Source organism: Diospyros lotus, chromosome 5 (genome assembly GCF_014633365.1).
Source record: "Diospyros lotus cultivar Yz01 chromosome 5, ASM1463336v1, whole genome shotgun sequence".
In the NCBI taxonomy this organism is placed as follows: domain Eukaryota; kingdom Viridiplantae; phylum Streptophyta; class Magnoliopsida; order Ericales; family Ebenaceae; genus Diospyros; species Diospyros lotus.
This window is the reverse complement of record NC_068342.1, coordinates 1806599-1950777: the sequence shown is the minus strand read 5'-3', so window position 1 is coordinate 1950777 and position 144179 is coordinate 1806599. Positions and strand designations below refer to the sequence as shown.

At 35.1% G+C, this 144179-nt stretch overlaps 8 protein-coding genes across 14 annotated transcripts; 3 read left to right on the top strand and 5 right to left on the bottom strand.

The window, feature by feature from the left end:
• Positions 1 to 4447: 4447 nt before the first annotated feature.
• On the bottom strand, positions 4448 to 9673 carry LOC127801276 (NADPH-dependent pterin aldehyde reductase). Its single transcript, XM_052336221.1, has 5 exons — positions 9294 to 9673; positions 9113 to 9182; positions 6505 to 6698; positions 5859 to 6031; positions 4448 to 4844 (listed from the first exon to the last, which is right to left on the bottom strand). The coding sequence occupies exons 1-5, from the start codon at positions 9552 to 9554 to the stop codon at positions 4775 to 4777; spliced, it is 768 nt and encodes a 255-aa protein (XP_052192181.1). The 5' UTR covers positions 9555 to 9673; the 3' UTR covers positions 4448 to 4774.
• Positions 9674 to 10370: 697 nt separating this feature from the next.
• Positions 10371 to 21758, top strand: LOC127801274 (DExH-box ATP-dependent RNA helicase DExH9). The gene is made up of 15 exons (XM_052336216.1): positions 10371 to 10528; positions 10867 to 11141; positions 11244 to 11444; positions 11528 to 11746; positions 12156 to 12494; positions 13673 to 13777; positions 13978 to 14088; positions 14924 to 15174; positions 15443 to 15566; positions 15690 to 15972; positions 16049 to 16203; positions 17680 to 17829; positions 17925 to 18157; positions 19573 to 19837; positions 20976 to 21758. Exons 2-15 carry the CDS (start codon positions 10887 to 10889, stop codon positions 21252 to 21254), a joined length of 2970 nt encoding a protein of 989 aa, XP_052192176.1. The 5' UTR covers positions 10371 to 10528; positions 10867 to 10886; the 3' UTR covers positions 21255 to 21758.
• On the bottom strand, positions 21366 to 22565 carry LOC127801277 (uncharacterized). Its single transcript, XM_052336222.1, has one exon. The coding sequence runs from the start codon at positions 22480 to 22482 to the stop codon at positions 22009 to 22011; it is 474 nt and encodes a 157-aa protein (XP_052192182.1). The 5' UTR covers positions 22483 to 22565; the 3' UTR covers positions 21366 to 22008.
• Positions 22566 to 25305: 2740 nt separating this feature from the next.
• On the bottom strand, positions 25306 to 53755 carry LOC127801275 (auxin response factor 1-like). 4 transcript variants are annotated; one of them, XM_052336217.1, is made up of 16 exons: positions 53543 to 53755; positions 51803 to 52082; positions 50181 to 50296; positions 33299 to 33350; positions 33106 to 33201; positions 32930 to 32986; positions 32597 to 32749; positions 32425 to 32509; positions 31203 to 31293; positions 30934 to 31098; positions 30426 to 30545; positions 30266 to 30341; positions 28068 to 28233; positions 27525 to 27988; positions 26733 to 26923; positions 25306 to 26056 (listed from the first exon to the last, which is right to left on the bottom strand). In XM_052336217.1, the coding sequence occupies exons 2-16, from the start codon at positions 52037 to 52039 to the stop codon at positions 25885 to 25887; spliced, it is 2241 nt and encodes a 746-aa protein (XP_052192177.1). In that variant the 5' UTR covers positions 52040 to 52082; positions 53543 to 53755; the 3' UTR covers positions 25306 to 25884. The 4 variants fall into 4 exon arrangements, with proteins under 4 accessions (XP_052192177.1, XP_052192179.1, XP_052192178.1 ...); XM_052336219.1 differs by lacking the exon at positions 53543 to 53755 and having other exon boundaries at positions 50181 to 50302; positions 51803 to 51949; XM_052336218.1 differs by lacking the exons at positions 33299 to 33350; positions 53543 to 53755 and having other exon boundaries at positions 50181 to 50302; positions 51803 to 51973.
• A 4618-nt stretch (positions 53756 to 58373) lies between these two features.
• Positions 58374 to 92716, top strand: LOC127802034 (mitotic spindle checkpoint protein MAD1). 2 transcript variants are annotated; one of them, XM_052337672.1, is made up of 16 exons: positions 58374 to 58695; positions 71386 to 71485; positions 72951 to 73069; positions 74160 to 74357; positions 74442 to 74534; positions 75908 to 76024; positions 76874 to 77121; positions 80258 to 80429; positions 83310 to 83420; positions 83520 to 83723; positions 84480 to 84642; positions 85457 to 85547; positions 85630 to 85699; positions 91684 to 91812; positions 92039 to 92077; positions 92511 to 92716. In XM_052337672.1, the coding sequence occupies exons 1-16, from the start codon at positions 58528 to 58530 to the stop codon at positions 92598 to 92600; spliced, it is 2112 nt and encodes a 703-aa protein (XP_052193632.1). In that variant the 5' UTR covers positions 58374 to 58527; the 3' UTR covers positions 92601 to 92716. The 2 variants fall into 2 exon arrangements, with proteins under 2 accessions (XP_052193632.1, XP_052193631.1); XM_052337671.1 differs by having other exon boundaries at positions 72909 to 73069.
• An 8984-nt stretch (positions 92717 to 101700) lies between these two features.
• Positions 101701 to 105418, top strand: LOC127801182 (protein NRT1/ PTR FAMILY 4.3). The gene is made up of 5 exons (XM_052336089.1): positions 101701 to 102071; positions 102360 to 102577; positions 103198 to 103638; positions 104116 to 104261; positions 104335 to 105418. Exons 1-5 carry the CDS (start codon positions 101930 to 101932, stop codon positions 105227 to 105229), a joined length of 1842 nt encoding a protein of 613 aa, XP_052192049.1. The 5' UTR covers positions 101701 to 101929; the 3' UTR covers positions 105230 to 105418.
• Positions 105419 to 115438: 10020 nt separating this feature from the next.
• LOC127802499 (ABC transporter F family member 4-like) lies at positions 115439 to 121721 on the bottom strand. Of its 2 annotated transcripts, none has more exons than XM_052338335.1 (3): positions 121607 to 121721; positions 118011 to 120262; positions 115439 to 115702 (listed from the first exon to the last, which is right to left on the bottom strand). In XM_052338335.1, exon 2 carries the CDS (start codon positions 120232 to 120234, stop codon positions 118033 to 118035), a length of 2202 nt encoding a protein of 733 aa, XP_052194295.1. In that variant the 5' UTR covers positions 120235 to 120262; positions 121607 to 121721; the 3' UTR covers positions 115439 to 115702; positions 118011 to 118032. The 2 variants fall into 2 exon arrangements, with proteins under 2 accessions (XP_052194295.1, XP_052194294.1); XM_052338334.1 differs by having other exon boundaries at positions 121557 to 121707.
• Positions 121722 to 133500: 11779 nt separating this feature from the next.
• LOC127801137 (zinc-finger homeodomain protein 4-like) lies at positions 133501 to 135602 on the bottom strand. 2 transcript variants are annotated; one of them, XM_052336008.1, is made up of 2 exons: positions 135238 to 135602; positions 133501 to 134896 (listed from the first exon to the last, which is right to left on the bottom strand). In XM_052336008.1, the coding sequence occupies exon 2, from the start codon at positions 134519 to 134521 to the stop codon at positions 133724 to 133726; it is 798 nt and encodes a 265-aa protein (XP_052191968.1). In that variant the 5' UTR covers positions 134522 to 134896; positions 135238 to 135602; the 3' UTR covers positions 133501 to 133723. The 2 variants fall into 2 exon arrangements, with proteins under 2 accessions (XP_052191968.1, XP_052191967.1); XM_052336007.1 differs by having other exon boundaries at positions 133501 to 134899; positions 135238 to 135600.
• Positions 135603 to 144179: the final 8577 nt, after the last annotated feature.

Below are 144179 nucleotides of genomic sequence, written 5' to 3'. Positions count from 1 at the left end.
ACATGAAACTGAATGACTTAAATATTGAAACACCACGTATAAATTGAGAATTCAATTATTTCAAAACACGCAACTGAATGACTTGGATATTGAAATATTACGTGTAAATTGAGATTTCAATTTTTTAAAACACGAAACTAAATGAGTTGGATAGTGAAACACGTAATTAAAAAGGTGTCACTAGTAGAGTAGAAATAAAAATAAATAAGGGTAAATATGTAAATTAAACACCAAAACCTCCTTATATGTATATATATATATACATGAACTGAATTTAGGGTTTTTAATTTATAACTTTTGTGTTGGATATTAGTATTAATTGCCGCAAAGACGCTTTCCCGCCACCCGGGCGGTCGAAGAAAGGAGCCCCAAATGGCCAAATATATAAACCCCCCAGTTTGGATATTCTCGCTTAATTTCTTTCCTTCCCCGTCTTGTTCCCCAGAAAACATTTTCTACGCATCCAAACACCCTTTCCATGTGCTAGTTTGCATTCGCATGCATTCATCTGCCAATCACATTGACAAAAATGGGCTTCTCAGCCCCGAGCGTGAAAGTGGTGAACGCGAGTGGCGTGGCCCTGAAACGGCAAGTACAGCCAAGTAGGATTTTTGTTGTTTTTGATTCTGTGGGCGTTTGAATGAAAGCATTTACTGATTGCATATGCCACTTTCCTTATCTAAATGTGATGACTCATGTTTTCTGTTTTAGAGAGAGAGAGAGAGAGAGCGGTGGATCTGTATAAATTAAGCAGGAGCAGGATTGATTGGGGGGAGAGAGAGAAGAAGGAGAAGAAGAAGAAGAGACTGTTCTAGAGAGTGCTGGTTGAACAGGTTCTTCTTTAAGGTATCTTTTCCCTTTCTTTGTTGTTTTCACATGAGTAACTATTTTGCTGTGTGATCGAACCAAAAATTTTGAAAATTTTGGAATCAAGTTTTCTTGTCTGATCTAGAAAGACGAAGTGTTTCTTATAGACACGTATACTGTACCTGCGTTCCTTATGCATATGTATGGAGGAGGGTATCAGCTACGCACAAGAGATTCATCTCATCAAGAATTAGGGTTGATCATCCGTGATGCCTTAGATCGGCTTATGTACGTGTATAAGAAATTTTTCTTTAAATCTGATTAGATTTACTCTATTTGTGGGTGAACAGTCTTCCGAAGACAGAAAAAGGTACTTGATAAGAAGGGAGAAAGGTATATCATCTATTTCTTGTTCAAGCTCTAGATATGCTGAAATTAGGGTTTCACTGTTCATATAGTGAAACTGTTAATCTTCAAGTTTTGATCAGAGATGAAGATTCCTATGACGTTTTCTTTGTGTGTAATCCATATTAATTCATGATTATAGATACATTGATCGAGCTCAAGCATCTATACCCAGTACGTATCTATGTTTGTGTAGCTTAGAACTATGATTTTCATTTCGTATCTTCTATTGTCGTAACTATTGCTTATTTCATTTCCTTATTCCTTTTGATAAAACAAATGGTACTGGTATGTGCAACATAGCTTGCTCCTTCTGTATAGTTTTGCCTTGCTAGCTAGCTGTCACTTAAGCTTTCGCAGTCTTTTGCCCTGTTTGATCGTTTCCCAGTATTCCTCGTTCTCGTGAGCACAACATTTTTCTTTTGTCTCAGCTGCTTAGATACTTGATATAAGCAATTTTTGGAACATGCATGGTTTGTCTTAATACCTGTATTTCCTCATGTTTGCTCTTTATCTTCTGGTTTCAATGGTGTATATATATATATATATATTTAGCATATGGATCCCTCTCACTACTTATGTTTATGAGAGTATTATATATCTTTCCTTCCTTCGCCAAGGCACATATAGTAATGGATCTTTGATGATGACTGATACTCGGTGGTGGTTCTGGTTCTTGACAGGATGCCTGTCATAGGACAATATCAAGACTATATGAGGTGGAAGTGGCAGGAAGCCATGGGTAGTCGAGTGATGGGTGAGGGCGAGAAACTTGTTCATTTTCTGAGAGTGGTGGAGAAGGTCATTGCCGCAAATCCAGGGGGTAGGATGAGGTGGGCTCTCAACCCTGTAAAAATCAACTTTGTGGAGCAGCTCCTTAACGAAGAGTGGAAAGCCAGGTCCCAGGAGATTCGAGCAAACGAACTGGTGGGCAGTTTCAGAACTTTCCTAAAGAGGCTGAAGAAGGAAGAAGAGGTCCTGCAATTTCGCAAGACAGCAGCCAAGAAGGCCACCACAATGGTCGCTAATATCTGGGGGATGGACCCCCGAGATCAGAAGAGGATGAGAAGGAACCCAATGGGTTGGGTTCCAAAGATGAAAGGGCCTTGGCCTGGAGAGCCTGAAGTAACCAAACTCCTGCGTTGTGAGGAACAACCGGCTCCCCCGCATAGGGAATGATCTTGTTTCATCTTGTTGGAAGCCTTGTCCAATGGCATGGTGTTTGGTGCAGTAGTTGTATCCCCAAATGTTGTTCTAATGATATGGGACATATATATATATATACTTAAAAATGTTTAGACATGTAATCTGATCTTTCGGATATGAACGTTAAGCTATGGCAATTCCTCCTTTATTTTGTCCTGCACAATCCATATATATATCTTGGTTTCAAAAGAAATTTCCATGGGATGCACCAGTTTTGACTGACCATATATGAATGAATGAATGGATGAACTTGATCTGATAAGCAGCCAGGGGGCTAATTGGCTTGGCAGGCATGATCTTCCTAATGAAAGGCCAATATTTTCTTCTGATCTAGCTAGAGGGATTAATCTGTTTGCAAACTGCTAACTTTATATTATATGCCCAGATGTTTAATCCCAACTGTTGCAATATATAGTAAGGGACTATTTATTTATTTTTATGCTTAATCAATGGTGCTCCTGCAGCTTGCTCTTCATCTATTTATATGTTTCTACTCTTGAAATCTTTGATTACTGTTGTATAATTATCATCCCTTAATCTATTCTTTGCACTGCAATTCAATGTTTTTTTAAAGTATCTTCAGCATTTAGATGAAGTAAAATACCAAGGCAACTAGAATTTTATACAAATATTTTGTGGAAGTTGATGTTTAATTACAATGAAAGTACAAAATGTGAATGAAATGTATGTTTTGATCCACATCTTGTATTAGTACACTATTTACTAAACATTAGATATAAAACTTGAATCATGCATCTAACAAAAAGATTAAAAAAAAAAACTTCAATCATGCACATGCTAACGTGCACATTTAGAAGAAAGATTTAATAAAACTGTTTTATTAAAATATTTTTGCATCAACTATAGTTCGTTAATAGTTTTGTCATTAAATTATACCTCGTATTTATCAAAAAAATATATATATTTCCTTTATTGCACAATTGAAATCTATCTACTAAGAATATGACATGGGAGTTGAGAATATTTGTTAAAATTTAGATGTATTCTTTATGTGGAATACGACAACCAAACAATATATACGTTAAAAGTAGGCAAAAGACAATATTTGACTCAAAAAAATATAATATATATAAGAATAATTTAAATAGAAATGACATCATCTATATTAACCAGGTTTTTTAATTAAATGTCAAAATAATTAATTCATAAGAGTAGTGATCATATACTATATCGAACTATTTAACTAATTTTTTTAGTAACATATATCTAATCCTTCATAATATTGAACCCTAATTAATTATATTTGGAATATAATTTTTAGAAGGAAAAAAATGTTCTTACATGCATGTCAGATATGTATTATTTCATTTTCATTGAAATTCCATAATTTGAAATATATTATTCAAATTCTATTATCTCGAGAAAAATTCAAGAAAATGAATTATTTTCAAAAGGAAAAATTAAAAATGCATTCTCTTTATTTTGAATTCATTCAAATAAGCAGATGTCACAACTTTGTACTACTTCATCATTAATCTCATTGACACTTGCATTAATCCAATATTTCTTTCATAAAGTTTTGTTTATGGGAGAACAATCACACTTCAAATTTCTTTCATAATGACTGCTGAACTTCATAATCACTCAATTTACGGGCCCTCATAACATAGATGCACCAACTGAATGCAGTCCATTGAACAACAATCCATTACTCAACTAATTCTAGGAGAGGTGATGAATCCACCCTTTACAAATAGCAATCTAAATATGTATCCATATATGTGGATTTGTATTGATTTAAGAAATTTAATATGTACTAGAAGAGCAATGACAACAGATTTAATTCATTAGAAGAAATATTTAAGACTTGATGTCACAGAGAGAGAGAGAGAGAGAGAGAGAGAGAGAGAGAGAGAGTGCTCAATTTGAACAGTGTCCTGATAAGAAGGTACAGGTTCTTCAACATCATCTTTACCCTTTCGCTCTGTTGTGTAATCATACTTCGATTTACCCCATTTTTAGTGTTCTCGCTTCTCACTACTCATAAATGCTTCTAAAAGCAAACAAATTGAGCCACGATGGAATCCCGTTTTGAGGCATTCTTTGAGTATATGGAATCCTTTATACATTTCCTGTGAATCCTAGAGATTCAAACTTGGATAATATCATGATGTTCCAAACGGGCTCCAACAGGTTGATCAATCAAGTTTTGTTCCTTAATACAAACAGAAACCATTATAACTGCCAAGTACAAAATGCGATCCAGATTTCACGGCAATAAGCGCTCATATGACAAAGTACCAAGGAGCCTGATTCAATATACCAGACGCTTTTCATCATCATGGTATCTGCACAAGTGGGTGGTGTCATGCCAGTACCCTGCCCGGCGTCTCCATCACACGGTGAGAGATGCGCCATTGTCTGCCATCGTAAGATTAAGTATCATATTAGCTGCTTTTGGAGCCCTGCTCAATATTGGCATGAAAAAACACTATTAGGCAAATCCATAAGCAAAGTTTAGCAACAGGAGAAAATAAAGCACGGTTATTTGGATTGTGTCTAAAGCGCTAATGGATGATCTCAAGGCTTTTGACTCAGTTAGCAGATTGTCACATTAGCAAGAGCTGTATTTGAGGAATGCCAAGCTGTGTTACTGGGGGGCCTTCAAGCATTGTACCAATTAGAGCAATATACAGTTGTTTGTTATCTATTAAACCAGTTTATCTTGCAATTGACCACCACAAATTAGTTATTGAAGATTTGACTTCGGGGAGCACCATTTGCAGCTACATTGTTCATTGCATATGTTTGACATCAAACTGGATCAACTTGTATGGTGATAGGAGCAATTTATTTAATGTTGTTGAGAATAGATATTTTCTCTAGAAAATGAACTTACAGAATCAACTGAGAATGTACAAGCTACTAATCTGGAACAATTTCCTCTATGTTATTTCACACCACCATTATTGACAAGTTTTTTATATTTGGATGGATTCTGCCACCAGGGGAAAAAAAAGATGAAGCTTCTCCGCTTCTCCATAATTCAGAAAATGGAACTAATGAGTGTGTGATCAAATTAGTACAAAGCTCAAATTGACAATAACATCAACAAACATTTGGGAGGGAAAGGGGGTAAGCAGAAAAGTTTTCTTCAATTGGTCTCTGGCCTTCCAAAATAAGCATGCTAAAGCTAGATTATAGTAAATGGAATATCTAAATTTTGGGACAAGAATAGATTTTAGTTCACAACACTTCTACGCAGAATCATATTCATGCTCTTCTGTTCATTTTACTTTTATGGAATCCAAAATCTCTAGCTCAATACAAGAACGGTAGTAAATCCTAGGCAGGCTTAATATAAATGTCATCAAAATGTAACATGCAAGAATTTTTTATTTACTAGAATCAAATGGGACAGCTTTCTAGGAGTTGGAATGAGGACCCCAAGATGCACAAGAACAGACAGAAGTAAATACCATGACTCTGGTGTCTGGTATAAGGCAGCTGAACTGCCAAAGCATGACACGAGCATGTCTGTGTTTACCACGCCTGGACTCAGTGCAACAACCGCCATTCCACTGGGTAACTCCTTAGCCATTGACCTAGTTAGGCCCTCTACTGCCCATTTTGAAGCACAGTAAGGTGCAACCTGTCAACATTTTATTAGTTCACATCATAAAGAGCTATGTTAAATAATTGAAATGAGCTACAGGGAGAATTTTAGAGGGTCAAAAAGGGTAATCATGAGGCACGATTATGCAAATGATCAGCAATTATATCCAAAATCTGCAGGTTGAAACTTAATAGTTCATTTATGTTAAACAGTAAAAAAAAAGCATTTCTTAGTTTTATTTGACCTGTTGAAGTCACTCATCATAAGTCAGTAATCTCAAGCTCACTGTAAAATCATTATTTCTGATAATGTGCCTTAACTTTACCCAATTGACAGTATTAAAAATCTATATTCAGCACAACTATTCAACAAGTACCGTATAGCAAAATTTGAGACTTGACCAACATTCATCCGAGGACAAAATATCAAACTTGGGCACACAGACCAAAAGAGACTAAGGGAAGAAAATAATATTTAAATTAGGCACACAGGCAGCTTTAATGACACACCTGTGCAGCTGCAGATCTTCCCCACCCAGATGACATATTGACAATAATGCCTTGCTTGCGTTCAATCATAAGAGGGATGAAGTGACGTAAAACATTTGCTATCCCCTTTATGTTGGTATCAATGACAGTATCAAACTCTTCCACAGGAACCTCCCAAAGTCTGTTGTTTCTATTGATGGTACCTGCATTATTTACTGGCAGATATCCTTGTATCAGATCCCTATGCTCATAACTCTTCAATTCCAAGTGGAAGGCAAAGGTGAAGAATGGAAATGGGAGTAAGAATTCATGCATTCTCCATCACGTAAACAAGCCCAAAAGAGATCAAGAAAACCCACCTAATCCTTCTTTTAAGTAAATGATGTGATTTTTTTTGGGTCAAGTAATGATGTTGATATGTTGAACATGCTGATGTTTAACTGCCCAACAATCACTGCCATATAATAGACCAAGGCTGGCCCTCAAACTTTAAAATTTAATATCAAAAATTAAAATAATTCCAAATTACTTGCCAACCTCTACTACTTTCTGCAATTACTTTCTGTTCTCTATTAACAGTAGCTGAAGTGTCAAATCTTAACAGCCACTCTTTATGTTGTACTGTCATGACCTAAAAATAATCCGCAGGTAGTTATTCAAAAGGTGGTTTGAAGTCACCATTAGGAATAAAGCTAGATTGTCAAAGAGAGCTTGACTTTCAATTGCTTTTGGAGTCTTCCAAGTGATGTAATACTCTGCTAGTGGTAACAACCAGTGAGCCACTTTGCCTGTGTTGGCTTAGCTTGGTAAGCAAATATTATAAGGAGCTACTTAAGGAAATGAAGTGTAATAGGTTGGCTACTAAGTTGTATGTCATTTTGAGCGGAAACTATAAGAACGAGATTGTGTCTCTGAATTGGGCTCAACTCCTATTTCTCAAGTCAAAAGTGCTTGAATGAAACATGCCTAACCCTAACCACATGCAGACTAGGTCCATTTTTTCAGAGAACTGCCCATGCCACCATGGTCCTGGCAGATGACACATGGTGATGCCTGATATATGCACTCACACTTGATATGAGAGCTAACCAAATCAGAACCAGCCTATGCTCTTTGAAAATCTGACAAGCTGCTTGCAAGTTTAGTCTGCAAGCCCTGAAAAGAGGTTGTCACTGTAGTCTACATTGGAGATGCAAATTCCTTTTTGGTAGACGTAATAAAGTATTCTGGTACAAAAAACTGGTGAGAACTAAAGGTTCAGATCACACTTACTAAGAAAATTGTGTCATCTTTTATGGAATGATATGCAAAGCATGTCACGAGCAATTATGGTGCCTCATCTAGATGTTCAAAATTTTGCATAAGTTGCCATCCAGGAAAGTTGGAGAAAAATACTGTGAAATACTTGTATGAAATAATAATAATAATCAGTTGAACCATCCATTGGCTTGCACATGGTAAATTTCAAGACAATTAAGAAAACTAAGAATTACTCAACAGTCCAAATTCAATGCATTTTTGCCAGGAAACATTATTGCATAAATACAACAACAACAACATATCCAGCCTTTAACAACATTATTGCATAAATAACAAACAAAAAAAAATTTGAAATCTACTCCATAAGGTAATATAGGGAGTCAATAATTTTATATTTGATGACTCATATATATGACAAATTAGCTACTACCAAAAGCCTATTGCCTTGGTTTGTGTTGATAGCTGTACAGGATGAGCAGAATCCCTCATGGCTTTGAAGAGTGAACTCAGAAAAGATCTTTTTGCATCAGTCACCAATGACCTCTGTGAAAGGAGGCATCAAACAAATTGATTGTAATGAAAACCAAAAAATCTCCCATTTTGGTAGAATCTCCTTCAAAAATAGTGTGAAACGAAAAGCCAACTTCATTAATACTCTCAATGCCTTGTTTGAATAAGGATGTAAAAGTTACTTGTATTGGTCTTTTTCCTTCTGACTTCATTTTGTTTTCTTTTTCCTTTTATCGGTTATCTCTTTCCTTATTACTAGACTTAGTAATATCCTTTTTATCATTCTACAATCTTGAATTTGGGAGGACATTTAGGTATGTATATTTAGCGTTTTTCCTTCCTTAAGGGTGGAATAGGTTATCCCCACGTAGTGGGGATTAAGGGATGCGTTTGTTGTTATTGTTGTAAGGGTGGAACAGGTTATCCCTTTTCATGGATTGTAAATGCATGGACATGTTCAGGAACCTTCCTTTCCCATTCATCAAACTATAGTTATTAACCAAATATACAAAATATACAATAATATGATATCATGAAAATGCAGTTTGTACTTATCCCACCCCATCCAACAAACACCCCCCCCCCCCCCCCAAAAAAAAAAAAAGAAAAAAGAAAAAAAAAAAGCCAATACAGATTTAGATACACTTCTAAAACCAGAGTTCTATCTATGCCCAAAAATATCTGAAAACTTGACAATGTAATGCCTAAAAAATCTCATCCATAAACAACATAAAGTATAACATGTACCTATGTTAGAAGATTATCAGTGGATGAAACAATAAAAACAAATAGCAAATTCTAGCTACCCTGCAGGAAAAGGTGAACTAGCACGTTGAAAGAATTCAATTAATTCATATACCTATAATATCAGGAACACCCATCTTTTCCACCACAGCACGTGCTAACTCTTCAACACTGCTATTTGACCTCTACAAAAACAAATTTAAAATCATTCTTACTAGTATTTTCAGATAGAAGACCAGGAACTCACTGGGAAGATGCAGAGAAATAAACACAGGTACAGGGGGTATAGAACTGACCACGTCGACGTTCATGAAAAGGTGCCTATCGGAGGACGAAGGGTCGGGGTCCGAAGAAGAGGAATTGATGTCGGACTGGAGAGAGGCCAGGCTCTCGGGAGAGCGAGAACAACCAATGACGGTGTGGCCACGCTTGGCCATCTCTAGGGTTAGGGCTCTGCCCAGCCCCCTGCTGACGCCTGTTATCAGCACCGTCCTCTTCCCCCCGCCGCCTACTCCGTTCACAATGTTCATCCCTCCGCCGAGTATCGCCGCCGTCATGTCCGCCGTCGGGGCCTTGACGGCGCTCCGTTCGCGCTTGAGAGGAGGAATTGGGAAATCCGCTAATGCTTTCTTTGGCGGGCCTTTTCAAAGCCACCGTCTATTCAGACTCTGCGGTGGGCACCTACCGTTACATCTCATGTTACTTATGAGCTGCTTTATGGAGTCAATTATTCTAACCATCCCTAAGGTTTGGAATAACTATGGAAACCACCTTCTAGTTTGAGAAGCTACAGAATCACCCCTGTTGTTAAAAAATAATGCAAATAAATTATTTCATCCTTGTATTTGAAATTAAAATAAACCGATCTAGGTATTTCCAATTGAAGTTTCGGGATTAGGTTAATCAATTTACAATGAAAAAATGATAAAAAAAATAATTATTATTGTCATCGTTGAAAAAATCAAGAAAAGTAAAATTATAAAAAATTAAATAAATATTTGTTCAATCGAAATACCCTAAAACCTTAAAATAAGATAATGATATGACATATTACCAAAAATATTGTCACTATTAAAAAAAATAATCATTATCACTAAATAAGAGATAAAAAAATATAAGTAAAAAGAATGAGAAATATTTAAATAGAATTAGGCATTTTGGATACTTGAAAAATTTTAACTACCATTAGCTAATAATAATAGAGGTATTGAATGATACAAATTTTAAATTAAAAAAAGGTTATTATAATTTTTCAAATTAGAGGGAAGATACCTGTAATTATGTGAAACCTAGGAGAGTTTAGTGTAATTTAAAGTAATTTTTTTGTATAAAGCACAAATCAGCCGGAGCACCTTGTCCATTCCAAACGGGTTTTGGTTCCTGGAATTGAACTGCAGATAGCCCGACCCGACCGCATATAAAGCCTGCTACTCGCTCGCCCATTCTTTAATATTCCGGCCGCCTGTTAGAGAGTATCGCGCCAAAGGCCCCGCCGCCGTTTGGATCGTGCGTCGCCTCATCGAGATACCTAGTCGGTTCCTTCCTCTCTCTCTATCTCTACATGTTTGCTTAATTCACAACGATACGCATGCACCATGTGTGTGACTAGTTGTATCCGACACTTGTAGCAAAACCCTAGAGAAATCTCCCAGGGTTTTGGTTCGCCTTTAAGCTGTAGCCGCATACTTATGCTCATCATTGTGTATTAGTTGTCTGTGTGTTTGGTTGCATTAAAGGCTAGGAGATTTAGCGAAAGTCCGGGCTTTGAGTTTTTGTCAGCACAATGCCAGAATTTGTGGTTGTATATTTGTTTTGTTGCGTGTTTGCAATTTTCTTTATACGTTGGATTGTTTGGTTGTTTTGCTGCAGTTGAAGCGTTAACGAGATCAATGAAGAGGAAGTCGCCAGAAAGGCCGTACGAGGAATCTAGTCCTCTTTCAAAGCAGCAGAAGGAGAATGGTTCAGTTGCTGTAGATGAGCCTGTAGCATGCGTGCACGATGTATCATACCCCGAGGGATACGTCCCTCGTCCAAATACCGCACTGGCCGAAGAAGGTTCAAAACCGGCAAAGGAATTCCCCTTTACGCTCGACCCTTTTCAGTCTGAAGCAATCAAATGCCTCGATAGTGGTGAATCGGTCATGGTAAAGTTAACTATTCGGAATAGGATTTCTGGTATTGTTCAATAAACGATGCAAAAGAAACACACAAATTGTTGAAGGGGTTAACTTTTCTGTGTAATGTAGGTATCAGCTCATACATCAGCAGGGAAAACTGTTGTTGCACTGTATGCCATTGCTATGTCTTTGCTGAACAAACAAAGGGTAATCTATACTTCACCAATTAAAGCACTTAGCAACCAGAAATATAGGGAGTTTAAAGAAGAGTTTTCAGACGTGGGTTTGATGACTGGGGATGTGACCATTGAGCCAAATGCATCTTGCTTGGTGGGTATTGTGGCTAGTGTTGTGCTGGCTCCCTTTCTGACCCTCAAGGCTAATTGAATAACTAAGTTGTCATTTGGTTTCAGGTGATGACCACAGAAATCTGGCGTAGTATGCAGTATAAAGGATCAGAGATTTTACGTGAGGTGGCTTGGGTTATTTTTGATGAAGTACACTACATGCGTGACAGGGAAAGAGGTGTGGTTTGGGAAGAGAGTATTGTCATGGCACCAAAGAACTCTCGATTTGTGTTTCTCTCAGCTACGGTGCCTAATGCAAAAGAGTTTGCCGATTGGGTTGCAAAGGTGATTCAAGATACCAAACTTCTTTACCACCATATTAACATGATTAAGATGCATAAAAGAATTGTCAGGATAAAACAGTGAATGATTTCTTAAATCTACCTAATCCAATCACCTCCCCACAACTATATATATATATATAAACTAATAATAAATAAATAAAAAGAAAGAAAGAAAGAAAAAGCAGGCAGAATGAGTGGGCAAAAGCTAAGGCTTCAGTTTGTAGATAATATAATAATTCTTAAAATTGTAATGTATTGTTTTCTTAACAACAAAAACAACAGCAAGCTTTGTATTGTTTACTTGCAACTATAAAATTTGTTTCAATATTATTTTTGTTAGTTTGTTTTGACATGCAGAGAAATCTGCTTGCTTTAATGTGATGGTATTAATATGATTTCCCAGAATGCAGGTTCATCGGCAACCATGTCATATTGTTTATACTGATTATCGACCAACACCGCTTCAGCATTATATGTTTCCCACTGGAGGCAAAGGCCTCTACTTGGTGGTAGATGAAAAAGGAAAATTTCGTGAGGATAGCTTTCAGAAAGCTCTAAACGCTCTTGTTCCTGCTACTGATGGTGACAAGAAAAGGGAGAATGGTAAATGGCAAAAGGGTTTGGTGGTTGGTAAGGCTGGTGAAGAGACTGACATTTTCAAGATGGTGAAAATGATTATTCAACGTCAATATGATCCTGTGATACTTTTCAGCTTTAGCAAAAGGGAATGTGAATTTCTTGCAATGCAGGTGAGATTCTGCTTGATCCAAGATTTTCTTTTTAGACAATTGGTGCAATTTTTAATGAATAAATACTCCATACCTTTTCTATTTTAGTGTGCTTTCAAACCATTTTACACGTTGCATTGTTCTACATGTTTTCAAGAAGGGATTACTGTTGCCCCAACATTCGATGTATTCTTGAAAATTATGTTTGATATGCAGGGATGAGTTGAGGGTGAACCAGAATTAAATGCCCATTCCTGCTCTGGTATTTTCTTGTCTTGCCGGAATAATGTGGCAATGATATGACCATTTCCATTCTGATGTTATCTTTCATTTAAAAATATGTTGGAATGGGATGAAAAGAAGAGGGCGTGAAAAACTTTTTTGTATGGCTTTACATGGCCATCCAATTGGTATATCTGCTTTGTCCTAAATCCTCTCTCCACCCCTAGTCTTCTGTTGCTAGCCCAACCAGCCTAGTCCCTACGAAAAGAAGTTTTTAGAGAGGATAAAATTTTAGGGATTTGAAGTTTCTGAGAAATAGAGAATTGGACTCACATGCTGTGCTTGTGGGTGACAGGTGGTTTTTGGGGAGGGGTGTCAGTCAGTGGTTGGGAGTAGGAGAGTGATGAATAAGGTGGAGATGGGCTACGGCTGGGGTGTTGAGCTGCCCACAGATTGTGGACTGCCTCTGCTCCCTTGGGTTGTCTTCCTGCCTCTTGTCTATTTTATTCTTTCCTCTGTAATTTAAGATGGAAACGGATGGCCATTCCTTTCTTGTGACACAGAATGACTGGTTCCTAGAAAATTTTTGGGTGGTCATTCCCATTTCAAGTGGCTGCTGTGGGTGAGGGAAGGGAATTGAAATTACCCTTCCAACCAGCTCATTCCCCTTGTTAACTGTGGATCAAGTTTTTACAGGTAAGATCTAAAGAGGATGATATTGGCATTACATTGTATGGATCTATCCATATCCATCCATGCATATGGCCTGGAAAATTCCCACAAAATGTGCATCATCAAGCTAATAACTTCTTACTATTTTGACTCGGCGGTTCCTTAGAAAAACAGTGATAAGTCACATTTTTATTCTTTTATCATTTTTTTAGTTCTATCATTTGGAAATAACTACAATACCTATCTTCTTTCTGAGTTTACAGTTTGTTTCTAGCTGTGTTTTTATTTCCTGCATGTTGATGCAGATGGCAAAAATGGATCTTAATGAGGATGATGAGAAAGCAAATATAGAAAATATCTTTTGGAGTGCTATGGACATGTTATCAGATGACGATAAGAAGTTACCCCAGGCAAGTGTTCATCCTCCTAAGTTTTGTGCTTGTGATGATATGTGTATGAGAAGACACAACTTCAGGGACACTACAATTAAATGTTGTGCATTGTTCGGTTCATATTAATGTAGTTAATTTCGTCTTTATCTACAAACGATTGGTTTCTTTTGTAAGACAAGTTCCTATAAGAGCTCAAGGCCTCTTCTGATAATTTTCAGGTTTCGAATATGCTGCCACTGTTAAAACGTGGAATAGGTGTGCATCATTCTGGCTTGCTTCCCATACTGAAGGAAGTTATTGAGATTCTATTTCAAGAAGGGCTTATCAAGGTTGGAAGGAAATTATCTAAATGTAGTTTCAGTTGTCTGATGAAGCTGTTTTGGCATACCAAATGCTTATGAATTTTGCACCTTGGCAGAAATAATCTTTAGCTGTGTTAATTAGATCCAAGATTCAACTATTAGCTGAAACAGAAAGTACATTGAACTGGCATATGTAAAATGCCTTAAAGCTTGAAACAGGTTTTTTGATATTAGCAAACAAGTCTATGAATGCATCTCTCTTCGTTTGGTGCTTCATACCCCTTTACTCTTGGTTTTTGTTTCTTGTCAAATTTAACCAACCCAAGTGGCAATTACTGGGAAAAGGTCTCTTTTGTCTAATGCCTTTTGTACCAGACCATTTTGGAAAAATTAACAGAGGTCATTTAACATTTTCTCTTAACAAGATCAAAATGCTGTTACCGGACAACACCTGGGATATGCATGCAACATGGGTAGTTGAGCACGCACAAATAAATATGTTTAATATCACAAATTTATTGTGGAAATATTTAAACTTGCATCAAAGCATACAAAACTCTAAAGAGTTTAGAAGAACACTACTTTATCATGCATAAAGGAAAGAGTTACATAAGAAAACCACATCCTTGGTCCCTTCAGTATGAGAAATTGATGATTTTGGCTCTTAGTTGTATGTCCACAAAACTGATAACATAGCCTCCAACTAACATAATTTTATGGGCCCTCCATATGCTGCCAACCTCTCTTTTCTGTTTTCTGTTTTGTTTATTTTTCTAGTCAATATGGTGCATGGTATGATGTTATGCATCAAATTACACTCTGTTCATTTACTATCTCTTTTGTGTTAAAATTTTTCTTGCAGTGTTTGTTTGCCACAGAGACTTTTAGTATAGGTCTGAACATGCCTGCAAGAACAGTCGTCTTCACAAATGTTCGCAAGTTTGATGGAGATAAGTTTAGATGGATATCAAGCGGAGAGTATATACAAATGAGTGGGCGTGCTGGTCGTCGAGGTATTGATAAACGCGGAATATGCATCCTCATGGTGGATGAAAAGCTGGAACCTGCTACTGCTAAAATCATGTTAAAAGGAAGTGCTGATAGTTTGAACAGGTGGGTGTTTTCAAGCATTCAATCAGTGCTTCTTGCAGCCTGCTTCATTGTGAAGTAGCCTAATCTCCTTATTTAATTGTTCACCCCTTCTTTTTGGGCTACCTTTTATGGGAAGTGTTCCTTGGACATTTGAATGATGATGGAAATGTTGTTTTCCATTGAAAATGAAGAAAAGAAGAGGGGGGAAAATGTTTTTTATAGGGATGTTGTAATTTTCATGTTTCCTGAATTTTGTTTTATTTCAATACTGACTCTGGGGCCCCTCCAGTGCTTTCCATTTAAGCTACAACATGCTTTTGAATCAAATGCGGTGTGAAGACGGTGATCCTGAAAACTTGCTTCGTAATTCATTCTATCAATTTCAGGCTGACCGTGCAATCCCTGACCTTGAGGTGAGCTGGCATTTGAACATGATTTTTATTTTACATTCAACCCTTCTGTTCTTTCTAATATTCTTTTGTGCTCTCTCTCTCTCTCTCTCTCTCCCTCCCCCCCCCCCCCCCCCCAAAAAAAAGAAACAAGCAAAAGACCTTGAAAAGGAGAGGGATTCAATTGTAATAGAAGAAGAAGATAGCTTGGAGAATTTTTACTCTCTGCTTGAGCAATGCAAAGGCTTGAAAAAGGATGTTCGTGACATTGTTTTTGCTCCAAGATACTGCTTGCCTTTTTTGCAGCCTGGAAGGCTTGTGTCCATCCAGTGTACAAAAACTGAAGAAACTTCCCCATCTTTTTCTATTGAAGACAAAGTTACATGGGGAGTTATAATCAATTTTGAAAGGGTGAAAGGTCTTTCTGAAGGTTAGTAATGACTTTCAGTTAGCCTTGGGTTTTTCCTTTACAAGCTTGCTAATTGTTAAACATGTGTATCATTCAGATGACAGAAATAGAAAACCAGAGGATGCTGATTACATAGTGGACGTGCTTACAAGATGTGCAGTGTTTAGGGATGAAGATGGAAAAAAGACTGTTAAGATTATTCCACTGAAGGAGCCTGGAGAACCTGTCGTTGTTTCTGTTTCTACCTCTCAGGCAAAGTCCTTTTTATTTTATCTTTTATTATTTTTATTGCCTTTTGCCCAAGGATAAGTACAACCAAAATCCATTATATTATCAAACCACTCATTAGCTTCCTTTGGTTTTCTAATATTCTTATAAAAATTACAGTATGGTTTTCTTTCAGCCTTTTTTTCTATTTCTTGTTCTGCTTTGGTTATTTATTAGAAACAGAAATGCTATGAACTAAAAAAAAGTCAATCGGCTGCTAATGATTTTATTTATGCTTAAAAAAGGGCTATAATGTCCTTTTTTTTTTTTTTTTTGGAGGGGGGGGGGGGGGGGGGCTTATAATGGCCTTACAGAGAATATGGGTATGGGGTATGTAAACAGATAGTTGGAGGTCTAGATTTCATTTAGCCAACCCCACCTAGCAGGATTAAGGTTTGCAATTGTTATTGTTACTAAACAAAAGAGGTAGTAGGGGTTGTAGCAACTCAATTGCTTTAGACAAGCAGCATACACATGGCAAGTTTATAAGGCCTGAATGTGTCAGCCATTCATTGGGACATGCATCTATGTATTGAACAGCAATCATGGTTTGGGTTGACCAAACCGGAACTGAGACCATAGGTTTGGGGCTAACCATACTAAAATATGCCTTGGTTTCAAGATAAGATGGACAAAGATAGAACAACTAGGGCATCTGGCTACCATCCTATACTGGTTCAGTCACCAAACAGCTTAAAGTTAGGAGCAGTACTTGAGGACAAGGGTGCGCATTATTCTTGTAGGCAAGATCGCACAGACATCTTAACTCCTTAGCACCTTATTATGTGCAATTCTTAGTGTTATTTATCTTAGAGGCTTGAGATAGGAGTTTGCCATAGCTTGTTACTAAATGGTTTAGCTGGTGCCAAGATGTCAAGTTGGCTTAAGAGAGAGAGAGCTCAGAAGTTAGTAGGATAAAAGCCCTTAGGGATAAGGCATACCCCCTGGGTAGCCTGAACCCATCTTGGTTTTGGTCATCCTTTGTCCTGGAAGAAGCCAACTCCTAGGTGGACTAGGTGACAAATTGTGGTTTCACCTCATTGGCTCAAACATTTCTGAGCTTACAGTAACGTAGTGTTGGGACTCCTTTGTCTCTCCCTTGTTTGACCCTCAATCATTGTTCTGTGTGCAACTTGTGTACTGTCATTGGCCCACAGTGGGCATCCAATGCTGACACATATTAATGATTAATGAATAGAACAGTGATTTCTCTCTGAATCTTTTAGTGAACATTGGATTGCATTAGTTTTCTGTTCTATTGAAAAGAGGGGGAAAAAAACTAATCTAATTGCTCATTGATGTTGGAGAATACTGATAGTTGGATTTTTTTGGTTTTCCTAAAATTCTTTTAGAGAACTTGTGTTAGGTGGGTATGACAATAAGAATGTTTTTTAACGTGTCATTTCTAGTATAATACCTTCAGTTTTCCATTGAAATTCATATGTTTAATTTCGTTGACAGATCAATAGCTTGAGTAGTGTCCGTCTAATCATACCAAAGGATCTTTTGCCACTGGAGGCTCGGGAAAATACCCTAAAGAAGGTGTTAGAAGTTCTTTCTAGATTTGCTAAAGAAGGAATGCCCTTGCTGGACCCTGAAGAAGACATGAAAGTGTGTTATGCATCGAATTTTCAGTTTGCACATTTTATTTTCTGCAGCTTCTTTTCACTTTGTTTGACTTTAAACCTTTTATGTTTGGTTTTCAGGTTCAAAGCAGCTCATACAGAAAGGCTGTTCGAAGGATAGAGGCTTTAGAGAGCCTGTTTGAAAAGCATGAAGTTGCAAAGTCTCCTCTTATTGAGCAAAAACTGAAAGTTCTACACATGAAGAAAGAGCTTACAGCCAAAATTAAATCAATTAAGAGAACAATGCGGTCTTCCACAGCATTGGCTTTCAAAGATGAACTTAAAGCAAGAAAAAGAGTTCTTAGGAGACTTGGGTGAGAACTTTTGTATTTTGACGTATTATTAAGACAAATTACCTTTGTTAGTGGACTGCATTTCTTCTCGTGCTAGGTTGAAGTCTGAGTTATTGCATGATGTTAACATGCATTCCATGCCAGAAGTGAGAACTAATAGTTCGAAAATATGATATGAAAAGGAAACACCAGGTGATCTAAAGTCAAATATGTTATGTTCAAAAAAAAAATTAAATTCTTAAAATAGTGGATTCGTTAGAATACTCTTATCATCTATTAAAATCTTATGAAGAAATTCATTCGACAATTACATATTATTGTTGAAAATAAGTTTTGGGATTTTTTAAGAGTTCAAAGAAGTTTCTTTAAAAGTACATCATTTTTGGAAACTTCTTGAATCTACTGTGTTCTAGAAAGTGTTAGCGAAAATGAAACTGATCTTCATTGGCAAAGCCAGTTTCCTGGTAACAAGGTTTAGATGGTTCTGGGATATATGACCTTGCTGATAACACCTTTCATGCTAGTAGTGATTCTAGGTAATTGCTCGGTTTTGATGCCATAGCATGCATATAACCTATGCACACATTTTTTTTAACTTTATTTTCCTTTTAGAAAAAAATTCATATTAACATATTGTGAGGGTGAGCCTTGGTAGCAATGTTAAGGTTGCTCCTTGGTAATCAGAAGGTCATGTTTTTTGAGTTGTGGAACAGCCTCTCTGCAAGGGTAAGATTGTGTACAACAATGAGCATCACAAAGCGGGGAGTCTCAAGCACTGGGGACACTTTTTTACTTTGTCTGACAATATGACCATATTGTAGTCAAAACTTATATTTAACATTTAAATTTTTTGGAGTTAGAAAGAAAGATGTTACACTGAGACCAGGATAAGGGTCTCGTGTGAAGTCCAAAAGAATTTGATGCAGGCATGCACTTGCACATGTCTGAGTGATGTTTTTTCAAGGATAGTGAATAATAAAAATGACTTAAGATTAGAGCACCTTTTATATTGATTAAGAACTGAGGCAAGAAATATTAGTAATTGGAAGGTTGGTTTAAATTCTGGAACTTTGGAGCTGTGATATTCTACCAGCCGTGCTGTCTAGTTCTGTTCATAAATCATCCAAAGGAAAGTTACTGTGCTTCTCCATTCATCTAGCAGACTGTAAATTTGTTGCTGACAAAGTGTGCTTCTTGTGCTGCAAATTGATAAAATCTATGGAAGTAGCTGCTCTGTCTAGTTTCTATGACTTGAAAATTTGGACATATATGTTTGATTGCCAACAAAATTTTGGAGTTTTTGTCATCATTGGTTTTCTTCCTCTCTAATTGTGGAGAATAATGTTCTTGTGAAACCTACTTGCCATTTTCATCTCTCTGTCTCGTTAAGATTTTTGTGAGTTTGTATCAAAATGCTTAAACTGGATTATCTACAGATATGTTACGAGTGATGATGTTGTGGAGTTAAAGGGAAAGGTTGCTTGTGAAATCAGTAGTGCAGATGAGTTGACCTTGGCAGAACTCATGTTTAATGGGGTTTTGAAGGATGTAAGGGTAGAAGAGATGGTGTCTCTTCTTTCTTGCTTCGTCTGGCAAGAAAAGCTCCAGGATGCTCAAAAGCCTAGGGACGAACTTGAATTGCTCTTTTCACAACTACAAGATACAGCTCGAAGGGTTGCCAAAGTTCAGCTTGAGTGCAAGGTATGGATCCGTTCAAGTCTTGTTCATTATGTGTGACATCCTCTGGAAAAAAAAATATCATCTTTCGGGGTTTGCAACTTCTAGAATTCCATTTATGTGATGTTTCATTATTGTCAAACTTGACCAGTCAGTGTGTAAAAAATAGCGTTTGAAAATGGCAAAAAGGGAAGAGTGAGGGCTATGCTTGGAAGTGCAAGGAGAGAGGATATCATACACAAGTAGAACCCAGCTATATGGTTTATGTAAATCCACAGGAATACTCGTACAAAACTTGACTGTCCAACCAAATCAAAACTTCCCTTGTCAACTTCTTATAAGCTTGAAGAGACACCTGGTAATTTTTTTTGTATGTTGTACAAACTACACCCACATCACACCTTTAAATCATCCATACAACAAGGTCAACATCTCATCTGCCACATGATGGATGGCCCTTGTCTCTTGAATTTTTCTGTGATCTTCTGGATGCTGGTCTGAGGTAATGCCTATGAGAGGAATAAGTTGGATGATTTAGACAAGTGAAATTTAAATCAATTAAAAAGTTACTGACACCAAAAGTTTCATCCATGTACTGGTATCATACAATATAAATCCCTTAATAGTTTGAGGTCCAATAGCATATGTTTCGGTTCTTGTAGTGAAAAAAAAAAAAAAACTGCATCTTGAACCGCATGTCCAGGTCTGGAAAAAGCTGTAAGAATTTTATATGCCTGTTTCAATTGCCAACTGACCTGCCTCAACACCGCCTCACCCCCAGGCCAAAAAGGAAAAACATAGGAGGCTTATCAATGTACAAAAAATATGCCAGTTAGTGGAGCAATGGGAATTTTGCTTAACTTGGAAGATGGTTTACTAATGATGTTGGCATTCTTGATATACCTTTCTGGGCTTTTAAACTGTATGATAGCCATCCTTATGTTCTGGTCCAAGTTGAACCTGAGCAATTATTTATTGTTCTATTCTTACATTTAATTTGGGAAAATATGAAAATTTGCTTAAACTAGGATACTTCAATGATTTTTCACTTTCCATATCTAACTTTTAAGTATTCCCACTCTCGGTTTTTTTTCCTGCTATTAATGTTTTCAAATTGAAAGGTAATTTGTCCGCCAACCCAAAAATCCATTGCCTTCCACAGGTCCAAATTGATGTGGAGAAATTCGTGAGTTCTTTCCGGCCTGATATAATGGAAGCCGTGTATGCTTGGGCAAAAGGTTCGAAATTCTATGAGATTATGGAGATCACTCCAGTCTTTGAAGGCAGCTTGATCAGGGCTATCAGGAGACTGGAGGAAGTTCTACAGCAGCTAATACAAGCAGCAAAATCCATTGGAGAAACTGAGCTTGGAGCAAAATTTGAAGATGCTGTTTCTAAAATTAAGAGGGACATTGTCTTTGCAGCATCTCTCTACCTGTGATTATGGCAAGAAAGAATCCTCAATTGTTCTGCCATTTACTGGGTGTTCACGAGGGGGGCCACTGCATTCGGATCTAATTATTAGCATCAGTAAAAGACGAGAAAAAATCCAAATTATATGAAGATGTCGTGGAATGTTACTGCTTGGTCTTTGAAGATGTCTGCACTCACTTTGATAACAAGGGAAGGGGTTGCCTTCAAATGGGATAAGGATCCTCTTGATAATGTCTGTTCTGTGCAGGCAAAGGAGATGGCCAGAGAATTAACTTAGGGACTGTAGCAATTAAATACAGATGAAGGTTGTATAGCTAACCATATCCATGTTGCTGGCACACTTGCAGGTTGCAGTAATATGTTATGTTGCCTACAAAATTCACCTCAAGCTTCCTATTGTTTTGCTACCCTTACAACTCCACAAATAACATTCTCTTTTTCCCTTGTTTTTTAGCTTGCCAAATACTTTATACGGATGTATTGTATGTTACTATCATAAGGAACTTTTCTATGGTTGTTGTTTGATGATTTACAATTCCCAATTCATGTCAAGTGATGAGAAAATACAAAACCAACCCTGGGATTGGAATAACCATGTTCCATTTCTTATATGTTCCTGAAGAGGGGAAGTATGGTTGCAAATATCTTGCCGAGACTTGCATTTCAAAGTTACCAGCTTTGAGGCACAAGCTTCACAACATTATTGGATTTGAAAACTATTGGAGGGTCATTCTAACAATGATAATTTGCCATATCCAATTTCAATCCACTTCACGGACATGGAAACATGGACAGAACCAGCGGATCAGATGCCTGCCAAAGTTGACGATGCAGCCGAGGACTCCAGCCGCTCTCTTCCTCCTAACCGCCGGCATCACAGGCACGCCATACACTGGATTTGGGGCCGTGTACTGTTGATAAGAGGTGGCGTTACCGGCAGGAGGGGCTGGAATCTGCAGTGAGTTGAATTCAGGAACAATTTGTTGTGGGATGAATTCAGCTTGACTTGAACTGGGCATCCCTGAATGCGGACCAAAGGGCGATTCTGAGAGGGAATTTTGGGCATAGTTGGGGTGGAACCACAGCGGCAGCGGCGGGGCGGAGGGCTGGAACTCGGGGGACGTGTGGCGGCAGTGACAGGGTGGTGGTAAAGGAGGCTCTATCAGGGCATGGTTCTTCTTGTGCCTTTTCCTTGACCAGAATTTGAGCTTTTTCATGGCTTTGACCAACTTCATGGATGGAAGAGTCAGAGCTGAGACATGAATGAGGTGAAGAAGATGATAAAATTGTTATGGCTTATGGGCTGTTGGAAAGGCTGGGATAGAAAGAGCTAGCTGCACTGGTTGGTCAGTTCTAAAAAGGGATTATTAACGTTGGAATGGCTTTGCATTTTCAAATCTAGTGACCGTTGCCTTTTGCCCTGTCCCACTGGATCTCCACCAGAAAAAGGCAAAATGATTTTGCATTTATGTTTGGGAGCGCCCTTCTGCCTATCCCATTCCCATTCATTTGATATAAATTTTTAGGCAATTTATGGGACCAAATAAGTGATGTGATTATAATGTCCACCCATTACAAACCTAGTCAAGTCCATTTAAAGATATGAGGACAAAATTAGTAATTATTCAAATCCCTAGTTATATTGGGCTTCATAAATATCTACCTCACTACTTTTTTTTTATCGTGAAAATTTTGAGAGATCCTCGAATGATAATAAGCTTCAGGCTCGGCCCGTTCCACCTTTTTTAAAATTCACGATCCACCTTTTACTCAATCCAAAGTAAACGAATAAGTCGTGAGTCAAAACCTGGAGGCCTAGTCTTTCAAATAGACACAATTTGATGCACAATCTCGCATGAAGACAAAATTAAGCTCACGATCTTACGATATTTCAAACTCAAATACATGTGGCAACCAACTACACTAGCCCAAAGGGTTTCTACCCCGCCACCTAATAAGGTATTTTCTCAATACCCTAATCTCTTTATCTTCTTCAACCTCTCTTTCATTTTCCATCTTCTTCTTTTTTTATTGTCGTACGCTAGACTTCCCTTAGCCTTTACATACTTCCTAACTCAAACATCAAAGAATTCATATGGATCTATTGTTCCAGGAATTGATGTCCAACTTTTAACATCATCAAGAAGTTCATTAAGGTCTAGCTTGGTTAGGCTTTTCTTTAAGAGCTTTCAAGTTAAATAATATTTAAGTTGTATAATAGCATTTAAGTTAGATAATATTTAAGCTAATAATGTGTTTGACAAAATATATTTTTAAGCTATTAGTTAATAATTATGTATTTAGTTTAAAATAGCTGATAAATTATCAGAATATGATAAAAAGACGAAAATAGACATGTTATTGAATAATATATAAAATATTTATTTTTAATAAAATTAATTATAAATTATTATTATATAAATGTATATATATTTTAAATTAATAAAAAAATATATTAATATATGTATATATATGTTAAAATTACTATTATATATATACACACTATATGTATATATAACATTGAACAAAAGATGGACGGACGGATGCTATGGGCGACTACAGATGGTGGGGGCAACAACGACGGATGTTATGGGCGACTACAGATGGTGGGGGCAACAGCGAAGATAAAGGAGATGGGAAGGGAAGATGGCGGATAACAGAGGTGACGGTGATGGCCAAAAAAACTAGGAGCAATGGCGAACAGCTGAAAAAACTGGCAATGATAGTGGCAAGTAGGATGTAAAAGGTTGAAGAAGAAGGGTAATTGTTGGAAATTGTTGAAAAGATTGAAAGTAAAATAGACATTTACTATTTAACCCAGCTTAATTAAGCTTTAGTTTGGCTGAGCGTTTATTTTTGTAACTTTTAATCTAGATAGTGTTTAAATTGATTATAGTGTTTAAGTTAGATAATGTTTAAACTAATAATGTGTTTGGTTTGAAAGACTTGATAAATTATTACAACCAAATAAAAAGACACAAATAGATATGTTATTAAATGATATAAAATTTTATCATTAAATATTAATAAATTATACATAATTATTAAAAATATATTAATATAATATATATACACTTTTTATTTTTTTTCTTTCAATATATTATCATTAAATTAATATATATATACAATATATATATACACACAACGATCGCTACCATAGCCATAATATATATACAATATATATACACACACACAGCGATCAAGCAGCTGCCAAGGATGGAGGCGCGAGCGGCGATTGAGGTTGCGACCGACGGCAATTTAGGCTGGAGGTGGCGGCAGATAAGGACGGGGATGGGTTTGAGGTGGCGGCTACTAGCGATGATGGAGCTGGAGACAGCAACCGACGACAACGAAGGAGCTGGAGGCGACAGTAGGGGCAACAGTGGGGGCAACGGCAAGGCGGATGGCGACAGACGACAGGCAACAATGGCAGGTTGGCGACAATTGCAGAGAGTTGGAGAAGAAGGATTGGGTTGGAAATTGATGCTTTGGTTGAGGGTAAATAGGTAATTTCAATGGTCAACTCAGCTTTTATTTTAATAATTTTTTGCAAAAGCTGAGGGAGAGTAGCTTCTCCAAAAGCTGTTAAAATAGCGTTTAAGCTATACAATTTTTAAGCTGTTTGAGTTTGTCAAACATCTCGTTGCAAAATGTTTGACAGCTTATAAGCGGTCAAACCACATAGCCAAACTAGCCCTTAGTAGCAGCTTTTTTCAAAAGCTAATGGGTGAAAGCTTTTGTAAAAAGCTAATATATGAGCGTTTAAACTATATAACTTAAACGCTCTTTGTTAAAGCCAAACACTTAAATAAATAAGCTGAGTAATTTAATACTATTACATCAGCTTATAAGCGATCAAACTGCCCAGGCAAACGAAGCCTAAGACACTAAATTTGTAATAGACCTTGTGAAAGCTAGATTTGTCCATTTTCATACATGTTTTGACTAAAGTTGAAACAATCTAAGTTATCATGAACCCCAAACACCCCCCCCCCCAAAAAAAATAATAATAATAATAATAATTTCTAGGGTACCACATTGTAACATAAGTTCTAGAATAGATGGAAAACGAAAATGGAGATGCTATATATGTATATATTATATTTATGTACAGATGAGGAGGAGATAGACTATATCTATATCTATCTATATATCTATATATATATATATATTAAAAACTTCAAGGTACAAGCAAAACTCAAGATGCAAACATGACATATATCTCCATCTTCTACACAATAGATGGAGCAGCAAACTAGAGGTCCAAACTAGCACGCAGCATGAGAGTCTTTCCCTATGACAGAACACTATAATAACATTTGAGAACTAAAGCCTCATCTTTTTTTTTTTTTTTTTTTCTGCAAATTAAAGCCTCATCTGATAAAGCAACCCTCTCCAACACATACCATTTGGATAAAAGAGCAGCTTTTACCTGGCTCGTCCTTTTCTGTCAGCATATAACTTAACTGGCCATACCGGCATGGCCATTTCTTTTATATCACCAGGCCATGCCCACGAACAACACAACCAACAACTGACCGTCAAATTCTCCCACATAACCAACATTGATTGTCGACTTGGTTCACTTCAAACCTGTCTTCTCTCATACGGTATACATAACAAGGGGCATCAACACATCAATTACCCGGCCCTGCATCTGACATCTGGTCATCGTTGGCAGCAACAACATCCGAGGCTGACTTGCCTGGTTTGGCCTCATCACTGATTGGAAGTTTAACCTTTGGTGAGAGCTTCTTCACTTCCTCGTTTGTGTAGATGAAAATCTTCCTCACCATTCTGCAGAACTCACTGCAAAATATATAACCAAGAGTATAATGATTAGAACCATAAGTCATTGCAACATCGAGGTTAAGTCTGATCAATAAAATTTGAAAAAAAGGGAAAATAATTTCAAGTATCATATGCACAAGAGCCAGCGTTAGTTCTATTGAGAATATCGAACTTCTGTGATTTTAAGGAAACTACAAATTCTCAGACTAGTTACTAGGACACTATCTTCGACACTTGTTTACCCAGCAGCTCATTACACCTAGAAGCAGCTCCCATCTAGCAGGCCTAGAACCTGCAGAACTGGGCCAGTATATTCAATCTATAAAACAGCACACTTCCAGATGTATCCATATACCATTACCAACTGCTTATGGAGTTTTGACTCACATTTTAACTAGAGCATGACCAAGTCTGATGGTAAAAAGAAAATTGAATGAGGCAAAGATGAGCAGTAAAGCATACCACATAATGGTCAATGGTTCCACATATTGTCTTTCCAAGTCTATCAAAGCTCATGCAAATTAATGGAGGAAACTAAAAGGACTATAACCACCAAAAAAGTATTGAGGCCCTCCTGTGTTCAATGTCAACAGGTAAGTTGGAGTTGGGACCATCCCCCCAAGAGAAGAGTGAAGAGGAGAGGAGAAATAAGAAAAATTCGAATAAGAAAGAAGCCTAAGATTTGCTACTTAACTGCCATGGATCATCCCCGACCATCATCATGTCATCCTCATTATCCGTATAGACGACCTGCCATTTCTTAGTTGACCCACAGAGTTCACCTTCAATTTCAAACATCTCCTCCAATTTTCCGAGCAGATCCTTGTAACTAGTCAAACGAGTCAAATCTACCGCCCTTCCAACAGCAATTCCTTGCATGTGTACCTGGTCAAAAACATATACATTGTATTAGGACTCTTTATTTGAAGCAAGTCTGATACTTTTAAATCAAAAGTGAAAGGAATTTAGTTGACCTACTAGAAGACTAAGGGTTTAGAATTAGAGGCCTAGTTTAATATGGTCAAAGTTATGTGAAGCATCCATATGGCAGAAACAAGGGTCCATATATCATTTGGTTTCTTTATTATTATAAATAGGGTAAACTTCACCCAGGAGACCCCCTGTAGTTTGGGCCAATTTCATGCAGACCTTTGGTGGTTTACTTTCAGCATTGAAGATCCATATAGTTTATTTTTTCTTCGAAGACCTGCCTCAGTTTTGTTAAGAGCCCCCCATTGGGTCCCTATAGTTTTACTTTTGGTACTTCATATCCTTATGAGTTACTTTAATTTTTCACAATTCAAATCCAACTTCAAAATAGAACCCATTTGGGCTAACAGAGGAAGGTCTTTGGAGGGGGGGGAATAACCAATCCACAGAGACATTAAATGCTAAAAGTAAACCACATGAAAGGCCCAAACCAAGGGGGTATGAATGGAGTGTACACTTATAAATATGTAAAAAGGGTGCGCAGAGGCCTAAATACCTTAGTACAGCTCCGGATTTGTCTGCTTTGTGATTCCTGAGATCGCAAGCATGATTTCTCTGGCTTGCAGACTACGATGTTGGAAGGTTCAGAATGCCTGTCAGATTCAGCATCCAAAGATGGAACAGGGTGGTCCTCCATTTCCCCTGGAACAACAATCAATGGTGACATTTCTTCAACAGTAGAATTGTCTATAAGATCAATCCCAAAGAGCCTACAACCATTGCTGGAGCCATGTCCCTTTTCACCAGATTCCTTGTTAATAACAGGTACAAAAGAACCAGTCATGGTATCCACTCGTTCAGACCAATACGATGATTTCTTTGAAACAGGGGCCAGGGAAATGTTTTCGCTGTAGCCACCCTTTGTACCAGAGAACTTGGGGGAAGGATGCTGATCCTGCGCACTTTGCAATTCACCATACGAGAAAGCTGAAGAAGACTCAAATGGAGTTTTCCACATGCCTAGGCACAAAGACCAACTCCATAAAAAATCAACAAAAGTGATACTGCAACAAAGAGGCAGTAAAGAAAAGTTGTATACCAAGCACAGAAAGATCTGCAGTTGGCGAAGGTACAATTGGCGGTCTTGTCCGCTTGTTCCTCTGCATAGATTGGGAGCTAGGAGGATTTGCAGCCACAAGTGGCTCTATCTCCCATGGCGAAACTCTTTCTGGACGCATAATTGATGAAGGTTCATCCCATTGAACCTGAAGATAAATTGCAATTTCATACTCAACTTGAGACTTCAACGAGCACAAAGAGCAAATAAATTGAGACAGGATCTTTTGAATTGACAGGATGCTGCTGCTGCAGTTAACATAACCAAGGACTCAAGAATATATAACAAATAAGAAAAACAAAAGGCAAGACAAAAGCTACCAAGTATAATGGCATGCTATATGCTCAGCTTAACAACCAACTGTAACAGCAGTCATCTTACATCTGCTAGCCACAAAAATTTAAAAATATAAGCTTAAAGGAACTTAAGATCACTCATTTTCAAATTTTGGAAATACTAAAGGCAATATCATGTTGTCTCCCTCAGCCTGTAATAGGAATGCAGGGTAAATATAAGTTAACAATGGGCAAACTGGATTAGTAACTACATGAAACATTAGAGAAAATCAACGAGACAATAAGATCGAGAAGATCTTCTTCATTGTAAAAAGGCACTGGCATCCTACAAATGTGAGATCATTCTAATGTTGTGTGACAAAAACATCATGATTTTTAAAAAGGTACCAATACAAAATATTGCTCTTTTTAATTGAAAGGGTGTTCCTAATGCACAAGGGTCTTTGCTTTGCAAGGGTTGGGAGATGGTTGTTTTTGTTTGCAACTTTACTGTTGCTACCAAGGCTAGCCTCAGATTACCATTATCAAGCTAAAATAACTATCACCTTATGCAAGGCTCTTAAAAACCAAGTATCTATATTCTATATGGCACCTCTCCTGACAATCATATTTTATAGAGACAGGCAACATATCAACTACCTAACCCTGCCCATGTATCTCAACAAGGTAGGTTAGATCATCAGAAAGAAACTCAAACTTACATGACCGTTTAGCTTCGCTCTCTTGGCCTCCAAAGTTAGGACAAGTGACCATTTTTGAATATCAATATTGTTGAGAGCAAATATAAAAAAAGTCATTCATCTTTATAATTTAAACTTTTAGATGAGAAGGAAATTAATAATTTAACATCATATTAGTGCAGGCAACAATCATGTGTCAAAACCTTGGCACAGAACCAATATTTAAATAGTTACATGTGCATAGCCCAGTTGTGCTAAAAAGCTTGGCCACATGTGAGGAGAATTGTTGGAAGAAAAAATAATAATATAAAAAGTTAAATAATCTATCTCTCTAACAATTTAAACTTTTAGGTTACATATTCAATAATATAAAATATATTGTTACAACTTAGTTGTGTTAAATTGTTAACCACTATTTTATCTAAAAGCTTAAGTTAGTAGATAAAAAGTTAACTTCATCTTTTATATTATTATTTTTATTCTCAACAGCCCCCTCACTTGCGGCCAATATTCACTTTATAACTGATACAAACACGTGCACCTATTTAAATATTAAGTTAACGGTGAGTTTTGAACTCAAGATGAACCATAGCTTGCTTTGGTACCATATTAAATTATTAACCACCATCTTATCTAAAAACTTAAATTAGTAAATAGAGAGTTAACCTTATCTTTTATATTATTACTTTTACTCTTAACAAGTAGTATTTTTTGGCCTTTTATTCCACGGAGCCCTTCTGTAGCACCATGGGTCCTCGCTCTAAAGTGCTAGCTAAAGGTTCAATATGGGTCATGGGACCAAGTAAGAGACCTCCCCATTAGACTACTTATGTGGGATTGGTTGTGACATACTCTCCTTTAATACCTAGCGTTCTCACCAGGCCAAAAATCCCATATCTCAATTTGACAAAAGTTAGTTTCAGAACCCTTTCCTGGCACGCACCAACGTGGTAATAGTCCTAGGTTAGCTTTAATACCACTTGTAACACCCTGAGTCCTCACCTAAAAGAATTAGTCGATGGTAAGTTATAAATTCATAGGACCAAGTAATATACCCAAGACCTCCCCAGTAAACTACCAATCTGGCACATGGCACTATATGTCCAACAGGAATCAAATGCAACCATTTTTAACTTTTATTAACAACTTGCGTCAAACATACTCTTCATAAAAATGTTTGGATTGATGGAATAAACATATTTACCTTCAAGCATCTCCATTCAGAATTGGGCCATCTGGATGATGTGCTTTCTCGAACACCAACAATTGTTCCACTGAACCTGTACAAAACATATATAATATGGCAAAATTATAAATGTTGTGAAGTTCCTAATTAGCAAAGAAGTCCAGTTACAGAAAAATACCTTTTTTCTGAAACTTCCTCACCCTCAAACCTCATTTTGAACCTCATTCCAACACTAAGCTTCTGCCTCTGGGCTTCAAGATACTTATTGACACTTACAATAAACTCAGATGGACTTGTTCTGCCATAGATACCATGGAGGGTCAGCAAATCATTTTCTCTCTCGTGCTTTTCATTGCCCATGTTTCCAGATGCAAGTGAGAATAAACATCAAGAAGACCATGATGAGATCTTAACATGGCAACTGGCAAGTAATGATAGTTCCTCTTCTTTTTTTTTTTTAAGTATAAACTACTGCCATAATCACATGGATATACTAAATAAAAAAAAGCAATCTGTATTTTACATGTTTAACATATTTCTGCAATTTGGAAAAAATAGTTCTCAATAAAAATAGTAAATCAGCACTTGAGCCCTAAAAAGGAGGACATGTTAGATGGCTCTCGATAAGATGACACAAAGATACATAAGCATGAATCTCTCCAAGCAAAAATAAGGTAAAAGAGAACCTTGGTTTGTAGTAGACACAAAAAATGGTTCCAGTGGATACAGAATGAGAAGCAGAAGCAAGAACCCCAAAATGCATGCTCTGACAGGACATAACAGGAGATGGCATGTTGTTTTGTTGTCTCATCAGCCTCCTGACTCCTACTCGCAGTTCCCCATTTTCACCCCTGCCACAATACTCATGTAAAAAAATCATTTTGAAATGGAAACAGATTATTATAAAAAAGAAGGAAAATAAAATTTATGGCTCCATCATGCATGATAAACTTGCCTCAGAAAAATAAAAGCATCCCCAGCAACCAGTTTCTTGGTGCTAACAAAAACACTCCAGCCAGTTGTGAGTAAATGACGCCTTGGTTGCCCTGCAAAAGACATCTTAATTTAATTATCCATTTATAAAAACTGAATAAAAAATAAATTCAAGACTAGCAATCATAAGAACAAATTACAGCCACCATCTTGAAATTTTGACCAGCATACGGTTTATAGGATGTAGACCTGCCAGGACTGAGGCCATTACAGCCAATATCCTACATTACTTATTTTATCACCACATACTTCTGGTTAAAAAGATGCGAAGAAAGGACAAGATCTACTCGAAATGATAATAAAATAAAATAAAATAAAACATGTATCTAATCAGCAAGAACAAATCAATTCAATGATCAATGAAAAAGAATTGAGAGAAAAGTACATATTTTGATTGAACATTTTTGACCGTATAGATCCTTTCTTGCACAGAGTTGGTCTATTAGTCACCCGAGCCAAGCAATATTAACACTCCGGGTGGTAACAGTAGAGAAAATTTATCTATTGAACTACATTTAAACATTATCATATAGTTTCCATTGCACAATACTAGGGATGCTTTAGCTCTCTGAAATCTTAATTAAGTATTAGAAATGCAAAAACTAAAAAGGGATCCCTAAAAATGAATTAGCTGCATTCCCACAAACCACCAACACCATCCAAACAGTCCCTTTTTTTTTATTTTCCTAATTTCCAAACCCTGTCAATTGGTTTCAAGTGATTCAATGCAAGTCACACCCACTCCTACAGAAAGATGAACTCCGAGCACAAATTCAAACAACAATCATCTGAAATCAACATAACCCATTGGGACCCCCCATGTATTACATCAAATCACTAGCTTGCAATAAAGCATTTTCAGTAAACAACTATTGTTTAAATGAATTTTTCCATTCCACATGCAACATCACCATAATCTATTAGCATCCCCATACTCAACCAAATCACTAGCTTGCAGCAAAGCTTTTCTGGAAACAAAATTGCTCAAATGAATGGTACATGATGAATTCTCATCATGCTGCACAATTTGAAAGCTTTGATGACTGAGGGGACGATAATTAGAAATGTATTTCATGTAGCAACAAAAATATAGAAATCCGAAGCCCAGTTTCCAACTTTCTCAGTCCTATACCCAAGCTCAAGGGGGCCGTCTCCCTTCAACAAGCCATGAAAATGATACAAACCTCGAAAAATGTGTCGGAAGTGCCATTTGGTGCCATGAAGATCAGTTGCAACCAGTTCCTGCCACGGTGGCTGTTGGGACATATTCTGAACAAAAAACTGGAAGTCAGGACTAAGTGGGAGAAAAAAAAAAAACAATACTAACACAGAAAGTGTAGACATTTTATAGCTTACCAATGGTGGCAAGCAATCATCTGCATGCCTCCGAAGAACAGAAAATCCACCATGAGTGCTCGTGTCAGAAGCAGTAAGCGTCTTGCAAAATGAGTGCACATTGTACTTTGGAAGTTCTGGAAGAGGTGGGTAAGGTCTGGTAACCTCACTTTGCTAATCCACATAATGGCATAAAAGAAATCATTAACCAGTAAAAGATGAAAAAAGACGTTAACCATCCATGATTATAGCAAATATGGTGCAAACTGCAAATTATAAGTCTATCAAGCACTGAAAGAAAAATATCAGCCTTATCTTCTTCTGTTCTTCAAGTGATGAAGATAGAAAACTCACATCTGCTTCAGGTTGAAGAGTTAAATTGGCAAATGCTTCATCTGTTTCTTGCTCAGCCTACAACAGAAGGTGATAACAAAAGAAAGTGAGATATAAACAAAAGAAGCCACAAGTTTCACTATGGCCCAAGAAAAGATAAAAGAATATATCTACTTATAACATGCATGTTAACATACCTCAAGTTTAACATTCACTACTTTGCAAAGGATCTTTGCTGGTACGTTGAATGAAGGGAGCTGTTGGTCTATTCCTTGTTGGGTTGATGCCACCAGCTGTAAGAAGAAATAGCATCCATGAATATTAAACAACAAACCAACTCAATGAAATATAAAGTTTATTAACATGAGAATGATTGCACACAAAGAGCACCTCCCACTTGATTGCTAAAACATCATGAAAGCTACACACAAGATATCCACATCTGAAGTGGAAAAGCAAAGGATCAGCAAATTGTTAATAGCCAGCCCCCTCACCCAAACACACACACCCACAAATAATAATAATAATAATAATAAGTGTTTTTTAAAAGAAAAAGTGTTGAATATTTTATTCATAGCTACACACACACACAGAGTTCTACAAGGTACAACTAAGAAAAACAAAAAACTATGTACAACACTATAAAGGTAATACATCATATGTGCCTAACTTGGTACAAATGTTGTCAGTCAACTGGTCATTAGCACTAACAAGTGAGATACTAGTCTCTCCATAAATCAACTTTTGTCTCAAAAAGTGACTGTCTACCTATATGTGTTTTGTCCGCTCTGTCATGACCCAAGTAGTAACTAAAGAGCAATATAGTAAGAGTATTATAATAATAGTTAGGAGATATTTTAAAAGCACATGGGGTGCATGTGCTAGGCCGTTATTGAGCTTGTAATGCCTATATAAGGCTACTGCTATTGGTTTGTTGGGTATGCTGAAAATTATTGAATTGAAATTCTATTTTCTTCCCTCTACCATTCTTCCTCTCTCATTCTTCTTCCTCTCTTTTCTGTTTTCTATTTCTCCCTCTCTTCCTCTTAATATCTCTCCCTCTTTTTACTGATTCCCCCTTCCTTCAATCTGATTTTTCTTCTCCAATTCCTCTTTTAACCTATCACGAACCCTAGGTTCGTGACAATTGGTATCAGAGCAGTCAATCATTGGCTGTGGATTTGATTCCAGTTAAGGCAACTACTATGAGGTGAGCGGTTTCCCTTGGCGATGGTGGTAAGGCGGATCTCGGCAACAAGCTAGCCAGACAAATTTTGATTGGGAAAGGGTTAGTACTTTTGGACGCAGGTAATTTCCAACGAAGGACTCTCGGTGATGAAATCTGGTGAGACGGTTCGAAAGGGAAAGGTGAAGCAATTTCGACGATATAGGCCACAATTGTCAGCGATCTAGGAGGGAAGCAACATCCGACCAATTCTCAAGGAGTTATGTGATTGAGGCAGCGGGGCTTGAGGCAATTCAAGTGGTCCGGTGAATTCAACAGAATTGGTAGTCCTAACCATCCAGGAGCGAATCAGGCTGAGCGCTTGAATTTTAGAAGCCATAGTCGAATCAAGGCTATCGCATGTGGGATCCGAAGTATTAGCGATTCAATGGATGTTGTGATTTGGACTCGGGAGTGGATGTAGCGATTGAACTCGCAGTGAGTTGCTGTGATTTTGGGAATTAAAAGCGATCGCAAAATTGGCTGGAGCGAACAATTGGAGCAGTGAATTCCGCGGGTGGATTTGATCAGCAATATTCAGTTGCAAATCAGAGACACTCCTGTCCGATTTTTTGAAGACGAAGACGTCCCTTAAATCTCGGAATTGATTCCGACGCACGAGGAGGTGAGTGTCAGCTCGGATCTGAAGGAGAAGTGACTTCGGCTAAGACTCTGGTGGTTGAGTCGAAGGACGGTATCTAGCTAGTGATTCTCATATCCGATCGTGATAGAGGAGGTGACCAGAGGTCGACGCTAATGGCCAGGAGGTCGCGACTGGTGCAGGAGTTCCAAACGATCGCAGTCTGAGCAGGCAAGGGAGTGGGTGTTGCAGCCGAATTAATTGCAGTAGGTCTGGCGATTGTGCAGCGGGTTCCTCACGATAGTGCAGTGGGTGTCGCGACCAATTTTAATGGTCGGTGATTGGGCAGTAGCTAGCACTGGGAGGTGTTAATCTCCAAGCAAGCGAGCACCCTCAGTTCAGAATTGGAAGGCGCAACAGGTGAGTGACTCTCGGCCAATAATTTCGGTAACTATTAATTGGAATCGAAAGGGAAAGCAGGATCTAGTGATTTCCGATGTTGATGTGAGGCGGTTATCGCTGGGAATTCTGGACACTCCTGTCCGAGTCTTGAAGAGGAAGGCGAACAGTTGAGGCCGAAAGATGAGGTGCGGCTGAGGTGTGGCGGTTTTAATTGTAATTCCGACTGGAGTTTTGCGGGTGTTGCCGCTTTGATCAGAAAGCACTGTGTGTGCTACGGTTTGGGGCTGCCTTCTGAACCGTGTTGGTGAACCGTGCTTTCCTCCTTGATCGGAAGGAGATTCCGACCATTCTGGAAAGCCAACTCAGAGCATAACCGAGGGAAGTAAACTCGATCCATCACTGGCCATAAGCTGAAGCGGATTCGAGGCCAAGCGATTGTTGAATCTGCAGCAATTGCGAGCAGCGGCAACAGAGAGTCAGAGATGGTGGTGTCCAACAGTGCCTTCGGTGAGCAAGGAAGGCTGTTGATTAAGAATCAGCTGCAAGTGGAGAAGCTGAGCAAAGTTCGGAGCAGCTGGGAGTGGATTTTTGAAGGCGAATTTGGATGGGTGATTCTTGGCTGTGAATTCCAGCACACCTTTGCGGTAATTCCGATCCAACTTCATTAAGATAGATCATAATGGAGCAGTAATTTCAGGCGGTGGATTCCAATCGAAATTCTAGACTGTGAGCAAAGGGAAATAAAGGTTAATTTTGGCTTTGAATTTTGGGTTAACTTGTTTGAAGAAGAGCAGTATGTGGTCTTCAAAGTATGCTGATTGTGAAAAATCAGCTAAGGGGAGCAATGTGCGGGAGCTTCAATTGCAGCAGAAGAATGTTTCGTTTTCAGCTGAAATGGAGCTTCAATGGCAGCCAAAGAAGGATGCATTTTCAGTTGGCAGCAACAAGGAACATAAGAAGGGGATCAGCCAATTGGACAAAGGAACTAGCAGTGGGTTTGATGAAGAGTGCAAGAATTAAGTCAAATGTTCCGCGAGAAGCTACAAGAGTTTGCAATGATACTGATTAAGAAGTATCATTACAACTTTCCAGCGGAATACTTTGATTATTATCACGGAAGTTTTAATAAAAATGAATTCCTAAAAATGGAGCAGCAGCAGGAGAAGCTAAAAGAAAGAGCAAACAAGGAAGCAAGGAGCATTGATCATTTTATGGAAGAGTTGGAGCATGAATCAGAAATGAAGGAAAGGCGGAACCAGGAGCGTGGTGAACATTGCAGTGAAAATTCTGCCCCATCCAACCGAAATGATGAGCTGCCAGATGATTTTAAACCAGATGGGAAGCCTGGATCAGTTGATAATGAGCTGCAAGCTACCAAGCTTAAGGTTGGGAATTTGTCTCCTCAAGTGGATGAAAATTCAGTTATTAAACAAGCGATAAATCATGTTGGAACTAAAGAACCATTGGCTGGAACTGAAGAAAACTTGTCAAGGGTAACCAATGATTCTGAAGAATCAAAAAGAGGTTATAAAGACATCAGTTTAGGCCAAATGTTGCAAGAGAAAGAAGCTAAAAATTGTGTTGAGAATCAGTCTACAAATCAGATTGATGATGAGAATTGCTATGAAGATGGCCTACTTGTAGCTGAAATATCTTCCAATGTTGTGAAGGTGTGTAGAACTGATCCTAAAATGTGCCACAATGTTGCTGTAAATTTTGAGGCTGAGGAGCAACATCAATTGAAGGCTGAAGGACCGCAAGTTTCAGCTGTTGCATGTGACCAGAAGCAGCTAAATTCATTGAAGGCACTAGATGAGGATATATTGACTGGATTTGGCATCATATTGGATCCTCAATCTATGGGTACAAGCTGTCTTAATTTGGTAGCTATCACCAACCCACTGGAAATGGTATGCCGCTCCCTGGAAGAAGATGCAACTTTGATTGCACTGATTATCATTTTTGTTTCAGCCGAGGAGTATCCAAGAACAAAGAAGAAGCGGCCTAGAAAGGGAATGATAAAGGAAGGAACACCCAAGCTAGAGAGAGTTGGTATTGGTTGAGGAGTAATGGCTAACTTGTTGTAAGTTCTTGGGGACAAGAACTCTCTCAAGGAGGGGGGAATTGTCATGATCCAAGTAGTAAGTAAAGGGCAATATAGTAAGAGTATTATAATAATAGTTAGGAGATATTTTAGAAGCACATGAAGTGCATGTGCTAGGCCGTTATTGAGCTTGTAATGCCTATATAAAGCTACTGCTATTGGTTTGTTGGGTATGCTGAAAATTATTGAATTGAAATTCTATTTTCTTCCCTCTACCATTCTTCCTCTCTCATTCTTCTTCCTCTCTTTTCTGTTTTCTATTTCTCCCTCTCTTCCTCTTAATATCTCTCCCTCTTTCTACTAATTCCCCCTTCCTTCAATCTGATTTTTCTTCTCCAATTCCTCTTTTAACCTATCACGAACCCTAGGTTCGTGACACGCTCATGAAAAACTAGATTAGGAGCAATATGAAGGGTTGTCTGATTATCACAAATAAGTTACATAGACCCTGAATCTCCAAATCTCAAATCCTTAAAAAGTTTTTTGAGCCAGACCAACTCACATGTGGCTAAAGCCATGGCTTGATACCCTGTTTCTGCACTAGATCTGTCCATAACATTTTGCATCTTACTTTTCCAAAACAGTAAATTACCTCCAACGAAAATATAATAGCCCAAGGTATAGCGCCTATCTATAGGACAACCAACCCAATCTACATTAATATATCCAACCTATTTGTGTTTTTGTTCACAAACAAGCAGCCTCTACTAGGAGCACTTTTCATATACCTCAAGATACGGACTAAAGCATGCTAGTGCCTATCATAAGGGGGTGTCCAAGAAATGACTGACTAGACTAACAGCAAAAGAGATGTCAAGTAGTGTAATGGCGAGGTAATTAAGCTTCCTAATAAATCTCCTATATCGCCAAGGATCCTCCAATGGCTCTCCTTGTCCTAGTACATGCTTAAAATTAAGGCCATACAAGTATCTACAAGTTGGGAATCAAGCATACCAATCTCCTCCAAAATATCTTAGGCATATTTCCATTAAGAGAAGTATACACCATGTATGAATTGAGCTACCTCAATGCCAAGGAAATACTTCAACCTGCCCAAATCCTTGGTCTGAATGGGAGTGCAAATGAGTCCTCAATTGCCCAATACTAACTTCATTATCACCAATAATAAGGATATCATCTACATACACCACCAAGGATATTACTCCACTAGTAGAATGGCAATTAAAAAACAAAATGATCAACTTCAATTCTAGTTATACCCAAAGACTGCATGACAAAACTGAAGCAACCTAAACCAACATTGGGGAGATTGCTACAGTCCATATAAGAATTTTTTCCAGGGGATATACTAGTCTAAACTCCCCCTAAACAAACCAAAGTGGTTGTTCCATATACACCTCCTCTTCAAGATCGCCATGAAAAAAAGCATTCTTGATATCCAGCTAACAAAGAGACCATTGTTGAATAGTTGTCGTAGCAAGGAAGACACAAATAAAAGCAATCTTAGCCACTGAGGATAATGTATCACCATAATCAAGTCAAAAAATCTGAGTATAGCCCTTTGCAACTAACCGAACTTTCAAACGATCAATGGTGCCATCCAAACCAACCTTAACAATAAACACCCATCAACAATCAACAGTAGACTTTCCTGGAGGGAGAGGAATAAGATCCCAAGTCGTGTTAGCCAACAAGGCAGACATCTCCTCATCCATAGCATGGCGCCACCCAAGGTGATAAGAATCCTTTACATCAATCTTAGGAATGGAAACAAAAGAAAATGCATATATAAAAGGAGAATAGGTAACAAAGGATGATATTTGACAAAAGTATAAATGGGGATTTTGAGCCGAGCATGTACTACGACGAACAAGAGCATGGGCAAAACCAAAGGGAGACTAAAGAATGGCACCACCTGAAGGAACATCATCATCTACAATACGTGATGGTGGAGTTACTACAAGAGATGCTAAGGGTTGCTTAAAATGACGTTGATTAGTGAGAAAAGGAGCAAAAGTAGTAGGAATAAGAACAAGAACAAGGATTGGAACTAGAAAAGGAAAAGATAGGACAGGAAGAACCTCATGAAGAGAGGAGGAAGAGACATCGGATGAAGAAGAGAAAAAGGAAGTAGGCTCAAAGAATGTGAGATAAGAAGAGAGAAAGCATCTAACAAGATCAAGTGTGTAGCACTTGTATCCCTTTTAAAAATGAGAGTAACCAAAAAACACACATTTAATTGAGTAATGAGACAATTTGTCACGACCAAGGGAAAGAAGATGGACAGAACAAGTGGATCCAAAGACACAAGGGGGGATAGGACATATGAAATCGCTAGGAAAAGTGAAGTATGTGGAATGGCCCCATTCAAAACAAAGATGGCATACAGTTAATCAAATAACTAGAGGTAAGAATAACTGCATCCCAAAAAGAAACAAGAACATGCATGTGAAGAAGAAGCGTCTGAGCAATCTCAATGAGACGACAATTTTTATATTTTGCCACTCGATTTTGCTGCAATGTATGGGCAAGAGAACTAATAAATAATAATCTGAGATGAGAGAAAAGCCTAAAATGCAGTAGAACAATATTCCTTAACATTACCACTTCAAAGAATTCGAAATGGATGACCAAATTGAGTAAAAAATTCATTAAAAAAAAAAACAAGTGAACAAAGATTGCAATTCAGTGTGATCTTTCATTAAGTAAAGCAAAGTACAATGAAAATGATTATCAATGAATGTAACAAAATAAGAGAAACTCTGTTTAGACTTGACTCTATTAGGACCCCAAATGTCAAAGTGTATAAGATTAAAAGGAGCATCAACTCGTTTATAAAGACGATTAGAATGAACATGTTTGCCTAACTAGCAAGACTTGCATTCTAGAATGATCAAAGAGGACAATGAAGGAACCATCTTGGCACAAGTGGATAAGCGAGGATGACCAAGCCAAGAATGAATCTAAAGAGGCGAGGCCCATGTAGTAACACAAGCAGATGCCATAGATGATGGCAAAGCAAGATGGTGAAGTCCCTCAAAACTCACATTCAATGACAATCATCCATCTTGTACCCTAATCCTGCACAAGAACGGAATCAAAATTAAAGATGAACACAACCGTTGAAAGATCGAGTGAGACAACAAATGGATATGAGACTATAGGAAAACTAGGAATGTGTAAAACAGAGTTAAGAGAGAGAGAGATGAAAGTGGATCAACCCTACCAATACTTGTGGGAATGGTTTAGAAACATCGACCACATTAATAGGAGGAAGGGAGGCAAATGAATCAAAATGAGAAAATAAAGATTAATTACCAAAATATATTTTAAAGAGCCAGAATCAAGAATCCAAGAACTAAGAGGAGCATGAGTGAGGCGTGTATGAGGATTATCGGTAGATGAAAGAGCATAAGGAAAAGATACCTGGACAACAAAGCTACAGGAGAAGATGCCTGCCAAGCAACTAATGATACTTTGCCAACTCCTCAACAAAGATCATATATATAGGAGTTAGTCCCTTAATATGAGAAGTATTAAGTACCACTAACTACACTTATGCACCCTCAAAAACTATAGCATTGGCCTTAGGAGGCTGACCGTGGAGTGCATAACAAGTATCCTTATAATAACCAAGGTGACAACGGTAGTTAAAATAGGGTCACTTACCACCACGGCCACCTCCAAATCCAATCTTGAAAGAAGATCCATGAGTCTAAGAGGCAAGTATAGATCACTCTCCAACCAAAATATCAAAAAATGTTTGTGTTATGTAGGATTCGAGTAAAAACCTTTTCCATAGTAGGTTTAGTCAAACTACTCAAAATTTGGGGACAAATGCCCCTATATCAACCCCAAGACCAAATAGGGTAAGCACCATGAACAATTTGTTACATTGTTTCTTCTACTTTGAAGATCGATTGTAACAAGGAGCATTGAATTAAAATCTGCCACAATGGACGGAATATGACCCAGGTAGGTAGCCACATCTGAATCTCCCTTCTAAATATAGAACAAATTACCAATGATGTTTTACAAGCACACAATATCATTAGTATACAATTGTTGAGCATGAGACCAAATGTCAAAATAGTTCTCATAAACATGAAATAAAGGAATTAAATTAACATCTATTAACTACCAACAATATAACCAACTGTGCATCCACGTGATCTCATGCAATCCTATCAAATTCAACAACGTAAAACCTAATCAGATCCAAAATATGAACTCTAGAAAAGTTATGAAAAACCGTTGGGGCATAACCCTTCATAGCGACGCGCTACATTGTCTGCGTGTAGTGTCGAGTGAGCTAGGGCCGCTGCATCAGTGCCCAGATGTAGTGACAATTGAGCAAGGGTCCCTGCATTTGCTTAAACAGATGTGGGTAAAGAAGCTAGTCCAAAATCAAAATAAAAAACAAAATCAAATTCAAAGTCAAAGCCAAAACCAAAATCATAGATTAAGGATTAGGTCATGGAACATAGGAATATTAACAGGCAAAACTATGGAAGTGGTAGATGTGATGATTAAGAGAAAGATTAATATTATGTGCCTTCAAGAGACGAGATAGGCAGGGAAAAAAGCAAAAATTTTATCAGAAACTGAATATAAAATATGATACACAAGAAATGATCGAGCGAAAAATGAAGTCGGGGATTATTATGGATAAAAACTTAGTAGATGAGGTAGTGGATGTAAAGAGAATAGATGATAGGATTATTATGGTGAAGGTTGGCCTAGAAAGAATGACTATGAATATCTTTAGTACATATGCATGACAAGCGGGGTTAAGTGAGGAGATAAAAGCAAAATTCTGGGAAGACCTAGAGGGACTCATACAAATGATACCAAGAAGAGAGAAAGTGATTATAGGAGGTGACTTAAATGGTCACGTGGGTAGAGATAGAAACGGTTATAGAGAGGTACATGGAGGGTATGGATTCAGGGAAATTAATAATGAGGATAAGTCTATTCTAGATTTTGTTATGGCATATGGGCTCATCATAACCAATACTAGGTTCAAAAAATGGGATGAACACTTAATCACATATAAAAATGTCGCATCAAGCACCCAAATAGATTACTTCCCCATGAGACAAGAGGATCGGTTATGTTGTAAGGATTGTAAGGTGATACCGGGAGAGTGTTTGACTACTCAACATAAACTTTTGATACTTCACGTCCAAGTAAGAAATTGGAAGAGAAAAAATCACATAAAACAAAATCCAAAAATTAGGTGGTGGGATTTAAAAGGGGAGAAACAACTAATCTTCAAAGAAAAATTAAGGGGTAGAAGGGAATGGTGTTATATCTAGGGTTGCTGGAACTAATTTCTTGGACAAAAATTCTACCACACTTACTCTCACACACTCACGGATTTGATCTAAGGAACAGATTTAATAGAATCAACAGAAAATAGAATTAAACCAAACAAGTAACATAAACCACACATCCACAAGAACATCAAGATTATCCTGGTTCATGCCATGTGAATGGCACTACATCCAGCCTCTAAGATCCTCCCGAGAGCAGTCTTTATTTCCAAAAATCGATCAGTACAGTAGCGGCCCTTCTCTCCCTTTTATTCCCGAGCGCCCCAATTGTTTTCCCCCAAGATTACAAAGCTAACAGCCCTAGCCTTTCTCTTAGAAACAATCAGCACTCGTTACAAACAGAAAAATGAGAACTCTCTCTCCATTTGCTACCCCTTGCCCTCTATTTATAATAGTGGGTGAATATCCCAATGAATATTATTAGATATTTATAGTTTAACCCCCAAACTATAACTAATTACAGTTTGGGTTACAACTTCTATCTAAAATCTTCAAAATGAACTCTAGCAAACTGCCTTCATTCACTGCTACTACCATCATCTTCTTCTTATACCATATACTCGAGACAACCTTTAACAATTCTCCACCATTGTCTTGAGTATACTTCAACCTTCATCCATCCAAGCTTTTTTGGCCTTCCAATAGATGAAATGAACCTGCTCTCGTAGGTTCTTCATGTTGCACCTGATCACTCAAACACAAAACAAACATCAAAGAAAACAAATCAATGCTGTAAGACATAACAATGGACCACCTTTGGATAAAATTCCAGTTGCAATAACTAAACCTGCAACTCTCATTAGATATTATCCTCCTCAAGGGATTTTCCTAATGGATACATTCCTAACACCTATATGATTGGTTTCTCCATAGTGTCTAAGTACACTCCACCATAAACCAAATCCATACTCAATGATACTTATTAATCCAAAAGTGTCCAAACTTTTTACACAGCATCACAACACAGTGAACCTCACTCGGATTGACCTTTCTACTGCTAGACTTTATTCCTAGCTCCCCAAAACCGGCATTTTAGGCTTTACCACTGATCTTCCTCTAATGTTTGCTTCAAACAAACAGGACTGCTCATCTCTACCTACCAGTCTACTAAGATATGCTTACAATTAGGGTAACCTAGGCTGCCTTAAGCTGTCCAAACCCTACTCCAATCTCTATACCTTAGTCTTTCCCAGCTTATCCTTCCTCCCACACCCTCAAACACTGATCTAAAAACTCAGCTACACCTTGAGAGTTCTATTTTGGAGAAAATACCAATAAAGCTGCCCACCAATATACTAAGCATACCACTGGAATATTCACAGCTTCCCTATGCACTCAATTTTAACCCTTTTGGACTTTTCCAATCTTATATCTTACCTAAGGAACAACTATCATATCTCATACCTAGAGAGACCTTCTAAGCAACCAATCCTTGCTTACCTTTCCCTCTAGCCTCTTATTCCTTGGCTATACTATAAGATCACTTTTCTCTTAGTTTCCACATGGATAATGGCTGTTAGTGATACCTATTTGATCCAAATTAAGCCTTCATGTGCTGCTTTAATCAATGGCCATTTGTCTAGCATTTTTCCTAGACTTTTCCCCATTTCCAGCACCTTCCTTAATTCTCAAATAGACACTTCACAACACTCCACCCCTTTGACCTAAGGGATCTTTCATCTAAGTCCAACATTCTCCCCAAATTTACATGGCTCCATGCCATTCATTTGGACAAGAGTGCATCACCTCTTCTTATACAAGAGGTTCTATTTACCAGCCTGCTCCTTAGCACTCAAACCTGAGCCTAAGCATCCTTCAAACCCAACATTCCATACCTCACTGGTAGATTACTTGAGGTTCTATCTTTTACCCATCCTGGCAACACTAGACCTTCTATTCCCTTGCTCATTACCTACAAGATGATTCTCCTTCCCTTTCATTGCTTAATCCAAATTTTGATCAACCATGGGCTTCACCATACAAGACAACCCTTGCACACACCCTTTTCCCCCCACTGTTCACAAGGACCCTCAATGCAGGAGCCAAAGCTATACTAGCTTCCTCCCTCTCACAATCTAGCCCAAGCTTACACAATGAATATGACCAAAAAAATTTCAGATTTCTCTATTGCTATACCCTGGTTCATAGGTTAGTTTAGGACATTCCCAAAGGTGTCTCCTTGTTGTTTTCTTTACACAGCATCCCAGATTTCATCCATTGCCCTTAGCATCAGCTAATTTCATGTCCTATTGGTAGAGTTTTCCCACATAGGAAAGAACCCTAGCTTTTGAAGACCTAGGCATACCTATTCCACAACTCTACTCCACCTAACTTTTCATAGCAGAAGCAATTTCCAGCAAGCTTATTTTTAATTCCAGCAAGCTCATATACACTTGGGAATTCCTCAAGGATATACCATCTCCACTAGGTTCACCTCACCTAGCTCCACCATGAGACAAGGCCTAGATAGGTTCCCAAAACATCTTAGAAACTGATTTCTAATGGGATTTACTAATTTTGGAGACTTCTAGATTTGGAGACCTAGTCAAACTACCTGGTTTCTATTCCTATACACCTGCAAATTTTCCCCTCTCCTAATATCCCTAGCCTTAGATACCTTTCCTAGTCCTTGCTCACCATTGTGAGCCATCCTCAAGAAATGCCCTAACCTAAGTTATCATAGGCTATCTTTAGTGGCTGCAGCTTATCCACAGAACCTACAAGCATGCACCACATAACCTCTATTCTTGAGGGTTGCTTCCATCTCTCTAAGAGATCATAGCAACTCTTAGGACTTCAATTCTCACTATCTAATTATTCCCAAGGACATTAGGCTTTCTTTAACAACAGGGATATATATTACAGCTTCTTAATAATCTGGAATAGCTCCACCATGCATCCTATTCTCCCATCTCCAACTCCCTTAACCTTACTTTGATGCCTAGACAAACCATTCCCCCCTCCACCATGACTCTATGGGTAAATACCCTTTTCCTATGAGAACTACACCCTAACCCTAGGACCTATGCTATTTTTACTGCATACCTAGAAAGACTATAGGACGTCCGCACTCTCATAGCCAAAACCACACATGGTGTTTGAACATTAGGGGCTGGTTCTTTCTTGGGATTCTTTCTTCCTATTTGGGCAATTCTTCTTCATATGCCCTTCTTCATGGCAATGAAAGCATTTAATCACTTTCTTGCCACTCCTAGACTTAGACCGAGACCTACCTTTAAAACTAGGGTCTCCTTTTTATGTTCTAGAGTTCACTGACAAAGCTTCTATGGCAGATTTCTGGGACTCTACTTTGTGCTGCAAATCCTTGGAATTCAAAGCTCCTATCACATCATCTAGGGTCAGCTTATCTCTTCCATGTTTCAAGATATCCACAAAGGTCTCATAGGACTTAGGAAGAGAGTGCAATAAGACCAAAGCCTTATCATCATCTTCATACTTAATATTTATATTCTCAAGATCCAAACACAGTTTATTAAAACTGTCCATATGATCTTGCAACCTTTGATTTTCACTCATCTTGAAAGAAAAGAATTTGGTCTTTAAGTATAACCTGGTAGAAAGAGTCTTGGTCATGTAAAGGGTTTCTAGCCTATTCCAAAGGTCCTCCACGGTTGTCATCTTTGACACCTCCCGCAAGACTTTGTCTCCTAGACTTAGAATTAAGGTATTAAATGCTTTCTTGTTGATTTCTTTTCTCTTATCACATATTTCCTTTTTCTGTTCATCTGTAAGGGATTCTGGTGGTCTTTCCTCACTGCCTAAGGCCTCTTCCAGCCCTAAATTTCCTAGTAAAGCCCTCATCTTCATCTTCCAAAGGCCGAAATCATTCTGGCCATCAAACTTCTCTATTTCATACCTAGTTGCAGCCATTATTTGACACTATTCTATGACCGAGAATCAAAACAGAAGAAATCTTGATGAATCTTGATACTAGAAATAGGCTCTGATACCAATTTGTTATATCTAGGGTTGCTAGAACTAATTTCTTGGACAAAAATTCTACCACACTTACTCTCACACACTCACGGATTTGATCTAAGGAACAGATTTAATAGAATCAACAGAAAATAAAACAAAAAATAGAATTAAACCAAACAATAAACACAAACCACACATCCACAAGAACATCAAGATTATCCTGGTTCATGCCATGTGAACGGCACTACCTCCAGCCTCTAAGATCCTCCCGAGAGCAATCTTTATTTCTAGAAATCGATCAGTACAGTAGCAGCCCTTCTCTCCCTTCTATTCCCGAGGGCCCCAATTGTTTTCCCCCAAGATTACAAAGCTAATAGCCCTAGCCTTTCTCTCAAAAACAATCAGCACTCGTTACAAACAAAAAAATGAGAACTCTCTCTCCATTTGCTACCCCTTGCCCTCTATTTATAATAGTGGGTGAATATCCCAATGAATATTATTAGATATTTACAGTTTAACCCCCAAACTATAACTAATTACAGTTTGGGTTACAACTTCTATCTAAAATCTTCAAAAGGAACTCTAGCAAACTGCCATCATCTTCTTCTTATACTATATACTCGAGACAACCTTTAACAAATGGAATGGAGAAGGACAGGCAAACCAAATGTGGAAGGAAATGGCTATTGCCCTGAGAAGTACGGCAAAGGTAGTTCTTGGAAAGACAAATGGTAGAGCCCCAAACCCTTAAGTCTTGGTGGTGGAATGAAGAGGTACAATTGAATATTAGAAATAAGAAAACTTGCTATAAGGTTGTATATCAGTGCAACAATGAAGAAAATCTAAAAAATTATAAATAAGCGAAAAATGCAGCAAAAAGAGCTGTTAGTGAAGCAAGGTCAAAAGCATATGAGAATCTATATAAACGACTTGATATAAAAGATGGAGAAATGGATATACATAAATTAGCTAAAGCAAGAGAAAGAAAAACAAGGGATCTAAACCAAGTGAAATGTATAAAAGAAAAAAACCAAAATGTATTAGTGAATGAGGGAGCGATTAAGGAGAGATGGAATGAGTATTTCACAAAATTATTCAATGATGATGGGGACACAAGAGTTAGGTTGGGACATCTTAATAACTCTGAAGGGAACGTGAGCTATATATTTTATCGACGCATAAGTTCAAACGAAATAAGACAAGCATTAAAAAAGATGAAAAATCATAAGGCGATGGGACCGAATAATATACCAATAGAAGCATGGAAATGCATGAAAAAAGAGGGCATCTCCTAGCTAACGAAATTATTTAACGCGATCCTTAAATAAAAAAAGATACCAAATGAGTGGAGGAATAGTACTTCGGTTTATATATACAAGAACAAATGAGATGTTCAAAACTACGAAAATTATAGAGGAATTAAATTAATGAGTCATACCATGAAACTCTGGGAGAGAGTAATAGAGCAGAGGCTCAGAAAAGAAACAGATGTCTCGAAAAATCAGTTTGGTTTCATGCCTGGTAGGTCAACAATGGAAACTATATACCTATTGAGACGCCTAATGGAAAGGTATCGGGATCATCAGAATAACCTGCATATGATGTTTATAGATCTAGAAAAGGCTTATGATAGGGTCCCTAGAGAAGTATTATGGAGGGTTTTAGAAAAAAAAAAAAAAGTCTAAATAGCCTATATACAAGCTCTTAAGGACATGTATCACGGTGCAGAGACAAGGATCAGAGAACATGCGGTAGGGATACTGAACCGTTTAAAATTACAATGGGACTGCATCAAGATTCTGCACTAAGTTCATACTTATTTGCTTTAGTAATGGATGGACTCACTAAACACATTCAGATAGACGTATCTGGTGTATGCTATTTGCAGATAACTTAGTGTTGGTTGATGAAACAAAAGAGAGAGTGAACATTAAGCTTAAGTTGTGGAGAAACAACTTAGAATCTATGGGATTTAAATTAAGTAGAAGGAAAACAGAATATATGGAATGTAAATTTAGTAAGAATGCAAGAGTGGAGGATGTTATAATAAAATTGGAAGACCAAATCTTACAAAGAAAAGACCATTTTTGATATTTGGGATTAGTGATTCAAAAATATGGAGAAATTCACGAGGATGTCACATATAGAATTAAGGTAGGTTGGCTAAAATGAAGAAATGTATCGGGGGAGTTATGTGATGGTAAAATCCCATTAAAACTGAAAAGAAAATTCTATAGGACAACTATAAGACTAGTCTTGTTGTATGACTCAGAATGTTGGGCAGTCAAATATCAGCATGAGCAAAAGACGAGCGTAGTGAAGATGAAGGTGCTAATATGGACGTGCGGCCATACAAGAAAAGATAAAATTAGAAATAAGATTATTCGTAATAAAGTAGGAGTAGTGCCAATCGAGGAGAATGTGAGAGAGACTAGACTAAGATGGTTTGGTCATGTGAGACGGAGACCAAGAGATGCTCATGTGAGGAGAGTTGATGAAATGGAACAACTAGTCAAAAAAAGAGGTAGAGGCAGACCCAAGAAGACTTAGGGAGAGACATTAAAGTTTGAATGAAGTGTATGGACCTAAATGAAGATATGACAAAAGACAAAAATACATGGAAGTCTAGAATTCATGTAGCCGACCCCACATAGTGGGATAAAGGCTAGATATGATGTTGTTATTGTTGTAATGGTAGGAATACCAAAAAAAAACGATGGCACGGTCATAGGTATAGTCACAATAGAAGACGAACTCACCACTCCAAGATTTAACACACTAGGATTGGACAATGCCATATCCCATAAATTGAATATCAAATCAAAGCTAAAGCAACAACGATAACAAACCCCAACTAACAAATGCAAACCCAAACCAAATCTGAAGGAAAATCAACCTGAGACCACTATTGAGGCAAAGCCAAATCTGAAGGTCACAAACAGAGAAGAATGGAGGAAAACAAAGGTCACAGGTCACGGATTTGAAGGTCACAAATCTAGTCATCAAATGATAGAGAAAAAGGCTAGTCAATTGATGGGTTGTGACTGATTGCGTACGGCAGTGAAGAGAGGGATGTCAAACGATGGGTCATGGGTGTCTTGATCGACAACGGAGAGAAGCGTGATAGCGAGAGATGCGCAACCAATCAAAGAGTCATGACTGAAGGAGACAACAATGGAGAGAGAGGCATTGCGGCCAATTGGAGAGAGATACGCGACCGACAATGGATTGTGGCAACAATGACTGACTAAGGATTAAGGTTAGGATTTTGTAACATTAGGGTAACACGACTCTAATACCGTGTTTTTTTAAAAGAAAAGGTGTTGAATATTTTAATCATAGGTAGATATGTATATATACAGTTCTACAAGGTACAACTAAGGAAAACAAGTAACTATATACAACACTATAAAGTTAACAATAAGGAATGGATGGGAACTATAGAAAGGATCAAAAGTGGAGGGCACCAATAATGCACAACACTGAGCCCAGCTGTCTCAACTGATACTAAAGCATACAAATATCTGATATAGAAATTCACACAAGAAGAAATAATTAAAATTTGAGGGGTACAGACATTCTAGCCTATAAACAGCCCTTTCCTTTCACTTAATAAAGCTATCTACAAGATTTATTCACTCCCATGTTTAATATAGAATTCACAAAAAGAAGAGAACAACATGATTGGTTTTGTTATTTTCACTTATACAAAGAATTCAACATACCTGCTCCATATGGCCCTGCGGAAAGTAGTAAACGTGTTCTCCCACACGAGGAACAGTAACAAGGGGTCCAGCACAAGCATGCCATAGCTCCTTGTACAAAGCATCATTTGTGGGCTCTATAACTTAAAAACAATCAAATTAAATTCAGATAAAACAGTGATCAAGGAAGAGAGGAGGAAAATTATAGAAAGTAAACATGCACATGCAAACAGAGCATGCGTTAATGAACAGACATTTCTTTTTAATAATAAGTAGCTTTTGGTGTGAATATTATTATTCAGCAGGAAAATGATAAAAAACATCACTTGCTTGCTGTTAATTATACAAAGAAATTAGCAACCATGCATGTTGTGCAGAGACAGGCTAAAAATAAATCAGTAAGAAGATGAATTATGAGTTACTAATACAAACAGCATAACATAAACATGCTAATGCATTAAGAAGGAACATGTTGACCTAATCTTCTGCCTTACTCAAATACTCTACACTCAAGACTACTGGAAAATACTCACACACGAACTGCCTTAGAGAACAGAAAATGAAAACTGAAAATAAGAAAAACATTCAATCACTCAAGGCCCATGATTTATCCTGGTTCAGTTTCCCTTGAGGAAACCTACATCCAGACTGCTTAGGCGCCTTTCTCCACTATCTTGAATATCATAATCGATTACATGTGCTGCCCACAAACTCTCTCTCTCTCACAACCCAATACCAGGCTATACAGAGAACTAAAACAGATTACAAAGCCCTCAAAAGCTTTCCTCTATCACAGCACATTCTCGCTCAGAATTCCCCAAGATAGCATAAAGAATCGGTGAGAAAACACCAGACCCCGACCCCTTATTTATAGAACATAAGGGCAGACTTTACGAGGATTTTAAAATAACCAAACACTGGGGATATAACTAACCAAACAAACCTCTAGGTGAAATAACAAAATACACCCCTGACATAAACTGTTTTAACCGAGACAACCAACTAATCTAATACAAATGATTTAACAGAACATGTGGAGCACGTAATTCTTTTTTAATGTAAATTCTGGGCAAAAAGAATAATAAAAAATTCAAAAGACTTGGGGCTCATTAGATTATGGTATCAAAAAATTAATTTTTGATTTTGGAACCAAATTAACTAAAGAAAATGCATTGTGAAATGATTTTTGGAACTGTTTTTTGAGCTTTTCTTACAAGATGTCCCAAACTTTGAGAAACAACAGAAAAAATGAGTTTGCTGATCCCATGACTCATTATCTAACAAATACGAAAATTACACGAAAATAAAAGCATTTTAAGGTCTCCGAGATTTTTTTGTTTTGAAAATGAGAAGAACAAATAAAAGAATAGATACACATAAAAAAATATGCCCTTAGATTGGAATTGAATGAATGATAAATTCCTACTTTATTTCTTTTATGGAGTACGAAGACCTAAGGAATCTTTTTCCATATATGTCAGCTATGTTGCTAAATAAGTGCTACTTCCAAATGCACGAAGCATGAACCAAAAAAATAATAATATGCAATACGCCACACAATCATTAACATACTAAATTGCTCACCTAATGGCACCCGTAAGATCATACAATAAAACTGAAGTGAGTGCATAATAAAATCAAACCTGAGAGAGACCCTCCAGCATAATTATTCTCAGCCATGGGAAGAACACCGAAAGATGTTCAGAGTTCTCAACTATAATGCTAGATGCTGTTGTTGGATTGAAGAATACACAGGCAGAGCCAAGTGCTAACCCCAAACTGCAATGAACAAAAGAGTTTGGCTGTTTGAGGACTTTAACGCTGATGTCTCTGGACAAAAATTGCCCGAATTTGCAGGAACCTCTTGCATGTTCTATCATACGCACTTAACCTGCTTTAAGATCAATTTTCGGGGAGAGAGATCTGCAAAGGAAAAATCCGATTCCCGTTAACACTTCCCAAAAAAATTGAAATATGTACAAGTTTTCAAATAGCTCTGTTATATGACCACTAATTGTATACGGTGCTCCCAATGGATGCACACATATCGGTCGATCCATCAGCATTATCTATTTATGTTTGTCTTTTCATATCACTATTCCATCTGGTAGAAATCTACTCATAATAGCGTAAACTCCACCAAATGAATTGATAATCTTCAGATATATATACGGAATATCAGATAGAAAAAGATAAGCAAAAAGCAACTAAAATTGATCCCTACAGACCCAAAGGGCTCCAGATCGAACAATCATGATAAATCTATCCACTTTCGCCTTCGGAAAAATGAAAGAATTTAACTCCAGCACGGGATCCCCAAACTAAAAATAGAAAATGAATCTAAAACATATGTATATATATATATAGCAACAAGAATATTTAGTACTAGCTACAGGAATAAAAGACACGAGAGAATTACAGCACAAGATATTCACTGAAAAACCAAAATCAAGCAAGAATAAAACAAAATCAGTAATCTACCTAGCAGTTTCCATGATAGCAAGAGCTGCTACAGTGAGAATTGCTCAAACAGGCTCAGATCAGTTGCGTCAATTAGGGTTTCCCCAAAGGAAAAGATACGAGAAGTGGAGAGAGAAAGAGGAGGGGGGTCGCCTCGCTTGATTAAAACCGACAATGATGAATGAACAGTGCATCTCGATCTTATAAAAAGGGTAAATTGCCCCCCGGAGCCCCTATTATTTGGGTCATTTGCACGGTATGATTTAAAAATGACTCTAGAGGTCCCTGTGAATTGCTTTTCTCGCGGAGACACCCCCTTCATTAGTGTACCCCTAACATGGTGTTAGTTTAACACATAATGGGTTAAATTTAACCAGACCCAACCATCATATCCTGGTGACCAGAGAGAGAGAGAGGACATCCGGCCGCCAGTCTTAGAGAAGAAGGAGAAGAGCAGCCTAAGCAAGCTGTAGCAAACCCTTCGTTTTTGCAGAACAGCCACAGCAGCCTACTGCAGAGAGGAGGCCCGGGGGGGGAGGTTGTTTTCTCTAAAACCCCATCAGGGTATCATCGATGGCTGGGTTCAGAGCAACCCAGTCTTGGTCAGTGAACGGTTGGGTTCACTCTGAACCCAGAAACAACTCAATATGATTGGAATAATGGGAAATATCATTGGACATGAAACAATTCAATAACTATGGTAAAAGTATCAACTAGTTTATGACATATTGAAGGGTAACAAAGCAGCATAACACAGAACAGGGCAGAGCAAATATTACAACAAAAATATCACAAAGCAAATGTAAACCCATTACCAGAGATAGATTGTGCAACATTCACATACATCTGAATGCAACATCAGAAGCCCAAAACAAAACGATAAAATAAACGAACGGGAAGATCCCATAATCAACAAGCCTTACATGTGTGTGTATATACAATTCTGTTACAGAGGGCTTTTCCTTTTGATTCGGCAGCTTGATGTGAATGGGTGGCTCGAGGCATTTTCCGTCTCTTCATCACAATAGCTCCACCAGTGCCCACTGCCCACTGCCCAGTTCATCTCTCTCTCTGTCTCTCTCCCCTTCGTTTTGGTTTTGCCCTACCTTCAACTTCTAAAACTACATCATTCAATTCATAAAACTGACCATGTATGATGGGGTAAACTAACGAACGGAGGGGGTATTTTTGTGAAAAAGAAAAAAACACACCACAGGAATAGTAATATTTTTAAATTACACAAGATCTTCGTGCAAGTTCAAAAAAGATGGGGGTTTTTGAGCAATTTAGCCTATAAAAAGTTAATTATTTCTTCTCCATCTAAAACTTTTAGGTTAAATTCCACTAGGCATCTAAGATTTTACAAAAATGGCAGAAAATAGCCCCATGTTTCTGGAATTAAATAAATGACTTCCCATGCATTTATTAAACTAGTATTACTTTTTTTCCTCCTTGTTATTTTACCACAATTAAAATTCTTAAAATATCTAAAACACCCTCAAAGTTCTCTCATTTATTTCTCTCGCGCCCTAATGGGAAAGTCCATCTCCTCTCTATCTTTCCGCTAAAAAGTTATTATTTCATAAATTAACTAGTTTTACACAATAACTGATAGTTCATTACTATATGTACATTCAATTATCTATACATAGTTTCAAGTTTGATTATAAATATAATAAACTATTAAAATTTAAATTTACAAATTATGATTTGATTTTAAATATATAATCAACTGTTAAAATATAAATTTACAAGTCACAATTCGATTCATATCATAATCCATATATTATTTTATATAATATAAAGTTTAACCCCTATTATATTTGAAATTTAAATCATAATATCTTGTCATATATATATATATATATCTTTGTATTCATTTATAATCTCCAATCTAAAATTTTTTGTTTTATAATCTAGCACACATCTCTTGATATCTCTTTCTTTCCCTCTATGTGCACACATATCCCAACCATTGTGACAACCAATCAATGAATTTAGTGAAGATAAAACCAAATATAATTTCGATCTATTGCAAGTTTATTACTAAATAAATAACTATATATATGTGTGTGTCTACACAATTTCCATCAATAAATAGATGAAAAGAGAAAAAATATTAGTTATAGTGGTTATCTATGGGCCAATGTTATTTCAATTTTTATTTTTGCTAATCACTATATTCAATAGAGTTTGACTACCCATGAAAAAAATATTGCTTATTCATTAAGTCAAACTCATCACTAGGTTTGACCCAACGTGAGTTTGGTTGACAACACAGATCAAAGGAAAATATAGATAGAGAAATAAAAAAATAATACAGAAAAACAAAAAGGGGTAAAATAGTATTTTTATCTATTTTTTTAATAACAAGTGGGTTTTTTACGATTTCAAAAATCACAATGAGTTATGTGTGTTTTCAAACTTTATAGTGACAATTAAATCTTATCCTAATTTTAAATCCTCATAATTAAATGAATAAGTACTATTCACCTTAATTTCAATTAGGCTTGACTAACAATAAATATAATTATTTTAATATATTTATATAATGTGGTTATATAACTTAATGCATGTATTATTGGATTTAAATTATTAAAATAATTGATTAGTGACTATTTTGTCTGGTGTTCATTTATTTATTCTAAATTCGAGTACACATGTATATGCGCAATTAGGTATTAAATTATTTAGTATAATCTTTAAATAAAAATTAATGTCCAAATAGTGGAGGAAAAATATTTGTTGTGTCTATTTATGATAATGGAGAAGAAGAATCGTATCTTAAAATTTTGGAAGAAAGCAATCGAACAAAAGATTAATAAGAGAAATTAAAATGTCCACAAATTATGCTTGGTAGGCAAATAATGAAAATCACATATTTGTTAAAGTGACAAATTGAAAGGCATACATTGTTTATAGATCTAAAAAAATGTTATTGAAAGGTTTTAAAGAAGATAGGAATTTGAATTATTAACATATAGGTTTATAAAAAATATGTATCACAGAGCATAAACGAATATCAATACACAAATATGAGATATTGAGATTTTTTTCAATTATAATAGGATTACATATGCATCAAATTCTTATCTGTTGACCCTTGGTAATGAACGAACTCCTAAACACGTCCAAGCAAATATGTCATGGTGCATGCTATTTACGGATGACATTATATTGGTGGATTAGAAAAAAATAATACAAGAATATTATGGTTTATATATTAGATTTTTCATGTAAAATACCTACCACTAATTGAATTTGGTGATTGTGAAAAATGGGTTGACTATATCGATAAAACTCACTTAACGCGATTCAATAAATTTTGGGATTTACGTTTATCTAAATGTTTAATTACATATGATATAAAAAGGTGTAAAGAGTATGCAAATTATTGGTTGCTTAGTAAGACGATATATTAAAAACCCTAAGACTAAATCCATCTATCTCTAATCCAAAATAAAGTTTTTTATATAAATATAAAATTACGACGATTTGTTCCATTGAGAATTATCATACAAATATTAGAGAACTAGAAGGAGCATACAGTCATAACACATAAATCTTCTCGTATTAATTGAATCTATCAATACTTGTCATCAATTCACCTAACAAAAATTCAAATCGTTACAAATAATGTTTATTTCACTTTATTCTAATTATGTGTTTTATTTTTTAGCATCGAATAACAAATTATATCTAATACGAGATATATAAAGAACGATTTATAATCTACACATTTTTAATTAACTATAATAAAAATCAAATATATCAAATGTAAATAAAGTAAAAATATAAACGTCGATAGTGACATGATAAAATTGAAATATTAAATAATACAAATGAAAGATAAATATATAAATATTGAATCAATAAATCAAAAAGACAATAAGGTCAGTAGGTTTTGTCGATCGAATTCAGATACGGCAATTCAAATAAGAAAATACACGTGACGTTTTAGGCAATAAAATTTGTTGATTAAAGAAAAAAGTAAATATAATAAATATATTTTATTTAAAATAGTATATATTTATTAATATTTAACCATTACTCTTAAAATAATAACGAATATGTACATAATTTATATGTTTGAGATTTTTAAATAATTTTTTAATTTATAATTTATAGCGTGTTTTGAATATGTTGGTTTGATTAGAGTAAAGAGGACGTAAAACACACGTGTCGAGAATAATCATATTTGGGGACAGTGATCAAAGGTGCACCCCATCACGCTTGCAAGTTTTCTACCATGTGTTGATTAGACCAAAAGAAAAATAAATATAAATATAAATAATATTAATTATTATCTTAAAAACAATAGTAAAATATTAATAAATGTTGTTTATCTTTGCCCAAGGAGTAACTTAAGTATAAAAAAATAAAAAATATAAATAAATTTATTTCGATGATTATAGTTTAGTTTTTAATTTGTTTAGGTAAAATATTAAATAAAACAAGTTGTGTTTAGTTTAAATCTCGTTAGTATAATTTTTTTATAATTTTCCTTATTTTCCACTAAAAAAAAGGTCATTTGTGAGATTATTTGTAAGTTAGCATAAGATTAATTTTTAAGGTCAATAATTTATTAATGAATATTGATAAAATTAAAAAGTAGAAAGTTAATATGAATATTTTTAACTAATCATAATAGTGTAAATGATCTACTGTATGCGTTCAAGAGCTTGGAATACTATGATACTATAGATTCAATTTTGTGTCTATGTTATAATATATAATTAATTGTGTCTATCTGTCTGCTCATCTAGAGTTATGAGCTGGTGAATTGTGAATTTTAGAGATAATAAAATAGTTACTGAAGACTGATTGTGAATGAGAAATCTCTTGAATTTTTCACATTATAAACAAAATAATATTTTCAAACTATAGAGATATGTTCACAAATTTCATCTGATTTCAAAATAAAAATAATAAGTTATCATAAAATATAAATAAATATTTTTTGATGATTATAAAATATTAAATAAAATAAGTTGTGTGAAGTTTAAATATTGTTAATATTATTTTTTAATATTTTTCAAAATTTGTATTAAAAAATAATTATTTGTGGAATTATTAGTAAGGTAGTTTAAGATTCATTTGTCACATTAATAATTTATTAATAAATACTGATAGAATTGAAATGTTTTGTTGCACGGAAACATCCAAATGATACGGTTTTATGTTTTTAAAATATTTCTTATCCTGAAATAATAAGAATACTTAAAAAATTTGTTGGGTTGTTTTCGTAAGTTTAAAACTATTTTGAGACCATCAAAAAAATATAAAAAATGTGTTTTTATTTTACGACCACATAAAAGATGAAAGTAATTTCATTTATGCTATTTCGACGACCATGTTAAGAATAAAAGTAACTTGTATTTATGTTTGCTTAAATAAATGATTAAATTTATATTTTTATTTGATTAAATTATTATTTTTTATAACTTTTATATTAAACATTATATTTACAAAATTATCATGTATTTTATTTATTTACGTATTCATTTATGTTTTATTTATTTATTTTTAAAAATATATTATTATTATTTTTTATTATATTTGTTTCTTATTTTTTTATATAATTTAGTTAAAATGTAAAAAAATAATAGGAGTATTTTCAAAATATGGGGGTGTGATAACGAATTTCATATAATTTAAAATAAAAATAGTAATTTATCATAAATTATAAAATTTAAAGACTTTCAATATAATTTAAACCATTTTATTAGTAATAATGACTAATTCGTAGGACGTTCTTGCGCAGTGAAAACGGAGAAGGAAAAAGAAAACCTTCTCTCTCTCCGCTGCTATGGCGCCCTTGGCTTTGAACTAGCATTTGCTCGCAGCCTTGTGCTATATCCATCACATCCATCCTCAGTGTTTCGCAAGAGAGTAGGTGTTTGCGAAAATGATTCTGAGAACGCCGCCTGCAAGGAAGCGGAAGGCGGACTCGAGGCCGATGGAGAGCCCTAACTCCGAGCGGCAGCTCGTCATATACGAGGATCCTCCGGCGCCGGAGTCGACTCACGAACTGCCTTCCGAGCACATGCTCTGCACTTACCAATGCCGCCAGATGGTAAACTTCAATCGCCTCTTTTGGTTCCCGTGTCTGCTTTAGAATGCGACCTTAATTTTGTTGAAATCTGTCCATTTGGCTTCTTCTGCGCGTGTTCGGTGAGGGCTTATATTATATCTCGTTGTTGATGCAAATCGGAGGTTATCAACCTTTTATGATTCTTTATTTTGGATTTGAAATTTTACGAGTTTACTGCGACTTAGGAAAGCGATTCCTGCTGGCAATTTTTAGGACCGTTAGGCTTGTGTTGGCATTCTTTGATAGATCTTTTAAAATCGACTTGTTCGAGGAGAAATAAGCATCTGTTGGAGTTGCCACGAGTAAGGCCATAACTGCCAGATGCGAACAAGAGAGGCCGTTGGGTTAATACTTCAGAGCCCGAAACTGGTGGACTGATGGTGGCTGAACTGAAGCAATAGTTTGTTGGAAGTTATCCAGTCAAAAAATGTAAGAGCAAATTCTGAAATCGTAACAAAAACAAATTTAGCTTAAAAAAGAAGAGAAAAGATAAACATATTTACTTCACCTAAGCCAATATAAACAAGTTAAAAAGGCTCTTATTACCTCCAACATTTAGAAATAGAAGAAAAGATAAGAAAGAAACAACTTTAATTTGTAAGTTTCACATGTCATGACTTCATCCAAATGCCTGCTAATAACTATTTTTTATCTTGGATATGTGTGACTTTTGTTGCTCGTAAGACATAATAGGCCTGCACGAGCAAGTATTTGGAATTCTTGATACTATTTATCAATCTCTCTCTCTCATTATCAATTGTTAACTTCACAGTTGTTTCTATGCTCTGCTATGCTATATGGAGAGTTTAGATCGGAGTTGCAGGAACATGACCATGTGTACCTTGTGAGAAAGTGAGGTTTTTTTCTCAAGTGTTGTTGTGGTTGAAACTTCTATGCTTATATAACAGATGTTTGCTTTTTCAAAAAAGAAAAGAAAAGAAAAGAAAAGAAAAGAAAAAAGAACATGTGCTCATGTTTTGAGTTAAATGGATATTATATTTAATTTTTATTTTTGTATTCTAGCCTAGTAGCACATCTGAAAAAAGCATTTGGCTATCTAGCATCACAATGCTTATATACTTCCCCTTCCTTTGAGGATTACTACACGACAAATTTACTTATAATTAAAATTACATACAATATTGAAAAAAATGAAAAAGCAGAGCACAGAAAATAAAGTAAAATAATAGAAAGCCCCCATAACTGCACCTTGATGAACCTTAATACATCCAAAGAATGTTTTTAGCTAAGGAATTTTGTTGCCACTGTTTTGCTGCACACAAACTATTGAGACAGAGAATCAAACAAGGACAACAATCAAAACATTTGGGATTTTCATGTCAGTGGTGAGTGATTATAAGGTGGCACGCAGTTTGTTTGCTATAACTAACAAATCCTTTCCATTAGGAGATGGATTACTCCTGAAGTAATGTACACTTTACAATCTTTACACACATTTAAGATTTATGTTCAAGTAGCATCTCTTTTGTTGATCAGTTTTTGATACCACACAGATATATTGATTATTCTGTAGTCTTCACAGAATGCTGCCTGTTCTGATCTGCCATTTGTCCCTAAGAGAGGTGTTATGAAATAAACGTTCAAAAGGAGGAGGTTTTGGTTAGTCCTCAGTCATGGCTTGGCCAGACAATACGCCTTGTCCTAATTCCAATGCGAATTAGGAGAGCTTGATGCTCGTATAAGGAGCAGTAATCAACGAGAAAGAGAGAAAGAGAGAGAGAGCAATCCAGAAAGAAGAACAGAGAGAATAAGAATAGAGAGAGTGAGAGAATTTAGAGGAGGAAACAATAGGAATTCTGATGTTCATTCATGCCTCCCTCTTGTTGAGGGCAGGCGAATATATGCACACGCCTGGGGAAGATTCCTTGCCAGGTGGGGTCTACTCCCATAACAAAATTGGGATTCCTTGCCTGGCTGAACCGTTTTTCCTTCTAGAAGGCCTAACAGAAAGTAAGCTACTATGCTACGATATAACAACAACAATTAATAACTAACAACAATAGAGATAAGCAGAAAAAATTAAATTCAAGGCTTGGAAGGATCTCCTCTTGACATTTTCCCCCGCCTTAATAATTTTCTTGTCCTCAAGAAATGCTAAGGAGACTAGCTGCCCTTGGAAATTGCTTGAGGAGATCCGGTAGATACTCCTAGGTGTTGTTGTTGAAGTTTGTCTCGAGTTTTGTCCTAGAAGATAGCAGAACCGGAAGGAGTATAAAAGAGTAGTTTTGGCTGAAGAAATTAGGCAGCTAGGGGTTAAGTGTAATTAGTACATTTTGTTGAGGTTAATATGTAATTTCCCTAAGTTAGTTAGTTGCCTAAGTGTGTCTGCCTCCTTTATAAATAAGAGGGCAAGGCAGCAGTCTAATAACTCCTCTCTCTTGTCAAGTTCTCTATTTCTATTGTGAGTATTATTTGTTCTAGAGAAAGTGAGGCATGTGTATTGTGTTCTTGAATTTTCTTGGAGTGAACAAGGGTTGTACTTGAGCGATAGGATTGAGAGAGAGCTTGAGTTTTGTACTGATCTTCTGTCTGGAAATAAAGACTGCTTCAAGGGTGTTTGAAGGCTGGATGTAGGATTGCCAAAGGCATTCCGAACCAGGATAACTTCTGTCTCCGTTTGGTTTGTTGTTTATCTTTCTATATTTCTTGTTTACATTCTGATTTTGTCTAGTTTATGAGAGGGTTTTCTCGCCTAAGGTTGTAATCTAAGCAGTCCTAAGGTTAACAATTTGGTATCAGAGCCTCCCTTAGGATCAAGAACTAGCTTTCTTGCAAGGTTTCTTTATATTTCTTGTTGATTTAATCTACCTACTGTCTTCAGCCATGGCTGCAACAAGATATGATGTAGAGAAATTCACTGGCCATAATGATTTTGGCCTTTGGAGGATTAAAATGAAAGCTTTACTAGGGAACTTAGGATTGAAATCAGCCTTAGAAGAGGAAGGAAAATTGCTTGAAACCCTCTCGGCAGAACAGAAACAAGAAAGGTTAAAACAGAAAGAAGAAATTGATGAGAAGGCCTTTAATACGTTGATTCTTAGCCTTGGTGATAAGGTTTTAAGAGAAGTATCCAAGATGACCACCGCCCTATCCCTATGGAATAGGTTAGAGACTCTATATCTAACCAAGACCCTTTCTACTCGGTTGTTCTTGAAAACCCTCTTCTTCTCATTTAGAATGGGAGAAGGTCAGAAATTACATGATCATATTGATGATTTTACAAAGCTGTGTTTGGACCTAGAGAACATAGATATCAAGTATGATGATGAGGACATGGCCCTCGTTCTCTTGCATTCTTTGCCTAAGACCTATGAGACCTTTGTTGACTTACTAAAGCATGGCAGGGAAAACCTTTCATTTGATGATGTAATTGGAGCTTTAAACTCCAAGGAATTGCAACAAAAGGTAGAGGTAAATAGTTCTCTAGGAGATGCCCTAGCAGCTGGGTCTAGGCCGGAAAAGGGGGATCAAAGAAATAAGGGTAGGGGAAGATCTAAGTCTAGAAATAGTAGGAGATCTATTAGGTGTTTCTTGTGTCATGAGGAGGGCCACATCAAGAGAAACTGCCCAAATAAGAAGAAAGAAACCCAGGAGAAAACCAGCCCTGAATGCTCTAGCACCATGTGTGGTTTTGGCTATGAGAGTGCGGATGTCCTATAGTTTTTCCTAGGTATGCAGGTATAGTAGCATAGGTCCTAGGTTTAGGGTGTACTTCTCATAGGAAATGGGTATTTACCCATAGAGACTTGGTGGAGGGGGAAATGGTTTGTCTAGGCATCAATCTAAGGTCAAGATAATTGGAGATGTGAGAATAGGAGGCATGGTGGAGCTGTTCCAGAATACTAGAAGCTGTAAAATATGTCCCTGTTCTAATAGAAAGCCTAATGTCCTTAGGAATAATTAGATAGTGAGAGTTGGAGTCCTAAGAAGTTGCAAGGATCTCTTAGAGAGATGGTAGCAACCCTCAAGAATAGAGGATATGTGGTGCTTGCAGGTTTTGTGGATAAGCTGCAGCCACTAAGTACAGCCTATGATAAGTTAGGTTAGCTCATTTCTTGAGGATGGCTCACAATGGTGAGCAAGGACTAGGAAAGGTATCTAAGGCTAGGGATATTAGGGGAGGGGAAAATTTGCAGGTGTATAGGAATAGAATCCATGTAGTTTTGACTAGGTCTCCATATGTAGAAGTCTCCAAAATCAGTAAATCCCATTAGAAATCAGTTTCTAGGATGTTTTGGGAACCTATCTAGGTCTTGTCTCATGGTGGAACTAGGTGAGGTGAACCTAGTGGTGATGGTGTGTCCCTAAGGAATTCCCAAGCGTATATGAGCTTGCTGGAATTAAGTATGAGCTTGCTGTAAATTGCTTCTGGTGTGAAAGGTTAGGTGTAGTAGAGTTGTGGAATAGGTATGCCTAGGTCTTTCAAAAGCTAGGGTTCTTACCTATGAGGGAAAACTCTAATAATAGGACATGGAATTAGTTGATTCCAAGGCCAAGGGATGAAATTTGGAATGCTGGCCAGCAAGGAAAATCCTTTGGATGTCTGGATCTAACCTATGAACCAGGGTTTATCAATAGGGAAATCTTTGAAAATATTTTGGTCAAATTCATTGTGTAAGCTTGGGCTAGATTGTGAGAGGGAGGAAGCTAGTATTTAATATAGCTTTGGCTCTTGCAGTGAGGGTCCTTGTGAACAGTGAGGAGAAATGGTGTGTGCAAGTGTGTCCTTGTATGGTGTAGCCATTATTGATCAAAAGTCCAGATTAAGCAAGGAAAGGGAAGGAGAATCATCTTGTAGGAAATGAGCAAGGGAATAGAAGGTTTAGAGTGCTGCCTTGGATGGGTAGTGATAGGTCTTAAGTTAGTTTCCAGTGAGGTATGGAAATTTGGGTTTATAAGATGCTTAGGCTCAGGTTTGAGTGCTAAGGATAGGCTGGGATATAGAGCCCCTTGTATAAAAGAGGGTTGCACTCATGACCAAATGAATGGCATGGAGCCATGAAAATTTGGGGAGAGTCTTGGAGTCAGGTGGAAGATCCCTTAGGTTAAAGGGGTAAATTGAGTGCATAGGAAAGCTGTGTCAATTTCAGTGGTATGCCTAGGAAAAGTAAGGCAGCTTCATTGATAGTTATCCAATGGGAATCTCAAGGTGTAGCTGAGGTGGTAGTTCAGTGTTTGAGATTGTTGGAAGGAGGGGAAGCTGGAAAGATAAGGCATAGAGGTTGGAATAGGAATAGGACAGCTCATGGCAGCCTAGGAATACCCAAATCTTAATTATACCTTTGTTAAGCTGGAAATAGAGGAGAGTTAAGAAAAGAGGTCTAGCAGTCTTGTTTTGAAGCAAACATAAAGGAAAAGGCAGTGGTAAATCTTAAAAGGCCTGTTTTGGAAGCTAGGAGGAAGTCTAGCAATGTTAAGTTCAATTCCGGGAGAGGTTCACTGGTGTTGAAATGCTGTGTAAAAGTTTAGACCCTTTGGGATTAATGAGTAACATCATATATGGATTTGGTTTATGGTGGAGTGTGCCTAGCTGGAAATTATGCATTTAGGGTGTATATGTTGCATTTTGTATGCAGCAGGAACCCTAAAAATATAGTCTAGGTAGGAGGAGTTGAAACAGCCAATGGGCAGTCCATTTGGCTTAGTCATTAGTCCCATCATGCAGTATATCAATCATATTGGTGTTAGGAATATGTTCATTAGGAAATCCCTTGAGGAGGATAATATCTAATGAGAGTTGCAGGTTTAGTTATTGTAGCTGGAATTTATCCAAAGAGTGGTCCATTATTATGTTTTACAGCATTGATATGTTTTCTTTGATGTGTTTGTGTTTGATATGATCAGGTTTGTTCATCATCCATGGAGAAAGCAGGAGTTGGCTATCGGGTGAAGAACTCAAGGCAAATGGTGGAGATTTGTTGAAGTTTGCCTCGAGTTTTGTCCTAGAAGATAGCAGAACCGGAAGGAGTATAAAAGAGTAGTTTTGGCTGAAGAAATTAGGCAGCTAGGGGTTAAGTGTAATTAGTACATTTTGTTGGGGTTAATATGTAATTTTCCTAAGTTAGTTAGTTGCCTAAGTGTGTCTGCCTCTTCTATAAATAAGAGGGCAAGGCAACAATCTAATAACTCCTCTCTCTTGTCAAGTTCTCTGTTTCTATTGTGAGTATTTTTTGTTCTAGAGAAAGTGAGGCATGTGTATTGTGTTCTTGAATTTTCTTGGAGTGAACAAGGGTTGTACTTGAGCGATAGGATTGAGAGAGGGCTTGAGTTTTGTACTGATCTTCTGTCTGGAAATAAAGACTGCTTCAAGGGTGTTTGAAGGCTGGATGTAGGATTGCCAAAGGCATTCCGAACCAGGATAACTTCTGTCTCCGTTTGGTTTGTTGTTTATCTTTCTGTATTTCTTGTTTACATTCTGATTTTGTCTAGTTTATGAGAGGGTTTTCTCGCCTAAGGTTGTAATCTAAGAGTCCTAAGGTTAACAGTTGTCTTCCGGGGGTCTTCCCTGCCACCTAACCAACACTTGCACGAGTGGAGCGCCATGTTTGTAGATCACTCTTCGCTCCAGAATAGCCTCGGGTTTCATTGCTTGCCCTGCCTCTACGGGAATTCTTGGTAGGATTGCACTGACAGGCTGCTCACCCACTGCCTTCTTAAGAAGAGATACATGAAATATCGGGTGGATGAGCGATCCTGTTGGTAGCCGAAGTCGGTATGCCACCTTTCCCACCCTGGCCTCTATAGGAAACGACCCATAGTACTTAGGACTGAGCTTGGTCACCTTTTTCTGAGTGAGGGACTTGAGGTGAGGATACTTTAACCTCAAGTATACTTCGTTCCCCACTTCGAACTCTCGTTTGCTCCTTTTTCTGTCCGCGAACTATTTCATGTGGTTCTGAGCTGAAGCCAATTCCTGCTTCAGCTATTGTGTCACCTCTCTCCTCCTCTGCAAGTAGTCATCCACTGAAGCTACCCTGGTTTCGCCTTCTGTTGCAGGTATAACCGACGGTTGGTACCCAAACAAGGCTTCAAATGGGGTCATCTTAATGGAGGAATGGTGGGAAGTATTGTACCACCATTGAGCTAAGGCTAGCCATTTGTGCCATTCCTTGGGCTGCATAAGGCAGATGCACCTCAAATAGGTCTCAAGACTTTGGTTCACCTTCTCGGTTTGGCCGTTCGTTTGAGGGTGATGGGCAGTGGACATGCTCAGTTTCGTCCCTATTGATCGCATCAGTTCCTGCCACATTATGCTGGTGAAAATTCAGTCCCGATCTGAAATTATAGTCTTGGGAGTCCCATGTAATTTAACCACCCTATCCAAGAAGGCTCTCGCCACTTCTTGAGCTGTATATGGATGGGTTAATCCAATGAAGTGTGCAAACTTGGTCGACCTATCCACCACCACTAAGATGCTATCTTTCCCTTCAGACCTTGGCAATCCTTCCACAAATTCCATTGATACGCTTGACCAAGCCTGATCGGGGATAGGCAAGGGCTGTAATAGCCTAGGATAGGCTACTGTCTCTGATTTACGCCTTTTACAAGTGTCACAAGGTTGCACCATCCCCTTAATCTCTGACTTCATTCTCGGCCAATAGAAGACTCGCCTCACCCTTAAATATGTGTTTTGTTCTCCTGAATGTCCCCCCATGGGCGATGCATGTAAGGCCTGAAATATCTTCTCCTTTAGGTTTGCTTTATCCCCGATTACTACCCTTCCCTGATACCTCAACATTCCTGGTTTAAGGTATATCCTTTCCCCACGTCTGCCCCCAACGCTAGCCCCTCCAGCAGGGGTTTAAGCTTCTCGTCCCCATCATAACTGTCAATCACCTCATGGTACCACTAGGGAATCACTTCGATTATGGCTGCCGAGCTACCTTCTTCATGGCACCTTGACAGTGCGTCGGCAACAATGTTTTCTTTCCCTTTCGGTACTGAATAAGATAGTCCAACCCCATGAGCTTGGCCATCCCTTTCTTCTGCAGCTGTGTTTGAAGTCTTTGTTGTAACAAGAACTTCAAGCTCTCACGGTCAGTCTTGATTATAAATCTTCCTCCCTCTAAGTAATGCCTCCACTTCTCCACAGCCATTAGAATTGCTAGGAACTCCTTTTCATATATGCTGAGTTCCAAGTGTTTAGGACCTAGAACTTGGCTTAGGAATGCTAGTGGTCTTCCCTCTTGAACCAAGACCGCACCAATTCCAGTTCCACTAGCATCGGTCTCTAGAACGAAAGCCTTGCTGAAATATGGCAGACCAAGGGGTGGCACTCTGCTCATGGCCATTTTTAGTTCCTCAAAAGCCTCCTTTGCCTTGGGTCCCCAACTGAAACCCCCCTTCTTCAACAGTTCCGTTAGCGGTTTACTAATTATCCCATAGTTCTTTACAAACCGATGATAATACTCGGTTAAACCCAAGAACCCTCTCAAAGCCCTTACTGAATTTGGCCTTGGCCAAGACACCATAGCCTCCACCTTTCAGGGGTCTGTGCTCACTCCTCCTTGGGATATAATGTGTCCCAAGTACTCCACCTGCCCTTGGCCAAATGCGCACTTGGACTTCTTAATAAACAGCTGGTGAGATCGGAGGATATCAAGGGTGATTCTAAGGTGGGATAAGTGTAGTTCAAATGAGGGGCTATAAATGAGTATGTCATCAAAGAATACCAATATGAATTTTCGAAGATGAGGTTAAAAAATGGTGTTCATAGGGATTGAAAAGTGGCTGGGGCGTTGGTGAGTCCAAAGGATATCACCAAGAATTCAAAATGCCCATGATGAGTTCTAAAGGCTGTCTTGTGAATGTCCTCGGGTCTCATTCGGATTTGGTGGTAGCTCGAGTGCAAGTCTAGCTTAGAAAAGAATCGAGCATTGTGTAACTCGTCCAAAAGGTCTTCTATCAAAGGAATAGGGAATTTATCTTTGATGGTTTTAGCATTTAGTTGGCGGTAGTCCACACAAAACCCCCATGTTTCATCTTTCTTTTTAACCAAAAGGACGGGAGAAGCAAAGGGACTTTGGCTTGGTCGGATGATGGCTGTTTAAGCATTTCCCTCACCAATTTTTCTATTTCATTTTTTTGGAGTGGGGGGTAACGGTAGGCTCTAATGTTGATAGGCTCAATTAGTGGTTTTAGGTGGATGGCGTGGTCATGAACTCGGGTAGGAGGGAGTGATTGGGGTTCAAGGAAGAGATCCTCATACTTAGCCAACAATCTATTAAGGAGGTCTAAGTAACGTACCTGTTCGGGCCCTCCCGGGAATGCACTAACCGTTAGGCACTTCTCTCCTTGCAATGTTGGACCTGCCTGGACCTCCTCTGCTGCCATGATCGAAAAGAGTTGTGGCCAGCGCCCCCATTTCCCCTTGATCGCCCTCTGCAGTCTCCTTCCCGACATCATCTTGCACATTCCCACCTCTTTCTCTTTCTCAAAGGACACTTCCATCCTGTTAAAATCAAAACTGATGGGGCTCACCCCTTTCATCCAATCTACCCTTAGGACCACATCACAGCCCCCTAGCTGCAGAAGCCTCAAATCTGTTTCGAATTTTTCTCCTTGCATTTCCTAACAGAACCCGTTACATGCTGATTTACTCAACACCCTTTGGCCGTTAGCTACCGTTACACTCAAAGGGAGAGTCCCTGTGAGTTGGCACTTCAGCCTTTCTGCGGTTTTCTCATCCAGGAAGCTATGGGTTCTTGTCGCTATCTATTAAAATCATAAGATCATTACCTTTACAGCGTCCTCCCACCTTAATGATCTTGTTGTTAGTCACTCCCTTCAGAGCGTGAATGGAAATCTCCCCATTGTCCTCTGTTACTTCCTCCTTGCTGTTTTCTTCTATTTCCTCTTCTTGGTTTTCTTCCTCGTCTCCTTCCAATAAGAGAATTTGCCTCTTGCAAGGCTGTCCTGGGTGGTACTTGTCACCGCATCGAAAGCAAGGGCCAGCCAACCTCATTTGCTCTCTTAATTGTTCCCCAAAAGGAACCAAGCTCGACCCACCTGCACCGTTGACCACTTGGTTACCCCTTGCCTCATCGCGAGGGTAACTCCTTCCTCCGACAGGGTTGGCTCCGATATTCACTCCCTGCTGCTGCAGTCTCTGCTTCCTCATTAGTGCCTCCACCGACATCTCTTGCAGTTGGGCACTTTCCGAAGCTTGCTCCACCGTCCTCGGCTTCATCATTTTGACCATTGGTTGTAGTTCCTCGTTCAAGCCGCTCAAGAAGCTTGACACGAAGTAAGCCTCAGAGAAATGAGGGTTGTGACCTATCATAAACGATCTTAACTCCTCAAACTTCTGTAAATAAGCCTCTACACTCCTTGTTTGTTTAAGCTTATTGAATTCTTCTATCGTGTCTGCCATACTCCTCTCTCCGAATTGGTCACAAAGCTTTTCAGAGAACTCCTCCCACGTATAATCTCCCCTCAAGCTCAGACATCCTTGAAACCAGGCATCCACCGCTTCATTAAAGTAAGCGGCGGCTAGCAGCACCCTCTGTCCTCTAGGTATATTGTGCCAGCTGAACAACCTCTCACACTTCCTCAACCACCATCGGGGATTAGCTCATTCGAACACGGGTATCTCCATCCTAGGCATGCTGAACCCTAAAGGATGGCCGTGAGGCTGCTCAATCCTCTCTCTACCCACCACCCCTTCTAACTCTTCGTCATGCTCTACCTCAATCTCGGACGTACCATCCCTCCTGTGCGTTCTATTTCTCGGTAAAACAGTGTCGTCCCTCTCGCGCGAAGGAAAGTCAGGAGCCATCCTTACCGTATTTTGGCGTGTAAACATGAGCATAAACTGCTGCATGTCCTTTCGTAGCCTCGTCATAGATCCTTCCAGCCTCTGCTCCAGTCCCACCAACGACCCTTCTAGCTTGTGATCCATTGCTACGATCGCTTCATGGTTCCTTTCTCCTCGAATCTCCAGCTGGTCGATCCTCCCTTGAAATTCCGACACAGTTGAGCTAACCTGCTGCAACTGTGTCTCAAAATTTTTCATGCGAGTTCCTTTCGCCATTTTTCTCAAGTTGCAGCCTCGACCAAGAACCTGGCTTTGATACCAAGATTGTCACGGCTTGGCCAGACAATACGCCTTGTTCTAATTCCAATGCGAATTAGGAGAGCTTGATGCTCGTACAAGCAGCAGTAATCAGCGAGAAAGAGAGAGAGAGAGCAATCCAGAAAGAAAAATAGAGAGAGTGAGAGAATTTAGAGGAGGAAACAATAGGAATTCTGATGTTCATTCATGCCTCCCTCTCGTTGAGGGCAGGCGAATATATGCACACGCCTGGGGAAGATTCCCTGCCAGGTGGGGTCTACTCCCATAACAAACTCGGGATTCCCAGCCTGGCTGAACCGTTTTTCCTTCTAGAAGGCTTAATAGAAAGTAAGCTACTCTGCTACGGTATAACAGCAACAATTAATAACTAACAGCAATAGAGATAAGCAGAAAAAATTAAATTCAAGGCTCGGAAGGATCTCCTCTTGACATCCTCTCAGTGGCTTTGGTGGCTTATGATCTACTTACATACTACAGCTTTTGCTTCAAGGGCTGGTGGGGGGTTATTGGTGACTTTGAAGTATCATACAGTACCTGACTTTGCTTATAAAAAAAGAGGTTTTATTGAAAGGAAGAGTTTGTACTTGGAGTGATTACCAGTGCCTGATAAGATAGAAGCATAAATAAGCTGAAGATCTTTTAGTATGATCATTGTCCTCGAATCTGTCTTCAAGACAGCATATATTGCATCTAGACCACCAATATTACTGCTAAGAGCATATTATTCCAGACTTTTGGCTCTCTGTCTGTCACCCATTTTTCCTTGATACTTTTGATCAGCATAATCAGATATGTATGGACTGCACAAATTAAACCATCCGTGCCAAATACACTATTTGGCAAAAATATAGTGGGGATGTGACTGGGTCACTGTGCTAATGCTCAACAAAAGAATGGAGAGGTATGTACTGATTCAACAACAATGGTTTTGCCTGATTGAAATATATAGACAAAGGATCTATGTGTCTTCTTTCTTGGATCAATTTATGGTTTTAAATCAGGACACAATGACGAGGCCCTGTTTTAAAATGCCTAGCTAGAAATTTAAAGCAGAATTGTTTCTGAACATAAATTGAAAGAAAATACTTCCGGGGTTATGGCGTGGTGATATGCTAATACCTTGAAGAACTTATAATTGTACTAATAATAAGACATGTGATGATGATGAATAATTGTTGGCAAGAATGCCCTTGATAGCCAGCCTTCATTTTAACTTCTTCACAAGATAACCATTTGTTCCCATCTTTTATCCTACTATGATAGTACAAGCTTTTGCTTCATGTGCTTTATTTAGATTATTGTTTACAGGCAATACATAGGCAAATTGGTTGCTCTCAGTTGCTAGTTTTATTGAAAGCAATTCCTTGCAAATTTTGGATGCTCAAAGTCACAACAATCCAACCAAATCCCCCACCCCCACCCTGAAAAAAACCGCAATCCTGTTGTACATGCTGTTTATATGTGAAAGTTTGGTAGATGATGTGAATTTCTTATTATAAAAATTGCATAACTTTACTTTCTAGGAATATCTTTGGTTGGTTATAATTTATGGGTTTCAATAATTTCTAACATTGTAGGTTAAATCTGAGTTCTTCGATGCCTTAAGTAGTGCAGAGAAGCAAGCTCATGATTGCCAATCTAAGTTGGAGGTGCTAAATGATGACTATTGCAAGGCAGGTGGGTTATTTATGTTGTCTTTGTTCCAACACTTGAGGCTAAACTTTATCAATGCATTTACCTTCTTTCATACTGTGGAAGGATAATGACGCAATCAAGACTATTGGAACCCCAAAATAACCAAAAACTACATTAATTTTATGTGATCAGGTATTTTTTTGATTTTATATTGGTGTTTTATTACTATCTAGTGGGATTAAGGCTTGATGTGTTGTGTTTTAGTTTTATAAGGACTTTTAGTAGATTATATAATTGAATTTGAAATGTCATTAGGTTACCATATTAGGTAGGATTAGGTCTGCAAGAGTTTTATAAATGCGACTTATTCATATAGTCTGAGATTATGGTTTTGAAAATGAACAAGTTAATTATTTTGAAAAGCTTTGAGCTCTCTGTCCCCTTCTTCTTTCCTCCTTCCTTCTCCATTGTCTCTCTTCTTCTTCTTCTTCTTCTTCTCCATTGGGCAATGGTTAAGCAGCAATAAATGCACCTTGTTTTCAGGTAAGGTCCATTTATTGCATCTTGTTTTTAGTTTCTAAACCCTCCAATTGGTTGATTAAATGGTTCAAAATACGATGCATTTATCATTTATTGCCACTTAACCATTGCCCTAAGGGCAATGGCTAGCATTACCCTATACATATTTTTATTTTTTACTTCATTTGCTTGATTTTTCTTTTTCTTTTGTCCTTTTCTCTTTCTCTCATCCTCTTCTTATTCTCTTTTAGTGGCAGTTACACCTGGTTGTTAGTCTCATTTATATTGCAGTCTCCTCTATACTGATGTCTGTAGCTGCAGTGGGGTCCAGGAGTCTTTTGTAGTTGATTTTTTCATTTTGTAGAAGCAGGTTGTGCTGGGTTGGATTTTGAAGTGGTGTTTGTAGCCACTTTAGCTAGTTTTGCTTACTTGCTTTGAGCTTTGATGGTCATCATCTGCCTGAGATAACTTCCATCACTGTTTTGCTGGGGATGCCCCTTGTGTTATATTCATTGTTGCTTTTTTGTTTGAGTGTATTTTAGAAATCTATCTTTCAAAAAAAGTAATTTTTTGGGTGAAATACTTCATATTTTATATGATGTTAGGATCAGTATGTTCAGCAAATTGGTCAAATGTCTAAATAGATATTGTATACTTTCAAATAGATTTTGTACACTTCCAAAAAAATTTCCTGTACATTGTATAATATTTGGTGGGAGACACTTAGGTATAATATTTGTAATAAGGGCCTTATGGAAGATAAGGCTGTAGATGGAAATGAATGGCAAGCTTGAATTCATGTAGCTGACCCCACATAGTGTGATAAAGGTTTGGTATTCTGTTGTTTTGTTGATAGGTACGTTTCAATCCTTTCCCTTGGACATCGAAAGGGCCCTTTATTTGACTTTGTATTGCCTGTTGATCTTTGTTTTTCTATTTTTTATAGAAGCTGAGAGGCAGAAACTTCGCGATCAATTCTTACGTGCAGAACAAGAACTTGCTGCTGCCAAAGGACGTGAACATGCACTGCAAGATCAGCTGTTGAAAGAGGTCAATGATTCTCAAGAACGGATAAAGAAACAAATACAAGCATACAGTGAACTTGAGGTTCAGCTATTTTCTCCTAATTTTATCTTGTGATATTCGAGAGAGTCATTTGTTGCCTGTCATGTACTTCTGTCAACACGGAAATGGCTTCTAACTTGCATTGACAAATCAAGCATTTTGGTTCTATATTCATTTCTTATAATTGTCTTACGTTCTGTTAATGCAGTTAGTAAATTACGGGACCTTTTGAACTAATTGCCCCAAGTATCCATATTGCAAACTTTGGTTCATCTTTCTTCTTATTCTACTTGTCATCCTCTTCTTTTGTCTCCCATCTTTGGTGGGAATTGAAAATCTCAGGTTCATGGCATTGGCTTAATGGTAATCCTTGCGATCAACTATTGAACAGTCTTGTTGCACCTAGGTAACTGTGTATTATGCAATGGAAAAAGATACAAGATGCCTCCTGGGTTGGAGTTTGGTATGATGAGCCAGTAAATTTAATTTCAGAGGAGCTGTATACATAATCTAAATAAATATCTCGGCAACTGATTGGTTTTATGTAATAATAGATAATCCAGTGAAATTTCAGGCTTAAACATTTCGTCAACCGACTGGATAAAGGACATGCTCTTGGATTTGTTCTCAGCTTGCAAGTAATTATGGAGAGGAATTCTCCCATGTTGCATAGCAATCTAAATGATTTTTGTGGGAGTGTACAGAGTTTTTATGGGAGTCTATGGTAGTTGTTGCTGTAAAAAAAAATAAAAAAATTCCTGATTAGAATTAGAATTTTGTTAAACTTGGTGGGAAATCTTTAAACATGACATGGAGGTATAGTGGTGGTCTTATAGAAGATATGGCCATGGATTCAGATGGTTGGAAAGTTAGGATTCATGTAGCTGACCACGCTTAGTGGGGTTAAGGCTTCAGTGGTTGCTGTTGTGTATCAGAATTAAATTTTGTTAATTCAACATCTATGCTTGTTGAAATTGATGTACAATTTCAATTTCTTGAAAATTTCTTTTCTATTTTTGGATTGCTTTTGCTATTTTTATGTTTTACCCTCTAGAATATTGTCTCTCTTCATCATCAAATTATCTGTCTTTGCCATCATTGGCCTCCAATAGTTTATGCAATCTGATTGTAGGTGAAGCTCCAAAATGAAACTAAACTTCGCAGAAAAGCAGAGTCTTTAGCAGCTTCAGCCGAGGAGAAGGCAAGCATTTTAGAAGGAAAAATAAGCCATCTCTCTGGAAGCACTGAAAGGGAAAAGAAACAACTTCAGGATGAGATTGTACAGATTAATAGAGAATCAAAACTTTCTGTTTCTAGAATAACTGCAGACGTAAGCTGCTAAATGCCTTACTGGATCATGAGCATTTGTTTAGACATTTATTCTAATGACTACTTGAATTTTGATTTTTTTAAGCTTGAAAGAATGGAATGCAGAGCTAATCATGCTCAGAAAGAATCTGAGCTGCTGAAACAACAGCTTGAAGAACTCCGAAGGCAGCTTGATGAGGTGACTGGCTTTGTAATTTATTCTTTTCTTGCCATCCACGTACAGTAATACTTTCTTCTGTTGTACAATATCACACCAGCATAATGGAAGTATAAGTTTTGGTAGCGGAAGCTATTTGGGGGTTCCTTTTACATGTCTAATATTTCTTCTCTGTCTTCTTTGAAAATTTTGTTAGAGCTTGTTTTATTTGTGAAAGTCAAATTCACAACAAAGTTCATAATTACCCTGTTTATAAAGAATGTGGAGGAGGACCCTAACCACTTAGACCTTCCATTTGTCACTTTCTTGTGTATTTGATTCTTGCTTCTCTATTTTTTAATCTCTTTGGTAATAAGGTCTAAATGCAAAGAAGTTTGGATTGGCACAAAAAGAAGCAGTTAATTTCTTTTATTCTCTAATATCTATACTTCATTCCAAAAATGGTTATATTTAAAAAGTTCTCACTCCCTTTGTCCCCTCTATGGCTAAATTTTAAATCTCAAACTTTACTTTCCTCCTTCCACCAACATTACGATGTCTAAACCAGTTGATCTTTTTTGTTAGTTGCTATACTTTAGGTATCTTCATAGCCAAGTTAATTATTTAAAAAAAATCATAAAAAACAATAATGTAATTTAAAAATAGTTGGAAACTTCAATTTTATAATCACATACCATGTTCTAAACACATTTATTTTGTGTATTTCTTTTATAAAATTTGTGATTTAGACGCTGTTACTTATCTTCATTAGCTAGAACTTATTTTGCACTTGAGTTGACTTATTGTGCAATCAAGTAAATATTAAGTATGGGCTTATTAACATTGTTCGGGTGTATATTGTTTAACTGTCTTGCTCGTCTTCAAATGTTGGCCAGACATTAACATTAGGAGGTGGGTCAAATAGGTCTTCTTTTCTCAAAATATTGTTAGGTTAAACTATTACACTTCGTATTAAGTCAACTATTAGTTGTGTGGGATTAAGGATTGTGATTGTTATTGTTATTGTTGTTCTGAGGTAGCTTATATCTTTGTAGGACAGAAGACTCTAATATATATAACTAAATCATGCCTGATTACAATCTAAATTGAAATATGCTGTGCCTGATGTGGTATGTTGAGTAGCAAGGAGTTTAAATGCTTTAATATTCCAGTAGATCTAGTATATGAATTTGTTATTCAAGCATATGTGGTAAACTTCCCTTCCTTTCTCTCTCTCTCTCTTAGGGATTCCCTAGATAGAATTTCTCTCCTTATTTGTAGTTTGCATGGTTTATGGCTAATTAGTGCATTTGTAAATAAAATATAGCAAATATATGTTTCTGTCTGTTTCTTGATAACTTTACCAATTTATTGAAATATGATGTGACTCGGTCGTTTTGTTTACAATATATTAGAGCTTGTACCAGAAGGCTGAACTAGAGAAGAAGCTATCAAGTTTCACATTTCAAGAAATTCCTTCTACAGGGAATGATGTTTTGTTGAAGCATTTGCAAGAAGAGCTGCGGATTTTTGTAAGTGCTATTTTTGTATATTATTCTCCATGATTTATTTTGTTAAGTTGATGCTATTTATCAAGTCACATATAGTTTAAGCTATTGGGATAAACTGTTTTGATATACTAAAATTTAGTTTATTGAAACCAGAAGATTTTTGCATTCTGAACAATTATTGTTTTTTGCAACAATTATATTAATCCATTGAGGTTGTTTAATTTTCTCTTGTTATAATTTTTACATTGTAGATGCACACCTAAAATATTAAAGGGAAATTTTTACCAGACAAGCCCACCATGCTTTGCTGTATGGAATATTTTGAAATTAAGAAACATATTAAGAAAATGAGTTAAGCTTCGATGAGCATATTAAGGGGGATTTTTGAAACAACAGTATAGATAGGGTTATGAATGAATGAACTGGTCAGATGAAAGAGGCAGCATTATTACAGATAAAGGGGAGAAAATTGATTTAGATGGTTTGGCCAAGCAATGGAGACCAACAGTTCCTAGTTAGGGTCATGACGGTGTGTGTAATTAAACTCTAATTGTGACCAGAGAAGGCAAAGGAGGCCAAAATTAAATCTGGTTGAAATAATAAAGAAAGACATGACATTATAATTTAACTCTAATTGTGACCTTTAATGGGAAGGATTGAAGAAAAGAGATCGGGGTATTTGGTCCAAGTAGTTGGTTGAAATGCTTCGTTCAATTTTCTTCATGCATGGTTATCTAGGGTGTGAAGTTGTTAGCACTGGGATTGTTTTAGGTGTGATGATGGTATAAAACTAATTTTTTTTGTTGCTGTGGAACTTTTAAAACTATAGTTCTCTGTTTTTTTATCGTTATCTGCACTGGAATCGTTCAGGAGGCTGAAGTGCGAGAAGCTAGGAGGTTAAAGTGTTCTCATGAAAACATTGAGTTACTGAAAGAGAAATTATTGGAGGAAAAAGGCCGAAGGGAGAGGGCAGAATCAGAACTATGTAAATTATCAGATATGCAGCTCACCATTAAGAAGTTGGAGGATGAATTATCTGCTTGGAAGATGTTAGTGAAGGACATTCCTGGTGTATCATGCGCTGAGGATATACCTCTCAAATTTGCAGCTTTACAGAAGTATGTTCCTGGTATCTCTATTTCCTTAAAACTTTGTTTTGACTGTCTACTTCTCGAAAAGCCTTAAAAAGAAGTTGTATGCAGTGTTATTAAAGGCCCAAGGTGCACTAAAGTGCAAACGGGTGTTGGAGCCTAAGGCGCAAGGCACAAGGCCAGGTGCGCGCTTGATGGAACCCAGACGCATGCTAACTAAAATAAAAGAAAAAAGAAAAATATATATCCTAATTGAAGAATCAATATTCTAAAACGTGCTAGGTGCTAGTTGGGCGCCAGATGGGGGACTAGCGTCTAGGAAAAATGTTTTTTTTTTATTTAATTTTAACATTTTAATGTAAATTAAAAATGTACAAATCTGTTTACTTGCTGCTTGCTGAGTATTGAACAACAATTTTTTCTTCTTCTTCTTCTCCTTTTTTTTTTTTTTTTTGAGTATTGTAACTTGCTACGTGCCAAGGAGGAAGTTGGCTTGCTGCTTGCAGCAAAAGCAAGTAGCAATGAGCAAGGACTTCCTCCTTGTTGCTACATCAAGCATCCTTGCTCGTTGTTGCTTGTAGCAAGCCACAACAACAAACAAGGACTTCCTTCTTGTAGCAAGCAACAATGAGCAAGGATGAAGATGGCGCAACAAGGAGCAAGGAGGAAGGAGGAAGATGGCCATACTTACTGGAGGAAGAAGAGTGAGAACCGACGGTAGAAAATGGCTTGATTGGCGGAGAGAGAGAGAGAGAGAGAGAGAATGAGAATGAGATCGGCGGCGACAAGTCCGACTAGAGAGTGAATGAGAAAGTGAGAGAGAAGGGGAAAGCGGCGAGAGACAGAGAGTAACGACAAGAGAGAGAGAGGGAAGCTGAAACATAATCGGCCTAGGCTGCGTGTGACCCAGGCAGGTAGGTGGTGACCTAGGCGGCGCCTAGCCACCTAGGCGCCGATCAGGTCTGATCCAGCGCCTAAGGGTGCCAACAAGGGCTTAATTGCGGTGGCCCTTGCACCTAGGCAACCGCCTTGGTTGCCTTTTAAAACATTGTGAAGAATAAGTTATAAAATATGTCCTAACTCCTAATGATATATTCACAAGCATGTTATCAAGGAAATTAAAAAATTCAACATATACTAATGAAAAGAACAATAAAAAATGCCAAAAGATGTAATCTAAAAGGCTTTTAAGTCAACTTAAATTAAATCTTAAAATAATTTATAGGTCTTAAATTTTTATCAAGATTAACTAATTATGCATTTTAAATAATCTAAAAATCATCCTCATCATCAAGATCAAACATTTCTATATTTTCATCATTATAAGCATCATCTCTAATATCTTCTTCCACATCATCTCCCTCTCCATTTTCATCTAGTTCAAATTCAATTGGAGCATTTGAAGTAATAGCCCTTTTACTCATTGTCAAATTTATAGTTAAAACAATAAATTTAAACCCTAAACAGTTAAAAGTTAAATAAAGTAGTAAACAATAAAATAAAAATCTAAAAAAAATAATTAAAAAAGTTCAGGCGTGCCTAAGCCCATGGCACCTTGGGCCCAGGCATGCCTTGATGGTTTGCGCCCGGCTGGATGCCTTCCAGGTGCCCAAGGTGCGCCTTGAGCCTAGACGCGCGCCTAGGCCCAAGGCGCCTTGGGCCTAGGCGCGCCTTGATGGTCTGCACCCGCCTAGATGCCTTCTAGGTGCGCGCCTAGGCGCATCTTTAATAACATGTATGAACTTCTGAAAATTGATGACACCTATTTGAATCTCCTCTATCTTCTATGGGAACTTTTAGGCTCAACACTCTTATAGCAAAGTAACAGATCATTTATCAAAAGTAAAAAATGGGGAAATGCCGTGGTCTTTTTCTTACTTATCCATCTTGTTGCTCTTTGGGTTCTGATGAAGTCAGATTTATGGTATGTGTTTCTGTGTGTACTTTTAGAGCCTTTTTGGTATTGCTGGCATTTAAAACACAACTCTTATCAAAGTTTTGGAAAAGAGGCATTTGGTAAGCGTAACTTTGTTTTTTTAGAGCACAGCTGATTCTTCTAAAAAACAGGATAAGCTATTTAAAAGCAAAACCAAGGGGCCCCTGCTTTTTTATCAATAAACACAGTAGCTTTTTGTCAGACCCACCATTTTCAAAAGTTATATGATGATTTTAACCTTTTGATATATTTATGGATGCATGAAATATCACATTTTGTATAACAAGATTTCTCTTTTTTCTCGACAACCTTCTCTTAAATTCCTATGTTTTCTTTGTATTTTTTATTTTTCTTCAATTGTTTATTTAATTTAGAGGTATACACAAACACTACATCTGTTTTAGTATCTGCTATAATATAATACATATACATTTTCATATATACAAATAATACAACACACATATATTTAATACATATACGTTCTTATATATATATATATTCATATAATATAATATAATATAATACACACACATATATGTTTAATAATTTATGTAATTTTATACATATTGATGTCAAATGAATGGAGAATTGAAAAATTTTTTAGGTATGTAATTTTTTAAGATTTTGATATACAATATTTTTTGCTTTAAAAAATGTTATTAAAAATTATTTTATATAAAAAAAAAGGAGCCTTAGTTTAAAATATTTATTTGAAATGCTTAGTTAATATACTAATGCCCTTTTTAGTCATTTTGCATATCTACAACACAATAGTAAATTGTTAGTCAAACACTTACTGCTTGCTTTCAACATTAATAAGCACAACAGTACACTCAGTTACCAAACATTACTTTTACCAACACTTTTCACAACACAGCACAACAAAGCAGAGCACAACACAATAGCCCTAACGCAACATAGCACAACGATACCAAACAGGCTGTTAGAGGGTTTCATTGAAGACCCCTTGCTGTTTGTTTGACATCCTTTAGTTTGATGAACAGAGATAGCCTGTTGTAAGCTATTTCTGTTGATATTCAAATGTAAGTTCTTTTTTGAAATTCTTTGTATTTAAATCTTTGGGGCTGTTCAGGAGCTCTCAACCCCAAAGTTTGCTTCTACAAGTTAATCAATAGTTGTCTGTGTAACAGAAGAAAAAAAGTACTACTTGTCCACCCATTTCAGTAGTTTTTCTTCTTTTTATTCATTGAGCTTTTTTTTCTTCAGAGAGGTGATTCAAAGCATGAGGAACATGGGTGAGGCCAACACCCGCTTGAAACAAATGGAGGTGGCTTTGGATGCTGCAGAACTTGATAAACAAAATGCTGAAACTCAAGCTGCGCTGGCACATGAGAGTGCAGAAGCTTCAAAGTTAGAAGTCAAACGAGTAGATTTGATGGTAAGGGTGATACCGATCATTCTGAACTTTCTTGTTTGCAATTTAAAATTGTTAAGCTTCTGTTAATAATTTTTTATCATGTTATCTTTGTATTGTATTTTATGCCTTTTCTTTCTAGAGTATTAAAGGGAACTTCATTGTGTTAAGATTGCGGAAGGGGCTGAAATGGAGGAAAGAAAATAGTCATTGCCATATAACTCTATAGCTAAGCGCATGAAGACTTAAATAAGCATAGGGTCTTTTCATTTTCTTTTCAATAATTATGATTTTCTATATAAAAAATATGAAGAGGGTTCCACCCATCTGATTTATTTGAGGAGAAACCAGCCATCCACATTTCTCATAAGCTTAGTCCAGTGACCACACAAAGCATGTTTGTCGATGGGTCAAGGCAGACTAAGGCTCAAGAGTGCTTGGAGCCTAGGCGAGAGTCACAACGCTCACAAATAGTTTTACATCATTATTTTCATTTGCACGTATTAAGATGTAAATGAAAACTTATAAAATTATAAATAACAAATAACTAACACTATATTACTATAATAGCAATTGATATTATTTCAACCACAATAATAAGTTAATAACAACTACTATTATTTCAAAAAAGTACTAGAAGTCTAAAATATCAACATAAAGCGTTGTTTCAAATTCAAGTTTCAACACAAGACGCATTCATAAAATGACAAGCAAGTAAATTGACATACAATCTCAAGTAATATTTAAATTGTCCCAACATAACAAAACATCAACATGAAGCATTGTTTTAAATCTTTAAAAGTTAAAATTCCACTCATTTCTCAATCTTCAACAAACTAAAACAAAAAGCAGATCTATGTGATTGTGCTTTCATATTGACAAAAGAATTAGATTCTCCAATGACACTCAAGCTAAAACTGTCAGGGAGAAAAAAGAAAAAAACAGAAAAATACCTCAAGTTTGTGCCAACAAGTTAATACTGAGATTTGATGGTTAAATTTGCTGTTGGATCTCTTTCAATCCTTTCTCGTTTCTCACTTTAGGATTTAGAATTTTATGTTCAATAGCTATTGAAACTTGAGAGGTTTTTGTTTTAATGTTTGGGTTTTATTTTAGGTTGCTAATGCGGTGCTTGATTGTTTTCTCAAATTTCTTTTCATTCTTTTTTTTTTTTTTTCTTGGTTATCGTTGTTAGATTTTAACAAGTCCATATGTAAACATATGACATAGACACAAAAGTCTGTCCCTTGTCCCTCAGGGTGAGGCATCACCTTGGAGCCCAGGCATGTGCCTCATAGAATGAGGCATTCTCCGCTAAGCCTTGAGCCAAGGCACGCCTTTGACAAGTAAGATAAAAGAGCCCAAATATTGGTTAAAGGATGAAACATCAATGCCCAATCTTAAGATACAGAATCCTATTCTTCAATTTAAAACATCTTCCACTCATTAAATGTTCTGTGATTTTGTTCTCTCCAAATAAACTGAACCAGATGTAGAGGGCCCAAAAGCCGTGTGTTTTTCTGTCTTCCCCATTCTGGATCCATTTTTATGAATGGATAATTTCTGTAACAGTCAGACACCCTCATCACTCCAACTGTGCTAGGAATGCCTAAACATTTCTAGCTAGTGTACAGTGAATATGAAGGTGTGATTGATGCTAATCCATCACTCAAGGTCTTTGCAATTAACAAGAAAGTATACTGCTTTCATTTTTTTTTTTTTTGTGGGGGGGGGGGGGGGGGGGGGTGTTATGCAAATGGCATTTGCAAAGGCCCTGGGCATACTTGATATGACCTATTGCGAATGGGTAGGTTCCCCATGGACTTGCATTTTTTCCCCTCTATTATCTTGTAATTTCCTGCTGACCCTAACATACTTAGAATAAGGTGTAGTTAATGATGATGATGATGATCTTTTAATTTTCCCATGCTGACTGCATTGGGAGACTTGATAGAAAAGGCTGGGAATTTTGTAGAAGAAATATTGTAGCTACATTGCGATCCACTGCAATGTAAGGGGGCAGAGGGCTCTAGCCATGCCAATTGCCATCCTATTTTAGGCTTGAATAAGATTGTGGCGAATCTTGTGATAAAAGGGTATAGGTGCTTGAAAGTTCTGATAGTGGATTATTTACTAAAATTTGTAGTAAAGCCTTATATGGAATGGAATGAAGTCTGAAATCAGGGTTTCCTCTGTGTTCAAGCCTAGCAGGAGCCAACAAGCTTCAACGAAGTTTAGGTGCAGGAGTTCATTTACTAAAACCAAAACTTATTGATTATTTTAGCTCATATTTGCTGCTTGGTCATTCCAAGCTTCTTAGTGGCATATCTGCTATATGAATGGTTCTGACTAGCATGCTGGATAGGATGGCCAATCATAATATTTTAGTTTCTTCAGGCATAGCCTTGACACGGCATGTTTTGTTTATTTCTCATTTCAACTTCTGGTAATTCTTTGTTTATGTAACAATCTGGATTTTTTTCTATATCGTATTTTTCATCTTTGAGTTGTTTTATTATACATTATGTGAGTTATTTTGTTGACCCAGGAATGGTTCAATTTGTTTGGCATTGTATTTTTACCTTGAATTTTAGTCACTTAATCACACAGAATATGTGGTAGTTAGTTCTCCTTTTTCCTTTTCCTTTGCGATGCTTTGATGAGTTGCCTTTTGTTTGGGGATGCTGACTTGCTGCTAGTTGAATAGTAAGTTTATTTTCCCCTCAAGTTACAACTAACTCAATTCTTTCCTTTCTTTTTCTCCTTTTGAAATTTTAACTAATACAATGCCCTTCTTGTTTGTCTCTATTTTCTTGTGCTTGTCAAAAGTGCTATGGACTTTTTACTGATTAAATATGGATGTTGTTGTTTGTTCTTTCTTTCCTTTTTATCGTCCTTTCTTAGCTTTCTTCTGTGATTGAGGAAAGAGATAGATTAAAAAATGTTATTGATGAGTTGAAGAAGCAGACAAATGTTGAAGCAGGTGGCGATTTAGTGAATGGAACTCTGGTCAAGGTTGTGCTACTTCACTCCTATTTCACTTTGTTTCTGACACATCTCTTGTTTTTCTTTTTCCCTGATGACCTTTGTTTAATGCATTTTTTTCAAGGACAGGAGCTTGAATCAAGTCTTGCCCAAAAGGAATGCAGTAACAAGGAATTGGAGAATGACTTGCGTAAACTAAAAGAACTCAATAGTGACCAGCAAAGTGAAATAAAATTGCTCACTGAGAAGTTAAATAATGAAGCCAGAAGAATAAAATCATTGGAGCGGGAGAGTGATCGCCTTCGTTCTGAAATCTCCCTCTTGGAGTCCAAGGTTTGTTTACCAAAGAATAATCTACTTGGACTTACTACTGGGTTGCAGTTTTCTAACTTTTTATTAGTATAGTGTTTCTATTCTTTATATTACTTTGTATTTTAGATTATAGAGGTTTATTCTTTTTGGAGTTGCTTGAGGAAATAGATGGGGTAGGGCCCATAGGGTTGGACAATTCATTACCCAGTCCTACATTTTACTCCTTTGGCATGATATTTAGTTAGAACACTTTATTTTTTTTTTTCAAAGTGGAAAACTAATGCACATTCTTTATGGTGAAATTCTGTGGTAAGAGGCTTATACTTGATAAGGAATGGAGAAAGTCTTAATATATGATGCTGTATCATATTTTACTTCTCTCCTTAAGCTGCTGAATGCAGGACCTTGCGCTAGAGTTATTGTTATTTTTGTGGTTATAATGCATCTTTGAGTTAGTTGATAAAGGTTATACTGCAGTCAGAGTGCCATCCTTTAGGTCAGAAAATGTTATATTAGATGCTTGCACTGGAGTCAACATGCACTTATGGGAGAGACAATGAGCCAAGGTAGGAGTACCAACTGCCAGGGTAGTGAGAGATTATCTCCAGAAAAATAAAGCACATAATCCCCAACAAGATTTTAGCACATATGCAATGCAGTCCAGAACTTTTGGTTCCTTGCACTCATAAAAAATGCCAAATATTAAATGTTAAGTGTAGAAATAGATTTGCAGAAGAAAAAGTCACATTGCAAGCTGTTTTTCTTATTAATTTGCAGCTGGGACATGGTGATTTTTCGTCTGCAAATACGAAAGTTCTGCGAATGGTGAATACACTAGCAGTCGACAACGAATCAAAACAGACAATAGAAGCCTTAAGGAGTGAATTACAGAAGACAAAGGAGAAGCTGCAAGCTGTTGAAGAATTAAAAGCACAATCAGGTATAAGAAAATATTCTTTAAAATTCTGAATTTACAGCTCTCCCCCTTTCCCCCCCGCCCCCCGGGTTCTGAAGCAGTACACAATCAGATAATGTATTTTTACAATAATTTTGTTTCATCACATCTTTTTGCCTTGTTTTTCCTCCTTAATCCTTATGCAGTACAGACTTATCAATTTTATTGTTGTTGCAATTAAGTTGGTTTGGACATACTATGTCATATAGCCAACCCCACCTAGTGGGATTAAGCCTTGTGATTGTCACTGTCGTCGTCGTGGTAATTGTAGTGGATTAATGTATTATATTTGACAAAAACAATTGACCCAAATGATAGTGATAATAAAAGCTTGGAAAAAATTGTAAAGCCATTGAACTATCTAAACTTATTAGTGCTTTTATTTTCATCTCCTTTGATACCCATAAGTTGCTAATCAATATTAGTTGGTCAAAAGCATGGTTGAAACACGGATATTAAGATTATTCAATAGTAATATTAGGAAGTCACAGTAAAGGTGGGTTCACTTTCAAGATGCTGGAGATGGCGAGTGGACAAAAAAAGAAAATCTATCCAGGTGATTTCACTGTGTTTAATGAGGAAACCCTAAACAAAGCTAAATGCAAGATTGGTGCTTGTAAATACAGTTATCATAAAGTAGATAGGTAGAGGTCTATCAATATGATGACATATTCTGATGAGTGGACTTTGTTGCAATTTTCTTTTTGATTTTCAAAAATCTGCTTAATTATTTGCAATTTCAAACTCTTAATTATGTGGTTTTTTCTTGTTCTGTTTGTTTGTTTTGTTAAATATTCAGGTGGTGCTGGGAAACTTGTAGACTCCTACATTTCTGAAAAGATACTGCATTATAAGGAGCAAATTGCAACTCTTGAAAAACGTGAAGAGAGGTAAGTGCAATGTAGCATTTTCAGTATTATCTGAAACAATATTTCTCACAAGTGAAGCTTTTGAAATGTCTATCTGGAACAGATACAGAACTGTTTTTGCAGATAGAATCTCAGTGTTTAGAAGGGCTTGTTGTGAGCTTTTTGGTTATAAGGTATAGTCTAAGTTTTTCTTTATTTATTTATTTATTTTTGGCTATATAAACTTTGTCACAGCTTGTTTTTTGCAGTAACTTATATGATGCTGTATTTATGGGTTACAATAACTTATATGATGCTGTAGAGGCGAGGGCTAAATTATGTGTACAAAGAATTAGATGTCTGTCAGTAGCAGGATGTCAGTCATACATATCCAACAGGTAACTTTTTGTGTAGGCTGGGCCTTCAAGTAGAGGCGAGGGCTAAATTATGTGTACAAAGAATTAGATGCCTGTCAGTAGCAGGATGTCAGTCATACACCCAACCGGAAACTTTTTGTCTAGGCTGGGCCTTCAAGTATAGCCAAGGGCTAAATTACATGTACAAAGAAGTAAACTTCACTGGGTTGACACATGAAAGAATCAGGTCCTCCTGGTTTCATGTGCACACAAGTCAGCAATATGGATTTTCTTTTCTTTTTCTTTTTCAACTAGAATACCATAGCAGAAAATTATCATTAAGAGGGTGAACTCATTCCCAAAATAATGCAACAAAAAAGAAAGGGGAATGCGTATCTGATCTGTTTGTAGGAAAAATAAATCCATATAAAAACTGCACAAAAAAGGTGCTCTCCATCAAACTCAAAAAGAAGGGAAAAGAACTCCAACAATAAATTTAACTCTATATGCTTATTTATAAAAAAAACTCTTCATACTATCAAATCTCGTTTGTTTCTTTCCCACCATAAGATACATCTTAATTATTCAGGCAACTACAACCCTAAACTTAGCCTCAAACAAGGCTCTATACCTCTCACTGCAGAGGATCAAGTAAGCTGGTGATGGTGATCAATGAATTGAGACTTATTTTTAGAATAGCAAATAATCCTTTTCTCATTCTCTTTCTTGGTATCTTTCTACTCTCTCTTCCCCTCCTCTATTTTCTTCTTCTTCCACTTCTTCCCCTGATTCTACATCAATATGACCCTTACCATGGTAATGATGATAAATAATAGAGGGATTACATGAGCCAGCTTGTTTTACCAAAACTATCAGGCCTTGGATGGTAGGATCAAGAACAAATGCTTGTCTTGTTTTAGCCTTATTTTCAAGAGGCTAAGGATGTTAAGCGTTAAGAATATTTGTGTTTCAAGATAGGTACTTGTTTAGGCAGAGTCGGCTCCACATACCTCATACATCACTTGTGAATTTCCTAGTTTTGGCATGCCAGAGGACTTCTTAGACATTCTTGTGCCATAACCCTTGTTGATGAAAGGTATTGTTGGCCTTCCTTGAAAGTGGATGCTACTAAGATTGTTTCCCACTATTTGTCTATTAGCTAAGGCTAGATGCAAAATCTTGGTATGTATGCACCTTGGTTAGTTCTACACAAACCATGGAATGATCTTTGCATAAATTTTTTCCTTGGTTTGTCCAAGAATGGGAGTAGGGGACAAACCTTGGCAGCAATAGTAAGGTTGTTTGTTTGTGATCAGAAAGTCACAGATTCTAGTTGTGGAATAGCTTCTTGCAAAAAAAAAAAGGGGAATCTTGCATACAAATACGACCCTTGCCCAACTTTTATGAAGTGGGAAGCCTCGTGCACTAGGGACACCGTTCCACCCTTTTTGCCCAAGAATGGGAGTGGACACAGTTCATGCTTGACATGTGGCTAAGTTTTAAGCTTACATGGCCTTGGATTGTAAGCTTACAGGGGTTATGATGCGGTCACCAATCAAGACTTGGCCTAAGGCCGATCCAACCAAATCAGAACAGTATCACCAAAATAGTAGTGCCATAATGTTATTTTAATACTTCTTAAGTTTTAGAATTCTACTTGATTTAGAATTCTACTTTATATTTCTACTTGATTTAGGATTCTATTTCATGTTTCTACTTGACTTAGGATTCTACTTCATGTTTGATTAGGGTTTTATTTTTATTAGGATTCTAGTTGACTTTTATTTAGGATTTATTTCTATTAGAATTCTAGTTAGATTTTGTTTTCCAAATATTAGATGGATTTGGATTAGCCAAATACTATAAATATGTCTAGGATCTAGAGTTTGTAATCAAGCTTTTCTTAATCAAATTTCAGCAACCTATTTGGGTTTTCTTAGCAAAATAGTCTTGTTTTTGCGTCTTCTTGAAAGCCAAGGTTCGGCCATTAAAGTTTGTTCTTTCAAGAGTTTATTTTGGTGTGTTTTTTTTTCACACTCGCGCTACACGCTGCGTCAGGTGGTATCAGAGCGGTTAATCAACCAATCAGATGGCCAATCTTGAAGGTAATGGTAGCAACCAGCCTTGTGACGGTGATCAGAGGTTGTCCGCAGTTTGGAGAGCAATCGAAGAACAGCGAGAAGTAACTCGTACTATCCAGCAGCGATTGGAGCAACTTAGCAACCAATTGGGCATCTTACTATGAGTTGATGATGACAGGAACCTGAATAATGGGGTGAATCAAGCCGGAGCGGGAAGACCACCCATTAATCATGTCCTTGTTAATCTTAGAAGATCAGTGATTGAAGATAGCGATGAAGATGATGATTTTGGTCGAGCAATAGCTAACCCTGGTGGTAGAGGGGTTAGGAGGAATGCGTATCAGCACAACCACTGAGGCAACGATGAGTATAAACTAAAAGTTGATATTCCTACTTTTAGTGGAGATCTTGATATTTAGGGGTTCCTGGATTGGATCACTGAGGTTGACTGTTTTTTCGAATACATGGAGATCCCAAATAAATGACAAGTAAAATTAGTGGCTTATAGATTGAAGGGCGGTGCATCTGTTTGGTGGGAGTGATTAAGAGAGACGAGATTGAGGGAAGACCGACATCCAGTTCAGACATGGAGACGAATGAAGCAGCTGTTAAGATGTAGGTTTTTGCCCCCTGACTATGAACAATATATGCTCGAAGCTTATCAAAGATGTGCACAGGGAATGAAGAGTTAATGAATATACCTCTGAGTTTCTGCGATTGGTGGAGAGAAACCAATTGTCAGAAAGTGACAATTAACAAGCAGCTCGTTACTTGAATGGATTGAAGCCTGCTATTCGTGATAAAATTGGGGTTCAGATGGTTCTGAGTGTGCAAGAAGCAAGGAACTTAGCTTTAAAGGCTGAGTTAATGTTGAGTGAGAGATCTCGTAATGACAACTATCGTCGGTACAGTGGGAATGAAAATAAACAAGTAGCTTTTGATAAAGGCAAGTCGGTTCAAGGAGCGCAACCCTCCAATCCACCCCATACAGTCAACCCTAATAAGGTTACAACAGGGGGAAACATTCGAGGTACTACTTCTGATCTTCCAAAATCCCCTAATCTTATGCAAAGCCTATTCTTTTAAAATGTTTCAAGTGCAATGAGATTGGGCATCGATCTAGTGATTGTTCAAGGAGGAAAACAGTTAATATTGTAGAAAAGGAAGAGGAAGATGTTGCTGAAGAAGAAGTATATTGCGGGCTTAATGGGGAGGATGACGAAGAAGATTACGGACATGGGGAATATACCTGTGTAGTGAGGAAGTTAATGCTATCTCAAAAGAATGAAGATACTACTCAACGGCATAAGCTTTTTCGCACGAGGTGTACGATGAAAGGAAAAATCTTTGAGTTAATTATTGATAGTGGAAGTCAGGAGAACATCATAGGAAGAGACATGGTGGCAAAGATGCGGTTAACTCCTGAAAAACATCCAAGCCCTTACATGATTGGATGGATCAAAGAAGTTGGTGGCATTCATGTGGATGAACGTTGCAGGGTGCCTTTCTCTATTGGTAAGTACTCCGACGAAGTCTATTGTGATATTGTTGATATGGATGCTTGCCATATTTTATTTGGGAGGCCTTGGCAATTTGACGTGGATGCTAAGCACTCGGGTAGGAAGAACACATATCAGCTTGAGAAAGAAGGTGTGCGTTATACTTTGTTACCCATAGTGGAAAATAATCAAACCAAAGCTTCTAAAATGGAGGGGCGAAATTTTCTTACCATTACACATAAACACACTGAGTTTGTGAGGGAGTGTAAGGATACTCGAGAGGTTCACTTATTAGTTATTAAGGGAGAGAGTGTGAGTGAGCCACTGAAGGTGAATCAAATTCTAGTGGAGGTGCAGGGATTGTTGGAGGAATTTCATGATGTGGTTCCTGAGGAGTTGCCTAATGAGCTACCTCCTATGAGAGATATTCAACACCACATTGACTTGGTTTCTGGTGCTATCTTGCCTAACCTATCACACTACAGGATGAGTCCTAGGGAGAATGAGATTTTACGTGAGTAGGTAAAGGAATTGTTGAGAAAAGGGCACATTCAGACTAGCACGAGTCCATGTGCAGTGCCAGCATTATTGAGACCAAAGAAAGATGGGAGTTGGAGGATGTGTGTTGACAGTAGAGCCATCAACAAAATTACTATTGGATACAAATTTCCAATTCTTAGGCTTGACGACATGTTTGATCAACTTGATGGGGCTGTGATTTTTACCAAAATTGATCTTAGAAGTGGTTATCATCAAATCAGAATTCGACCTGGAGATGAGAGGAAGACAGCTTTCAAGACGAGAGATATGGGTTGTTTGAGTGGTTAGTCATGCCTTTTGGACTAACCAATGCACCAAGCACTTTCATGAGACTAATGAACCAAGTATTACGCCCTTTCATTGGTAAATTCGTTGTGGTGTATTTTGATGATATTTTGATATACAGTAAGTCTATTAATAATACAGTGGAGGCAGAGGTCAACAAACATGGCAATGACTGGACCCATGCCAACACAGATATGGCTAAGAAGGGGAGGAATGTCTTTACTTATGTTCCCTTAGCAGAAAAGTTCAAAGTGGTTCAGGAAGATGTCAAACAAAAGTTGCACAAATAAGAAGTACAAAGCGACAACTGACAAGCATAGAAAACACAAGGTATTTGAGATTGGAGATGAAGTCATGATATTCTTAAAGAAGGAACGGATTCCAGCATGACAATAGAATAAGCTCAAGCCAAAGAAGTATGATCCTTACAAGATTACAAAGAAGATAAATGATAATGCTTATGTTGTGGATTTGCCTAATCAAATGGGTATTTCCAAACATTCAATGTGGCTAATCTCTCTTCGTACTTATCGGATGTGGATTAGTCCAAACAGGATCAAAATTCGAGGTTGAATTTTTTCTCAAGTGAAGGTGAATGATGCGGTCACCAATCAAGACTCGGCCCAAGGCCGACCCAACCAAATCAGAATAGTATCACCAAAATAGTAGTGCCATAATGTTATTTTAATACTTCTTAAGTTTTAGAATTCTACTTGATTTAGGATTCTACTTTATATTTCTATTTGATTTAGGATTCTATTTCATGTTTCTACTTGATTTAGGATTCTACTTCATGTTTGATTAGGGTTTTATTTTTATTAGGATTCTAGTTGACTTTTATTTAGGATTTATTTCTATTAGGATTCTAGTTGGATTTTGTTTTCCAAATATTAGATGGATTTGGATTAGCCAAATACTATAAATATGCCTAGGATCTAGAGTTTGTAATCAAGTTTTTCTTAATCAAATTTCAGCAACCTATTTGGGTTTTCTTAGCAAAACAGTCTTATTTTTGCGTCTTTTTGAAAGCCAAGTTTCGGCCATTGAAATTTGTTCTTTCAAGGGTTTATTTTAGTGTGTTTTTTTTTTACACTCGCGCTACACGCTGCGTCAGGTTAATTGCTTTCATTGTGTCTTAACAGGGATGCTAAATTTATTAGTTATTTTTGGAAAACATGGTGAAGATTATTGAGGTTATTCTGAAATTTTCACATCTGTTTTAAAAATAGAGAATGAGAATGATGACAAAACCATATTTGGGTATTCTTAAAGGATCTCTATTCTTAAGTTGCATTCTTTTTTTTTTTTTTTTAATTTTAAAAACAAAGAAAATGATGCACTTTCAAGATAGCACGTTTTTGATTATCACTAGAAAGATTGTTTTTAGAAATCTGTTTAACAGTAAATATTTTTGCAGATTGTAATGGATGATCACCACCGTCCTGATGGAATTCCAGTTACACGTTTTACTCTCCAGTCTATCTATGCTCAAAATGATGATGAAAAGCTTGAATTTGAATATGAATCTGGGAATACAAACATTTTGGTAAGTTGGACACTGGGTTGCAGTTCTAGTATGGTAATGTGTTTGAATTTCTTGATGAAATCATTTATTTTGGTTCGTATCTGTCTTGTACATAACGATCGTTGGGTGTATGCATTACTTTTGAGAATTTTTTGAACGGCCTTCTTTTGATAAGGTCATTTTTCAAAATAATTCCAAGTCCAAAAGCTGTTTTATTGTTAACTAATTCTCTTTATTCATCTAACAGGCAAACGGTTACACCTCACAGCCTGAGATATCCCGTCAGGTATGTAGCAAAATTTTCACTTATTCATTTGTAAAATCATTGATGTTTTGAACTGTGGGGTCAGTGTCTCTTTGGTTTCTGACTGAAGCCATTGATCAAAATTTAGTTTGTCTGCTGTTTTGATTAGTATAGGATCGGAACAGATAACGTTTTGGAAATCTTTCCAAGGCAATAGAGAGAGAGAGAGAGAGAGAGGTAATTGAAATCCAAGTATAAAAAAATCGAACTTACTCGGATACTTTTTTTTTTTTTTAATATTGTCTAGTAACTTAAATTTCCACAAACTAAAACATGTAGACCCAACTAATTGAATAATGCTCGTAAAGTCAGATGTAGCAGTTCCGTTAGCTCCTATTATGTTAATTGAATAACATTAGAATTCAAATCTAATTAAAAATCTATGCTTTACATCTTGTGGGTGGTGTTTTAACAGGTCGACATATTCATCCGGAAGTTGAATTCAATTCCGGCTTTTACTGCCAATTTGACTGTGGAATCTTTCAACAGACGCACTCTTTCCTGAGGTGTTGTATCATTGCCCCCTTTTGTCCCTCTACAATCTCATAACTCAATTGGCAATTTCCGAATCATAAATGCATAAACCATGAGTTATAGTATTAATTTGAAACTATTCTAATCTTTGAAGTCTTTTACACATTTGCTGTTCTTGAGTGCCTTTAAACACACCAAACATCTTTGGGTGGAGAATAATACTTCACATACAAAATATTGTCGGTACAAAGTGATATCTATTTTAAGGCAATATATATATATTCAAAATTAGTTTGAATATATATATTGGAATGTCAAGTTCTGGAATTTGCACGGAGAAGGCTCCATGTGTGTCAGTGCGTCAGCCGTCAGTGGTTGACAAACTGTGAAAAGCAGACCGGAAAATGCTCATAAAGGAATTGTTGGAGATTTGACCCAAGTGGTCTATCCACTCCCCTCGCATTACATAAGCTTCGGCCCTAGAGATTTCGTATGCACTTTGGGATTATCTTAGGTAGGAATAGGACCTCACATTTGGTGTTTTTTCCCCTACCTAAACTGCCTCTTGGCCACATTCATTGAATTGTGTCTGAGGATGGGAAATGTCACCGTCCTCGTCAATTCTTGACATTAATCAACAAGAAAAAGAGAGAGCCCTTCTTCTCCACCCGTTTAAAAAGATAAAGCTACACAAAGATATCCATGTCGCATCATTTTAGTAATATCTTCTTAATATATATGCGATGTTTTGCACTTTTTTTCTCTCTATATTTGGAGAATATATTAAATGTAATTATGATGTTACCTTATTGTGTTAAACGTAATGTTATATTTGGATGGTATATTGTCACATATTTATCATACAAATTTAAAAATTAAATTAAGAGTTAAATTCACAAGCTGAATATGTAATAGTCACATGTTTGGGTTGTGCTACCATGTTAGTACAATGATTTAGTATAATATTTTCTTCTAAATTTGACAGAAGCCACGTCATTTTGTCGTGCAACACTTGGCTCTCTACAGATTGTCAACCACAGAACTAATAGGTCAAAATCCAAATTCATTGGTTTACAAAATTGCTATAATATACGTTAAGTGTGTCGTATATCTCAAAGTCATACAACCGTTATTTTACCTTTATTGACTTCAAAATTCGGATATATGACTGGAAACTGGAAAGAAATCATCGCCGCAAAAATTAGCCCTTTGTTAATGCGACAAATAGACTAAAGGTGGCTCAAGTTTGTGATTAGCACTTTAATATGAGATTATTGGTGGAGCAATTACATATCCTTTAGTGGTCAGAATTTAGTTATTTCATATGTGCCAAAAAAAATAAAATAAAGGGTTCATAAAATAATATCGATAGCGTGAATGGTAAGATATGACTTTATAAGTGAGAGATTCTTTTACTAAAAAATCATTTTTAAAACAAGTTTGTTTTATTATATTTATATGGGCATCTAAATCAAACAAAAAATATTTCATACAAACTATGTTCTATATACGTATATTTGTAACACTTTGCAAAATCTCAGCCCCCATCTATTAAGAGGCTTCTTTGATATTTGTGTTTTCAAGGTTAAATATATATTTTTGTTATTGTAGTGGTTATTTAAATTTTTTATTATTTTAATTATATATGTAAATTTATATTTTAAAGTTAATTTAATTATTATATTTTAATTTTTTTATATAATAATTTAAACTTTTTATTATTTTGATCATACTTTTAGATTTTATTTTTGAGTCAATTTAACTCTTGTATTTTAACATGAATAGAATGTCATGTGTATTTTATTATTTTATTTTATCTTTTTTTATACATATAAAATACATATGTTAAATTGTCTTGAAAATATTGATTTAAGAATGTAATTGCAATAACAAAAAATTTAAATTGTTATAAAAAAAATGTTGAATTATAAAAATTAAATTGATTAAAAAATAAGGTTTATGAATATGTTAAAAGTTTAAATAATTACATAAAAATATAAATTTGAATAATTATATAAATAATATAAAAGTATAGAAATAAAAATAAAAATTTAACTTTTTTTTTAAATATCATATGTGTGTCTATATATAACACTTGATAAGTCAGCAATCCAAGGAATCGACATGGAAGCACTAAAAAAAGGAGGGGCCGAGTGTTTAATCCTAGTAGTTTAGCATAAAGAGGTGACGTGGCCTACCTTGAGCCACCCTAAGTAGGGCACGCAAACCACACGTCACCATGCACCTTGAAGAGACCCAATTGAGTGTTTTTTTTTTTCTTTTTTTTCCCCTCCAATTTTGTTAATTTGAAAAACATGCATTTAGAATTATTTCTAGAATCCAAATGTTTGTAACTTTGTATTAGTGAATCCAAATTCATACCACAGGTTGTTCCTAACTCTACATTATACTTCAAATTATTCCTTTTCTTAAATATAACTATTTACTGAGATTTCTTAAAAATCGATAATCATATTAATGAGCAGTAAAAATTTCTTAATAGCAAAATATATTCTTTAAAATTATATCACATTATTTTAATAATATTTTAAAGATTAATTGCACCCCACATCCTTAAAATTTCACTAAATTATAGTAACTCCCTCTTTAAATTTTAGAAATATCTATCTCATTGAATGATACGATATAAATATTTTTACATTTTTAATAAATCTCAAATATAGTTAATCTAATTTATGTTATTTTTTACAAAAAAAAAGAAAAAAGAAAATATGAAACTAAATGTGTACATGGGTGAGTGAGTGAGGAGTGAGTAGTTCCATCACAATCTTTTCTCCTTCAAGGACCTTTCTCTTTCATTGTGGTGATTGGGACTGTTGATTAGGCAGGCAAGCAAAGTAAGAAATCCTTTTAGTACTGTTGGGAATCCATCGTTTCCTAAGCTAGCTGCTTGATAGGGACCTAGCTAGGAATGGAAATATGGACCCTTGTGAAGAATCTCAATAACAATACCATAATTAATAGTAATAATAATAAGATTCTAGCACTGCCCAAATCAAATCTAAGAGGAAATCACTTTCCATAATCTTCATCTGCTCCTGGATTTGATGCCTCACACAACCCACATATCAGTGAAGACCTCAGTTTATAAGCTAAGGTGGAGGGGTTATTTAATACCATAATTAATAGTAATAATAATAAGATTCTAGCACTGCCCAAATCAAATCTAAGGGGAAATCACTTTCCATAATCTTCATGTGCTCCTGGATTTGATGCCTCACACAGCCCACATATCAGTGAAGACCTCAGTTTATAAGCTAAGGTGGAAGGGTTATTTGAACCTCTCTCTTTGGCCTGACAACTTGTAACCAACCACAATCCAATGTTCCACTCCTTTCCCAAGTCATTGTTCATTTTCCTTAAAAACTTTTATGAGTCAAATTGCATACAAGGCTTTTTGCTACAAAGTTACTAGGGATTCACAAAATTTGATAAATTCAATCCTTTTAAAATGAATATAAATTTAAAATTTTGTCCAATGATACAAATATATACATGTATAAATGGAAAAAATACTTGTCCAAATATGAGTAAAGAGACAGATCTAAAATCCTTCACCCATATTTACTAATCAATTATTGCCATATTTACTAATGACAATATATAATTGAATTATGGCTACTTAATTTACCTTTTGTTTTTGCTAACTTGTACCCAGTGAGGTAAATAATCATCTTTTCATTTATATTACTAAGCTGAGAGTTTGTTTTATAGCAATTTTTTTGTATGAATAATACAAGTTGCCTTCTCATAACAGTCCAATGATATTCCCATGAAAGATTCTTAGGACCTTGACAAGAAAACCATGAAAGACACCAGTTTCATTAATTACTCCAATTTGAGGTCAAAGAAGTTATTATTATCCCTCAAGAAATTTGTCAGAATAATCAACTTCTAGACCTAACTTCTCACAGTGAACCATTCCATGGGTTAAAGTCAAAATGCATGTACCAATACCTAATTAAGGTATCTAACTGATTCTTTTCTCTTTTGCTAAGCAGATATCTAACTCCTCCTGCATATGTAGGCATTTACTTAATTTCTTTACATCCTCTCTCTGCTGTGTTTGATTCAAATCTTATGTTTGTCTATATATAGATATATATATATATATATGAATCATAGGGAAAATAAAAATACAAGACATTTACGTAGTTTAGCATAAATCTACATCTACAAGATGAAAAATCTCAAATCCACTAAATTAGCGTTTGTTAAAATGAATAAGATAAAGTTGTATTAAAATATCTTATCTATAAAGTTGAAGAAAACTTATCCGAAGAGGGGGAGATAAATTTATTTGAAAAGTCCAAGATAAAAATCTACATCACTTATTTCTAGATAAATTTAACAAATACAATAGAAAATACTTTTGTCCGAAATATTTTTCATATGACACTTTTTTTGTTCTATATCTTGATTAACAAATACTACCTAAGATGGAATAGATTTATTTATAATGATTTTTCTCTTAACTCTCTTCAAACATAATACATTTAAAAATGTTCTATATACAGGGGAGAATACAAGATCCTACTTCATTAAGAGATAATAGGCCTAAAATGGGCTTCAGGCTGTGAAAATAGAGGCATAAACCCACACTCTTGGGTTCTAAATCTGCGTGTCAAAAACCCAGTAAAAGTTCAACATTTGAAGGAAGAACAAGGTTGAAGTCTACTACAGTCAACATATAAGCTGGAAGATGAATCTACAAATGGTCAATATATCCATAATAATGCTTATTATTTTCACAAAGAAAAAGGAATTACACACACACACACAGAGTATTACTAAAATAACTTATATAGGCATTTTGCCTTGTGCAAATACAGAAGAAAAGTCTTTGACGAAGTATCCATCTTGAAAAGCTTTTTATACATACATACATACATATATATATGTATATATATATAGTGCATAAATGAGTGGGCGGTGTGTTTGGAACAATAGGTAGAAAGGGAGGAAGTGGGTGGTAATGACCCTAAAAACAGGTAATGGAATGGGATGGTTTTGCAGTGCTCAACCACCAAATTTGAGCCCTTTTTGACATTCTAGTCACAAGAGCAATGGATCTGGAAAAAGGTTCCATATATGGGTGGGTTGAATGAGGCTCACTCATTGAAAAGCTTGCCTTTTAGTTTGGGATTAGATGATCAGATTGAACTTTTGTTGACTTATTTAAGCTTTGCTTTGGTGCACATGGAATTGAAGATTGATTTGTCAATATTTTTTTTTACAATTATTTGTCAAGATCAATGAAGTTTACTCCTCACAATGTATATCATTCTACTTACAGAAAAAAAAAAAAATGTATATCATTCTTACGAAGCAAATTATTGATGCCAACAAGCATGCGGTTAGCCAAGAATGTAATAATACAATACATATCCACAGTGAAATTAAACTGCCCCTTATAAACTTCCACTTCAATTATTTATTAATTTTTCTTCTCTTCTTTCTCCACCAAGTCATGGAAACAAAAAGGTTTCATGGGTACATTATCACACTAATAGTTAAAGAGCACAGCACACTTGAGGTAGTGGATGGTGAAGTTTTTTTTTTTTTTTGGTTAAATAAAATGCTAAAAAAGACCCTCAAACCAACAATATTACAAAATACATCCTATTCAAGGGATTGCATGCCATAGGATTGATTACAAAAGAGCACACAACAAAAGTATATAACTAAGTACAAACTTTAAACAAAACAAAAATAATGGCTAAATAGTATAAATCGTTAATGAACTTTATACTAAAATACAAAAAAAATTATTAAAATTTAATTTAATATATAATTCAATAATTATTATCAATTGCTGTTAAAAGAGGCTAACAAGATGTTGACGTGGCTAATAATGTGGATGGCTAAATAGTATCGGTGGTCATTGAACTTTGTACAAAAGTACAAAAATGTCATTACACTTTGCATTAAAGTACAAAAAGATTAACATTTCATTAGTCTTTTTTAGTGATAATTGACAATAGTTATAGAATTGTATACTAAATTGAAGTTTAATGATCTTTTAATTATAAATTGAAATTCATCGATCTTTTTGTATCTTGGTATAAAGTTTAGTGATTATTTATACTATTTAGCTAAAAAATAATAGGCAAGTAGTAGAGACAAATAAACTGGTACAAAAGCTCATCAAATTAAAGAACCAGCATTGTAGAATAAATCTGTTGGATTCAAAATATGTGACCAATCATCTAAGAGATAGGGCAAAACTATCCTAGTCATCCAAGATATGAGCAAAATTGTTCCAATAAAAACAATCCCAACTTATATGAATTTATGGTGTCCACACAGTGACAATGGAGAAATGGAAGTGAGTGGACTAGCTAGGTTAGAAAAGAGCTGCTGCATAGTTTAGTCCATAGAAAGCATTTCAGAAAAGAGTAGAATAATATGTGCGTATGTATATATATATATATATATATGCATATACACACATTTTTTTGGTTTCAAATGTACATGCACCTAAAAGCTTTGGGTGAGGTCGCAGAGAAGGCAGAAAGCAGTAGGAAGAAGAATGGAAGAAGCCAATCCAAAGGCATTCCCATTTGAACCCCATATATGTATACACACACTGCTTTTTTCCATGACATTTGCTTGGTGGCACCGACAACCTTTTGACTTTGGTTCCCTTGACTTATACACATATATTAATTAAAGTAAACCTATATTAATTAAATTAAGCTACCTAAGCAGTATCTTGCACTGACCATACCCAAAAACTAATTCAAAGCTTATCATCACCAAAATGCACTAAAAACCTCAATTCACCACCTCATCAACCCCTAAGATTCCCCAAACTCTCTCTCATCTCTCTCTGAATTTGCTGTCGGCATATCCTCATTCAGATGCAACAGTGAGATAATATTAATATATTATATTTCATAATCCATTGTGGTTGACCCTACAATTTTTCTTACGGATAATAACATAATTGAGAGTTTGAATAAGGGACCCTAAACCCTCCTCTATCATTATCTCCCATTTCTTATTTCCGTCCCCCTAATTTAATAGGCTGGGATAGATCTCCATCCCCATCTCCTACAAATGCCGAGTTCCCAAAACCCAATAAATTTTATACAAAAAAAAAGGTAGTCTGAATTCAAGCTAAACCCAACTATGAGATGCGTTTTAAAGTTATATAAAAATACAAATGGGGAAACAAAGACTTGCTCCAGAGACCATTTTCTTTTCTGAGTGCTTCAGTGCAGGGGAAGGGTTAATAATTTTTGAAATGGAAATAGCAATATAGAACTTTTTGTGTATTTATTTGAAATACACGGTTTATTACATATATCTAATATATTTATTTAATTTAAATTAAAAAAATTAAATCTATATTTTTGCCCTCATACTTTTAAGTTTTTTTCGTGTGGTTACTCAAACGTTTTGTTATTTTAATTACACAATTAGACTTGTATTTTTGAGTCAATTTAAATCTCATACTTTAATATTTTTTTTCGTGTGACAATCTTAATTTTTTATTTTTTCAATTATACTAATGTACGTACATCTTCGAATTAATTTAATTTTTGTATTTTGATGTGTAAATAAAAGATAAAATGAGATGAGTCAATTTAATTATTTTTTTTACATATCAAAGTACAAAGATTTAATTGACTCAAAAATACAAGTATAATAGTGTAATCCAAATAATGAAAAATTTACTTTAATACGTAAAAAAATGTCAAAATACAAAGAATGTAAATATAGAGGTATAATTAAAATAATAAAAAAATTAAATAAATTAAAATATATATATATATATATGAACAAAAATATAAATTTGGCCCAAATAATAGTGGGCGCAAGTTCTGATAGGAAAAGAAAATGGAGTGGCCTGAGGATAGATGCCACATAGAGGAACACTTCATGGACTGCTTTAAGAGGCTTCCTTTTCATCTAAGCTAGAGGAATTAGAGGCTTGGGAGGGCTTGCTCAAGCCTGTGGCTTTAGAATGAGACAAGGAGCTGCTGTGTAAGGTTCCAACTGAAGTCACGGCCCCAAGGAGTGTTTTTTTTTTTTTTTTTTTTAATAATATTATTTTTATATAATTCTTAACAAAATATATGTAGATATACATACATACATACATACATATATATTAAAGACACTCCTCAATTCAAGGCACCTGGACGGCTGAACCAGATGGTGCATCTACAATATTCTAAAGGCTTTTGGGGTGGGGTGTCCTATTTAAGGGTTAATTGACAATAAGTTAGCATAATTGATGAACTAAATTTAAAAAAATTATAGACCTTAATTGAAAATAAGTTAGTATAATTGATGAACTAAATTTAAAAAAATTATATATATATATATATGTCAACAAATAGCCATAATGGCTGTTGTCCCAGTCACCCAGAGCAGTCTAAACGCCATCCATAACGTCTAGAAAGGACAGCGAGTTATAAAATGCCACAAAAGCATACCCACTGATTATCAGCCTTTATATTATTTTGTGTCAAGTTTCTTTCAACCTTTATAGGGGCGAAATGGACTGCAGCAACAAAAACAAATACATAAAATTAAGAAAAATAGGGATATGAACCACCAAATAAAGACTATTTGGTGGTACTTTAATGGGATTCATTCATAGTGCTAGTGAGTCGTGACCCGGTACATTAGGGTTCGTGTTTTTTAAATCTTAATTATTTTTTATTAACTTTCAAAATGTTTGGATTTAAGGGATGAAAGAATTAATGATATTATCACAAAAATTTAATAAAATATTACTGGACTTATTAAATTGTACTTGAGTATTATCTGACTTTATGATTCCAGAATAGGGTTATTAATCTATGATCCCTAAATATATAAATAGGATAATAAATTGAACAAAATCAGTCACTATATAGGTCCTTGATATCTAACTTTATCCTCTTACAAGGGAAAAAAATACGTAAAGAAGGTACAAAAGCTAGCCTCAAGTTTGGACTTGGAGAAGAACATCATTCGCTGGCTCTTTTTCAACAGTAGAAAAAGCCTTCTCTTTGGGCATGAAATTCGTCAAAATGCCCCAACAGGGAGAAGAGAGTGCAGTCCACGCCACACTTAATAACACATGTGGTCTGAATTTGCCAAAGAGAGCCATTAATCTCTCTCTCTCTCTCTCTCTCACACACACACACACACACACACTCACACTATTTACTCCTTCTCGCAAATTCCAACAGAGGCTCTCTCTGTTGCCTTATAAATTTGGGATCTTCCAACCCCCTTTATTGCCTCAGATTCCAACCTAGCTAGACTTACCAACAAAACACTTCCATCACCACTCTTCACTCTTCAGAGAGAGAGAGAGAGAGAGAGAGAGAGAGAGAGATGGATGTGGAAAATAGAGCACAGGATAATTACAAAGCAGGAGAAACCATTTCTGGAGAAGATCAGATCACTGTTGATTGGAGGGGCAGACCCTCCAATCCCAGCAAGCATGGGGGAATGAGAGCTGCTGCTTTTGTTCTTGGTCTGCTCTCTCTCTCTCTCTCTCTCTCTCTATATGTGTGTGTGTGTGTGTGTGTGTATAATATGCTTGTATATATGTATTGCTTCCATGTTTAGACCAGTTTGTTTTAGTATATGGGTCGTAGTTTTGCTATATCATGTCTTAAGATTTGTATTTGTTTGTAGAGAGAGAGAGAGGGAGGTTTTAGTTTTCAATTTGATGATGATCATCTATCTATATATACATGAAGGGTTATATATATATATGATGATGATGATGATGGTGTGTGTATGTTATATATATATGAAGGGCTTCAAGCATTTGAGATAATGGGCATAGCAGCAGTCGGGAACAACCTTATAACATATGTGATAAATGAGATGCACTTCTCCCTGTCAAAGTCGGCCAACATAGTGACCAACTTTATAGGCACTGTCTTCATCCTTGCACTCCTTGGAGGCTATCTCTCTGATTCCTATCTTGGCTCCTTCTGGACCATGCTCATCTTTGGCTTTGTTGAACTTTCAGTAAGTACTCTTTCCCTCTCATTATATTCCTCTTTTCTTCTTTTCATTACACTTTTTTGTCTGCTTCTATATATATATATACATATATATATATATCCTCTAAATCCATTCATTATCCAAATACTCTCTTAATACCATCACATATGCATATACATGTATGTATATTCTTATGGCATGTCTACTGTATATTTCAGTACTTTTATGCTACTTGTGTTAGTTATCTAATGCAACCCTTCTTCTTTATCTGGATTTAGGACTTACAGTAGATAAGAATCCATATGTATGTTCATTATAAAAGTATATTTCATGTATTTTTTCTTCTGATGAATGATGAGATAAGAATTCATGTATATATTCATTATAAAATAATATTTCATGTATGTTTGTTTGGTCAAACAAGTTTTATGTTAATTGTTCAGTTACTTAACGCAACTCTGTCCTTTTATCCGGGCTTAGGACAGGTAAAGTCAGTATGATAGTATAGATGCATCTAAACTTTAAAAAAAGAAAGTAGCCAAGAACATTAACCCTAAGTATACCCTTACTATTTTTCATGAAGCTAGGAAAAGGAGAAATATTGATCTCTCTCAATGGGTTTTGTGTTTAACTTGTGTCTATAGGGTTTCATACTACTATCAGTGCAAGCCCATCTTCCCCAGCTAAAGCCACCCCAGTGCAACATGGCAACAAATGGAGAGCACTGTTTGGAAGCAAAAGGATTCAAGGCCTTAATCTTCTTTGTGGCACTTTACTTGGTGGCCCTGGGGAGTGGCTGCGTAAAACCCAACATGATTTCTCATGGTGCTGATCAGTTCAACAAAGCTGAGCCCAAGCAATCCAAGAAGCTCTCCACCTACTTCAATGCTGCCTACTTTGCCTTCTCCATGGGTGAACTTGTTGCCCTAACTGTTCTAGTTTGGATCCAAACCCATTCGGGTATGGATGTCGGGTTCGGACTCTCGGCAGCTGCCATGGCAATGGGACTCATTAGTTTGGTTTGTGGTACAGTGGTTTATAGGAACAAGCCTCCTCAAGGAAGCATCTTCGCCCCTATAGCTCAAGTACTGTCAAGTTTCTTGATTAATCCTTCTTTATCGCTATATATATTTGTTTAATTTTTGATGATTGCAGTATCAAAAACATTCATGTCAATTGTTTGTTTCTATTGGAATCTTCAATATTTTATGGGGGTAACACGGTTTCTTTTCTGGATTCATTAAGGTTATGACCTGGAATATGTTGTTAATATGTGTGTTCTTGTGCAATTTTTTAATTTTTTTTGTAAGGATTTGAAAGCTATGATTCTATGGATCATGCAAGGAAACTTATTTGCTAATGCTAATTAAAATAAAGAGACATATCAATTATAGACTAAATTAATTCCCCAAGGATTAAATATTAAGTGCGGCCCCATCATTCATGATAATTGGAAAATCTTATGATAATGTGTCCTATGCTAGGGGAACATTTACCCATGATGAGTCGTTGAGGATATCGATAATTCAATTTGGATAATATTTCTGTTTTCCATTTTTCAGGTTCTTGTGGCTGCATTTGTAAAGAGAAAGCAAGTGTGTCCATCTAACCCACATATGCTCCATGGCAGCCAAAGCAAGGTGCCGAACAACCACCTCGCTGTTTCCTCCGATGGTGGCTTTGTTCTTCATCACACCGAAAGATTCAGGTACTAGTCTTCATCTCTATCATCATGGGATTTATATAAGGAATCTTGTGATTTTATGTCCACCAAATTTCAGGTTTTTGGACAAGGCCTGTATCAAAATCCAACATGGGACAAACACAAAGGAGAGTCCATGGAGGCTGTGCACTGTGACTCAAGTGGAGCAAGTGAAGATACTAATTTCAGTGATTCCAATTTTTGCTTGCACCATTGTCTTCAACACCATTTTGGCACAGCTCCAAACATTCTCAGTCCAACAAGGAAGTGCCATGAACACCCAACTCACGAAATCCTTCCATATCCCCCCGGCGTCGCTCCAATCCATCCCTTATATCATGCTCATCTTCATCGTCCCTCTCTACGACACATTCGTCGTGCCATTTGCCCGGAAGATCACTGGCCATGACTCCGGGATCACCCCATTGCAGCGAATAGGCTTTGGTCTATTTGTCGCGACATTTTCTATGGTTTCCGCGGCCCTAATGGAGAACAAAAGGAGGAATTCATCTGTGAATGAGAACAAGACACTGTCCATATTTTGGATCACCCCACAGTTCTTGATATTTGGCCTATCAGAGATGTTTACAGCAGTTGGCTTAATTGAGTTCTTTTACAAACAGTCTTTAAAGGGAATGCAAGCATTTTTAACAGCCCTCACCTACTGTTCATACTCATTTGGCTTCTACTTGAGCTCTCTACTGGTCTCCCTGGTCAATAAGATCACCTCTAGCTCATCCAATGGTGGTTGGCTGAGTGAGAATAATCTCAACAAAGACAGGCTGGATCTTTTCTACTGGCTACTAGCAGCTCTAAGCTTTGCCAACTTCCTTAACTACCTGTTTTGGGCTAGATGGTATTCTAATAATCTGCCTGTATCAGCAACCATGCAGAATATTCAGTCTATCGGTGAAGACTTCAACCATGAAAATCCAAGTTATACTAAACACAGTGGAGATGACAATGCTGCTTGATTAATGGATTTGACTATGTCCCAATGCAGATGAATGTCTCTTTAATATATACAAGTCTTGTATTGCAAATAGAGAAATATATATAGTAGCATGCTCCTTATAGGCTGCCAATATTTGTACAAGGATAAGGTATATCCAAAAATGGCACCTTTTCTAAGTTGAGAATGCATTGCATTTTCTATTACCTAATTTACCTTTCCTCAGCATTAAGGGCAAGGCTATGACATATAACAAGTTTGGCTCTCAATTAATACATTTAGTGAAGCTAGCTAGCTAGCTAGAATGAAAAGATGGCCAGATCATCTCATTAACTAAACTGTTCGTGTGTTACATATATAGTTAGATGAAAGTGAGGTGCAATTTTCAAACAGGCCACTGATTTTTTTGGATGATTGGTCCCAGTAATCTATGGAGAGTTTAAAGTATATATTCGAATGCACGAGATTCAATGTATTCTCTACTTTTTGTTCTGCTTTACACCATCATCAAAGTCAGTCCTTGATTATGGGGCCTTATCACATGAATTCTTTTGGATGACAAAAGGGAAATATATATAATAACGTTAGTGGTGGATAGTGCCTTTTCTGTAGCTAGTTCCTTGGGAAGAGAGGGGCCTCATCAAAATCTAACCAATGTTTTAATGAGATGCAAGTTCATGGGGCATAATGGAGCTCCTATCAATGAAGTCAAAAAGGAAAATCGATTTTTTTTTTTTTGTTTGGAGGTGATTCATCATAAAAGAAAATTTATACTCATAAAAATGTTTGTATAATAAATTATAAAAATTATATAACAGAAACTTCTTTAATAAATTATAAATCACTTAAATTGATTTTTTAAATATATTTAATAAATTCTATCAGTTAACATATAAATTTTGTGTACTATTTTTCATAAGTTAAACCCTTGTCAAGGGGTTCTAGGTTTTTTTTTTTCTTTTTTATAAAAGAAGTTAACTCTGTGTCAAGGGACTCAAGGGTATCTAGGAAGTAGGAACCTCACACAAATAGACCCTACCCATGAGGTTAATCTTCATGGGGCTAGTTTGATATTGCTTACTATGCACCCAAAGTTTGTCTAAGCCACAAGGATAACTTTTGTTTGGTCATTAATGACAGTATCATTAATACTTTCACCCTTAAACTTTTCATATTAGCGTGGCAGTGAGTGGCCACAATTCTATACAAAACACAACAATCAAACTTTAAGACTTCTAATCTATGTTCAAACTTAATTTCCGGTAAAGTAATTCCGCTAACCCTAACATAATTCCGCTAACCTATTACTTTAGGGACAATTTTGTGCACATTTTCTGTACATGTATTATTACCCAGTAGAAAATCAGGTAGGAAGGTGTCCCCATGTGCTTGTTGTTTGCTAATCATTTACCTTCCTAGAAAGAAGACATGTCTGGGACATGTTGTAGTGTTAAAGCTAGGCCCCTGCTGCCCTTGCTAGGGCCTTCGCCAATTAGCTCTTTGGTGGTTCAGTTTTCATCAAAATGCTGGCTAAAAGGCTAGCATGGCCCCTCCATGCACATACAATACTTTCCAATGGGATCATGCTCTCACTTTCTCATTCTGGTCGCCCATTTGATGATAGCTTAGAGCACTAGGGGACACAGAGAGTGAATCAAGACCAGTTTCTTCTTGCTAACTGCCAGGATTCTCTGTAGGGGCCAACTCTATAACACACATGTAGAAAGAGAACATTTCAAGGGCATACCAATATCAATCTAAATGGTTCTCCTTGTTTTTTTCTATTTCTTTTCTTTTCTCTTTTTGTTGTCAAATGATACCCATAGAGATAAAAAAAACAAAAAACAAAATAAGGAACATTATTTCTTATTGAGGGTGGCAGCTTAACTAAATGGATAACCCTGATAAGTGCTTTAATACCATTATTAGAAAGTTGTAGGTTCAACTCATGGTCACAACTCTCACACGGAGTCAAGGAGACAAATCAACTTGCAATAGTAATTTTCTATCTACATACCACGTGAAAGGAAATTTGTTTCACCTGTATCTGTCTGATAGGAGTGAACTACACAGTTATAACTCATCTAAGTCTCTCCAATCTTCAACATGAATAGAAGTTGCTCTCGTTTGAAACTTCCACCTACTCTTACCCATTTACTTATGGGGAAAAATCCCATGTGCTTCTATAGCAGTAGTCTATCCTTTTATATAAGAAAAAGTAAAATATCCCATGTGCTTTGATGGTAAAAAGTCATAGTGTATTTCAAGGATAAGGATCTTGTTCTTCAGATATTTCAGTTCACAAAAGATATCGCTTCCATACGAGCAGTCTAATCATCACCAAATCGCAAGTGACATCCAACTCATGTAGGGTAGTTTATCTTTTCAAGATAGACAAAAGTGATAGTTAAGATGCTTGGCACTAAATTAATGTGCTATACCTTGGACCAGAAAAGGCAGATTCTTCACTTGCTGGTTTGTAATGGATCAAATGAGTTCCCAACTGACCATATTCCATCCATTAGATGAATAGCAATTCTCTGTAGAACCATTTAGTTACTATGCACCTACGCATTCACTAAAACAGCAAGAGAAGTTCATAAATTTATTCATTCATTGAAAATCAAAAAAGACTCAGTATCAACTTATAATTATAAAACATCAGATCATTTGTTCAATCTACAAAGGAGAAAGAAAACTACTAAATGATCAGAAAGTTCAATGAAATATGAAGTATCTGTTTGATGATGCTGTGAATCCCACATCATTTGTTAAAAATATGTTTTAACATCTCCTTAGACTGGAAGAAGGGGATTAATTTCCAAACGTATATTGAGCTATATATTATGCAATTTCAGAATCTTTAACCTTCAGGAGCATCAAGAACATATCTTTGCAGACATTCTGACCAAAAAGGGTATATAACAGATTAAGATGTAAAATGGAATTTTAATGGAATCACAACTACATGGCAAGACACCAATGCCTTTGAATGTCATTTTGTTTCACGAATAGATGTTCACAAGAAATCATTTCGCACTGGATTGAAGTTTTCATATTAATGTTACCATATAACAAGCTAATCAACTTGCTGCTCACACATCAGAGATGGTTTTGCCATTTCAGTAAGCAAATGATGGTTCCCCCTATGGATGAATTGATTGGACTTTGATGGAAGTCGCAAGAGTTAAGGTACTTCATAGTTTAGGCTGGTGTTTTCACACAATTAAGCATACAAAATATATATGATGCGTACAGAAAACTGGAAATAAAACAGAGCAAGCAGTAAGAACTAATATGCGAGAGCAGGAAGACAATACTTAACAGTTGACATCAATGGATAATTAGGGTTAATCTCCAAATAAGAATGTTCTGCAACTTCCAAATATGAAAGGTTAATGATTCCCATGCAACAACTGGCCCATATGGAAAAATTCTGAGAGGTTGTCACAGAAAGCCATGGCATAATTCCACGACAATTTGTTATTAATGACTACGAATAATATGGCACGTAGTTTCCAGTTCACAAAAATCAGTAAAATGTTTTCAGTCTTGAAAACCATTGCTTCAATGTCTAGCCAAAAAAAAAAAAATGCTTGAAATGATGTTTGCTAGAAGAAGGGTAATTGGACAATGCAGTTCCTAATCAATCTTGTTACAGAAATCAATTAGGTTAGCACAGCAACCCAAGGGATTTACAAATTACAATTCCATTGCCTTGGACCTATTTTTTCAACAAGCAATGGGGTACCCTAGTGAAGGCTTTCCAAATAAATGTATGGAACAAGATAAACAGTAAAGCACCTATGCAATCAATATGAATGCAAGAACATGGCTCTGATACCAATCTCAAACCCAGGAAAGTATAATTCAATATCTACATAAAATTCATTATCATAAAGGAGCAAAGAATAATATTATAATATTGAAAATGTAAGTATTAACAGAAAATACTTCGTTGCATTAACTAAAAAGGTTGATAAACATGGAGAGTTTTGTCAACATGAAATTTAGTAGCTGAAATGGAAGGGTACAAATGAATAGAAATAGGTCCTGTTGATAGAGATTTTCTTTAGGAGGGGTTTTCACTCTGTTGAGATTCTGGTCTTCTCGCTCTTTTATAGACGCAAAGAGAGTCTCCTTCCTTAGTTCTCCTCTTGTCAAAGATAACTTTAATCATTATGCCGTTACGTACTATAATTTTATACTAGGTATTCCACAATCCAAACTGGTAAGTACTCCATTACAAGACTTACCATCCTGTTGCCTGCAGCACTTTCTAATTTCAAGAATTTCTCTGCTGAAAAGGAGGTCTTCTCTATATTTCGCAATGCTGTTAGCACCGTTTTCCACCACAACACAATGGTTCCCCTTTTGCAAAGGAAACGTCATTTTTTTCTGAGTCTCAAAAGCCTACATTTACTGCCTCTAAAAATTTACTATGTCATATTTTCAAAAGCAAGAGTCAGCTTTGGAAATTCTATGAACGTAATGTATACTCCAAAGAAAGGCCATGCATTAGTGCCAGAGATCAAGGACATCCAACCATGGTGGAGTTACGGTGATAAGTATCAAAGATGCAAAAATGGTGTTGCTGGCAAATGGCAATGGTGTCACACTGATTTGAGTGCTACATTGCAGGACAAGAAGCTGGCAATCCTTACAAAATGATTGTGGTTTGCTCAACATGGTTTAATGCTTCAGAGGAGTTATGGATTATGTAAGAACAAGTTTCAGGCTAAGTAAAAAAGAAAATAGTTTTCGTGCTTCGAGTAGTTCGCTTGACTCATTGAATATGGAACATGATTACCTATTTACCAACAAGAGACGGGAGGAAAAGTATAGTTACCTATTCACCAATATGATGTACAAATACTACTTGTAATATTTCTAGCGTCACCTACATATTCTAAAATACTCAAATTCTCCTATTCATGCTTGAAGAATTATCTGTAGCTACACTGTGTGGCAAAAACTCAAAGTTTTGTTGATAACAGAGTAACAAATTTTCATCTTAGCTTTAAGACCATAACCCATATCTTACTCCAAAACTGAAAATGCCTGGAAGAACACAATGCTATTAAGTCCATATAAAATTCAGTGTACATTATCGACATCAACCTTCTCATGCTAGGTACTTCCGCGGCCACTTTAGAACCCATCATCATTAATGAGATAATGGAAGATTCCATCCGCATTTAATAAAGGTACCGTCGACACCATGCCACTATTAGGGAATCCTATCGGCGTCGGATATCCAGTCTCATCACCCTGCAATATCCGATGCAATCATATATGTATGCAGGAGGACCTCTCCTCCTTCTATATAGACCAGCTCTATCAAGAACTCAATGTATGTTCTTTTCTAGTTTACCAATACTCTGTCAACCTACTTTTTTTACTTAGTGTCCCCGAAGCCCATTTCCTACCATCTCAAGCTCACATCCGACCACCCCCCTTTGGGCCGGAAGGAACACTTTCACAGGTTAGAATAGCCATAAAATCTGGCTTCATACAAAGGGTTAAACTCAAACGATAACAGACAAAACAAGCACCAACTCATTACTACGGAATCGCAGAAGCTTAAAAAATGTAACCTAATTAAACAAAATTACAACAATCCCTCGATTACGACTGAAATTGTCCCAAAATTCCAGATGAACTCTACAGATCCCGGAGCCAGTTGAATCCACAGACTTCTAACAATCTGTCAATTTCGCCTCGTCACGAATCCATACTACAGAAAACTTCAAATCTTCACATCAAATTCAACAGAAAAGAAAAGAAAAATTATACCACACCTGTTGAGAAGCTGCTCTTCGCAAGTGGAGAGATTTGAAGTGAGCTCTTCACAAAGTATGTTAATGTATACGTATATGTATGTGCATAATTATACATTTATATATATATACTATTATACCAAAAAAATATGATATTTTAGTGTTACGAAATCACATAATAAAGGGAATTACCAAAATATAATTTATATAATTTTGGTTAAAAACTACAAATAAAACTTAATAACTAAGGTTTGATTTTCATGACCTTAAAAGTATAAAAATAATTAATTTTATTAATTTGTTAACTTTAACTTTCATTTAAATTTTACCCCTCAAGATAGTATAAATAGTTTACTGCATGTATTCGAAAGTTTGAGATATTACTAGATTATGAGTTTGATTCTATCTTGTCAAGAAACTGCGAAATCAACTATGTCTATTTAAGGGGCCAAATCTCTCAAGTTTCGACTCGTTACGAACATGTTTATTCATCTAGTGTTATGGAGCAATCAAGTCAAATTGTGTGTTTTAAAGAGATAGATTTAAACCAAAGACTGAATATGATCAAAGGTAGGTGTGTTTGCAGTGCGGTTTGTCCGGTCTGAATCATTTTTAGCACGCCAAATTGCTAGTGTGGTTTTTCAACTAAACCAGACCGCAAATGCGGTTTGGTTTGGTGCGATTTACCGCAGTTTGAAATGCTACTTAAAATCATTAAAAAAGATATTTAAAAATGGTAAATAAAGACACAAATATTGGTAAATAAAGACAATTAAATGTAAATAAATAGGAGCAAAAAATAAAGACAAAATAGTATAAAAAATAAATAGGATGGGGCTACCAATTATTAGATTTTTATAATAATATTTTTTTTATTATTTTCTTGGGAGATTCGGTTTAAAACCAAACCGCCAACTGTCCAAACCGCAAACCGTGCGGTTTGGACAGAATTCAAACTGTTTTTGACTGCCAAAAAAAAAATTCGATCGGTTCTGTTTGGTTTGACCGGTTTTCGCGGTGCACCGATTTTTTTGAACCCATAATTAAAGGTCTCTCAAGTTTCTCACATTATAAAGAAAAGATTTATTTAAATTTTACCTTAAAAATATAAAAATTAGATCACAACTAACAAATATTATTTAATAAATTTTTATTTAAAATATTTTATTTTTTATTTATACATCCATAACACATACTACACTTTTAGTGTGTGTATATATGAGTAAAATTAATAAATAGTCACTGAACTTTAAAGTTGTAATTATTTGCTCACTCAACTTTAAATTGTAACCATTTACTCACTCAACTTTACTCATTGTTAACCATCCATTACTCGTTATAACTCCGTTAAATATTATAAACGAAAAATACTAATAGAATCTGACGTGGCTAACGGAATCTAACGTAGCAAAAATAAATTTAACAAACACTCACTGAACTTTAAAAATGTAACTAATTACTCACTGAACTTTGCTCAACGTTAACCATCAATTACCACGTTACATCACCGTTTGATATTGAAAAACACCCGTTACATCATCATTTTATCTTGAAACATATTAAAAACTTTTTATATGTTTTTAAGATCACTTACTTTTCAAACCAAAAGTTAAAAATTAAATTAATAATTTAAATTAAAAAAATTACTGATGCAAATCAAAAGTAAACAAAAAATCTATTTAAATTTTTTTTATCTCCATTACGAACAACGAAATTCACAAAAAAAAATATTCAATAATGAGACTAATAGCCAAAAACTAATTACAAAAATCGTATTTCTAAGAAAATGATATCATATGCATTTTTTTGTATAGAAGAAATACGATTTTTGTAATTAGTTTTTGACTTTTGGTCTCATTATTGAATACTTTTTTTTGTGAATTTCATTATTCGTAATGAAGGTAAAAAAATTTAAATAGATTTTTTTTTTACTTTTGATTTGCATCAATAATTTTTTTAATTTAAATTATTAGTTTAGTTTTTGACTTTTGGTTTGAAAAGTAAGTGATCTTAAATGTATATAAAAAATTTTTAATATGTTTCAAGATAAAACGGTGATGTAACGGGTGTTTTTCAAGAGCAAACGGTGATGTAACGGGTGATAGATGGTTAACGTTGAGCAAAATTCAGTGAGTAATTAGTTACATTTTTAAAGTTCAGTGAGTGTTTGTTAAATTTACTTTTGCCACGTCAGATTCTGTTAGTCACGTTAGATTCCGTTAGTATTTTCCGTTTATAATATTTAACGGAGTTATAACGAGTGATGGATGGTTAACGATAAATAAAGTTGAGTGAGTAAATGGTTACAATTTAAAGTTGAGTGAGCAAATAATTACAACTTTAAAGTTCAGTGACTATTTATTAATTTTACCCCGTGTATATATATATACATACAAGTGGTGGAATCGTTAAAACACTATGTTTACTTATATAATAAATAGAAAAGCGATTTGTGTCATGCACGTATAAAAAAAATTAAATAAAAGTTTATTTAACAAGTTTGACAGTTATAGTTTATTTTTTAATTTTTGAGTAAACTTTTTTTATAAAATGATATTTTATGAAATTGTAAAGTTGTTTAAGAAATTAATTACTATTTAGAGATTAAAAATTTAAATTTTATCAATATTGTTATTTTTTATTTCTTAAACAAAATTTGTAAAAAAGTATTTTTAAAAAATACTTTATCGATGGAGTTTCATAAGACTAAAAGTGACTATTTATTTATATAAAGTTGACTATTTGTTTGGACACTAAAAAATAATAGATAGTTGAATCAAGATTAAAGATTAAATCGATATATTAAAATTATGTTATAAAAAATTAAAAAAAATAAATTTATCATATAAGGCTTAATATATTTAAAAGTGTATTAAGTGACATTAATTATTTTATAATTAATTTTTTTTTACAATAATATTAACACAAATTTATGGTGAAAATATAATAAAATTCATGATCAAATATTTTAATTATAAATCAAAAATTAAATAAGAAATTATTCACATATTATCAGAATGATAGAAAATATTTAAATAGTAGATGTCAACTCCGTTTTAATATCTTAAATTATTATTATATTTTTAAAAATATAAAAAATAAAATAAAATTAATTAATTGGTTCAACTAGTTCGGGTCTATTGATTTATTGGTTCAATTGAGGTTTAGTAAAAAAATTGACCCATTTTTTTTGCTATGAACCAAACTGAATTTTTGGCTACTTCCCAATTTAATCGTTCTCATCTGATTTATTGAAGTCTAATCTTATTTTGTAAAAAGAGTATTTATTATTATATTAATATTTAAAAAATATCTAGCTTTTTTGCAATTATTTAAAATTGAACTTACTTTTTAATTCTTTAAATAATATGCTTAAGTGATAAAAATTATAATTGAACTAATAACAAAATTTGATAAGAGTTATTTAAACATATTATTTAATTCTTTAAATAATATTTTTAATTTTGGGGGCAATTATGCGATTAATATTTGATAAAATATTATTGTTATTACATTCTACTCAATTTGACACTTCCAAGTCTCAAGCTTACTTCCAAGTCTCAAGCTTAATAGAATATATATAATATACTAACTTATACATTATAATAACTTATGTGGTAGGATAATTTCATCTTTGACTAATAAATACTTTTCTTATCTAACATATAAACTATCTTAAGATTTTTTTTTTTTGAAGTAATATAAAAAACTCAAGAGATTTTTTAATTATAATCAGTCTTCGACCTAGATTTATCTCATCATTTCTAAAACTCACAGTCAATTTCTTTCACAACCCTAACTGGATAAATAGATTTATCATCACTTGAAATTTAAAAATTTGACCCATTAAATAGACACAATTAATTATGCATTTTCACACACAAACACGTGCAATAAAATATTTGCGTTGCCCTTAGAGGATAAGGTTAATCTTCATAGGGCTAGTCCTAAGAAAAACTTTTAAGGGCACGAACTTTTGGAAAAACGCTATTGGAAAAACAAACTTATAAACTTAGGTAGTTTATAATTTTTTTATAACTTGAATGAACCAATAAAAGAAAATATTAAACAGCTAAAAGAGCTTATAAACTCTCTTTGACCAAAGCAACTAAAGCCGACATCCTTTTAACTAGAAGCAGTTGAAAGGTAAATTCATGGAAACAATTCTATCTGGGCAGGACTAATAGAACTTGTAATAATGACAATGGAAGAGTTTGAATGCCTTGTTTAGAGAGACTTACACTTAAGACATAAGTTCCAACCTGAAAGAGGAGTTATGGAAGTAGAGAATGAAGAAAGTTTAAAGGATTACAGAATCACATCACTCCATAACAACAATAATGACAGGATCATAGAAGGAGAGAAACCAGTCTCTCCTTTCTTTAACAGGATCATAAACTCTTATCTTAATAAATATTTCCATCTATAATCCTATCTTTAACAAGATCATAGAAGGAGAGAGACTAGTATCAATTATTTTTGGTTTGTCTATAGAAAACCAGTATGCTTTTGTACATCAGGGTATACATATATGAAGGAGAAAACAATAATAACTATAAAAAAGAAAAAACTCAGCCAAAAGATTCTCCATGGAAAATTGTTTCAACAAATATCAGCCAAAATCATACAAGGTAAGAGATTCTTCTTGATGGTTTGGTTATCTGGATTATGTTCTTCCTGACAATGGCTACTAGGCTTGGTTTTCAGACCTATTCCTGGAAACAAAACCAGACACAGAAGTCATAAATCAGAAACTTTTGCCCACAATGCATGCATAAGAGTGATATTGAGTGCTGAATGAAGAAGAAGCTGATTGTTTGCAGTTAAATGAGCTATTGCCAGCAAGTGAAATCATCTTTTAACTATTTATTGTTATTTTGCTTTTTTCTAACTGGAATCAAGCAAACATGTTAAGAGTCTAGCAGAAGGAAACAAAAACCCAAAAAAAAAGCACAGGGAAACACTTCAAAGTCTGCCATAAAAAGAAGACGTGCGGCAATAATGGTGTCACTTCGATCATTTAGTGCTATCCAGAGGAAGGAAGCAAACTCACATATGATGTTGAAATGGTAACATGGTGATGGAATTGGGTCAAACATCAATGGGACAAGCAAGGACTGGGTGCTAGTTTGCAGGTTGACAAGGTCATATACGATGGTACAATATATCAACAACGAATATATGATGGTTTATGCAAAAATTGCATTAGAAGATGGGAGCATATTATATCAGCAACATAACTGCATCCGGTTGGGACAGTACATGACAAATCATGAAAGGGAAAACATGCTGCTTAACATATCATCAAGGCAGTGGCTGCATTTAAGCAAATAATATTGTAACAGAAAGACTAGCCAAGGAGATGACATAATAAGGGAAAACAGAATTAGAGAATGAGGGAAATCATTTGTGGCCTCTGTGTATACACCTAACGGTTGCACCGGTCTTGCAGCCACTAACAGTTACTTGTATTAGTAGTTGGTTTACCAGCTGCACTATGACGTACCAACTATGTTATTGTAAGACATACACAAAAAAAGTGAAAAAAACAAACGAATTTATGGCCTGTGTGTATACACCTAACGGTTACACCGGTCTTGCAGCCACTAACAGTTACTTGTATTAATGGTTGGTTTGCCAGCTGCACTATGACGTACCAACTGCGTTATTCTAATACATACACAAAAAAGTGAAAAAAAAAAAAAAAAACAAACGAATTTGTTGAGCATTAAAAATAGTTAAAGTTCAAAACTTGATTATTACAAAAAGTTAAACACTTAGCCCAAAAAAAAAAATTAAAAGTAAAAAAAGTTAATAAATATATTTTTACTATTCACCTCAGGACTTCATAAGTAGCAAAACAAATGTATTTCTTTTTTAAAATACTTGGAAGTGGAGGTTAGCAAATAAATCTAATAAAGTGTATTCTTCTGATGAATGAAAATGGACCTATAATTGCTTTCCAATTATTTTCACATGCATTCTTATTCATTTATATGTTTAGTTTTTCATACGCTAGATGTTTCTACAACATTAACTTCATAAGGCAGCATAACTTTACATTTTTTTCCTTCCTTTTACTTCACATTTAACATCTATGTTTTCCTATTACAAATAACTTCATTTATGAAATTGGAAACCTTCTAACCTTAATATGCATTAAATATTTATAGATAGGACACTGCAACCAAGTTTTCTGGGAAAAAAAAAAAAAAAAGCATACTTTCCACAGTCAATAAGAACTTCCCCACATTTAATTCCACACAAATAATAGTGAACAGCAAAGCTACCAATCCTACCAGAACACAAAATTGTGTTTGATGTATATGGCATGGTAGCAAATGTGGCAAGCAAAATGAGGTCGGAATCTCCAATAAGGTGGCAGGAAAAGTTTTGGACTCCCATTTTCATTATAGGTTTAGATATATAATATACAATGTCTGCAGCAATTTTCATCCTTATCATCTGTCTTAACAAAGTATATATTATCACCAAGTAATGTGCTCATTGCCCAGCTTCTTCTAACGCAACACCCATCCCCCCAAAACCCAAAAGAAAATAAAGGACAAGAAGAACTAAGGAACTAGGCATAGTGTCTATCAATAAAAGAATGCCAACTACCATCAAAAGAAATGGAAAAGCACAATATATTTACAAGAAAAGTGTAGAAGAACTAGGGAACTAAGCATGGTATCTATCAATAAAAGAACGCCAACTAACATCAAAAGAAAGGGAAAAGCACAATAAATTTACATGAATAACTATTTCAAGTTTATGCACAAACCACATGGAGTTGTCCAGGACACAACCAACTAAAATGAACATGGTTATGTGCCAAAAATAAGGAAAAATACATGAACAAAAAGATATATGAAGTCAATGACACAGTTTCTCATCCACAACACAGAAGTATGCTCACAAGCAACTGAGAAATGTCACCCGCTGAGACCACAGGAAAAGAGGTTCAAATTTTATGCATATATGAACATGTATGGTGTATTTGTAAGTTAAAGAAATTAGTACCTATGTTGTCATGTAGGCCATTTTAATCCTCAACCTCTGCTCTGATTTCCTTTAGTAGCTCTTCCTTATATTCCTCAAAAGTACCAGGGAAGGTCCTCACAGTTCCATTTTCAACCACCCAAATCTGGCTCGTCTCTTCATCTTCACAAACCCGTGATATTAATCTCGAATCATGGCTTACCAAGACAACTCCACCGGTGAACTCATCAAGTGCATCAGCCAGTGCATCAATACTCTGCATATCCAAGTGATTTGTGGGCTCATCCAATAGCAAAATGTGTGGCTTTGACATGGAGATTGAAGTGAAAACGACACGAGCTTTCTGACCACCAGATAATTTTGCAATGGGCGTGAGGTGGTTATGGCTAGGGAGTCCAAATTTCCCAAGTTTTGCACGGACAGCCTCTTGCTTGCTCAATCCTTCTTGATCAGGATGAAGCCGAAGAAGATACTGGACTGGTGTTTCACCCATTGTTAGAAGATCAACAAAGTGCTGTGAATATCTCCCAATCCTCAATTTTTGGCTCCTCTTTACTTCACCCTCAGCTGGGAACAAGTCCCCAGCTAGAAGATTTAGCAAAGTAGATTTCCCAGCTCCATTTGGACCAATTATAGCAACACGAGTACCCATATCAATACCAACATCAACATTAGAGAGCCTAAAATCCTCCCGGTTTGGATAACTGAAGCTGACTTCAATTAGCTGCAAAAGTGGGGGTGTGAGCTCAGTGGGTTCAGGGAAATGAAACTCAACGGTGTAATCTCTCCACTTTTGAGGGGCCTCCTGCAAGGGTTCATCGTCATCAACCTTTCCCTTTGCCTTACTCTTTGATGCTTCTTTGGCAGCTGCAAACTTAGCTCGATTCTTGACTTTCTCTTGCTCAACCCGATTCCCAGACCTCTTAGCAGCTTTGACCTGCTTTTCGTAAATCTCAAATTTCTTGTTAATCTCTTTTCTGCGCTGTTCATAACCACTTTCAAAATCATCAAAATTCCCACGGTACACGTGGAGTTTCAGGTCATGGAGGTGAATAATCTCGTTGCACACTGTATTAAGGAAATCACGGTCATGCGAGACAACAACAAGAGTTTTCTTCCAGCGGCACAAGTACTCCTCTAACCAGAGAACAGCCCGTAGGTCAAGATGATTGGTTGGTTCATCCAACAACAATAATGTTGGTTGCACAAAAAGTGCCCTAGCTAATGAAATTCTCATCCTCCAGCCACCACTAAATGACCGGGTAGGGCGGCCCTGCATTTCTTTGGTGAAACCCAAACCAGCAAGAATTTTTGATGCCTGAGACTCAGCAGCATCAGACCCCATCAGCTGCAACTTTTCATACAATTCAGCAAGTTTCTCTCCAGCATCATCCCCATTGCCATCATCATTTCCATCCTCAAACTCAGCAGCAGATGATGCATCTTGTAAAGATGCAACCTCACGTCGGAGATTGATGAGCTCCTCATTAGCTGAAACAACTGCTTCAAGGGCAGTTTTATCATCACCAACTACCTCTTGTTCAACTAAAAGCACATCTATATTTTTTGGAACTGGAATCTTTCTCCAAGATAGGAGCTTCAATAGGGTAGATTTTCCCTTTCCATTAGGTCCAACCAATCCATACCTCTTCCCATGAGATATCTTCACTGATGCATTCTTCAGAAGTTCTTTTCCACGAGCTGACACTGAAAAATTATCTATAGTTATATCTTTCACATTAGCGTCGGCTTCATTTTCACCATCCAGAATAGATGCACGGCTACCAATAACAACTGTAAAGGCATCATGATCATCCTTTAGGGCTTCCTGTTTGGCCTGCTCAGCAGCTTGGGCAACTAGCATTTCCTTCTTTTCCCGTTTCTTCAACTCTTTATCAGTTATAGAGATGTCAAGAGACTTAGCCTCACCTCTCTGCTGCCGGCCAGACTTATGGGCATCATTCTGTTGTTGCTCTTCTCCAAAGTCATAATCACCATCATCCTCATCTGAAGGAGGGAGATCAATGTCATCCATATAAGATGCTTTAGCAGGTGCTTTTGCTTTGGGCTTACTAGAACCAGAGCTCAAGGATGCTGATCCTTTCTTGGCTTTATCAGGTTTCTGGTCCATGCTGGCAAGCATGGCTGACACAGAGAGCTTTTCTTTCTTCCCATCTTTGGCGGAATCTTTGCTGGCCTTACCCTTGGCCACCACTCCACTCTCATCGACTTTTTTCTTTCCCATGGAAATGTTTTGTCTTATCAGCAATCAACTGAAACAAGAATAGTAATAATTTACCAACTCTGGCAATCTAAATAAAGTTTAAATTCAGAAACAAACAACAGGATAGGCCTACTGGAAAGAAGTATTAAGTACACAAATCTAGCATGAGAATCAGATCAAGCACTATATACGCGAATTAGGCATCAAAGTGGAGAATTTTGGAATGCCAATTTCAAGCAAAAACCCACAACATATCTATAATTTCAAAAATTTCAAAGAAAAAAATAAATATATAAAAGGAACAAAGAAATCTGACGACATAAAAAAATCATAACAAAATTTCAACCAAGAACCATCAAGGATTCAAAATCCCAACAATTGTTCAAGAAGGTACCCGTTCCATAAACAAGAGAATATATAGCATACGAATATGCACATGTACCGGTTCCATAAACAAGATAATATGCACATATATACCAACAGATACATATATGTATCTACAAATGGTTAGAGAAAGAGAATATCAGCGCAGTGATGAACATGATTAGCTTCTTCAACTACAAATTGGAAGTAGATTCAGAGCTCAGATGCAGCCCTGTATGGGGATGGAAATGGGGAAGGCATGGGTAGGGGACACTCCCTCCATCCTGTAGCTGCATCCATATTCTTGTCCCATACATGACCACAACCGATAGGGTGGGTAGGGGACTATTATCTGTCGGCGCTTCCATTTCAGTTATAAAATTACTATTATTAACAATCATAAATATAGAGAAACGACACATAATGAAGGCAACTGAAATTTCCAAACTCTACTTATAAGTTCTTTAATTAGGTCAATAAACCAAAACAAAAAACAAGGGAAAAAAAAATTCTTGATAAACATATGAGACTAGACCAACCGCCAAACAATCAGATAATTAATCAAATAGATTATACTAAAAACACATCTACCGTTAGTTTGAGGTTTCCATCCAAATTACTTGCATAATTTGCACTCGTGTAAGTTGAACAACTGATGCAAAACTCCACTCTCCCTATAATTTTAGTCAATTGCAGTTAAACGATTAGCACATCTATCGTTAATTATATGGAAAGTAAAAGGCAAGACATGTTTCAACTACTTTGGATTGCTAAAATAGAATTTTGTTGAGATAAAAGCGTCCCGTGTAGCAGCACTTGCTCTCAACGACATAAATTATCAGGGTATTAACGAAAACACAAATTATTCACAAAAACAAACCATCAACAACCAAAGCCAACAGGGCCTGCGCATGGAAACTCCCAATTTGATACTTCAAACATAAATTCCAGAAACTCAAACAGAGAACACGAGTATATACCAGAAACTCGGCGAATACGCAAGGGAGAGAGAGAGAGAGAGATGAATTACAGACGAGCGACCGACGATGGCGAACAGATTAGGGTTCCAGATCTTGTGTTGTGCGCAGCAATGTGTTGTCTGATTTGGGGTTTTGAAACTTAGTTTTTCGATTGCTGAATTATTATTTATAGATAGATCAAATAATAATAAATAAATATATGTCATCGTAATTATAGCTGACATTCGGACTCCAAGGTATTTTAAATATTTTTTAAAACCAAGTGTTTAAAATATATTTTATTTTTGAATTTTTAAATATATAATTTTATTTTTTAATTATTATAAATAAATAAAATTCATTTATTAACCTATCGTCATTTTGAGTTATACGTGAGGCTAAAGGTTTTATTTATGCATCGATGGAAGGGAGTGTCAATTTAATTTAAATAAATACAATAAGCTATTCTCATGTGTCATAAATGACTTATGAATAAGAAAAATAATAAAATAAAATGAAAAGTAACTAACTAACTTCTATAAGAGACATAATTTATGGCATTAGTATCGATAGTTACGTCAATTCTTATAACACCAATCAACTTTTATGTTTGAGTTTGTTGCCAGTCCTAAAAAAAAATTCGCTAATTACAACAAGAAGCAAAGGTAGGGCTAAAAAGCAAAAAAAACGAGAATTTCACTTTTCTAACCGATGGATGATAGGGGTGTTTCCCTCCCATCACATCATTTCTGGTGTGTCAGAGATATAAGGTGAGTACAACGAAAAATAATGAAAACTTGGTAAATCTATTCTTTTAATATGTGAAGATTAATTTATTTACAAAGTACAAATTAAGTCTAAGTTTAAATTTATTTTTTTTGCTTAATTTATTTTTTTGTTAAGCAAAAAAATTAATTTACTTTCTACATGATTTTGAGATTTATTGTAATAATATTAAATTACTTGTTAATTAATCCTGTTTATATATTTACATATAATGATTTATATATATAGTTATAAATTATTATATATTTTAATAAAATCAATATAATCAAAATTTCAAGAACAATATTACAAGTAACTATGGTCAAATCTACATTTTTATCTTTATTTATTTGAATTTTTTTATTATTTTGATTACATTATTAAATTTGATTTTTGAATCAATTTAACTCCTATAATTTAATTTTTTTTGTCGTGTGACAACTCAAACTTTTCGTTATTTCAATTATATTCTTAAACTTATATTTTTGAGTTAATTTAACTTTTATATGTAAAAAAAAAAAAAGTAAGAAGATAAAGTATACATTACATTTTGTTTGTATTAAAATATAAAGAATAAATTGATTCGAAAATATAGATTTATGAATGAATGTAATCGAAATAATAAAAAGTTTAATTTGTTATATGAAAAAAATTAAAATATAAAAATTAAATTAATTTAAAAATATAAATTTATGAATATAATAGAAATAATAAAAATTTTAGGTAATTATAAAAAATATATAAATTTGTCTGAGGTACTACCAACCCTTCAAAATGGGACTAGATAGGTCTGTCTAACCCATTGAACCGCGAAGGCTGTTAGCTAGTTGAATTATATTAAATTAAATTAAACAATATAGGGCAAGAACCGACACATTCTGCCATGAACCATTGGATGAATGGCAAATCGGTAGAACCAAATTGGTTGAACCATGATCCATGAATGTACTGAGTGACAAAAGGTAAATCATTTGTCGCAGGGTATAAATCGAGTGATCACATGAGTAATATGTGGTATCAATGTTGTGAGTTTGATTCTCGCCTTGCACAAGAGTTAAAGGCTAATTTGCGATTTACCTCCATTAATGTAATCGAAGGCATAAACAACGAGAACCACGCAAGAACGGTAATCCAGAAAAAGATAGAGTCATTTACCATGAATCCCCTCCTCTTCTTCGAAATTGGAAATCCTAGGCCCATTAATTTCTTCTTCAATCGCCTCCACAAACCATGTTATTTATCTTCTTTAGTCGTCTTCTTCACAAATCACAATTTGTTCTCAGGCAATCGGTAGCCCATTAATTTTTCAGTTGTCCACTACTTGTACTTCTTATTTTTTTAGTTCTTCACATGGTTCAGTAGTATATTTACTTCAGTTTTATTGCTATTTAAATCTCTGATAGTGTTTGCATTGACAGCTTACATATTTGTCGCTAGGGAAAATGGAGGTTACAAGCAATTCAACTAGGGTTCTTGTTGAGGTGACTCTACTTCAGCTTTATGAAAACTAGAGTGGCATTGTATTATAATTGAATAAAGATTCAATACAAGCGATAGCTGTTAACAGAGAGCAGATTTTTTGAATTAAAAAGTCTGATAGTGGTTGCACATGACAACTCACCTCCTCAATATTGCATATAGTTTTAGTGTAGATCCTCATGGATTGTTGATGTAGTTGCCAATACCTACCTAAGTGGTTTAGTAGCATTAGGTTGCTTGTTTAACGAACCGAATTGTTGGGTTTTTTTTGGTTCCTGGTTGCTTTTCGGTTAACTTGTTTGAAGTGTAGGGAAACCAATTTAAAGATGATTAGTCAGGTTAACGTTGGTGGGATGTATTGCTCTTAAATCCATTGGTAGAGCTTGCTTGGATGTAGCTGGAATGATTTAATGCCAATCTGTTGATTGTATGTCCAATAATCCCAATACAACCTTATTGTGCTTGAGCATGATGATTTGATTCAAGTTGCCAATATTTTGTTCTTACTTTCTTTCTGGTAAGAGACTGCATTATGCTGTAACTAAATGATGTAGTACCTATTACCACATTAGTTGCAACACTTCTTTGGTGGAGCCATGAGTGTTTTCACAACGCAGGCACTTTTGGGTTCATTTGGAGGCTCTGGAAACACACTTCTGGTATTGTAGCCATCAATTGGATTCTTAAGGTACTCTAGTGCTTCAGCGCTTGACATGGTCTAATGCCCCAATTTCAGGGGACTGCAAGTTTGGGAACAATTTTTGTTTTTTCCTTTTGATCCCTGGGATAGGATTTGGCATCTCGTTGTTGGGAATGCTCCTTTAGTTTCATGATATGCTTGAGTTTTGTAAGACTTTTCTGCTGCCTCCATGGAATACTGGTTCTATTCTGGAAACAGTTTTTGTTGGTTTTTACACTGTGTTTTGGGATGGGCTGTGAGTTGCATTAGATGGTGGGACAACATTTGTTTAAGACTTTTCTACTTTCTCTCCATGCTTTTATTGGTGTGACAGATCTTTAACTGAATCCTAATATTTCACAAATCAACCTTAGGCAATACTCCACAAAGAAGTAAAGAAGAGAATCTTATGCCATAATAGATCCAAGCATTCTTCCACAATATCTTGCTTTCTTATTAGCCCCCAAAGCACAATATCTCCCCCAGAGATAATGGGGAGACCCAATGGCCACATCTCCCCAACACTGGAGAACAATTTGTTCCTAATAAGTGGCAAACACAGAATGAAATGACAATTGGTCTCACTATTATTGCAACATAAAACACATACATCAGGCTAGAGAGCTTTATAGAGTCTCCTTCTCTGCAATAAATAATTTGTGCTGATTTTACTAAGAGCAGCCATGCAAACAAAAGACCTGACCTTAAAGGAAACCCAGATTTCCAAATAAAATTGGAAATTGGCATGAGACTTACATTTTTATCTTTCACTAGCAAAATGTTGCTGCTGTTTCATCATCTACTCAACTCCAACATATGAAGCCTCTGCTAAAGGAGAAAACATTGGTTGATGTTACTGCCAAGGGAGGATGTGTAGCAATATTGCCAATCTGGTGTACTTCTCAACTTTTGCTACAGTTCCAGAGGCTTGTGTTGGTTCTGGGCACATAGGGAAAAACAATAATAGGTGCATAACTCCCGCAAACAAAATGACTTGCATAATGACCTGGTAGTTGGCAGTTTGTTTTCTCCCTCTATTTGGTGTCCCCAGGAGTGTTGGATTCTTTTAATTTTTTGTCCTGGGAAGAGTGGTTAATCAATAGTTCTAGTTCCATAAGGGTAAGTGTGTTATTTTCCTATCCCTTTAATATATGTGCTTCCTTTTTAATTCTTGTAGAATGCTTTCATCTGAGTATCCTCCTTGCAAGAGGATCAAATAAGCATGCCAGACAGAAAACCCCATGGTTCTTCATTACAATTTGTATCAACCAAACTTGGGCTATTTGTATCACAATCATATGATCTTGGATGTAGTTGTTGTCTTTGGCTCTGTTGACACATTGTTATGCTGCTGTACATAATTTATACTTTGTGTCTTCTAGCACTAGGGATGCTATATTTACCTACCATGCAATGTATTTGATTATTATTTTGGTCAGCGAAAGCCTCACTGTCCTATTTGCTTGATTATTCTTTCACTTTGGGATAAATATGAGAGAGACATGGCGAGGCATTCATACTCAGCACATACGGAGAGACATAGAGAGGAGTGTCAAATGGATATAGGCTGCTAGAATATTCAGTCACAAAGAGATGATAGTTTAAGGCTCAAGCAAGAATGGTAATATATATACATATATTTATATAATGAGCAATTGAGTACTTTCCAGCCTTGACAATGAGTCAATGAGAGAGTTTCTCAAAGGGCTTCTCAAGAATGGCTTTTGTGGAAAGTGCTTTTGGGAGAATAAATTTGATTAATTTGAAAATAATTTTATTTTTGACATTTTCACAGTGTAGAAAATACTTTTATCTGTTGAAATCACTATTTTTGCCAACTCTTAGCACAACCAAATAGGCTTATCAAGATTGTGTCTTCTAGAATTACTTAACAGTAGTGGAACTAAGACATGATGTCACAGTAAAATCACTGAGTGAAGACAGGTAAATGAATGTGCCACATGAATAAAGTAGTCCAACAAAGTAACTATTAGTTATATTTTTTTGAACTAATCATGAAAATAATTCAATTTTTTCATTAATTTGTAATTTTATCTAATTCTTTCAATTTTAATAATTAAGTATAAATTAACTAAATTAGGTGCAATTTTATCCAATATATAAAATTAATTTGGAAAGAGTTTGTTCGTGTTAATTTGACATGTCAAGTATTATATAATAATAATATTTATGAAATTCTTATGTATACATAAGTAATATATATATATATATATAACTTGTTACACATAATCTGTTTAACTTTTTTTTTTATATATATTAGATTTTTTTTATTTTTTATTTTTTTTTACTTATGTGTACATGTGGTGAATCTCAAAAATATTATTATTATATGACAATTATCGTGCAAGTCAACATGAACACATCCTCTCTAAATTAATTTTATATATTAAATAAAATTACTCAAAATTAAGCCAATTTAGATTTAATTGTCAAAATTAAAAAAATTAGAAAAAATTAGAAATTAACAACAAGAATTGAATTATTTTCATAATTAGCCCTATTTCTTTACTTATAAGTTTACCATTTTAATAAATGGTATATAAATATTTATTCAAAGACTATTTTAGGCAAAATTCTCACTGGCTTTGGTCTGAAATTGCTTTAAATCTAGTGCCTTAAGGGGAAAGAGACGTTGGGTCGGGTCGGGTTGGCGGGCCTTCCATGGCCCATTCAAGCGAAGACAACAAAATTAAAGGTACTGGGAATGTTCTCAACGGCTAGCTTTGCATTTAGGAGAGCAGAGGAAGGAAATAAATTTAGTTGGAGCAGCAGGCAGGCAGGGCAGGAGGCCCCTAAAAGACAGAAGAAAGAATGCATGTCTCTGCCCAGCCATTTATATGTCATTGTCACTCCTCACAGGACATGGGACAGCCATGGAAATATCTCTTTTGATATATGATTTGTAAATAAAATAATATGTTACTACTAGCAAGGAAATGGCCAATATTAAATAATGGTGGGTATTAAGAAAAGAAGAGTAAAAGTTTAGTTTATTCGAACTAATCGAATTGATCTAACCAAACTTGTTGATTTAGTTAATTTTTATCAAAAGTTAAGTTTTCTGTTTAATTTTTTAGTTGGAATAATCGAACTAATTGAGTTAATCGAACTTTACAAACGATATTGTTTTGATGTTTATAAAACAATATCGTTTTATTTAATTTTGTGTGTTTTTTATTGGTTATTTCGATTTTCTTTAATTTTTGTTTGCGTTTCTTCAGTTTAATTGATTTGGTTCGGTTTATATGATTTATGTTTAATTTTTTCAATTATTAGTTAATTCAATTTTTTAAGTTAATCGGTCGGTTCAATTCAATTTTACTCCCCAATTTAATTTACGAAATAAATCGTTTGCACACCTCTAGTATTAAGTTCTTTTACTGTGGAGCATTGCTTTCACTTTTGATAGTGATCATAGGTATCTTGATATTGTGCTTATTTATAAATCTATTTATAAGATTCCTTCTTAGGGCTTATCAGGGCATAATGTGTGTTGCACCAAATTCTCTTTCATTTGGGAGAAAAATTTATGCCTAAATATCTCTCCTTAAATTCGAAGATCTCGCTTAAATGTATCTAGCTTGACTTATATAAAATACAATACTTCGATAAATAAAAAAATTTGACACCAACCTCTCAAGATAGCGCAGATGATTCATCGTATGTACTTAAAAATTTAGGATATCACGAGATCATAGGTTTGAGAGGTTGTTTGGCTTACCATTTTTAATTGTAGCTTTTAAGTTAAATAGTGGTTAACATAAAAGTTGTGTAGTGTTTAAGTTGATAACGTGTTTGGATAAATGTACTTTTAAGCTATCAATTAATAGTTATGTGTTTGGTTTGTAAAAGCTGATAAGTTGTCAAAATTGACAAAAAGACTAAAATAGACATAATATTAAATAATTCAAATAAAATTTATAAAAATACTATTTTGTATAAAAAAATTATAAATTAATTTCTAAATATTAGATAAATTATACATACTTATTAAAAAAAATATTAATGTAATATAAATACATATTTTATTATTTTTTAAATATTACTATTAATATATATATACTTACAGCTGTAATATATATATATATATTGTATATATTCTGCTACGGACGCCATCGGTGATGGAGGAGGAGGCCGTGATCGAGGCTGGAGGCGGCACCTGATGGTGACGACGGTAATGAAGGAAGGTCGATGGTGCTCGGCGACGGCTGCGGCAGATCTGGAACCTGGTTGCAGCGATGGAGCGACCTGCTGGTTGTAGCGATGGCGCGACCTAGTGTTGCAGCAATGGCGCGACCCAGCTGGACTACACGACCACGTCGACGGCAGTATGGAGGAGGGGCAACGGCTGCGGCGTCGGTAATGGTAAAGCAAAACTTGGGAGAAGATGATGGAACCTGGTTGAGATTTGGGAGAAGATGAGGGCATTGTGGTATTTTAATTGGTCAACCAAGCAGCGTTTTTGGGCAAAGTTGAGGGGTACCAGCTTTTGAAAAACGCTGGTATAATAGCTTTTACGCGGGACAGTTTTTACGCTGAAAACTTTTGCCAAATACTTTACCTTCAAAAGTTGTATAGCTTATCAGCTTTCAAATAGATTATTCGCGGTCAAACCGGCAAGCCAAACAGCCTCTGAATCTGCTTCTTGGTGGGATTGTGCAATAACTTGAGTTATTTGAGGGGCCAAACTCTTGGAGTTCGGCTCACAATGAACCTATGCAAATTGTGAGTTTTATAAAAAATGAGATAGGTCTGGGATTGCCTGTGATTGAAAGACTCATTGAATTTCTCACATTACAAAAAAAAAAAAAAAAGAAGTCAATTTCGTAATAATTGAGCTTAAACTTTGTATAAAATTTTAAAATAAATTATCAAAATAATTCTTAAACTTTGTTTTTTGTATCAATTATATAATTTAAATTTTATTTTTTATGATATATATATTTAAATTTTTGTAATTATAACAATTACATAGTACAGTTAAATTTAAACTAAGAGAGCAATTTTTCATTCAAAAAATTAAATTTTTATTTTTACAAAAAATCATCAAAAAATTAAATAATTAAAATTTTCAAAAAAATGGTAAATTGCACTCAAATCCACTCCATTACTAATTCCATTACTTAAACTCTAATCAAGGTAAATTAAATTAATTAAGTGATAATTAAAAGTAAATTTAACCAAAAAACTAAAAATAAACCCAAAAATTAGACATAGAAAATACCCAAATTTTTAATATTTTTTGGTTAAATTTAGTTTTAATTTTACTTAAGTATCATTTAATTAATTTAATTTAACTTAATTAAGATTTAATCGACCTAGTAATGAAGGGGTTGAGTCAATTTACCATTTTTTTGATTTTTTTTGATTTTTTGATGAATTTTATAGAAATAAAAAAGTTTGATTGTTGGATAAAAAATTACTCCGTTAATTTAAATTTAAGGGCTTTTTATAATTGGTACAATTATGAAAGTTTAAGTATATATTTAATAAAAATTAAAGTTTATTATAGTAGATACTCGAGAGATAAAGTTTATATTTTTTTAATAATTTTTTAAAAAATTTAAAAATAATTTATCTTTAACAATAAATTTACATTCCTAATTGTGTTTTTTTCCCACCATATTAATAAATAAATTATTGTAAGATCAAACTTAACGATACAAAAGAGAGAATTTAAGTATTAACAAAAATTTTACATCTAGATTTTTAAAAAATATATTTATTTTAAATTATCATGTGTCACCATATTTTTTTTTCTCAAGTCGGTGAAAATTTGGGCTTTGAAGTGATCTGAGAAGTATGAACTAGACCCTAACCAATATCATACCCATAGATCAAATTACGAGAAATGATTTAGCGAAAATCACGCTCAACTCACCTCTAATCGAGTAATATAAGCTCAAAGTTCTGAAGGTAAGTTGAGGACAAAATATTAATTTACTTGTTACTACCCTTTCTTGCTCCTCCTTCAAAATCTAAATGTGCTAACTTGATCATTAGAATTTACCCTAAAGTAAAGACAAAAGCTTTTGTATTTATCGAAAGTTTAACATGTAGTGTTTCAAGTCTAAACTCCTAACAACGTTAACTTAGTTGGTTTTCTTTTTCCCAAAAATATCAACAAAAATGACTACAAATTTCCATGTAGGTGCATGTAATGCAGTGAAATATTTTTTCATAAAATGTCATCAAATTAATAGGATCTTATCTAATACCTTTAATAATACATAAAAAAAATGTCACTAAAACGGTGACAGACTGAATGATTTGGTTGCAATGTAGCGAACTAAAGAGGTTGAAATGTCACGGATTTCAGACCAAATGGCCTGCATGTGAAGGAACACTGCTCCACATATACTTCATATTCTCCAACATGTGTCCCTAACTGAAGTTGAAGGGATGGATGGATGGATGGGCATTTGGAAATCACATTTCACAACCCAACGAAGCTCCTTTCTTTCTCCCCTCCTTTGGTTTTTCCCACTGAGGGGCACACACAGCCCTTGCCACAGGGGACTGGTGTTTGGATGCCTAGAAAGTGTTGGTGTTTTTTTTTCCTGTTTGATGCTAAGGAGCTGTGCATTTTCTCACCTGGGTTGTGTTTGTTTCTGCATATTTTCCGAAGCATGTGTTGTTTCACATCACATGGTGGAGCTATTGACAAGTTGCAGATAAGCTTTTATCATTTCACTTGTTTCCAAGCCATCAACATCTTGGACGCAGACCCATAATAATTATAAAGAGTAATTGTAATACAGATTATATATATATATATATATATTCCCAAGCCAAGGGGGATGTATAATACCAAAAATAAATAAATAATCTTATTGCTATAACTTTGAAGAATTACGGGGGCGATAGATAAATATGATATAAAATAAAAATAAAAATTAATATTTTTAAAAAATAAAAAAAATAATATAATGAGTAAATACAAAATATAGAGATTTTTTTTGTAAATATATATTTTAATATAAAAAATAATTATTTAATTTAAAAATAAACATAAATCTCATAATGTATTTAAACAAATTTAAAAAAAAATTTAAGTTAGAGGCATAAAAAATTTCGTCTCTATTCTTTTGGTAAATGGAAATGCTTATGAAATGATTCTAAAATATTTTTAAAATTATAAAAATAACTCAAAAATATTTTTATTTGACATTTCAAAAATAAAAACATTTCAAAAAATAAAAAACGATACCCTTGAGACATACCCATGCATCATAAGGTATGGGTGTGACTTTGTGGGCAGATGTGAAAATTAATTTGAATTTTAATTAACATGATTTGAACAGATTTTATTTGAATTTTTTTAAAGTTTAGTTTGATTTGAAGATTAAATTTTTTTGATTAATAGGTATTGGGTTAAGCTTAAGTTATTATATAATTAAAATGTTAAAGCAATAATATTAATTACTATACTAAACATTAGAGCTAAAAGTAGAAATTATCCATAAACAAAAAACAATATAGTTATACCATTTAAAAGTATATTTAGCTAAAACGTAACATCAGTTTAAGACACAAATCACATAATAAATAAAGCCTAAAACCCACAAAATTACATAATATTGTAGCCACATTCAAGAATGTATTTAATGAGTATAATAAGGTTTAAGGCCTCTACCCCACACCACTAGATATTCTATGCCTATAATGCAATGTACTAAGAAAACATTAATTGAAAGCTCCTCCTTTTTTATGCATAATTCAAGATAAGAATGATTTGGTAATAGTATTGTAAATTTAATTAACGTGACACAAACAAAATCTTTATATTAAAAAGTTAAAAATATAACAATGTATAATTGTTCAAATTATGAGTATGCTTTGCACCGTAAGTGTTTATTTTGGTGAATAACTGAGGGGTTGGCAGCACATACTGTTCACACTCGCATAAAAAATTTAAATAATGATTAAGGAAGTGATATGCTAGATGGATTAAAATGATAAATATCTTATATGGCATTTGTAATTATTTATTATCAATATTAGGTGGACTATATATATATTAATAGTTTAGATATTCTTTTGCATTTTTTTCTTTCGTCCTGAAGATTGCGGTATGCCCTAACTTTAAGCTACGTTTATTGATTTCTTTTGAACAAAATTCTTATGTAAAAAACAATAATAATGTAGATTCTTTACATTCATTTAGAAAATAAAAAAAAAATCAATCCAAATGATTAATATAACAATGAAAACATTATTCTCTTTTTTGCTCATTGAAAAATAAAATGTTCTTCTTTCATTTTTTGTGACATTATATATATATATATATGTATAGGCTTTTGAGTTAATTAGAGATGCAGCTCTCTCGAGTCTAGAGCTCATTTTGCATAAAAAAATAAAAATAAAAAATAAAAATGTTATTGTGTCAATGATCCTAATGAAATATTTTATGCAAAAAAAATGGGCATAATATATACTATATTCATCCTTATAATTAATTAAAAAAACTTAGTTAATTTCATATTGATTGGATAAATATCACACTCTTATATAACAATATATATCACATTACCCTTTTCTATTTGTATAAAACTATATATTTAATTGGTCACATTATATATAATTAATTAAAATGATTTGTTACACTTGATAGAAAATTAAGGCAAAGGTACACTTAATTACTAAACTAAGATTAATTGATTATATATATGGGAATAGCTTAAGTCACACTATGTCCTCAATACAAGAGTTTTGGTGGAAAGTTAGAGCATACTTCCATCAAATTGTTTAATCATCTGTTAGGAAAAACACTAAAAAAGCAAGAATTAATTTGTTAATAAGTTTTTGGTGATGAGAATCATGGAGGGTCAATTAACAATCAAGTAATCGGATCAGTCAATCCACAGTTGGTATCAGAGTTCCGGATCACGCATCACATGGTTTTGTTAGGATATATATATATATATATATATAAAGTAGGATTCTGTTAATTTAATTCAACCCTAAATATGGGATTAATAAGAAACACCAAAATGGAATTAAACATCATTAATAGTGAAACCACATTAAACACCAAACCACCCAATTCCATTACTACATATGATCAACAAATATTATTCCAAAGATGGATATAACTCCAAGGAGAGACAGACAGAAAATGGCTGAAGAACACAGCAAAGAAAAGAAAAAAAAAAATTAAGATAAGGAATCATGCATACTCTCTGGGGTAACTGGCACTGGCAAGGGAAAGTTTTCCCCTTTTTTAGGGGAGGGGTTTAGGGTTCTAAATTGGATCTTGAGGAGGACTGGTGGAGGAGAGGTTCTTCTTGGCAAGATTGTGCTTGTTGTTGTGCATCCAGACCTTGAGGACTCTTCTCTTGACTCCAATCTCTTGGCAGAACTGTTGCACCACAGCCTCCTCTTGCTTCTGGATTTTCCACCCAACTTTCTCGGCAAAGTTGAACATTTTCTCTTTCTGTTCCTGGGTAAACTTGGTCCTGAACCTCTTCTTCACCACCCTCCCCACCATGCCGCTGCCGCTGCCGCCGCCACCTTCCTCCATGTCATCAGACTCAGAATTAGGAAGGCTGCCCATGTTGTAGGCCATGATCATCTTGTGATGGGCTTGGGGGGCTGCCCTAGAGCCCATAAATGGCCCCCCCAGAGGGTACCCTAAAGAACCCATAATGAGTTTCCTTGGTGGGGGCAGGAAGGGGCAGCAAGAGTTGTTGGAGGCCTCGCCTTCAACCTCCTTTCTGTGGAAGTTTCTGTGGCAATTGCAGGCCGAGCAGGTTAGGGCTTCCAGAGTGCCTTCTTCTCCACTGGGCATGAACTCTCCACAGCCATCTGTGGCGTTTCCTCCCATGGCGGCTGCATGGTTCTTCAGGCACTCTCTGTATCTCACCATCTTCTTGAAGCGCATTGGACTTGGGTCCTCTAGGGTTGTGGGAATTATGGGGCCGTTGGGGAGGATAGTGTGGTTGTGGGATGTAGGTTCATCATGGATCATGTTGTGCCCACCATAGGAGCTGTTGATGGGGATGGGGATTGGGATTTGGGGTTCTTGACTTGAAAGTTCCATGTTGATGATCTGTTGCTTGTTTGGAGACCAAAAAACAAGGGACAAGACAGCAGGGAATCGGAGAGAGGCCTAAATGATTAAAAATTAAAAGGGGTTGGTTTGGTTTGTTCTGAATTTCTAGGAGGGTTTTCTTAATAATAATTGTCTCCCCTTTTTGGAAGCAGCAAACTCCATAAACTAAGCACATGTGGGGATTTGGATCCAGTCTTGAACATGGTTGTGTCCTTTGCTTTAGGCCCAAGAGAATTAGCTACTGCTCATGAAATTCATGGCAAACAGGTAGAAGCTCTGATCTTGCAGACAGTTGCTCGGGGAGAGAGCCAAGGACAGCAAAACGAGAGAGAGAGAGAGAGAAGCACTACAGTGTTCTTAGACCTGCTGCAAGGTGAAAAAAATTAACCAAGAAATTTAAGTGTCTATTCATGACTCGAAATGTTCATTTCATTTTTCTCAGGGTCTCAGACAAAGAACATGATGAGAGAACAAGTAATTAAGCAAATAGAGAAGAGATAGTGAAGGATGAGGAGAGAGAGAGAGAGAGAGAGATAATACTCAGAAACAGTTCCCAGAAGAAGGGATAATGAAGGATGAAGACGGCAAGGGAAACCAGACTGAAGGTAGGTAGCTAGAGAGAAAATGGCAACAAGAGAAACACAGTCTTTTTAAACAAAAATCAGTACAGTTTTAAGAGAGAAAAAGAGAGAGAGATCACTCACATAATAATCTTCTCTTGAAAATCTTCAGCTTAAGCACATGCCATCCATGGCAAAAGACAAGGCCGCAGTAGGAGAAGATGACATTTTGGCCAAGAAAATCCAGAGATTTTTGGGTTTCAGATTGGAATAGAGAGCACAAGTGAGTGATGATGAAATGAAAGGGAAGCTAGAGCCAGGACTAGTAGAGGATGGAGAGCTTTGGCTATGGGTTTTAATTTGCTAGTGAAGCACTAAACTTGAGCTCATAGGTGTAGTCATAAGCTGAGAGCGAGAGAGAGAGAGAGAGAGAGAGGAGCAGTCTTTGTGTTTTTTTGGGTATTTTTATTATTTTTTATTTTTTAATAGACAAAGATGAGCTGACTAAATTTTAGAGAGAAGAGTTCTAGAGAGGACACCCCCCCCCCCCCCCCAAAAAAAAAAAGAAAAAAAAAAAAGAGTGGGGATGCTTGCTTTGCTTGCACTATCAGCCATCAAGTTTAGGCCATTCAGAAGGTGTCAGAGAGAGGGGGAGAGAGAGAGAGAGAATAAATAATTCTTGAAATAGCAAAAAAGAAGAGAAATGGGCTTGATTTAATATTTTTTATTTTTATTATGATAAGGTACAAAGATTATTTTTACAATTATAATTTGATAATGTAACATGAATGTTTTATTTTATAATGAACCAAAGATACACCATTCTAATTAACTCTATGTATATATTTATTTATTACTTATACTGTTTTTTAATACATTAGCAACATATATATGAAGAAAACAGAATGAAAAAAAAAATTAGAAAGAAGGTGAGAAGATGAAGAATGAAGCTTTGTTTGTGAGGAGGATGTTTATCATTAAATAGATGTGTACCAATGCCTGTGAGTAAATCACCCACCTCATTGACTCATAATTTGTGTCTTCCTTCTCATGCAATTCATATGAACATTAATTTGCTGGGTCCTCTATATTTCACATCATCATCTCATTAAGAGCTTCATTAACATGGGTTCTCTTTAAAGAGCTCAAACTTTATATCTATATATATACTCAAACTTGCAGTAATTTAAAATAGAGAAATGGGGTAAGTTGTACCTATGTGATTTAATAATGTTTCATTTGGTTTAGATTGAATTTAAAATTAAATTAAATCTTAAATATAAATGACCCATCAACGAATTATACCCTTTAAACTCAGATAAAAAAAATTAAAATAACCATTAATCTCAATCATGCCTAATTTGGCCAATTGCCCCTTCATTTACAACTACCTTTATCAATCTTCTTCGTCAACTATTTCAGTTCCATTTCATTCTTTGTCTTGCTCTTCGTATTTAGTTATCGAAAATCATGATTTTAATGGTTCTCTCTCTCTTTCTTTATATATTTTTTAATTTTTATTTATTATTTAATTTTAAATTATCTTAGTGAATGTTTAATTAAGTTAATTATAATTTAAATAGGGAGGTTAATAATAAAAGGGTTTTAGCCAAAAAAAAAAAAAACAAACTGCTTAGAACTTTTGAAATCATTTTTAAATAATAAAATTACTTTACCATAAATAACTCAAATGGCATCCACTTTTAAGTACAATTTACCCTTCCAAAAATAACTAAGTATCTAATTTTCTCTCCCCCCAAACATATATTCAAAATATTGGTACTTACAATCAGTTGGCTTTCAGCTAGCTGCAAGGACAGCTTTGCTGTATATCTATACATGCATGTGTGTATAGGGCACTGCCATGAATGACACACAGCCACATACTTACATATATATATATATACTATATACACATTCATTTATAACATTTTTAAGTGTATTAATATTACATATACATACATATAAATTTATATTTTTAAAAATATGATTTACACGTTCATTTATAGCATTTTTTTTCTATAAATAAAAATTTTATTAAAAAAGAATCAAAAGGCGACTAGAGGTTTAAACTAAAGTATATCCTCAGTCTCACAACAAAAGATCACATTAGAAACTCTAATCAATTAATAAAAAAGTATAATCTTCTTAACATTAGATAAAAATATATAAAACTTTTAAAAAAAAATTTATTAGCGTCACATTTTGAAAATATTCAAATAAAACAACTTCTCTAAAAATTATGTTGGTTTTGATCGATCAAGGTTAAAAATTGTGTTGTCAATTCTAAAATATTTATCAAAATAATCACTTATGATGTATCAATATATTCGTAGCTCAAGCTATCGTTTTATACGAGTGTTGATATTTGTGATATCAAGTCTTATTTATAATATTTTTTAACAATAATGGTATATAATATGATATATTAATACACAAAAATCATAAAAATATCTGGAAAAAAAAGTGTGAAAATAGCATTCTGGGTGGGGTGGCATTGAGTGTGTAACCACAGTTTGAACATAGGGTCAAAAAGTGTAGAGTTATAATTAGGTTGTAAGCTGAAAATAGGTAGATTGATTAGTGGGTTCTTGCTTCAACCACTCAACTTTCTGCTGTGGGAAAACTCATCATCATATGCTATACATATTCTGCAGAGACGTACCTCCATCTTTATAGTTTTCCAAAGTTTAATGATGAATATTAGATTTAGATCCATTGTCTTATAAATAAATAAATAAATAATATATATATATATATGTAATTAAGCAAATTTTAGTTATTTGGTAATTTTCATAACTAAAAATGCATATCAACTAATTCAAAGATGTCTCTGAGATCTGGGGATCAAAGGTACAAAATTGTTACTTAGTTGTCTGATTGGTTAATTAAGAATGTAGAATAATGATATTTTATCCGACTTTTTGTCGTTGAGAAAAAAAAAAAAAAAAAAAAAGAGATTTCTTCCTTTTCATATCTCGATAAAAGGAAAGAAAGGTAGAAGAAGAATATTTTGTTTGACTAAATGAGTTGATACGTTTTTGTCGTTGAGAAGAAAAAAAAAAAAAAAATTCTCCTTTTCGTATCCCATTAAAAGGGGAGAAAAGTGAAATAATAATATTTTGTCCGACTAAATGAGTTGATATGTATTTGTCATTGAGAAGTAGAAAAAATGGATTTTCTCCTTCTCATATCTCAATAAAAAGAAAAAAAAAATAGAATAATATATTTTATTCGATTAATTGAGTTGATACGTTTTTTCGTCGAGAAGAAAAAAAGAAAAAAAGATTTTTTCCTTCTCATGTCATAATGAGAAGGGAGAAAAGGATAATTTTTTGTCTTGACAAAATATGGACAAAATAGCATTATCATTTTTATTTGAGCAATGCTGGCTCATAGAGGATTCATTTGTGAAAAAGATTTAAAATGAGCAAAGAGTTTGCTACAAGACACTAATACATGTGTAGGGATATTTTTTTTTTTTTTTTTGTAATGTGAAAAACTTGAAAAGTTTTTAATTGCAGACAATATTTAGTCCAATTTATTTTTATCTTCTCTAAAATTTGCATTTTGCCTTAACGACAACCTAGGTGCACAGATTGATTTGTCGCGAGCTAAATTCTAAGGCTTGATATTTAGGATAGACACGTATAATTGTACAATCTCACACGAAATAAAATCAAATCTATAAAATTTCACAATATCCTAAGCTTCCAAACGTATACAACAAACCATCCATGCTATACTGGGAGCTCATCTATGCATCTTAAACTAGAGGAAATAATATGTATGCCTTTTAAGCCCTTGGTTAATTAAGGCTGGAAAGGCGACCATTTTGTGTTCAAAGATTAAATATCATAGAACATCTAATTTAGGAAAGCAAAAATATATTTAGAAGTTAGTATGGTTACAATCAAAACCCTCCCCAGCTTGCTATTTTTGTTCCCAAAAATGATATTATTATAGAATTTTTATTAAAAGGTATCATCAAAATGATATGATAATTACATTAAGTTTATAAAAAGAAAGAATTATGTTGCATTCGTTTAAAGATAGCTCTTTAAATTTTATTTTATTTATGATTGTTTCTTTATTTTTTTAATTTAAATTAGAGATAATGTGAGGATAATCTAACAGAGAAAAAATCTCTCAAATTAACTTAAATTTAACGACGAGCCTAATTAAAAGATTATGATATATTTAAATTTTTTTAATTCCAATATGACTCGATTTCGTAGTTTTTTTATAATTTAATAATCAAAATCTCAATAAGTTATATGTTCAACCATCTTAAATGATAAAATTAATTTACTTTAACCACTAAGTAATTAATTTCTAATGAAATCGTAATTAATTTAAATGTACATTATTGAGTCGAATAAGTTAATTTTTATAAGATAAGGAGATTTAATTAGAAAGCAATACATGTGGTGGAACCGCCTCCATGATGTAGTCATTTTCTGTTCAGTAATTTTGTCAGACTTTGTCATTTAATTAATAGACTGTATTGAGCTGCATGTGGGACGTGTTTAATAATTATATAATATTTGAATTTGAATTTCATGATTTCTTGCAAAATGCTAGATAAAATATTTATTATTATTATTATTATGAGAAACTCGAAAAGTCTTCACTACACAATCAGTCTTCGATCCAACACGTTTCATCTTTTTTAAAAAATTCACGATCTGTTTCGTTTTTATAATAATCTAATCTGTACAAAGACAGATTTAAAACTACGATCTCACAATAATTCAAATTTTTTAACATGTACGGTAAATCATCTGTATTATCTCAAGATTTTAGATAAAATATTATTTAAATATTTAAATTAGATATTTTAATTATGTTGTATATATATTTATATTAAAAGAATATAAAAATACAAAAAGGGTTGATTTAATAAATAAATTATGATTTGACTAATTGTAAATGTAAAAGTAAAAGAAAAAGGTTATTTTGAATATTAAATTATATGTTTTTTATAGATTTATTTGCAGTCCTCCTCTCTTTATTAAGTTATCCAAATCGCTTTATTCTTCACTACCTCTGCCTTTATTCCACATTTTTAAAAGACTCTTTATCTTATCTTTAATATTTTGTCTCCACCTCTCTTGTCACGACCAAAGTTTATTAAATGAATATCAATTCTTTTTATTATTTTTTTTAAATAAAAATTAAAAAAACTATAAAAGTATCTATATCTTAATACTAAAGTATATCTCGAGTATCATAACAAAAGACTAAACAAACAAACAAAAAAAATTCTTTGAACAAAGAAACAAGAAAAAAAAATTATATAACTATGGACAATAGTCAGAAGACGTCTTTAAAAGCCTACACCGAAAAAGATAACTTCCAATTATTATCAGATAAATCTTTTTAAGGATTTAAAAGCTTTTGACATGAATGTGAACATAAATGATAAAGAAGTTTGATTAACTATAGATTAGTGGAGTAAGTTGATTTTCATTTAATAAATCTTAATGAGTCTTCGAGAATAACTCGTTGGTAAAATTCGAGAAAAATATATACTATTTAATTAAAAGAAATTATAAATTATAAAATGTAAAAAGAGAAAAGAGAAAAGATTCTTTCTCATTTTATCACCCACCGAGCGGCCCACAAAATTAGAAGACATGATAATATATAATATCTTTTATTAATTCTCTTTTTAAAAGAATTAAAATTAAAAGTAAAATTACATAAAAAAAAATATAGTTTCGACCTGTTTGCTTTCTTTACTTTAGAAAAGAAATAAAAATACAAGGCCCAAAACTAAATCGAATTGTAAGACGAACCCTAAACTCTAAACTACGATGCTGACGGGCAATTTTTTATAATTTTACCTTACACCAAACAATTTTTAATAAAGTTATCTTAAAATTATTAAAATGACCCGTTAGCCTGACAAGCTTGTAGTATTAATTTTTTTTGTTATTTTTCTAAGTCGCAGTACCTCTAGCAATTTGAAATTTAATTTTAAGTATGAAAATATCATTCAAATATTTAATTTTAATATCTTATATTATATCGATCAACGACGAAACTACATATTATGGCGAGGGTGTGCAATTTCCCTCTTAAAATAGTCTTAATTTATTTTTGATATTGCGTATAAATTATTATACCCTATGTTGTACGGAAATATCTTATAGGAGCCGTTTCTCCGTTTTCAAAATATTTTTGATTCCCGTTTCGAACCCTATTTATGTCTATATTTTTAGAAAAATATCCGTTTTCACGTTTCCGTTTCCTATCGAAAACGTTTTCTATTTCTGTTTATGTGCAACATAGATTATACTCTTTAACATTTATTTTTTTAAAATAAAAAAGATACAGAACAATTAAATAACGTTAATTTAGAATACAGACTTAAACTTTTATCTGTTGGATCCAAAATCTTAATTTTGCCATTGATATCAATCAATATAAATATATAAAGTGTTAGGTAACTATTCAAATTAACATTTTGATTTTGAGTATGCAAGCAGTGACGTGGCTCTGTCTGTGAACACTTTTGTGAGAGAGGTGGGATTTAGGACCAGTGACCTACTGAAAGCTTATGTCTCCCATACTAAAATTGAAAAGGGAGGGAGGGAGGGGGGGGGGGGAAGGTAAGGGACAATTAATGCTCTGCGTGAAGGGCCACCCCATCATAAATACAAATATGGAGAGTTGATAACATAACCAAACACTTTAATTTTTAGTTCCATCACAATTTTCAAGATACCCTTTTGGAGAGACAATTTCTTCCTTTGAGGGCAAAGACATGTACCCATCCATCCCACTCACTGCCAGCCCCATTCATCTGTCCATTGACTTGTGTTTTTCCTCTTCTGGGGCCTATTATTTTGTGTAATAGTAAGTAGGGTTCTGTCCATTCATTGTTAGTTTTTGCAATTTTCACCACTTTTTTTTTATAGAAAATAAAAGAGTGTATTATATATAAAATCTTTTTTATATGTGATTAATAATTTATTAGTGTCATATAAGATGTCCATTTTGGTAGAGTTTTTGGCTTGTTTTCCCTCTTTTATTTTATTTTTTAATAAAATAAAATTTAAAATCATAATTGATTTAGAGAGATTTTTTTTGGGTCCAAGTTTAGGTCAAATTCGTAATTGATAGTCTTTTACTTCAACTATACCTGCTATATTAAGTTGTATGAAAATAAATTATAAAAATTATTTATTTAATTTAAAAATAAACATTAATCACATAATTCATTCAAACAAACGTAAGCATAAGTTTTATTATTCATAAATCATTGTTTATTAATTATAAATCAACAATAAATTTAAAAAAAAAAGAAAATAATTAAGTATAAAACATTTTTGATATTCCAGAAACGGTTTAAACACCAAAATAAATGGTTTATTTTTTTTAATATTTCTTGATATTTAAATAAAAAATTAAAAACACCAAAATAACATTGCCAAGACGTTTTCGTATATCATAATTGCTATATATACCCGTGGCCTAGGCCTGTATTAGTCGGATGACTTATTTTTACAGCAAATGGTGGCGTGTTGTCTTATGCTCTCACTAACTTATAGAGTAAATTATATGAAACTTCTCTACACTTAAGGTCATATGCAACTTATCCCTATGTGTTTTCAATTGCACTAAAAAATTCTCTTACACTTTCAAAATGTTGCAATCAGTCATAATTTGTTGTTATTTTACATAATTTTATATAATAATTTATATACAAAATACATAATTCTACATACATAATTTCAATATATCAGAGAAATATAATTTTTTGCATGAATTAATTAGTAAATCGCATAAAATTATGTAAAATAACAATAAATTGTGGCTGATTGCAACATTTTGAAAGTATAAAAAAAATTTTATGCAATCGAAAGCACAGAAAAGTAAATTTGCACATGACCCTAAGTGTATGAGGGTTTCATATAATTTACCCTAACTTATATAGAGGAAAATAGTATTAAGATAATATTATAATGGTAATAATATTATTAATTATAAAACATTCAGTCAATTATTTTAATCTTTTGATTTATATTAAACGCATCATTGATTTTCATCCTCAGAACAGAAGAGAATCAGTAAGTGTTTATTTTCTTTTTGAGGTAGCTATATACTATGATGTACGAAAATATGTCGAGGGTGTTATTTTAGTATTTTAAAAATAATTTTGTTTTTAAAATGTCAAAAATATTTTCAAGTTATTTTTATAATTTCAAAAATATTTTAGGGCCATTTATAATATTAAAAAATATCAAAAATACATTTCCGATTTAAAAATATGTTTCCGTATATGAAAGGGTTAAAAATAAATTTTTTTTATCCCTAATTCAAAATTTTTAAATTTATTGTTTGTATAATGTTTGATTACTTTGTTTTTAAATTTATTATTTATTTTTAATTAGTAAGTCATAGTTTACAAACTTATGTTTGAAGCATTATGAAATTTATATTTATTTTTTATTAAATAATTATTATTTATAATTTTCTGTATTAAAAATTATATTTACAAAAATATCACTATATTTTTTTATTTAAACATTTTTCATTTTTTTATTTTTTTAAAAAATATTATTTTATAATTTTTATTTTATATCATATCTATTTACCTAGGGGGTGTTTGTTAACTAAGATAAGAGCGAAAAAAGGTCAGATATGAAAAGCATTCCGGATGTTTAGTCTTTCCAACGTGTTTGTTAAGCTTATCTGGCCATTTTTGGAAAAGACATCACGTGACCTCTTATCTCCCCTTTTCAAGATAAATTTATCCAACCTCCCCCATCAGATAAATTTATCTGACTCTTTCAAGATAAGCCTCAATTACTTATCTACCCCTTGTAAGATAGTTAATGCTATTTAATGCATTTTAAAGATTTAAATTTATTAAAAAGCTTATTTATTTATCTCTTATAATTAATATTATTTAATATATTTTTAAATTATTATATGTTTTGACAATTTTTAAAATTTAAATGACATTATTCATTTCATTAATTTTTAAAATTTAAATTTCTCTCTCTATATATATTTTATTAACTAATATAATTTATTTCATCAATTTTTAAATTATTTTATTTAATTTTATATTT

Bases quoted from the DNA above. Each gene is read 5' to 3' on its own strand.
- LOC127801276 (XM_052336221.1), bottom strand. From the start codon at position 9,554: ATGACGGCGGCGATACTCGGCGGAGGGATGAACATTGTGAACGGAGTA. The intron at 9,183-9,293 runs GTCAGTTCTATA...TTGTTTTTGTAG, and splicing joins TTTTCATGAACGTCGACGTG to AGGTCAAATAGCAGTGTTGA. The intron at 4,845-5,858 runs GTATTTACTTCT...AATATTGAGCAG, and splicing joins TACCAGACACCAGAGTCATG to GGCTCCAAAAGCAGCTAATA.
- LOC127801137 (XM_052336008.1), bottom strand. From the start codon at position 134,521: ATGGAACTTTCAAGTCAAGAACCCCAAATCCCAATCCCCATCCCCATC.
- LOC127801277 (XM_052336222.1), bottom strand. From the start codon at position 22,482: ATGAAGTTGGTCAAAGCCATGAAAAAGCTCAAATTCTGGTCAAGGAAA.
- LOC127802499 (XM_052338335.1), bottom strand. From the start codon at position 120,234: ATGGGAAAGAAAAAAGTCGATGAGAGTGGAGTGGTGGCCAAGGGTAAG.
- LOC127802034 (XM_052337671.1), top strand. From the start codon at position 58,528: ATGATTCTGAGAACGCCGCCTGCAAGGAAGCGGAAGGCGGACTCGAGG. The intron at 85,700-91,683 runs GTATAGTCTAAG...ATATTTTTGCAG, and splicing joins GTGAGCTTTTTGGTTATAAG to ATTGTAATGGATGATCACCA. The intron at 92,078-92,510 runs GTATGTAGCAAA...GTGTTTTAACAG, and splicing joins AGCCTGAGATATCCCGTCAG to GTCGACATATTCATCCGGAA.
- LOC127801182 (XM_052336089.1), top strand. From the start codon at position 101,930: ATGGATGTGGAAAATAGAGCACAGGATAATTACAAAGCAGGAGAAACC. The intron at 102,578-103,197 runs GTAAGTACTCTT...TTGTGTCTATAG, and splicing joins TTGGCTTTGTTGAACTTTCA to GGTTTCATACTACTATCAGT. The intron at 103,639-104,115 runs GTACTGTCAAGT...TCCATTTTTCAG, and splicing joins TCTTCGCCCCTATAGCTCAA to GTTCTTGTGGCTGCATTTGT.
- LOC127801274 (XM_052336216.1), top strand. From the start codon at position 10,887: ATGAAGAGGAAGTCGCCAGAAAGGCCGTACGAGGAATCTAGTCCTCTT. The intron at 15,175-15,442 runs GTGGGTGTTTTC...GGGCCCCTCCAG, and splicing joins AGTGCTGATAGTTTGAACAG to TGCTTTCCATTTAAGCTACA. The intron at 17,830-17,924 runs GTGTGTTATGCA...TTTGGTTTTCAG, and splicing joins ACCCTGAAGAAGACATGAAA to GTTCAAAGCAGCTCATACAG.
- LOC127801275 (XM_052336217.1), bottom strand. From the start codon at position 52,039: ATGATAGAACATGCAAGAGGTTCCTGCAAATTCGGGCAATTTTTGTCC. The intron at 31,099-31,202 runs GCAAGTTTATCA...GTATTGTGGCAG, and splicing joins GATGCTTTTATTTTTCTGAG to GGGTGAAAATGGGGAACTGC. The intron at 26,924-27,524 runs GTATTTAGGCCT...GTTTTTGACCAG, and splicing joins AAATCCGGAGCTGTACTAAG to GTACACATGCAAGGAATTGC.